Below are 139,535 nucleotides of genomic sequence, written 5' to 3'. Positions count from 1 at the left end.
CGGCCAGTATAAGACCGGGACAGGCCGTCAGAATGTTGGGCAAATGTGTGTAGGTGCAAGAAGGGGAGCTGGGAGTGAGGGGGGTGGGGGAGGAGGACCATGTCAGGGGCCAGAGCACCTGGACTGGGGCGGAGAAGGCCCACCACCATCTCTGAGATCCCCCGAGACCCAGAATGAAATGAAAGGATACAGAGGCTGGAGAGCTAATACAGTGCAGAGGGCATATTTTTAGGGGGGGGGATCTCTTTTTTCTAATTTTTTAAAATTTTATAAAATAGCTCACAATATTTGATTACCTTTAATATTCAAACACCAATCCCACCACCATTACACCTTCCCACCACCATATTTCAGATGTTTCCATTAGTGTGTAGGGCATTTGATTTGCATGCTGCCAACCTGGATTCCTTCCCTGGTACCCCATAAGGTCCCCCAGTCCCACCAGGAGTGATCCCTGAGCGCCTCTGGATGTGGCCCCAAAACCAACCAACCAAAAAAGAGGCAAAAAAGCGTCAGGGAAATGCGCAGGGTGCCGGGTGGTGGCACGGGGTGGAGGGATGTCGGGGGGTCGGGAGAGGCCTCAGACCCTCCGACCCTTCTCTGTGGCCAGGGCAAAGCGTGCCCTTGGAGGTCTGCTTTGCTCAGGACAGGGGACAAGCCTGTCCCTGCTCTCCCTGGCCTGCCCGCCTGCCTCCCTCTTACCCAGTCCTGCCCCCACTTGGTCCAGGGCATCAACCTGTCGGGGGGCCAGAAGCAGCGGATCAGCCTGGCGCGAGCTGTCTACAGCGACGCTGACGTCTTCCTGCTGGACGACCCGCTGTCGGCCGTGGATGCCCATGTGGCCAAGCATATCTTCGACCGAGTCATTGGGCCTGAAGGGCTGCTGGCCAGCAAGGTGAGGGCGGCGGGGTGCCAAGGGGAGCTGGAGGTAGATTGCAGGAAGATTGGGGTGCTGAGCTTAAAGACGCTGAGCCAGATACGGGGTGGAGGGAAGCAGTGGGAGTAGGACAGTGGGGGAGTCACGGGGGTGCTTCTCCGTGCTCCTTGGCCCCCTGGTGCTGGCTGTGCAGTGTCAGGCTTAGTGCTTCGGACCATGGGAGCCAATCCCCTGCCATCTCTGCCCAGACCCGGGTTCTGGTGACACACAACCTCAGCTTCCTGCCCCAGACGGACTTGGTCATCATGCTAGCCCACGGGCAGGTCATGGAGGTGGGCTCCTACTCCACCCTGCTGCTGGGCCACGGCTCCTTCGCCAGCTTCCTGCGCAGCTCCATGCCCGAAGAGGAGCAGCAGACGGACAGCAGGACCGGTACTCCCAGCCCCCGCATCCTGCTTGTTTGGGAACCTCTGAGTGTTTCGGGGCAGACACAGTATGTCCCGGGAGGTGCGGGGACCCCTGGATCATCTTCATGATGGACGCCACCACTAAGGAGAGCAGACTGTCTGAGTAAACCCCTCCCCTGCCCTCACTGGCTGGTCTCCCAGCGGCTGGACAGGGCGTGGCCTTTGGTGCACACAGCCAGACTGGGCTCCAGCTTGCACAGCAAGGGTGTGTCACAGGGGAGCCGCTGGGCAGATACGCAAGTTCTTGGAAAACTTACGTTATCAACAACAATTTTCGATGATTGCTACGGGAACGAGTAGAGACTTTGAGGTTGATCAGTGAGCAGCACTCCAGGCCTGGGCAAGAGAGTGGGGCAAAGTCTCTGGACGTTAGAGCTTGCGAAACCCAGTTCCAAGCCCAGAGCCCCAAACTCAGGCTGACCCACAGGCCTTCCCCTGGGTGAGCCTCCTGCCCCACACGCAGCGGCAAGTCTTGAAGATCATAAGGTGCCCCTTGCCGGGCACTTGTCTCACATTTTTTCCTATAGTTCCCACAATAGCACACTGACTATTGAGGCCGTTTCCCCCCTTTGCACACACTGCTGATATCATGCAGTGGGACCGAGGGTTGGAAGCTCAGTCAGGCTGAGTCCCCACCCTAACCCCTCTATGGGCATTCCCTTCTCTCTAGTCCTGAGGGGAAGTGTGTCTTGCTGTTGAACCTAACTCTTGCCACCTCTTTCAGGCCCTCTAGAGCCAGAGAAATGGAACAGACATAATGTGCTTGCCTTGCATGCTGCCAACCCAAGTTCAAATCCCCAGGACTGCATGGGGTTCCCAAAATATTGCATAGGGGTCATTCCTAGGTACAAGCACCGCTGGGTGTGTCCCAAAACACACACACACACACACACAATTGTATTGTCATTATCCTTGTTCTCACCTTCACACCTTTTTTTTTTCTCTTTTTGGGTCACACCTGGCGATGCGCAGGGGTTACTCCTGGCTCATGCACTCAGGAATTACTCCTGGCGGTGCTCGGGGGACCGTTTGGGATGCTAGGATCAGCCGCGTGCAAGGCAAACGCCCTACCCGCTGTGCTGTCGCTCCAGCCCCACTCTCCTTCACTCTTTCCTGTCTCTCTCATGCTTATCCCTGCCTTTGGGGTGGGGTTCAGAGGTGGTAGGAGGTTGGCGGATGAGCGGACTGACCTTCCTCTCACCGCACTGCCCTCCTTAGAGGATGCAGAGGACAAGGAGGTGCCACTGAATGAAGATGCACTCAGCAATCACACAGACCCAACTGGTACCGAGCACACGAGGTGCAAGGCTCAGAAGCCACTTGGGAGGTGAGTGCCTGCATTGGGGCTCCTCCAGTCCTGCCAGGTGGGGTACAGGTGAAGGGTCTCCTCCTGGGCTCCTGGTCTGGGGGCTTCCCAGAGGCCCCCCACCTCAGGACTTGACAAGCTGCCTCCACAGGCAGCAGAGTGCCCCGTCCTCAGACGGGCAGGCCCCGGGTCAGCCTCTGACCCAGAGATGCCCGAGTCCCCCGGAGAAGGTAGCACAGACCACAGAGGCGAAGGCGAGTGGGATGCTGACCCAGGAGGAGAAGACGGAGACAGGCGCGGTGAGCAGGGCGGGGCGGAGTGGGCTGCAGAGGGGGGGAGCAGGCTCCCACGGGGGCAGGGGGCCCTGGGACTCCTCTGCCCCTGACCACTACGGCCATGCAGGTGAAGCTGAGTGTGTTTGTGGACTACGCCAAGGCCATGGGGCCCTGGACCACACTGGCCGCCTTTGTGTTCCTTGCCACTCAAAGCGTGTTGAGCATCGGGGCCAACGTGTGGCTCAGTGACTGGACCAACGAAGCTGCGCAAGGCGGTCAGCAGAACAGCACCTCTACGAGGCTGGGCATCTACGCCACACTGGGCTTCCTAGAGGGTGAGTCCAGTCACCTTCAGGTGGTCCCTGGATATTTCCTCACTGCTGGGTGGCAGGGTGCCCCCAATCAGGCACTTACCTCTGAGCCTTTCGCGCCCATCCCAGCTCTTGCCTAGACCCAGGACTTCCTTTCCTCTGGGTCTCTCTTGCAGTCAGTGCTCACCTGGGGCTCCCCACTACCTGGAAACCGCCCCCCCCACCGCCACCGCAGGCCCCGTGCCCCTCCCCGCCTCCAGGAAAGCCACAGGCCCTCTGCTCCTGCAGGGATCTTTGTGTTGCTGGGGTCCTTCACGATGGCGACGGGCACCATCGAGGCGGCACGCTCGCTCCACCAGGCGCTGCTGCACAACATGATGCACTTGCCGCAGTCCTTCTTTGACACCACACCCTCCGGCCGAATCCTCAACCGCTTTGCCAAGGACATCCAAGTCATCGACGAGGTCCTGGGGCTCACCCTCCTCACGCTGCTCTGTACCACCTTCAACTCACTCTTCACCCTTGTGCTCATCACGGCCAGCACGCCGCTCTTCATTGTGGTCATCCTGCCCCTGGCTGGGTTCTACACCTTCGTGCAGGTGAACAGCAGAGCTTGGAGGCGTGGTTTTAGAGGGGCAAGGGATGTAATGGGGCGTGGCTTTGCTGGGCCTGGTATACCGGGGCGTGGCTTTCGGGGGGGCATGGTTTTTACTGGGCGTGGCCTTGGTATTTGTAGGGGGCGTGGTTTACTGGGCGTGGCCTCATTGGGATGTGGTTTTTTTTTTTACTGAGGCGTGGCTTTCCTGGGCCTGAATCTGTGTGGGCTGGGCAGAGAGTGGTCCAACTCGTGCCTGGCAACTGTGTTTTGCCGAGGGTGGTAGACCCGGCTGTCCTTTCCTGAAAATGCATTCTCCTCATCTGGAAAGTAGAACTGGCCTTACAAGTTTGTTGCCAGGGCAAAGCAACCCCTTATAAGGGGTTGGAGAGATAGCTTCAAAGGGCTGGGCACAGGCTGGAGGTCAAGCTTCGATCCCCAATCACCACTGAATCCACCCTGATCCCTGCTGGATGTGGCTTCCAAACAAAAATAGAATGAAATCCTAGTGCACTGTGACTGGTCCCGGAACTCTCTGCCCCAAGCTCCAGCAAATGTGAGCGCTTGGAGACAGATTATCCTTGGCTTCTCTTTAAACATACCTGAAATAGTATGTGTGTGTGTCTTTAACAGAGGGATTGATCACGTTCAGATACAGCCAACCATAAGAAGCTTTTGTCTTACCGCACATTGTTTCTCTATAAACCAGTCCCTTGAGGAAGGTCATGCCAAGGCGGATGGAAACTCAGCCCCTCTATGCCCCCCCACCCTCGTTCTGGGCCATGTGGTGTAGCACAGAGATTTGCCAACCACGTGCGGGATGGCCTGCTCTTCTCACAAGGCAAGGGATAGAAGCTGAGGCTCCAGCTGAATGAAGATAACGTTTAAACACTGCGCGGTGGGAAGCTATTTAAGGAAAAAGATGTAGGGTTAGAGCAATAGTACAGTGGGTATAACACTTGCCTTGCACGTGTCTGACCCAACTTCAATCACCCCATGTGGTCCTCTGTGTTCTGTCAGGAGTAATCCCTGAGAGCAGAACCAGGAGTAAGCCCTGAGCACCACTGGGTATGCCCCACCCAAAGAAACAAATAATAAAAGATGAAGATTATACAAATATGCAAAGATTAGAAGCTGGAGAGGTAGTATGACGGATGGGGTGCATGCCTTGCATCTGGCTGACCTGGGTTTGATTCCCAGCATCCCATGTGGTCCTCTGAGAACTCTCATGAGTATTTCCTGAGTGCAGAACTGGGAGTAAGCTCTGAGCACAGCTGGGGTTGCCCACCAACAAATAATTTAAAATGAAAGCTTATTAAAAAAAAAAGTGCAAAAGCAGGGGCTAGAGAGATAGTATAGTGAGTAGAATGCTTTGCACATGACCAAACCAGGTTTGAGAACAAACCCCCAAAATTACAAAAAATATCCAGAAATATCTGTAAATATATTTACAGATATTTCTGGATATTTTTTGTAATTTTTATATATTTTTGGTATTTTGATATTTTTATATATTTTTATATATATATATAATGAAAACCCAGGAATGGCTAAGTGGCAAAAAGTGCCTGATCTGCAAGCATAAGACTGCAAGTTTGTTTATTTATTTTGGTTTTGGGGCCATACCTGATGTCTCTGTGCTTAGGGACCATTCCAGGAGGGCCATAGGGATCCATCCATGTGTGGTGCTGGGATGTAAGCTGGGGTTGGCTGTGTGCAGGGCAAGGGCTGTACTCCCCTGATTTGTAGCATGGTTTGACTTCAAGCTTGACCCCTGATGCTGCCCATTTTCTGAGTGTCCCACAGCATCTCTGCTGCTTGGGACCCTTGCCCCACAGCAAAGTGTGCCCACCCAAGCAGTAAGTCACACTAAGGTGTGCCAGTGGGGTCAAAGAAGCAGTTCAGGGGTTACGGTGCTGACCTTGTGTGCGGCTGATTCAGGTTTAACCCCTGACACACCGTTTGTGGTCCCTCGAGCAGCACTGGGAATGATCACTGAGCACGGAGACAGGAATAGCCCTTGAGTAGCACCAGGTGTGGCCCAAACTTCCAAAATGAGGTATGCACTTGCCCTTGTGCACAGCCAGCAAGAGTGCAACCCACAGGAAGCACATGCACAAGCACCACAACCAAAAATGTGATTGAGCTTGTGTGCAACCCCTGGGCATTGCTGCGGGAGCAATGAGAGCGGTGGGAACCAGCAAAGGATACAGAGCTATCTTGTTTTTGCAACTTTTTGAGGGGGTCACACTCGGTGATGCTCAAGGGTTACTCCTGGCTCTTCACCAGGAATTACTCCTGGCAGTGCTCGGGGGACCATATGGGATGCCAGGAATTGAACCCGGCCATCTGCAAGGCAAATGCTCTACTGGCTATACTATTACTCCAGCCCCTGTTTTTGCAAATTTTGTAAAAAAGAAAAAAAGTTAGGGTGAATATATTACTGGCACCCCTACATGGAGATAGGCATCTTCCTGACTTAGGAGGTCAGGCAAGGTGAGGGTTGGAAACCATCTCCCCCTATCTATCTCCTGAGGCTGAGAGGTCATGCATGAACTGAGCAGGAATCCAGGAGAGGCTTCCTGGAGGAGAGGGCCTGGGAAACTGAGCAGAACTGGCCGGAAGGAAAGTATGGATTGAATTCACGGAGCTCCATCAGCACCCTAAGTCTTGGATCTTACAAGAGGGGAAGGAGGGCTGGAGCGATAGCACAGCGGGTAGGGCGTTTGCCTTGCATGCAGCCGACCCGAGTTCGAATCCCAGCATCCCATACGGCCACCAGGAGTAATTCCTGAGTGCAGAGCCAGGAGTAGCCCCTATGCATCGCTGGGTGTGACCCCCCCCCCAAAAAAAAAAGAAGGGGAAGGGAGCAAGTTCTCGTGGGGACATGGGGCTGGCTGGGAGGGTGACAGAGCGGGGATGCGGAAGGGTTCAGAGGATAAGCGAGTTAGGGTTTCCCAGGTCCTGCCCCCAAGCTTTCCCCACCCTCCACCAGCGCTTCTATATGGCCACATCCCGGCAGCTGAAGCGGCTGGAGTCCGTCAGCCGCTCGCCCATCTTCTCCCACTTCTCGGAGACACTGACAGGCACCAGCGTCATCCGGGCCTTTGGCCGCAGCCAGGACTTTGTGGCCATGAATGACTTGAAGGTGGACACCAACCAGAGGAGCTGTTACCCCAACTTTGTCTCCAACCGGTCCGGAGCTCCCCCTTCCCCACCAGGGCGGGCTCCGTGGGGGTCCCCTGGTGTCCTGGGTTCCGGCCCCTTTCCCTCCACCCCCCACCTTCTTGTCGGGGCCCACAGGTGGCTGTCGGCCCGGCTGGAGTTCGTGGGAACCTGCGTCGTGTTCTTTACCGCTCTCTTCGCTGTGATTGGGAAAAGCACCCTGAGTCCGGGGGTGGTGGGCCTCTCTGTGGCCTACGCCCTGCAGGTGAGCAGGTCTTGGCGGGGCCACCACAGAGACAGAAACCTGGGACACCGGGCCACTGCCAGGACTCTGAGCTCACAGCCAGCGTGGAGGCCCCCTCCCTCCTCTAGTGATTGTAATGCAAGGGGAATATGTCTTTGGGGAGGAAAGGGGTATCATAAGAATCATCTTGTTGGAAATGTGAGATCGGTCCCAAGGCCAGACGGAGCCGCCCTGCCCACGACAGCCTATAGATGCAGCAAGTCACTGCTATGGGAGTGTCCTGAAGTCGATCAGAATTTCTTTTTGTTGTCATTGTTTTGGTTTGGGTTATGCTCAGGGGTTACGCCTGGCTCTGCACTTAGGGATCTCTTCTGGCAGTACTCAGGGGACCATGGATGGCCAGACCTGGGTTGTCCATCTGGGTTGTCTACATGCAAGGCAAACACTTCACTACCTCTCCAACCCTGTTATGATTGTTTTTTTTTTTAATTTGTTTTGTTTGCTGGCCACACCCAGTGATGCTCAGGAGTTACTCCTGGCTCTGCACTCAGGGATTACTCCTGGAAGTGCTTGGGGGACCATATGGGATGCCAGGGCTCAAACCCAGGTTGGCTGTGAGCAAGGCAAATGTCCTACCCACTGTACTGTCACTCCAGGTGACATTTTATCTGAACATGATGCTCCGAATGGTGTCCGACCTGGACTCTAACATCGTGTCTGTGGAGAGAGTGAAGGAGTACTCTAAGACCGAGCAGGAGGTGGGTACTGGGAAGCGCCTGGGGGAAGGAGAGTCTGGCATAGCTGGAGAAGGGTGCTGGGGTGCCTGTTTCTGTCCCCCAAGGCAAAAGCTCTGGTGACCCCATCATTCCTTCCTTCATTTCTCTTCATCCAGAGGTAGAAGCTAGGAGGCATAGAGGCTTTGAATGAGTGAGATGGACTGAGTGAGAGTCGGCCAGAGGGCAGGGCTGTGCTGTGGACGGCGGGATCTCTAGGGCGGTGGGGGGGGGCACACACATCAAGGGCAGAGAAGGGGGAACCGTTCTGGGGTGAAGAGGGTAGTGAGGACTTCAACCCCGCAGGCCCACTTAGAGGAGCAGAGAGGGGGCAGACTGCCATGGTGTGGGGGGAGACTTCCCCTCTCCTTGGGGGCTTGACTTTCTCCTCCCCTCTCCCTCCTGTGGCCACACCTCAGATAGCTGCGTGCCTGGAGGCCTCACCGTCTCTGAGACATCCAGGGCAAGGAGCCACTTTCACTGGATTTGATTTTGTTTCAGTTTGGGTTGTTGATTTATTTATTCTTTAACCTGGGGGTCACGCCTCACAGTGCTCAGGGGCTCCTCCAGGCTCAGTGCTGGGAGGGGAGTTCTCTCCCAGCAGTGCTCAGGGGACAATGCAGTGCCAGGGATCCTTCCCAGGGCCCCTGAGTGCAAAGGCTGCTCAACCAGTTGCACCATCGCTCTGGAACATTCAGCCACTTTCTTTCTTTGGGGTGGGGGGGCACTTAGCGGTACTCAGGGGTTATTCTTGGCTCTGTGGTCAGGAAAGACCCCGAGTAGCGCCCAGTGGACTACATACGGTGCCAGAGATAAAGTTGGGTCAGTCCCACGTAAAGTAAGCACATCAACCCCGTGCTATCTCTCTGGCCCCCACATCCAACCACCCAACCACTTTATTCATTTTTTGTTTGGGGCCACACGTGGCGGTATTCAGGGTTTACTCCTGGCTCAGTACTGAGGGATCAGTCCTGGGGACTTTGGGGAACTACATGGGATTCCGGGGCTCAAACCCGGGTCGGCTGCATTCAAGGAAAGCGTCCTACCTGCTGTGCTGTCTCTCCAGCACCCCCTGCAACCACATGAGATCTCCATTCCCAACATGTGTGTTTCAAGCCCTCCGCTGTCGCATGCTTTGTTCCCACCTGAGACCCCCACTCTCATGACCTGCCTTTGTCCCTTTTCCGTCGGCTCGTGTGGCCTGAACTCCTCTGTGCTCCCCCTCCTCCCCCATCACGCACACCTCAACCACGAGACCGCACCACGGAATCCCATCTTACTGCCTTCCACCCAGGGTGCTGGAAAAGATCGGAGTCTACCCCGCTGGGTGAGCGCGTGCCACAGAGGGTGTTCTGCCTCTGCCTCCTGAACCCGTGTTCCCTGCTCCAAAGCATCTTTCTCCTCAGACCCTTGCCTTTTCTCTCTTGCGTTCAGTCTATGACGTCACCCAACACTTCAGTGAGGACAAGAAAAGCCCATTGACCTCCCCTACATCCAGATTTTCTGTTTTTTTTTTTTCTTTCTTTTTTGGTCTCACCTGGCGATGCACAGGGGTTACTCCTGGATCTGCACTCAGAAATTACTCCTGGCGGTGCTCAGGGGACCATATGGGATGCTGGGTTGGTCGTGTGCAAGGCACGACCTACCCGCTGTGCTATCACTCTATCCACCTCTATTTTTTTTTCATTTTTTGTTTTTGTTTCATTTGACAGTGTTCAGTGGTTCATCCTAGCTCCGTGCTCAGAGGTGATCCTGACTGTGCTCAGGGGACAGTCTGGGGTGACAGGGATTCAAATTAGGGTCTGCCACAGGCAAGGCCAGTTTCTTACCTCTGGTATCATCTCTCCCAGCCTAGACTCTCAGTTCTGTTAGGACTTGAGAGACGATTCAAAGGACTAAAGTGCATACTTTCCAGCATGCTCCAGATTGGATTCCTGGCATCACACGGTCCCACAAGCAACCCCCTCACACACCTGCCCCCCCCATGATTTTTTTTTAATTCTCCCTGTGTACCTTTCACCTTCTTTCTTTCTCTTTTATTTAACTTTATTGTTAATTCCTGGAGTTAGTGGGGGGAAGGAGGGCACTTGGAACATTATTTGTCCAACCAGATCCAGTGGGCCAATGCTTGGTCCCAGCACTGGGGGCCCCTGAGGCACGCTCTGCAGTGCTGGGGTGGCGGGGGGAAAGGATGACCCCAGAGCCACATCCTGAGCCCCTTTCCTTTACCTGGAAATGACAGGAAATGTCCCTCCTGGCTTCAGAGTCCAGTGCTCCTATTTGTTCTTTGCTGGACTTTCATTCACACCCCCTTCCTCCCTGATGGGTCTTGCTCCCTCTGTCGATTCCCATCTTCAAGCCAGAGTGGTCGGACTCCTCCTTCCATCCCAGACATGCCAGACCCCTTGCGCCGCTGTCCCGTTCCTCCGCTGTCCCGTTCCTCTGATCCCTAGTAATCTTGCTTTAAAATACGGATGGTGGGGGGCTGGAGCAATAGCACAGCGGGTAGGGCGTTTGCCTTGCACGCGGTCGAGCCGGGTTCAGATTCCCAGCATCCCTCCCATATGGTTCCCAAGCACTGTCAGGAGTAATCCCTAAGCACAGAGCCAGGAGTAACCCTTGTGCACCGCCGGGGGCTGGAGCGATAGCACAAGGGCGTTTGCCTTGCACGCGGCCGACTTGGGTTCGATTCCCAACATCTCATATGGTCCCCTGAGCACCGCCAGGAGTAATTCCTGAGTGCAAAGTTAGGAGTAACCCCTGTGCATTGCCAGGTGTGACTCAAAAAGCAAAAAGTTAATTAATTAACTAAATAAAATAAAATACGGTCAGTGGGGCTAGAAAGATAGTACAGCGAGTAAGGCACTTGCTTAGCAGCCTGCGGCTGGGTTTGATCCCCAGTACCCCAGATGGCCCCCAGAGCCTACCAGGACTGATCCCAGAGTTCAGGGCCAGGAGTGGTTCCTGAGCACCACTGGGAGTGGACCCCTCCCTGCCCCCAGTCACCAAAGTTAATATACATGGTCGGCCCTTCTTCCTTACCTTGCCCGCCTCTGGCTTCCTGGCCCTCTCAGTGCCCTGCCCTGGCCCACCAGTGCCCTCTGGTCCCAGCCCAGGGGACACGGTTCTCTCCTCCTGTAATTCAGACAGAACAAAGAGCACCTCGGCCCTGAGGCCCCTCCCTTCCGCCCCCCTTCCCCCCCATCACTGCCATACCCCCCACCAGCTTCCTCAGACCCCCCCTCTTCCTGTCCAGCACCTGCTCCTCCAGCACCTCCCCATTTGTGTATGCGGTCCTGCCCCACCGGTCTGTCCTGCCTGGAAGCAGAGCTGCCTTCCTGGGCAGGGACACACGCCCCCCTCCCCCCTTCTTGAAGGGACGGCAGTTCCAAGGACACCCCCAAGCTCCCAGCCTAACGCTCTAATGCGGTCCCTAGACATTCATAATCGCTTTAATTTCACTTTGTCTTGGGACCACACCCAGCAGGGCTTACTCCTGGCTCTGTGCTCAGGGATCGCTCCTGGTGGGGGAATCAGAGGAGCATAGAGGTACCCGGGATTGAACCCGGGTCGCTGCATGCAATACAGGTGCTCTGACCTGCTAGGTTACTGCCCCGGCCCCATTTATAATTGCCTTGAACCTGGGTTTCCCCACGGGTTTTCATTTTGAACAGAGCATCCCAAGGCGTGTAATCCAGCCTGTCACGAAGCCGGCAGCGCCGCCGCCGCCGCCGCCATCATCTTATGCCCAATTAATTTTAACAGCCTTCCAACTTCTTCCTGTCTCCACCTTCCCTTCCCCTCTTAGCAGCCAGAGGGATCCTTTAAAAAGACATCAAATCACAAAATTGTTCTCTGTGGACGGCCCTGCTGTGGTTCTTTCTTTCTCAGGCTGGAAAACTCTCATCCTGAAAATGGCCTTGCGTGGCCCTGGATCCTGGTCCCACTCCCTGTGTCCTCTGCACGGCAGGTCCCTGCTCTGCTCCGCCCTACAACAGAGACCTATTAACACATTCGGTTGATGTGTTATCGAGAGAGCGCTAGGACCTCGGGGAGGGCACTGACCTGGGCTTGATCCTTGGCACCAAATATTGATCCCTGAGCACATAGCCAGGACTAAGCCCTGAGCACAGCCGGGTACAGGCCCCGCAAATTTTAATTTATTATAGTTAAGGTAATGTGTTTGGACTGGAACGATAAAGCACAGTGGGTAGGGCGTTTGCCTTGCACATGGCTGACGTGGGTTCGATTCCTCCGTCCCTCTCGGAGAGCCCGGCAAGCTACCGAGAGTATCCCGCCCGCACGGCAGAGCCTGGCAAGCTCCCCGTGGCGTATTCGATATGCCAAAAACAGTAACAACAAGTCTCACAATGGAGATGTTACTGGTGCCCGCTTGAGCAAATTGATGAGCAACAGGATAACAGTGCTACAGTGCTAAGGTAATGTGTTTATGATGGTGTGGCATATGTGACCTTGTTATATACACAGTGACCTCAACCTCATCGCCACCAAAATGCTCAAGAACTCCCATTCATCCCCCCGTGCACATTTTTTGGGGGGAGGGGAAGGAGACCCACCTGGCAATGCTCAGGTGTTACTCCTGGCTCTGGGCACAGGCATCACTCCTGGCATCCCATTGGGGACCGTATGGGAAGCCGGGGACTGAACCCAGATCAACCATGTGCAAGGCAAGCACCCGACCCACTGTACTATCACTCCAGCTCACCCCTGTGTATATTTTTTAAATTTTATATCAGGTTTGGGGGCCTCACCTGCTGTACTATCTCTGCAGGCGAACACATTTTTATTTTTATGGTAGCTGAGGAAACGTGGTTTTAGGAGTGTCAACATTTATGGTTCTGGTTAAGTCTTTAAGCCCTCCGTCCCTTCCTTAGGAAGTCTTCCCTGATTGCCCTGTGCCAAACAACACCTGGCATTTCTCAGCACTCAGGGCTTTGCGTGTGTGCTGTCTGCCTGACCCCTGGGCTAGAATGCCCGCCTCAAGGGTCCAGGGACCCCGTGAGCTGGCGCTGGAACCCTCGCACTGTCTTGGGGTAGCAGACACGGGATAGATGACGAGAGGGACAGTCGAGGCAGGCCGTGAGGGGTGGCTCAGAAGTGGGTCAGCAGGAGAGGGCAGGACGGGGACACGTGGGGACGGCTCCCCAAACCCACGCGGGGCCGTGTGCAGCGGGGAGCGGAGAGGGAGGCTGAGAAGGGAGGTGGGGGAGAGGCTCATCCCAGTGAGGACCCTCCTTCCTCTGGGCCAGGCCCCCTGGGTGGTGGAGGGCAGCCGGCCCCCCTCGGGCTGGCCCCCGAGTGGCGAGGTGGAGTTCCGGAATTACTCGGTGCGCTACCGGCCCGGCCTGGACTTGGTGCTGAAGGACTTGAGCCTGCGCGTGGGCGGCGGCGAGAAGGTGCCGCGGGGCTGGACGCTGCCCGGGCGGGGGGCTGCTGGGGGTCGGGGCCTGTGGGGGTGGGGACGGCGGGTCACGCCCACTCGCCGCAGCCTCCAGCTGACCGCCCGCTGCCCGCCCGCTGGCCCAGGTGGGGATCGTGGGCCGCACGGGGGCCGGCAAGTCGTCCATGACCCTGTGCCTGTTCCGCATCCTGGAGGCCACCCAGGGCGAGATCCGCATCGACGGCCTCAACGTGGCCGACCTGGGGCTCCACGACCTGCGGTCCCGGCTGACCGTCATCCCCCAGGTGGGCGGCCGGCTCTGCACCGGCCCTGGGGGGCTGGGGGGTCGGGGACGCCCAGCCCGGCCTTGGAGCCTTGAAAGGGCCAGAGGTTACCCTGGCTGGAGGGGATCTGGCCCTCCAGCCGCCCGGGCCAGCAGATGGGGACCAGGAGGACAGGCCCGTGCGCGCTGGACGCCCGCTCTGGGCCCTGGGCCCTGGTCTCCCGTTTCCTGCTCCCCTGGAGGCTTCCCTTCGTTCCTGCTGGCTCAGCACCAGATTAGCGGCTGGGTTTCATGTCGCCCGGGGCCCTGATTGGCAGCACCCGGCTTATCACTTCTCCGCAGATGCCGCTTATGTGCGGGGGCGGCTGCCTGCCTGGGGGGCGGGGGGTGCCGGAGAGCTCCGCTTCCCCCCCTCACTCTGGGGCCCGCACTCCCCCCTGGGAGCTGCAGCTGACACCCTCTGAGTCCTTGTTGGGGTCCCAGGAGCCCTTCCTGTTCTCGGGGACCTTGCGGATGAACTTGGACCCCTTCAGCGCCTACTCCGAAGAGACCCTCTGGCGTGTCCTGGAGCTGTGCCACCTGCGCGACTTCGTGGCTTCCCAGCCGGCCGGCCTGGAATTCCAGTGCCAGGAGGGTGGGGAGAACCTCAGGTAATTCGGGGCCAGGGGGGCGGGGAGGGGCGTGCCATGGGAGCAGAGGACCTGGCACCCCATGAGAAGAACGCAGGCAGCCTTTCAGCCCTCTGCACCCCCAGGGGCAGCCGGGGACCCCTGTGTGCACTGTCCCATGGCCCCCTCCCCTAGGTCCCAATGGTGGCCCCACTTTGCAGATGAGTAAGTGGAGGCCCGAGTCGCCGCCAGCAGAGGTGTGCGGGTCTGGGAGGAGAGCCAGGAGCCGGAGGGGCCAAGGCTAACCTCAGTGCGTGCTGGGTCCCCTGAGGTGGTCCGGCACCCGGGTTGCGGTTGCCTGTGGGTGGGGAAGGGACAGAGATGCAGTGCCTTGGGGGAGCATCCTCCATGCACCTGGCACACGGAGTTTCCTCCGCAGCTCAGGAGCGAGCAAAGCAAGCCCCACAGTTCCCCTTTGCCTTCTGAGAGACGGGGGCTTTCTGGGCGGGGTGCGAGGGAGGGCTGGTGGGCGCTTCCTCCTGCGCCCCCTAAGCTCCCTCTTCTCTTCCCTCATTTGCCCCCAGCCTCCCTCCCACACCCATGAAAAGAAAGGAAGGACACGAGGACGGATCTTCTGCTCCTCCTGGAAGCCTGCCGCTGGCAGGGGCGGGAGTTTGGGACAGGGACAGGAACCCTGGGACCAGGTCGGAGGGAAGTGACCCCTCCGAGGGAGGGCAGAGGGTCCTGCGCGCTGCGGGGTCAGGCGTGAAACCCCATCAGGAGCAGTGCTATAAGCCGCGATGCCGAAACTTGGCTTACACACCCTGCAGTGCTCAGGGGTTGCTTGCTCCTGGCTCTGCACTCAAGACTCCGTCCCAGCAGCACTTGGGGGACTGTACAGGGTGCAAGGGTCAAGGCCAAGCCAGCTGTGTGCGAGGCAAGCGCCCTGCCCTCAGTGCTCTCTCTCTATCTCTCTCTCCTGCTCCTCATGTTTGTCCTTTCTGTTGCCTTTCTACTACGTCTGTTTCTCTTGGGGGGTAGGGGGGCGGCTTCCTGCTGGAGAGGGAGCCCAGCCCCCCATGAGAAGCCACCCCCCCTTGGAGTCCTTGGAGGCATCCCCCGCCTGCTCCCCTCCTGCTCCTCTGTTCCAGTGTTCCAACCACTCTCTGAGTCCTTATCCAGGGACTCTGCAGGCCTCAAAAACAAAAAAACCTACATTTGCACATCATTTAATATGTTAAAAGCCCTTTGGCTCCCAGTATCTTTTAAAAAAAATCTTTACTGCAGTCCCGTGGCCCAGAAATAAGCTTCCAGAGGAGGAAATGATTTGCCTCAAGCTGCTCAATGAGCAAAGGGGGCAGGAGAGGCGCTGAAGAAAGTTGTGTTTTTGTTTTGTTTTACTAGAGGGGGAAGGGTTGGGCCCCACTGGTGGTGCTCAGGGTTTATTCCCGTCTCTGTGCTCCGGGATCACACTTGGTACGGTTCTCGGGAGACCATATACCACGCCAGGGATCAGCTTATGCAATGTGCCGTAACTCCTGTACTATCTCCCTGGCCCAGAAAGTGGGGAGTTGGTTTTTTTTTTTTTTTTTTTGCTTTTTGGGTCACACCCGCGATGCACAGGGGTTACTCCTGGCTCTGCACTCAGGAATTACCTCTGGCAGTGCTTGGGGGACCGTATGGGATGCTGGGAATCGAACCCGGGTCGGCCGCGCGCAAGGCCAATGCTCTAGCCCCGAAAGTGGGGAGTCTCGCCCCCAACTTTTCCTAGGTGCCTCGCTGCCATCGCTCCCAGCCTCCCCCACAGCCTGGATGTTTGAACGTGCATTCTCTGGGTCCACTGATAGCGTTGTGTTGGGGTCACTGGTGGGCAGGCATGGTTCACCAGACCTGGCCCCCTCTTCATTCCCACGTGCCGTCACACCTCCCCCGGCGGGAGCCCTTGGTTCCCTGGCTCCCCTCCTCCCCCACGGAGCTGGTCGCCACGTGGAGCAGAGGCTGTGTCTCGTCCGGGCCGGTCCCCCCATAAATCAGCCCGGAGGCTGAGGTGGTGGTGCATTCTGCTGCCAGCGCCTTCATTAGCCGTGGGACCGGGCCAAGGAGAGCGGCTGGCTTTTGCGTGAGGGCAGGCATGCGCTTGCGGTGACTCACCCCTTTGGGAAAGGACGGAGGTATTTGTCCTTGGGGAGGGGGTGCTGCATCCTCCCGGCCCGCCCCGCCCCGGGGAACACAGCCTGCTTTGTTCCCTGCCTCTGGCTTACAGGAGAGCGTTTGCATTCCAGGGCTCACACCTGGGGGGCTACTGAGGTCCTCCCTGTTAGGGCCCTTCTCTGCACCCACCACAGAGCCCTGGCCCCACCCTCCAGAACTACAAGCCCATCTTAATTCTGAGACCATACACAGAGGAATGGCCAGGAGAGGCATTGACGTGCTTTCTCTTTCTCTCTTGTTTCGGCGAGGTGGGGGATACACCCAGTGGTGCTCAGGGCTTACACCTGGCTCTGCACTCAGGGGCCCTTTCAGGGGACCATATGGGATGCTCAGGATCAAACCTGTATCAGCCTCATGTAGCGCAAGCACCCCAGCTGCTATACTGTGGCTCCGGCCCCTGGGTGCTTTTTGACTAAGGTGTGACGAATGCAGTGAAGCCAAGGGCCATCGTAGTACCAGGTGTCACTGCAAGAGGAGGCCAAGGGCTCGCAGAAACGGGCTGGGGCTGTCCCCGTGTAAGACACTGGCTCTGTCCCCAAGGCCCCTCAGGGTCCCCGTCTGCACGCCGGGAGCAGGAGGACCGGGCTCAGGCTGCAGAGCTGGACGGCTGTCCTGCATCACGGGAAGGATGTGGCCGGAAGGCGGGGGGGGGGGGGGGAGAGCAGGGCAGAGCGGCAGGCGCCCCGCTGAGACGATGGCCTGCCTCCCTTGCAGCGTGGGTCAGCAGCAGCTGGTGTGCCTGGCCCGGGCCCTGCTCCGTAAGAGCTGCATCCTGGTCTTAGACGAGGCCACGGCTGCCGTGGACCTGGAGACGGACAAGCTCATCCAGGCTGTCATCCGCAGCCAGTTTGAGCACTGCACGGTGCTGACCATCGCCCACCGCCTCCACACCATCATGGACTATGACAGGTGGGCTCTGCGGGCGGGCGGGGCGGGGTCCCTGGCCCACGGGAAGTGAGTGCGGGGCAGAGGCCCGGCCGAGGAGAGGTTGCCTGAGTCCTGGACCAGGGGCAGGCAGGGCTGTTTTCTGAGACACACCAGAGGCTTTGGGAGCCCCTAGAATACTGCGAGGGGAGGGGGCTGCATGCTGCCCTCCCTCGGGGCCCTCTGCTGCCTGGTTCCGGTGATGCTGAGGTGCCTGCCCTGGTGGGGCCCCGCTCTGCTGAGGAGGTCAGGTGTCAGAGGGAGGCCCGAGGGCCGCCCGTGTGCCTGGCGGTTGCTCAGGCTTCTGGGGTCCTGTTTCAGCAGACCCGGAAATGTGTCTCGGCTGCTGTGGAGTGGTGGAGAGCCAGTGCATGGTGCCCTGGGAGATGCTCGCTTCGTCCCTGGGTCCCCCTTCAAGGACCCTGGGGGACCTCATCCTCAGAAGCTTGCCTGGGGAGGTGTGAGTGGGCCCTTGCAGACAGGGGAGACCAGAGGGGCCAGAAGAGGCAGCATGGCAGCAAGCCCCTGCTGAAGGAGTGTGCAGGAGGAACAACAGAGCCATAGTGCAGTGGGGAGGAGCACGCCATGCACAAGACTTACCCGGGTTCGAGCCTCAGTATACCCTGCACTCTCCCCAAGCACTGCCAGGAATAAACCCTGAGCACCACCTGGTGTGGCTGCTGCCCCCAATTTGGCGGTGGCGTCCATAAACCTGTTCCCCTGACCCCACCTGCAAGCCCCTGATACGGTCCACACCCAGTGAGGAGCAGCTCCCCAGGTGGGGGGAGCCCCCCGGACCTGCCGGGCTGAGGCCCAGCTCACTGTTGGTCCTGCCTTGGCTGAGCATTTCAGGCAACGGATGCACATGCACAGACACACACCCCTACACATAACAGACACAGACACATATATACATACAGACACACACCCATACATAGACATACAAACACATAGACACATACCCATACACACAGACACACATACACTCATATACACATAGACACACACCCTTCCACACAGACAGACACAGACACACATAGACACACACCCATGCACACAGACATAGACACCCATACACACACCCATACACACACCCTTACACATAGACATATACCCTTACACACATAGACATATACCCATGCACACAGACAGACAATCATACACACACACCGACAGACACACAAACAGATATACACCCATAAACACAGATACACATACAGATACACAGACATACATACACACAGACAAACATAGACACACACATACAGACACACAGACACCCATACATACATACATACATATCCTCACACAGGCACACTGATATACATACAGACACACATACAGACACACACAGACACAAATACACATAGACATACATACAGACACATACACATACACAAATATAGACACACATACACACAGAGATACACATTGCACTGTAGCACTATCGTCCCACTGTTCATCGATTTGCTTGAGCAGACACCAGTAACGTCTCCATTGTGAGACTTGTTGTTACTGTTTTTGGCATATCAAATACGCCACGGGTAGCTTGCCAGGCTCTGCCTTGCAGGTGGGACATTCTCAGTAGCTTGCCAGGCTCTCCGAGAGTGATGGAAGAATCGAACCCGGGTTGGCCGTGTGCAAGGCAAACGCCGTACCCGCTGTGCTATCGCTCCAGTCCACAGATACACATACCGAGAGGACATTTCAATCCTCAGCCCACGAGTGTGTGTATGTGTGTAAGCATGCACACACACATTTGTATGCACACTTGTATACTATGTGTGCATTTGTGTATCTGTGTGTGTGCATGGGAGCGGAGAGGGGGGCCCACGTGGTGGCAACAGCCAGTCTTGCAGAGTCCCAGATTTCTGGGGTCAGCCCTGGCTGAGGCCGGGGCTCCCGCTGTGCCTTTGTGAGCCGGCATAAAGCAGCCGGGAGCTCCCGGGGCCCAGCACACGGTCCTCTGACCCCGGCCAGGGGAAGGGCTCATTAGGGAAGGCTTTCGGAGCCCCGACCAGGAGAGATGAATAGGACCTCGTATTTGATCCCAGAAACCGCCTCAAATTTGCCAGGAGAGCAACCAGAGCAGCTAAAATAACCCGGCTGGTGAGCACGCGCCTTGCCAATGGGCTGCGTGACGCAGAGGGCTGGCGTCACCGCGGGGTCTCACGGTCCCCAGAAAGGCGAGGTGGGGCTCAGAGGCGGAGTCTGGGCTGATGGGCCTGCCTGATCCTTCCTTTGCTTCGGCCAGGGTCCTGGTTCTGGACAAAGGGACGGTAGCGGAGTTTGATTCTCCATGCCACCTGATCGCTGCCAGAGGCATCTTCTACAGCATGGCCCGGGATGCTGGTCTGGCCTGATCCACCGTCTTGGGACTTCCCCCTGACCCTCCTCAGTTTCCCTCCGAAAGGGAATAGATGCCATCGGTGACCTGTCCCAGACCCGAGGTGCAGGTGTCTTGTTCGGATCCGCCTGTGGACAGCGCCTCACTGGTGAAGGGTGCTCCGTGCTTCGATTGGGGAAGTGACGTCCAGCGCTGACCGTTGTGCCCAAGGTTAAAGCTAGTTCGAGGCGGAGCCAGACTCGCCCTCAGGCTCCAGGTTCCCGACCTGTGATCCTTCCTACACAGTCCCATTTCAGTTGTTGCATAGAATGACACCCTGCCCCTGTGATTGTTCATATTTTCTACTCCGAAGGCTTTTTTTTTTTTCAGTAACACATTTTCCTTTCGGAACATAGGACTAAGAGCCATTCCTGGGAACTGAGTCCTGGACTCTGGGGTGCTGGCCTGAATCCATTAAAAATGGGGCACTGATGAAATAAAGCAACGTGGTGAATGCTGTCTACACCGGTGTTACCCGTCTCTGCCTTTCCACGGGATGTGGGAACCGGGACCTTGTGGGCGACCCAGAGTGGGGAGGGGGAGAGGCAGAGGCAGGAATGTCTCTCCCTATATGGCTGGGTTCTCTGAAAACTTCAAACCCCGAGAGAGTTAGGATACAGATATTGTCTTCACGGCCAGAACTCACAGGGTCCCGGCAGCAGCCCACGTGCTGCGGGGCAAGTACCATAAAAGTGGGGAGAAAAAGACCCAGGCCCCGGGCAAAGTAGCTGTGCTCCCCGGGACCCCTCAGCCTTCTCCAGGGGGGCCGACAGATGTCTGGTGCTTCACCTGGTGCTTCATTTAAGCAATTCTGTTCCAGACAGTCCCCCCAGAGCCAAAGAGGTCTTGAACCACTCCTCTTGACTCAGTCCCGCTGGAGCTGAACACGAAGGGCACAGGGGCCCCCCAGAGGCTGGGCTGGCCCGCAGGATGAGTAGGGGAATGAAATTTTCTTTTTCTTTCTTTCTTTCTTTTTCTTTCTTTCTTTCTTTCTTTCTTTCTTTCTTTCTTTCTTTCTTTCTTTCTTTCTTTCTTTCTTTCTTTCTTTCTTTCTTTCTTTCTTTCTTTTGCTTTTTGGGTCACACCCGGTGATGCACAGGTGTTATTCCTGGTTCTACACTCAGGAATTTCCCCTGGTGGTGCTCAGGGGACCATATGGGATGCTGGGATTCAAACCCGGGTCGGCCGTATGCAAGGCAAACGCCCTACCTGCTGTGCTATCACTCCAGCCCCAAAATTTGCTTTCTTGAGCAAGGCAGAGAGTTCTTCCGGTGGGGTCAGTGCTCTCCCCCGGCCCAGGCTCAGGGCTGGATTTTCTCACTGGGAGGTGGCCCGGCTCACTTGTATTCTTCGAGCCTGAGGGATGGCTTGTTTGCTCCCCCTCCCTAAAATGTTTGCACCCTCCATGACTACTTTGATCTGGTTTTTTTTTTCCTATATGCATCGGGGCAGCCTGTGCTGCAGGACCATTTGTAAAAGGTTAATCACATTTTTTTGGCAGGCGGTTTCTGCCTGGGCTGTTTATGAGCAGGTGGAAGCAGTCTTCCGTCCCGGTGATAGAGCAAGTCTGAAAGCACAAATGCCCAAATTATTCTGCCTCTCCTGATGCTGAGAAAAGGTCTCCGCGCCGGCCCTGATTGATTAGGCCAATTTGGCAGGACGTCTGCTCCGCAAGGCGCTCGCTCCCTCACCCGGCAGGAACGCAGACTCCTGGGCACGGTGCTCGGCTCAAGAGCGGAGGGCGGAAGCCTGTGTTTCCTCCCGCCTCGGGAGTCGGCTTCTCCGCTTATTGAGGCCCTGACAGGGGCTGACAGCCCGAAGGAGAGGCGCAGTTGTGTCAAGTTAATAGGATAATCAGAAACTGGTTGGGAGAGGGTGACCTCCATCTCGCAGGCTCAGCTTCTCCCGGGAAACGAGGCCGACCGCAGGGAAGCAGGAGCGTGTCTCCGGGGCCACCTGACAGGCCTGAGGAGGCGCAGGTGGGCTGAGGGCCGTTCTATTCTCCTTCCGAGCAGCTCGCTCCTGCAAGGTCCCGCAATTGAAACACCCCTCCCACCCCCCACCCCCCGCCATGGGAAGGACGGTGACATTCGGGGTCCAAAATGAAAGAATCTGGGCTCAGTCGGTTAATATTTAATTTTAATAATCCGTGTTATGTTTGAACAGTCAGCAATGCACAGAGGGAGCTCTCCCGCGAATGTTTACACACAATGTGAACACATGCTTTAAATATGCGGGGGGAGGGGCGACGTCACAGTTCACAGAGCTAAAAAAAAGCCGTGTTATAAATTACACAAAGCCATAGAAAAATATTTCTCTGAATGCATAGATTAAGACTTGAAACTCACCGACCAGCCACCGTGCCGTCTTAACCCCACTCTGTGCACAGAGGGTGGTTACAGAGGGCTTTTGAGAGCGAAGACCTGGGGGGGCGGGCGAGGGGGGGGTGTCAAGCCCCCTGCGGAATGCCCTGGCCCACCGCTGTTGCTTCTAAGAACCTCTAACTGAGCTGGATGGCTGAGAGAGTTGTAACCCCAGTGATCCGAACGTGAATTTATACTGCATTGATTTCCTCCAGGATAAAAACCGGCCTTAATTGATCAGTGCACCCTGCAAAACTTATTTTCCCAAGCAAAGAAAAATGGTAAAGGGGTATCGTGTCTAGACAGAAAAAACGTCTGATTGCTTGAAACACAAAAGAGGTTTCTTCCTGAAAGCACTTCAGGGAAGGGGCAGTTAAGTGACCTTGGTTCTTCGAGGCGGACACTGGACAAAGGGGGAGTCACACAAAGAACGGGGGAGGGGGGGGCTGCCCTGAGGGTGGCCTTGAACACCGCTCCGACATTGGTGGCGGGGAGGCCACGGTCTTAGCCTGACCTCCTCTGGCCACCTCCTCTGGCCACCGCACCATCTGCGCGCTCCTGGGTCCGAGCGCTCCGGCACCGTTAACACGAGGGGAGGGTCAGTTTCTTTGGAAAATCTAGGCACTCTGGGGGCGGGGGAAGCTGCTCCAGACAGCAGGGGGGCGCCCCGTGGCTGGCTCCAAGCCCTGCACTCTGGGTTGTCTAAGTGTGTGCGTCCTCATCCCCGAAGCTCAGGGGCCTTCCACGCCAGCGACACTGGAGGAAGGAAAAACTGTCCTTGGCGGCATTCTTTAAAGGGCCTCCGATGCCCTGCTCATGAGTCTGATCCCGTGTCTGTCTGCCCAGAACAAAGCCTGCTGGACCCCCCCCCACTGACTCTGCTAAGTGGGTCAGGGAGAGAGCGGGAGGGGGGATCCCAATGGTCGGACCATTTGCTTACAACGGCAGAGTTGTGTAAAAATTCTAATAATTTCAAAATAACCTTTATCTTTGATACAAAAATAAAGATGCTAACTCTTCTAACTCAGTTTCTCACGCTAACCTTTAAAAGAGCAACAGATTCGGCCTCAAAAATTGCTTGTTGTCTCCGGTGGAAGATGAAAGCGAAGACGGTGGACAGGTGACATTTGTGCTCTTGGCCGAGGGCGCTCACCTGGTGGACAGGCTGCGCACACATGGAAGGCGCTCAGTGTTGGGGAGGCGCAGAGCGCCCTCTGGTGGCGGCGAGGGCTCGGGCCGGGGCGGCCGTGGAGCAGGTGGCCACGGGGGACTCTCAGAAGCAGTGGTGTGTTTACAAAGAAAACACAGGGAGGGGGCGGGAGGAGAGGGGGAAGGAAAGAGGGAGCTCTTTTGGTTAACAGCCTATGTACAATGATCTGGTATAAGGTATCTGCAATCTTAAATATTTTTAACCTGAGTTAACGTTTATAAATGTGTTAATAGGAAACCTCACAGTCACAAGTCACGCTGAAATTGGTCTGGCCAGTACCTGTGCTCGCCCAGACCTTCCTCCCTAGCTGGTCCACGGTGCAGGAGAGGTGTGGGCAGGAATCCCCGAGACGCGCACCCTGGCCCTTCAGGCGCGCTGCCGACAGGAGTGGCTAGAAATAGGCTCTGCTCTCTCTCTCTCTCGGCTTCTGCTCCAACAACTCTTACACTCGGCGCATAAAACACACTGAGTCAAGAGCCGGCCGCGGCTGCCTCTCCACACCACTTCTCCGCGGCTCGCAGCTTCAAGCAATAGGTTTATTGTGCACCAAGAGGCCTGGAGGAACGGCACCGCTGCCGGGGTCGGGGCGCCCTACCTAGGCAGAGTGGAGTTAGTGTGGACGGCACAGGGGCACCAGGGGCCCCCGGGACAATGGCTTGTCCTTGGCCCAGAGGTGACGCAAAACTGTCACGCTACTCGGTGAAGAGGTCCCTGCTGCGTTAGTAAGTCAGTTTCGAAGCTCTCTTGTTGTAGCAAGGCCGTTCCGTCAGACTGGACGCAGCGTTCCTGAACAGAAAATTATTCTCACTGATCAACAGAACCAGTTCCAGCTCTTGGAAATCTTGAAGTCGAGCAACATCTTTGTCCTAAAACCAAAATCAGGTTAAGCAGGTTAGAGAGACCACTTGGTAGGGAGCGGGAAGGGAGCACAGCAGACTGGAGGGCCCGGTCTGGGAGCCCCAGCGTCTGTCCACGGCAGAGCACAGTGCCCCCGGCTCTGAAGCAGGTGCAGCCCCTGAGCACCACTCAGTGTGATCCGGAAACAAGAGCGAAACTGTGAGTTTGGGCTTCTTTTTTCACTTTTTGGGTCACACCCGGCGATGCTCAGGGGTTCCTCCTGGCTCTGCACTCAGGAATTACTCTGGCGGTGCTCGGGGGACCCTATGGGATGCTGGGAATCGAACCCAGGTGGGCCGCATGCAAGGCCAACGCCCTACCCGCTGTGCTATGGCTCCAGCCCCGAGTTTGGGGTTCTGTGCTGATACTAGTCTCTTGGGCTTATTGTAAAGCTGAGCCCTCCAAAAAAAGAAGAAAAGGGGCCAGGAGAAAGCAATGCCAGTGCTCTGACAGTGGCACGGCGGGGGCCCTGGCAGCAACGCAGAGTTGGGCTGGGCTGGCCGCGGCGACAGTTGAGGCAATGCAGGGATCAGTTTCCCTCGGGCCAGAGGCCAGAGGCCTGTCCTGCCCAGGCACGCCAAGTAAGCCCGGGATGGCCACCCGGGTACTGTGTGGGTCTGCCCTGTGATCTGACCTGGCCCTTAGGTCACCAGCACAAGGCACAGCTGATGGTGCACTGGGAGATTCCGTCCAGAGCACTCAGAAACAACGGGGAACCGGTGCATGTGAATGGCAATTCGGAAATTCTCCACCGCTTTCAAAACTGCCGACGTGGCTATTAACCCAGCGGAGGGGAAGAAATGTCAGTGATTACATGTGGAAAATTACCCTCTGCTCCTTTCTGTTCTATTTCCTTTCTTTCCCCATGACTCACAGAACTGCAAAGAGCGGGCACTTCCCAGTACAGAGCGCGCGCCATCCCTCGGGACGGGCGGGGCGGGCTCACCTTTCTCACGAGCGTATTGGGCAGCTTGCGGATCTTCTCCACTTGGTCGGGGTGGACGCCCAGCTCACAGCAGCTCACTCGGAGCAGCTGCTGGTAGGTGAGCTCCTGCCGGTCCAGTTCAATTTCAATGAAATCGTTTTCTCGAAGAGATGGGTTCTGAATCCTCACCTTCAGGACGAGCTCTGGGAAGGCAGGGGCAGGGGATGCTAATGAACGGCCCTGGGAGCGTCAGCTGAGGTCACCCAAGATCCACTTCCAGAAGATGGCCGCACTAAATTATACCCTTCCCCGACGGCCTCCATGCCTCCAGAGAGAGAGCCAGGCACACGAGTGTGTGCTCAGCTCCGACGCTGGCTCTCCAGCGCCCGTCCTGGTGCCCAGTTCTTACTGCTACGTCTGAGACTGGTTTTTAAAATCAGCAGCAAGGGAGACAAAAGCCCCAGCTGAGAAAGGGCTCGTTTACTAAACTGACGACGGCTAAGAATTGGTTTGAGCATCACACTACACAGAAGCAGGGTGAGGGGAAGAGAGGTAGAAAGAAGGCACGAGCAAGATACGGTCGCCGACAAGCATGGATTGGAAGGTATTTACAGAATGCAGAAGTCCTAGCAATAAACAAGCAAAAAGAAGAAAAAGAAAAAAAAAACCCTAAGCTACCAAGAAAACAAGTTTAACTCTAATTTGAATGTAATATACTTCAATAAGGAGCAAATCTTGGCTCTGGGAGCTAACAGACAGTAGCAGCCTGCCCCAAATTTCTTTTTGATTTTTGGGTCACACCCGATGTGCTCAGGGGTGACTCCTGGCTCTGCACTCAGGAGTTATTCCTGGCGTGCTCGGGGGACCAGGTGAGATGCCATGGATGGAACCCAGGTTGGCCATGTGCAGGGCAAGTGCCCTCCTGCTCCCCCTAATTCCCGAGCTCGTTCACAAGCCTGTGAGTGTGTCTGTGTGTTGTCTGTGTGCCCTTTTTGTCTTTGCTGGCATGAATCGGAGAGGACCTGGAGGAAAGGACCCGAGAAGCAGAGAGCGCACCGATCAGCCACACCCAATGTGGTCATCCACCTCCGAAAAAGAACCAGGACCCTTGGAGAGCGTTGCCGGGCCCTGGAACATCAGCTGCTCTGGAAATGAAGGCAGTGCTCTCAGTGACAGGACACATCCGAGTGACACAGAATTGGTAGAGGGGCTCCCCAAGGACAAACCTGGCATAATGGGGAGATTAAAACAATGACAGTGATGGATTCCAGCCCAGTGAAGTAAGAGTCTGTGAACTATAGGCCAGGACGCACACACCTACCATGATGTGTGAAGCTGAGGTTAAGCCCTGGGGCAGGGTGGAGCCCTCCAAGGATCTCTGGGCTTGGCCCCTCTTGAAAGTAAGTTATGAGGGAGCTGGAGCGATAGAACAGCGGCTAGGGCGTTTGCCTTGCACGCAGCCAACCCGGGTTCGGTTCCCAGCATCCCATATGGTCTGAGTGCATGAGCCAGGAGTAACCCCTGAGCATTGCCGGGTGTGAGTGACCCAAAAAAAAAAAAAAAAAAGTTACGACCAGGGAGAGGGCTCAGAGGCTGGGTCCCCAGCACCACACAGTCCCCCAAGTACTCCCTGGATTACCCCTAGGTACTGAGCCAGGAGTCGCCCGCAACCACCTCCAAGTATGGCCTTGAAACCAGTAAGAAAATAATGTTGCGGGGCTGGAGCGATAGCACAGCGGGTAGGGCGTTTGCCTTGCACATGGCCGACCGGGGTTCAATCCCCAGCATCCCATATGGTCCCCTGAGCACCACTAGGTGTAATTCCTGAGTGCATGAGCCAAGAGTAACCCCTGTGCATCACCGGGTGTGACCCAAAAAGCAAAAATAATAATAGTAATGTTGCTAAATTTTTATTTCATTTCGTTTGTTTGGAGTGGGGGGCTTTGGGGCCACACCCAGCATTGCTTAGGGGCCACTACTGCTTGCTCAGGGACTACAGTCCCAAAGTTGATTAACCCTTTTGTCCGCTTCTGGGCCACACAAACAAACTGCTGGTGCTCAGGGCCCACTGCTGGCAGGCTGGGAGGACCACATGGGATGCCGGGAGTCGAACCCGGGTGGGCCAAGTGCAAGGCAAGCGCCTTCCCCGCTGTGCTATCTCTCCAGCCCCCAAAGCGGGTGAGCTCTTCTCAAGATAAATGGAGACGGAAAGAACACCCGCTCTTGACAGCAGGACACGGGTGACAGGGGAAGGATGACAGACGATCAGAGGCTGTGACCTGGCCTGGGATGCTCGAGACACCGAGTCCAGACTGATCACAAATGAGAAAATGTTCCGGGTGAAAAGAAGAATGAAGCCACAGGATACACGGGGCTGGAGCGATAGCACAGTGGGTGGGGCGTTTGCTTTGCACACGGCCGACCCGGGTTCGATTCCCAGCATCCCATATGGTCCCCTGAGCACCACCAGGAGTGATTCCTGAGTGCAGAGCCAGGAGTAACCCCTGTGCATCGCTGGGCGTGACCCAAAAAGCAAAAAAAAAAAAAAAAAAAAAAGCCACAGGACACGGAAATGCAGTGGGGCGGAGGAGTAAGCCCAGTTCCAGCGGGTGTGACAAGACCCAGACTCCGACCGTCACCAGAGGCCGGCGGCAGCTCCGCACACCAGCTGCCACGCTGGGCGTGCAGAAGGGGCCTCCTGGCTTTCGGGAAACCGTACGTGCGCGTTTCAGGGTGAAAGAGCAGATGACAACCTTCCCGGGAGTGTGTAATTACAGGGGAAACCGATCCGCGCCCCCCACCCCAGCCCCGGCCCCCGGGCGGCAGGGCTCACCTTGCATGTTAAACGGGAATGCGCCAGTGAAGAAAAACGGCTGGAAGGCTGGTGCTGCTCCTGCCTGTGGCCCGCTCGGGGGCTCCAGGGCCACGGGCGGCTTGGCGGCGCCCGAGAAGAGCGCGCGGTTCTGACTCACGGGCGGCTGGCAGACAGGGCCGGGTTTTGTGCTTTCGGGTGTCCGGAGGATGGCAGAGGAGGCAGGCACGTCCCCGTTCTGAACCAGGGCCAGAGCGGTGCGGTCCCGGGGAAAGGCCCCGAGCAGGGGAGGGTCCCCGGGGGAGAGCACTGGAGGGGAGTCGTCCGCGGCGGGGGAGGCAGGAGGGGAGGAGGGGCCCCCGTTCTGCAGCTGGGCGGCATCCTCTGCCGAGGGGGTGTAGATGAAAGGGAAGGCCGGGTTGGCCAGGTAGTTGGGAACAAAGGGCAGGTCTGACTCCTTCCTCGGCGGGGGCAGGTTATCTCCGTCATCCTCCTCTTCCACTTGAAAAAGAAAGCACAGAGCGTGTTTGCAGCCCTCAAAACGCTGCCAGGGACAGAACGTCTCGAGAAAGCGAGTTTCCCTTGGGACGGGAGAAACGGTTTGATCGGTGTTGGTCAGTTACAACTTCAAGCCCAGAGCTGGGTGTTTCGTCTGTTTATGTTTGGGGGTCAGAGCAAGCCGTGCTCAGGGCTTCTTCCCTTGACTCTGAGCTCAGGAACAACTCCTGGCGGGGTTCAGGGGACCACATGGAACGCCGGGATCGAACCCTGCTCAGCCACATGCCGGGCGAGCCCTCACTGGAGGTGCACAGAGATCACGAGGTGCTGGGGACACAGCCCGGAGCACCCCCGGCCCCCTCCCCCCGGATCCCTCCGCTCCAGCCCTTGAAGCCATCTCCCTGCCCCAAGTGTGGAAAAAAGAAGCCTCATTTCGTGCAGGAGTCTTCCAGATGAGATAGCACTACCTTATGATGCCCACGTGCCCAGAAACAAGGTGGCCTCACTACCTCTGCACAGCAACTCACCCGCTGCATTTAAAACAGAGGAGCTGGGGCTGGAGCCAGAGCACAGCGGGGAGGGCGTTTGCCTTGCACGAGGCTGACCCAGGTTTGATCCCTGCATCCCATCTGGTTCCCCGAGCACCTCCAGGAGTAATTCCTGAGTGCAGCACCAGGAGTAGTAACCCCTGAACATTGCCGGGTGTGACCTCCCCAAAAAAGCCAAAATAAATAAATGAATAAATAAATAAAATAGGGTAGCTGAGGGTCCTGGAGATGCATCTCAGTGGTACAGCACCTGCTTTGCAGGCCTGAGGCACAAATTCAATCCCTGGGCACCAGCCTGAAAGCCCAGTTTTGTCCCAGCAGTGTATTGCTGGTGACCCACGGGGTCAAAACCGTGAGGTGTGCGTGCACACGCATGCACACATGAGGCGGGGAGAGGGAAGGGAGGGAGGAAGGGAGAAAGAGAGGGAGAGGAGGAGGGAGAGGGGGGAGGGGAGAGGAGAGAGGGGAGGGAGGGAGGAAGAGAGAGAGGGAGAGGGGAAGAGAGAGAGGGGGGAGGAGGGGAGAGAGAGAGGAGGAAGGAGAGAGAAAGGGGGAGAGAAAGAGGAAGAGAGGGAAAGAGAGAGCGGGGGAGGGGAGGAAAAAGGAGAGGGGGAGGGAGGAAGAGAGAGAGGGAAAGGGGGAGGGAGAGAGAGGGAGAAGGAGAGGGAAGAAGATAGAGAGAGGGAGAGAGAGAAGGGGGTGGGGAAGGAGAGGGAGGGAGAGAGAGAGTGAGCCGGAACCACAAATGCCACAGCAAAGGGAAGGGAGAGGGGAAGAAGAGCCAGGTTGCTTGGCATCAAGGTCACAGCAGATAAAATTAAAACCTCCTTGGGGCTGGAGCGATAACACAGCGGGTAGGGCGTTTGCCTTGCACGCGGCTGACCCGGGTTTGATTCCCAGCATCCCATATGGTCCCCTGAGAACCACCAGGGGTAATTCCTGAGTGCAGAGCCAGGAGTAACCCCTGTGCATCGCCAGGTGTGACCCAAAAAGAAAAAAAAAAAAAAGAAAGCCTGCCCCCCATGCACAAGCTTACCTCCCATGATCCTCCTGATCTCTCTCCTTGATGTCAACTGGACGGGCATCTCTCCTTTGGTGGTGAGGATGTCTTTGTCTGCCCCTGACTTCAACAGGTAAGAGACCACCTGGCCGTGGTTGCGCTTGCACGCCCAGTGCAAACAGGTCCTGTGCCAAGGAGGGGGAGAGAGGCTGGCTCAGAGGAGCACTGGGAATCGGCACGTAAGTACACGAAGCACGTCAGCCCCCTAAAGCCCAGCTGGAACAAGCACGCCAGGCCGGGAATCTCACCTGTGCCTTCTGGAAAGCGGATGATCGAAATATTTAATATAGTGGAAATGCATTTTAAAATTTGATTTCTGGCCACTGGGAAAAACTCAATTATCCTCAGAGTCTTCATTCCAGTGGCCCCCGGCAGGCTGGGGCCGGCCGCTGGCCCGAATGGCACTGCTCGCGCTCTCCGGCAGGAGGGCTCTCATTAGATTGCCCCGGTCTCTTGAAAATGTTCCCACATCTCCACACTTCTTTTTAGGGGCTCTGAGACTCACTTTACATGCATCAAATGCCTGAAGATTAAGTACTGTCAGGCTGCTAACCCTCTCCTCTTGACAGCTTGCTCTGCCTCTGAAATTTTTATTACTACAGTAGATATTTCCGTCTTAATATCACTTGCTCATTTGCCCCTCTTTTTCCTTACCTTCATAAAATAAAACAAGGCCCCATTTTCTACTTTTAAAATAGCTGGCTTCAAGGCAGAGAAGAGTATAGCAGGTAAGGGGCTTACCTTCCAAAGAGCCCATAGCCACGCCAGGTTTGAGCCTGATTCCTGCGCGCTGAGCCAGGAGTAAGCCCTGAGTATCACTAGGTATATGTGGCCCAAACCACCCCTTCTAAAATAATAATGCATTTAAATAAATTTAAAAATTGGCTTCCTGGGCCACAGAGATACCTCAACAAGCAGAACGCTTTGCATGAAGGTCCTGGTTCAATCCCTGGCACCACGAGGTCCCCAAGTATCACTCGGAGTGACCCTTAGCCACCCCCCACCCAAACCAGCATAGAACCGAGAGGAGCCCCCAGCACCACTGGGGGTGGCCCAAAAGAAACAAAATAAGTGGTCTTCTTCAGCTCTCCAGAGCGGCCACAAACATATACCCGTGTGGCTCAAGGCCCGGCACCACATACTTTTAGTCCTGAGGCACTTTAAATATGTACATCCATTACCAAAAAATTCGAAGAACAAACTCTTCTGAATGTATCAGACTCATTTAAATAAAGCTAATTATATAATATTGTACACACAGGAAGGGACTGTGGACACTCTGAAGGGCTATTATTTTAATGCTGCATAGAAACATAATTAGCATGCTGGCAAAAACTCCATCGAAACAGCAATGAGAGGCTGCGGAGCTACTAACTACATCCCCCGTCGCCAAAGCTGAGTGATATTACAGAAGGAAAATATGTTTCTCCCCTCCGTTTTGAGATGTCCTCATTTACCAACTCTCTAATCGAACCCATGTAAATATCTTCAGGGCTCAGAGAGCCAAACAGAGATGAAGTTAAAAGGAACAGGACGTAGGCTCATTGGCGAGGGTCAGGTCACAAACCGGGACAGTGTGCAATTATTCTAGAACATTCATCCTCACGTTCTTGACTTCCAGACCATGAGCTTGTCTCCTGGTCTGGGAGCAACGTCACGGAGGTCTCAGAGTGACACCCGACAGTCACTCATTAGTCTCAGAGGATCCAGGTCCTTTAAGATACACTCAGCAGGGGCTGGAGCAATAGTACAGCGGGTAGGGCGTTTGCCTTGCACGCGGCCGACCCGGGTTCGATTCCCAGCATCCTATATGGTCCCTTGAGCACCGCCAGGGGTGATTCCTGAGTGTAGAGCCAGGAGTCAGCCCTGAGCATCGTCGGGTGTGACCCAAAAACCAAAAAAAAAAAAAAAAAATACACTCAGCAGTGGATCTGGGCCTGTAAGCGGTCAGTGTCGTGGAGGCAAGAGGAACCTGCCGGACACAGAGCTGCCTCGCTGACACTTGCCTAACGAGACCACGCAGGCACTGCCTTTTAGCAGAGCAGGCTCCGAATGCAATCAGGATTTTGAGCAAACTGCAGTCAAGAGCGTGTTTGCGGGTGGATGTCTGTGGCAGAGGTTTGAAAAGTGAGTAATTATAATGATAAGTGAGCTCTCAAAAATGAATGGAGCATGATGAGAAAAATATGTTCCCTTTTGGAAATAAAAGTGCTCACTTGCTAGTAGTAAATCACTTGCTCGTGGCAAGCTGGAGAGGGAAGGAGGTAATTTACTGCCAGTGAGCCCGAGACGAGGGGACAAACCACCTCGCTAAAGCCTCGCCACACAAAGTGGGGTCAAGTCAACACAACGTGGTCCCCCCGGCCCTGAGCCCTGAGTGATCATCATTCACCGCCCAGCCCGTGGGCGGCTCTGGGCAGCCGTAACTCAGAGCCCCTCCAGCCAGGCGGTCACTTCCGCTTCTTCATGCGCCCTCACTTGTTCCTGAAAGTCAAAAAGTAGGCACGACACCTGAATGACCCCCGCGGTAGGGACTCTGTCGCGAGCTGAACTCCAGCTGTTTTCGCCTGAATTTCGAAGTCAGAATCTCCTGCGGGTGCTGGGAAGGCCCTCGGGCCAGAGGCACTGGGCGTCGGGCACGAGCACTGAAGCTGAGCAAATACCTGAGAGCCGCGACCATTCTGTTTTTCTCTGCTGGACAGTCAGGGATTCTTAATACCCCACTACCCAGAACGTCGGTTAGTAGCAGGAAGATAACAACAGCTAATACAGAGTGTCTCACATGTCGGACACTGCTCCAGAGCTTTTCCATAGACCAACTCACTGAAGCCTCCAAGCCAGTCAGGGGCTATTACCCGCACTCGTATCAACACTGACAGTACTAGGAGCCAAGTACTATTATCAGCACTCCCATTTTACAGATGAGGAAACTGAGGTGGTCATCACAGCAAAGTATTCGAGGCGAAGGAGGAGGAAGGGCTCTCACCAGGAAAGAGATTAGGGAACACCAGAGGCAGGGGTGGGGGGGTATGGGACCATTTTTAATGAGGGACCAGGAAAGGCTTACCATGATACCCAAGCGGAGACCCCCCAGGAGGTGAGGTCTGGGACCAGGACTTGCCCGGCGCTTCAGGAAAGGCCCAGAGGACAGGGAAGCAGAAGGAAAGGAGCATGGGGCGAATTCTGACACGGGGCCTGGGGGGCCCGGGGGACAGGACCCCGGGGCCGCTCCTCAGCGTGGAGGGCATCAGAGCGGACTTTGAGCAAAGAGATCTACGTGTGGGTCTGCTGTTTGGTTTTAGGCCACACCTAACGTGGCTCAGGGATCACCCCTGGCAAGCACGGCGACTGCCTGCAGCTCCAGGGACTGCCCGGGTTGGCTGTGTTCAAAGGCAGGCACTAACCCACCGTAATCTCGCTCCACAGTTTTTAACATATATATGTTCTGTTGTTCCCAAGAATAGTCATCCCGTTGCTCATTGATTTGTTCGAGCGGGCACCAGTAACGTCTCTCATTGAGAGACTTATTGTTACTGTCTTTGGCATATCCAATACGCACGGGTAGCTTGCCAGGCTCTGCCGCGCGAGCTCGATACTCTCGGTAGCTTGCCGGGCTCTCCGAGAGGGGCGGAGGAATCGAACTTGGGTCGGCCGTGTGAAAGGCAAACGCCCAACCGCTGTGCTATCGCTCCAGCTCCAAGAATAGTAGAGATGTGTACCAGGAGGTCTGCTCCATGGCTTGGAAGCCAGCCCATATGCTGGGGGAAAAGGAAGCTCAGATAGAGAAGGGACCACCAAGGAAAGGGTGCTAGAGGGCCCGCTCGGGATGGGAGATGTGTGCCGAAAATAGACTACAGACCGAACGTGATTGATGGCCACTCAACACCTCTATTGCAAACCACAACACCCAAAAGGAGAGAAAGCAAAAGGGAAGGCCCTGCCACAGAGGTTGGGGTGAGGGGGGAGAAGTGGGGGTGGCAGGAGGGATACTGGGATCACTGGTGGTGGAGAATGGGCGCTCAGTGGAGGGATGGTACTGGATCATTGTATGACTGCAATGTAAGCACAAAAGTTTGTAAGTCTGTAACCATACCTCACGATGATTCATGCAAAATTTTTTTTAAAATTTAAAAAATACATCTTAACTAAAAATAAATATTTTCAAAAATTTATTTTATTTATTTATTTATTTATTTTGCTCTTTGGGTCACACCCAGTGATGCTCAGGGGTCACTCCTGGCTCTGCACTCAGGAATTACCCCTGGCCATGCTCAGGGGACCATATGGGATGCTGGGAATCGAACCCAGGTCGGCCGCGTGCAAGGCAAACGCCCTACCCGCTGTGCTATCACTCCAGCCCCAATATTTTTAAAAATTTAAAAATAATTTTTTCTTTTTTTGCTTTTTGGGTCACACTAGGCAATGCACAGGGGTTACTCCTGGCTCTGCACTCAGGAATTACTCCTGGCAGTGCTCAGGGGACCATATGGGATGCTGGGAATCAAACCCGGGTCGGCTGCGTGCAAGGCAAACGCCCTACCCGCTGTGCTATTTTGTTGTTGTTTTGGGCCACACCAAAACAACATTTTGCTCAGGGCTAAATCACGGAAGGCTGGGGGTGGGGGCCCATGTGGGATATGAGGGATCAAACTAGGTTGGCCGCCTGCCAGGCAGGTGCCCAACCCACTGGCCTCCCCCTCCGTTTCTATTTTAAATCGGGATCCCTCAGGCTGCCTGTGGGGAGGAGGCTGTAGACATAGACTGGAGGGGCTGGCGGGTTCTGCTACCGCCTGGACGTGGTGTGCGAGGGAAAGATGCAGACTCTGGAGGGGACTGCCGAGGGCTGGGGCCGGGGCCCTCGGGCACTAAGCTCTGGAGGGCTCAGGGAAGCAGGCTTGGCACGGGGGGGGGGGGGGGGGGGGGGGCACGGATGTGGCGGGGAGAAGAATGCAGATCAGGAATTCAGTCCTGGACACATTCAGCTTGAGGGGCCTCTTACATATCCCCCCATTACACTTACGAGATGCCTCTTTTGGGTAGCGCCCAGGTCACATTTACTTGAGCACCTACTATATGGCAGATGGTGATTAGGGTCTAGAGCTAATGCTGGGTTCATGTGCCAGCCCCACTCCTTAGTGGGGGAACCTAGGGCCTCCGTCTCTTCTTCTGTAGGATGGAAAGAATAACAACAGCTGCAGGCCACACGTGTCAAGTGCGTAGGAGCCCCTGCCAGCTATAGGGCAGACTCAGTACACACGAACTAAGTTAGGCTCAATCTGACGAACAGTTCACAACGGTCTGCCGAAGCAACTGCAAAATTAAGTGACTCAGGCACGGGGGGTATAGATAGCTGGACAGGCATGGAAAAGAACTGCCGGAAAAACCAGATCCCTCCTTCTACACTTCACTGCCTCCCAGTGCCAAAACAGTGATTTGCAGTTTGTGAGGCACAAAATAAAAAAACAAACAAAATACCCACCTAGCTCTGAAAAGGCACCCATTGCAAGCCTGTTTGCAAACTTAAAAAAAAAAATAGGTTGGGGTGGGGGGGAGGCGGGTGGTTATTGACTGTTTCAGGCTCTCTGCACTGCCGCTCAAGCTGATTGGGTTGGGGTTGGGGCGGGGCAGGGTGGGGCAGGGGCACGCCTGGTCCTTGCTCTTCTCAGGGGTCAGGATGGAAACAGGGTTGGCAGTCGGGGAGGGGAGCTCCTCTCTCCAGCCCCAGTTCAGGCCGTCTGCCTTTGCTAAGACTAGGGAGTCAGGGCACCGACGCTCCGTCCCGGCTGTGTCCAAACAGTGCTCTTCCCGGGCCGCACCCACCCACCTGCAAACTGGTGCCTTTCAGTTCCCAAAGACACCGTGCACGCCGAGCGATGAACAGGCTTGGCCAAACATTACCTAGGGCCAAGCGGCGTGTTCCCGTGGACAGGCCAAAAAAAAAAAAAAGGGCTGAATAATAGGACTTTCAGTCACTGACCATGAAACAGACTCGACCCTTCCCCCCTCCCCCCCACCCCCGGGCACGTGTTCCCAGGGGGCTCCTGATTCGCCTGGAGAGGGGGGCGGGGGGGGCGGCTCCAGGCTGGGGGCTGCAAGTCTGGCTTCGACAGGGAACCCACGAGGCGCCCCCCGGGGGGTGCGCGGGGGGGGGAGGGGCGCCGGGCTCGGGGACTCGCGCCCTCCCCACCGCTCCCGGCGGGCTCCGCGGCGTGTGCGCGCTGCGGGACTCCGGAGGGCTTTGCTCGGAAGCCCCCGCGGCCCGGGCCAGCGCAGTCCGGAACCGGGGTGAGCTCGGTTCGTCCGGGCCTGCGAACCCACCCCCGCCGCGGCGGGCAGGCGGGCAGGGGGCGCGGGGGGCCCGCCCCGAAGGACCACGTGGGCCGGGGCTGGGGCCGGACGCGCGCTCGCCGGCTCGCAGACGCCGGGCGCGGGGGCCGGGGTTGGGGGGTGGGGAGTGGACGGGGCCGACCCCTGGCGCACGCCTCCCCCCCCCACTCCCGCGCCATCCCCAGCTCAGGGCCGCGACCCTCGGCCTCGCCCGCGCCCCCCGCTTACCAGCCGTTGACCTCATTCTGGGAGTTCACGTCCACCCCGCTCTCCACCAGCTTCTGCACCTCGCGGATGTCCCCCAAGGCCGCGGCCTCTCGCAGCCGCTCCTGCTGCTCCTTCTGCTCCAGCGGGCCGCTCATCTCGCCCCGGGCGCCCGCGTCCCCCGCCCCGGGGCCGCTCAGCGCCGCCGCCGCCGCGGCCCGCTCGGGGCCATGGGCAGAGCGCGCGGGGACCGCCCGCGCCCGGGCCTCGCCGCCGCCCGCGCCGCAGGCCCGCGCCTCCGCCCCCGCCGCGCCTGGCCGGGGCCGGCTCCGGGGGACCCTATTCGCGGCGACACCCCTGACCCAGGCGCCTTCGGTTCCTACCCCGGGCCTTATGTAACTGCGCGCCGGTGGGCGCCCGCCGCTATTTTTAGACGCCCCCCCCCCCCCCGCGCCGCTGGGAGGCGGTGGTTGGTGGGGGGGGGGGGGGACAGAGCCGTGGAAAGGGGGCGGCCAAGTAACCCGCCTATTTCGGAGCCACAAAGGCCTGACGCTCTGGTGCAGGCTGTTGACCAGGCATCAAAGATAATTGGTGTGCTTTTTTTTAATGTGTGTCTGTGTTGTTGTGTGTGTGGTTTTTTTTTTTTCCTCCCACTTAGTGTGGCTTTTTCTTTATCTGCGCCAGCTCTGGCCCAGCGGGATGGGGAAATGGGCTGAAAGCGATCCTGGTATTAAGGCCCATTATTGCCCAGATAGTTTACGCGCTTCTTTCTTCGGATGACAGTGCTTGGGACCATTCCGTTAGGATATTTATGTCAATTGTTGGTTTGCATCTCATTGTAGACGGGGTTTCTAACTTGGCTTTCCAGAAGAAAAAAAAATACCTATTTTGTGCCTCGGATCTATAAACTGTAATTTAGTAGGGCTTATACATCATACTTAATGACTCTTTATGCAGGGCATATGAGGAAAACAGAAAGGAACACCAGCCAGGGTGTGGAGTTATCTGGGCGCGGGTGCCAGGCGCTTGGGGAGAGAGCTATGGTGTGTATGCAAACAGCGTTTTCCTCTTTGCTTAATCAATGTAATGAGGCCCAGAGTCTGGGTTGGCGCAGTTTGTCGCCCCCGTGGGAGAAAAGGAAAATACTGTGTGGATGAGCCCAGGTGGCTGGGAGGTCGTCCCATGTGGCCCAGGACGCGCCTGCAGATGGGGTCAGGAGGATTAAGAAATAACCTTGCAGGACCCAGACAGTACAGTTAATGCAGCAGGGAGAGTGCTTGCCTTGCACACAGCTGAACGGGGCTCCATCCCTGGCACCACGTATGGTCCTCTGAGCCCTGCCAGGAGTGATCCCTGAACACATAGCCAGGAGTAAGTCCTGAGCACAGGATGATGAGCCTGTCTTTCCCCTATTTCCCTGCAAAGAAATAACCCTGGGGTCGAAAGAATGTCCTGAGCAAAGGAAAGGGAGCTAGCATGGTTTTGATTTTTGTTTGGGGGAAGGGAGCACATATGATTGCACTCAGGGATCATTCCTGACTCGGGGGTCAGGGGTCCATATGGGGTGGGTGCCTGGGATCTAACTTTTTTTTTTTTTTTTTGCTTTTTGGGTCACACCCGGCGATTTACAGGGGTTATCCCTGGCTCATGCACTCAGGAATTACTCCTGGCGGTGCTCAGGGGACCATATGGGATGCTGGGAATCGAACCCCAGTCAGCCGAGCGCAAGGCAAACACCCTACCCGCTGTGCTATCCCTCCAGCCCCCATCTAACTCTTATCAGCAAGTCCCCTCCCTGCTGTCCTGTCTCCTGCCCCCGAGGAGCTGACATGGGAAGGGACAGACTTAGGGATGGAGTGCACATTTCCCTCTCCTGGGTCTGCTCTGGATCTGTAGGGCAGGCATCTTTCCTCGCTGCTGGAGAAGCTGTGTCTGTTTATGACACTCGTCATTCACGGTGGGGAGCGCGCCCCAGGTGCTGCTGGAGAGGAACTGCACAGATTGACCCTCCGCAGCAAGCTGGAACCCCGCTTGAGGTTACAGTTTGATTTGTCTCCCAGTTGAAGTCTTAATTTTCAGATCAGGCCGGAGAGTCTTTCTGTGGCTGACAAGCCTGGCACCGAAATTAGGCTCTTTAATGCAATTTGAGTGACATAGGAATAAGTGGTCTTTTGTTGTTGTTGCTGCTGTTGTTGGATTTTTTTTTGTTTTATTTTGTTTGGGGGCCACACCCAGCTGTGCCCCATCTGGCTCTGTGCCCAGGGATCACTCCTGGCAGTGTTGGGAAACCATGTGTGGTACCAAGAACTCAGGTCAGCTGTGTGCAAGGCCTTACCCTCTACACTATCTCACTAGCCCCTGAGCACATGTTTTGAATGTTAGATGCCTGGGTTCAATCCCCTACTCCACATGGTACCTTAGGGGCCCAACACATAACACAGTAGACAAGGCACTTGCCTTGCACGTAGCCACCTGGTTCCATCTCTGGCACCACATAAGGTCCCCCGAACTCACCAGGAGTGATTTCTGAGCACAGAGCCAGGAGTAAGCCCTAAGCACCACCAGGTATGTCCCCCCTCCCCAATAAATGTAGCACTGTAGCACTGTCATTCCATTGTTCATCGATTTGCTCGAGTGGGCACCAGTCTCCATTGTGAGAATTGCTGTTGCTGCTTTTGGCATATTGAATATACCACGGGTAGCTTGCCAGGCTCTGCTGTGCGGGCAGGATGCTCTCAGTAGCCGACCGAACTCCCCGAGAGGGACGGAGGAATTGAACCTGGGTCGGCCTCGTGCAAGGCAAACGCCCTACCTGCTGTGCTATCGCTCCAGCCAATAAATGAATTAAATAAATTAAAAGAAAGAGGAGAGTGATCTCTGAGATGGAACTAGCTTTTTGTTTGTTGTTTGTTGTTTGTTTTGGGTCACTCCAGAGGTGCTCGGGGCTTCTTCCTATCTCTGCATTCAAAGGTCACTCCTGGAGGGCTCAGGAGAACATAGGGGATGGAATGCAGGTTGGCCACATGCAAGGAAAGCATTCCTACCGCTATACCACAAAAGCCACAAAAGCCTTTTTAAAGCTGGTGATGACTGCATCCTAAGTTCTCTAGGTGTTTGTCAGATCTCCCTTCGTTACAAGATTATAACTTTCGGGGCTAGAGAGATACTACAACCGGTCAGGCACTTGCCTTGCACAGCTGGCCCAAGGTCAAACCCCAGCACTGCATATGACCCCTGAAGTGCCATTAGGAGTGAACCCTGAGCACAGAACCCAGAATAAATCTTGATGGCCTCAAACCCCCAACACCTCCCTCAAATAGGGTAATAACATGTGCCCAAGCATAGCAACCATTAAATATTCATTTATATATATACATACATACACACACACACACACACACACATATATATATATTTGCTTTTTGGGTCACACCTGGCGATGCACATGCGTTACCCCCTGCTTATGCACTCAGGAATTACTCCTGGTGGTGCTCAGGAGACCATATGGGATGCTGGGAATTGAACCCGGGTTGGCTGAGTGCAAGGCAAACTCCCTATCTGCTGTGCTATCACTCCAGCCCCTAAATATTCATATCTTACAAGTTTATTAAGGGAGGGGGGCTTCGGTGGCACTAGGGTCACCGAGGGGCGATACCCGGTGGTGCAGAGGGAGGCCGTGCAGTGTTAGGGATCCAGCCCAGGCTCCCGTGCACAACAGTCTGTCTTCCCAGCCTCTCTATGTTTACATTATCTTCTGTTTGGGCTTTGGGATCACATCCAGCAGCGTTTGGGGGCTGCTCCTGGGTCGGTGTCTTGAGGTCACTCCCAGCCACACTTAGGGGCCATGAGGTACAGGAGGTGAACACAGGATTGCTCTGTGCAAAGCATGTGCACTACCCTTTGAGCAAAAAAAAAAAAGAGAGATTTGTTGTTTGTATTGTTTTGGGTGGGCTGGAGCAATAGCACAGCGGGTAGGGCGTTCACCTTGCACGCAGCCGACCTGGGTTCAATTCCTTCGCCCCTCTCGGAGAGCCAGGCAAGCTACTGAGAGTATCTTGCCTGCACGGCAGAGTTTGTCAAGCTACCCATGGTGTATTCGATATACCAAAAACAGTAACAACAAGTCTCACAATGGAGACGGGTTTCAAGTGAGAGGCAGCAGGAAGGGCACTTGCCTTACACATGGCCAGCCGTGGTTCAATCCCCAGCACCCCATATGGTCCCCCAAGTGAGCCACAGAGTGAAAGTTCGGAAAGGCCAATAGGGGACTGGAGAGATAGTACAGCAGATAGGGCGCTTGCTTTGCATGCAGCTGACCCGGGATCAATCTCTGGCATCCCATATGGTCCCTCAAGCTCTACTAATTCCTGAGTGCAGAGCCAGGAATAAGCAAGCCCTGAGCATTGCTGGGTGTGGCCCCAAAAACAACAAGAGAAAAGGTATCTGGTCTCAAGGACATTTCATTAGAAAGGAAATTACTAATATTTATGACATGGAAGGTGAGGATCTGTTGACAATGAATATTAGGAAGCCATAAAACAAGATTTGATGTGAAAAAGGAATTTTCCCACCCACTTCAGACTAAGAGCAGCTTGAGGTCCCGATTTAAGACATAGTCCAAAACCAAAGGCAGGAACCTCAGGAGACAGTGCTCTAGGAACAAAGGCCTCTGAATGAAGGCCACCAGAATTTAAAGTCCTGATTCCAGGGCAACGGACTCTCACCTGCGCAGAGAGCTCTGGCCCAGGCAGCTTAGAAAAGTCCTGTATTCGTCAGCTTCCAAAAGCATCGCTGTGCTCTTTTTGGTGCTGGTCACCTCACCTGGGCACACCCTTCAGGAGTGGCTCACATTCCAATGTAGGGGACATTATTCTCTCCTCTAAGGGCATTTTTCCTCCCTGTTCTTTCCTATTTTCCAAAGAAAATAATTTTTACTTTCTTATTTGTCTTCTCGGACTGGGGCGATAGCATAAAGGGTCGGGCGTTTGCCTTGCACGCGGCCAACCTGGGTTTGATTCCTCCGTCCCTCTCGGAGAGCTGGGCAAGCTACCAAGAGTATCCCGCCCGCATGGCAGAGCCTGGCAAACTCCCCTTAGTGTATTCAATATGCCAGAAACAGTAACAAGCCTTACAAAGTTACTGGTTCCTGCTCCAGCAAATTGACAACTGGAGGACAGTGCTACAGTGCTACAGTGTTATTTGTCTTCTCATGAAATTCTTTTCTGTGAAACAGATGACAACTCTAGAAAATGAAGTAGAAATTTGGGACTGGTTTCTCCATTTCAGACATTTTTTGGGGAGTTGGGGGGGGGGTCTCACCTGGCAGTGCTCAGGGGTAATTACTGGCTCTTTACTCAGGAATCACTCCTCAGGGACTTTGGATCAAATAGGATGCCAGGATCAAGCCTGGGTGGATTACGTGCAAGGCAGACACCTTACCCATTGTACTATCTCTCTGGCCCCTGGTTTCTCCGTTACCTGTGGAAAGCATAACCTTGCATCAACCTGAGAACCTCTGCTTCCCCACCCCCTCAAATGCAGGTGGTAGGGATCTGCTCCCACATTAAGCAGATTAGGTGAGTCTTAAGAATAGCTTAATGACTGCCACCAAGTCAACAAGTGAGGCTGGGAGGGCCAGTGTCCACACCACGCAGGAGCTCACACAGCAGTCCTGACCTCCTAGACACCCACTTCATTGGTAATATCGAGGCATCCACTCAGGAAGAGAGTAATGCTTTCTATTGGGTTTCCTCTATTTCTCCAGACCCCCTCACTAACTGGCAATATTTAAAGGCAGGGGCAGGGGGCCACGGGGGGGGGCGTTATTAGGCCATATAAGCTGTGCTCAGGGCTTACTCTTGGCTCTGAACTCAGAGATCACTCCTGGTGTGACTTGGGGAACCACCTGGGGGTCCTGGAGGATTAAATCCAGGTCAGCCAGATGCAAGACAAGCACCCAGCACCCTGTACTATCTTTCTGACCCCACTGTCAATATTTTTGGCAAGCTAGTCAGGAATTAGCGTGAACCCCACCAATCCCAGGTGATTTACAGTCTCATGTGACAAACTTGAACAATGTGCTAGGATGTCTATAGTAAAATGACTGTGCAAAGGTAACCAGTTGTGCATCACATGAAGAATGAGGATCCAGGTTGTCTTCATAGAGCGGGTAATGCCTGTGCAGAAGTAGTTGGGTTAAGGCAAGAATAGTTGTGCCAGGAGCAGCATAAGGGTGTTGGGGTATAATAGCAGATGAAGTCAAAAGAGGCAGGTCAGGGGCTGGAGTGATAGCACAGCGGGTAGGGCGTTTGCCTTGCACGCGGCCGACCCGGGTTCAAATCCCAGCATCCCATATGGTCCCCTGAGCACCGCCAGGAGTAATTCCTGAGTGCAGAGCCAGGAGTAACCCCTGTGCATCGCCAGGTGTGACCCAAAAACCAAAAAAAAAAAAAAAAAAGAGGCAGGTCAGCTCCTGGGTGACCTTGCAGTGTTTTAGATTGGGGTGATAGAGACGGACTCTAGGATTTTGATCAGGGAAGACACAAGATATACATTTAAAAACATGCGGAGGGCCTGAAGCTATAGTAGGCGGGTAGGGCATTTGTCTTGTACACAGCTGACCCAGGCTCCATCCCCCAGTGTCCCATACGGTTCCCCAAGTACCGCCAGGAGTAATTCCTGAGTGCAGAGCCAGGAGTAACCCCTGGTGTTGCCAGGTGTGACCCAAAAAGACCCCCTCCACTCACACAAAATTAAAGAATAAAAAAAAAATGAGATGGAAGATGGAGTCGGGGCCCGCACGGGAGACTGGAAAGAAGTCAGAAGACTTGTACATCAGACGGCTTGCTTTCTTTACTATTTTCCTAGGATTTCCCTAACAAAGGGGGCGGGGAGATAGCTCCTGCTAAAGCAGGTCTCTGCACTGACCCTTGCAAGCACTCAGAACAGTTCCATCCCTACTTCTGTTGCCCGTCCCCAGCACCTCTTGGTAGCTCTGATTTTTGTGCCTGGAAGCTCAGCTGTCAGGGATTCCCAGGCTTAGGAGTGATTTCCAAGCTGCGCCACAGCCAGGAAGCTGCAAGCACCACAGCTGAAAAGAGACACCCCAACCCCCACCAGTACTGCAACTGAAATATGTAGGAGCACCACTTCCACAGCGTGCACCCCCAAACGGGTGTATGAGCCCCAGAACCATGGCACCAGGAGCTCTAGCCTGGCCAACACTGCAGCTGAGCGTGATATGGGCCACCTGAACCACGCGTGAGACCCTTCCCCCACACCTCAACCCTCACAGCAACAGGCGAGAAAAAATAGTCAGGGACTTCCACCAGAGACTCAAACTTTGCTGCTTAGTTGAATCATCCAAAGAGTGTTTACAGTTTTGTTTTATTTTGTTTTGTTTTGTTTTGTTTTTTGCCTTACCTGGTGCTGCTCAAGGATCACTCCTGACTCTGCACTCAGAAATTACTCCTGGCAGTGCTCAGGGGGACCATAAGGGATGCCAGGGATGGAATCCAAGTCGGCAGGGTGCAAGGCAAATACCCTACTCGCCAGCTTTTACAATTTTTAATGTCTGGGGTCGGTGCCATAGTACAAGAGGTAGGGTGCTTGTCTAGCACATGGCCAACCTGGGTTTGATCTCTGGCACCCCATATGGTCCCCTGAGTAGTGCCAGGAATGATCACTGAGTGCAGAGCCAGGAATAAGCTTGAGCATGTGTCCCCCTACTCCTTGCAAAAAAAAAAAAAATTCCTAAAGTCAGAGTTGGAGAGATGGTATAGGCACTTACGTTGCATCCTGCTGACTTGGATTTGGTTCTAATCCCCTGACACTACATATGGTTCCCAGTGAACTACCAGGCTCAGTCCAAAGCAGGTGCTTGGTGTGGCCCCCAAATAACAACAGCAGAATTCATAATATCTTTTTTTACCTTGGTTTTAGGGTCACACCCGGTGATGCACAGGGGTTACTCCTGGCTCTGCACTCAGGAATTACTCCTAGCCATGCTCAGGGGGCCATATGGGATGCTGGGAATCAAACCTGGGTCGGCTGCGTGCAAGGCAAACGCCCTACCTGCTGTGCTATCACTCCAGCCCCTCATAATATCTTTTTAATAGGGCGTTTGCCTTGTATGCCGCCAACCCGGGTTCGATTCCTCTGCCCCTCTAGGAGAGCCAGGCACAGCAGAGCCTGGCAAACTACCTGTGGTGTATTCGATATACCAAAAACAGTAACAAGTCTCACAATGGAGACTCATTACTGGTGCCCGCTCGAGCAAATGGATGAGCAACAGGAGGACAGTGACCACACATGACCACACAATAATATGATTGAGGACAGACCACAACCATGACAATTCCATCCAAATAACCTGAGGGTGGTGGAGGGGGGACCTCAGGCTTCAGTAACTTGAAGTCTGTTCAGGTGATTTCAGTGTGCAATGAACTTGGAGAACCTTTGGTCCAAACAGCAGAAAATCATTTCCTCATACTTCTAGAGGCTAAAAGTCCAAGATCAAGGCGTTGGCTGGGTGATTTTCCCTGAGGCTTCCCTCCTTGTCTTACAGAGAATTTATAAAGCACTAGCTAGACTTGATGGCCTCCCACTCTTCAGTCTCATGCTAACTTAACACAACTCAGTAATAACACCTGTATTAGTAACTTGTATGGAGTGAGCTTTGGGAACCACTGGCTGTAGAGTAAATTGTTTCCATCTCATCTGTGAAGAACCAACTCAAGCTCTATGAACAGTTACTAGGACTAGAAAGATAGTGCAAGGGTTAAGGCACTTGCCTTGTATACAGTCAACCCTGGTTCTCTCCCAGCACTGCATATGGTCTCCTGAGCCCCACCAGGAATGATTCCAGAGCACAAAGCCAGGAGTAAAATCTCTGAGCACTGCTGGGTATGCCTACAACCTCCTCCCCCACCAAAAATATTGTCTGTACAATATCCTCCTCCTTCTCCTCCTCCTCCTCCTTCTTCTTCTCCACTTCCTTCTCCTCCTCCTCCAACTCCTTCTCCTCCTCCTCTTTCTTCTCCTCCTCCACTTCCTTCTCCTCCATTTCCTCCTCCTTCTCCTCCTCCTCCCCCTGCTCTTCCTCCCTCTTCGCATCCTGTGGTGCTCAGGGCTTACTTATATCTCTATGTCAGGGCTCATTCCTGGCAGGTTCAGGGGTATCAGGAGTTGAATGCGGGTCAGCCATATACAAAGCAAGTACCCTACCCACTGTACTATCTCTCCAGGCCCAATATTTCTTCTTTTCTTTCCTTTGAAAAAAATATTTTCACTTTATTTATTTGTTTTTGACTTTTTGGGTCAAACCCAGCATTTCTCAGGGGTTATTCCTGGCTCTGCACTCAGGAATTACTCCTGGCAGTGCTTGGGGGACCTTATGGGATGTCGGGGATTGAACCCTGGTCAGCCTCATGCAAGTACCTGCAAGTACCTGCTGTACTATTGCTCCGGCCCCACACTTCATATTTTTATTTCAAGTTATTGTCCCCTTTTATTCTCCCAGGATCGAAGAGTTCCTGAGAATGAGGTCTTAGGCCTGTGTAAGAGTTCCCAGCCCTTCATCCTGTTTGAGGCCTCGATCACGGTTCACCGTGACTTTGTGGATTCCATGAGGGAATCAGAGGGAATCAACATTAGTGGTCAGAAGCTGTAGCTTTGTATTCAGGCTTTCTAAGTTCTGCTTGTGGTTCTGATACATTCCTAGATAGAAGCATAGATTTAGTTGCATTCTATTTTGGTTATAGTGATAGAGGTGAACCATCACAACAAAACACATCAGCAGATCAGCAGTCATCAGTCAAGAACTCCATCTCCAGGCTGTTATCTACAAGCTGATGTGTATCTTCTGTTAACGGAGAAAGTTTTTTTTTTTTTCTTCTAGCAAAGCCAAACAACTAACAACTGACTCTGGGGGCTACCTTGTTGTTTTCTTCTTTCTTTCCTTCCCCCACCCCAAACCAGTGCTAGAATTGGGGATTAAACTCAGGGCATCCCGCATACTAGGCAGGTGCTCTACCACTCAGCCCCGTATCCTGATCACCCCTTTGTTTCTTTCTTAACTTAGAAGTTCAGCTATTCTTTTTTGTCTTCCACCTCCTCCTCTGACATTAAACAGACTCTAATTTCTCACTTAAAAAAAGCCTGCTTGACAAACACTGCCTTGCAGTATTCACCCTATTTTCCACTTCCTTTCTAAAAATGAATTAACCAACCACCCATGTAGGAGAGCAAATGGATACCTTTCACCCTCTCCTTTTTTCCTTCTCTCCCTCTTTTTGTCTCCCGTTCCTTAGTTTTCCATACTCTTTGACTTTCCTTTGCGGTATTCTTTGCTAGTTGCTTCTTTACCCACCTATATGAAAAAATCTAAAATGTTAGGCTTTCTTGGGTCACTTAACATTCTGGACCACCAGATCTGGGTATATTTAAAATAATGAATAATTTATTTGCAGAGGGGTTGTTGAGGTCACATCCAATAGTATTCAGGGGTTATTTCTGGCTCTGGGTTCCGATGTGACCCTTGGTGTTGCTGGAGGCCATAGATGTGCCAGGGAGGAAATCTACCCAGGATCAGTGGAATGCAAGGCAAGCACCTAAACCCCTGTACTATTCTCTGACCCCAATACTATTTATTTTTAAAATTTAAAACATGTTTCCCTTCTCTGGGTCTGGAGAGATAGTGCAGTGGGTAAGGCACTTGCCTTGCACCCAGTAGATCCTAGTTTAATCCCTGGGATTACATTTAGTCCTCCCAGTCTGGCAAGGACTAATTTCTGAAGACAGAGATAGGAGTAAGCCCTGAGTGCTGTCAGATGAGATGAAAAAAAGCCAGAACAAACCCAAAAATGCAAAATGCTCCCCTCCCCCCACCTGCCTTTGTTGTTGTTGCTGCCATTAGGGGTCACAGAGAATTGGTTGAAGTGTGCTGAAGATTATGTATTTGTGCTGCTGTATAGCATCGGCTTATTGGGGAGGGCAGGGATCAAGGCAGTTGGTACTCTGCCACTGAACCAGCTCTCAGGACAGAGCCATTTCCCTGACCCTATACTTTTGTCATCCTATGTCATGGAATGAGACGGCTTTGGTATGTTTTCTGAGCCTTGAGTTGTTTCTGTCCATTTTGCTCAGTTGTATTTTGTGTGTGTGTGTGGGGGGGCACACCCTGCTGTACCATCTCTCCAGCCCTTTGCGGAATAAAATGCATCAATAATCTAGCCTGGGAAGCATTGGACGCAGGACTGAATCCTCATGCCCCACGTGACCCTGTTAGAACCATGGTATCTCTTCCCGCCTTCCTGTCCCAGCCTGTAAACCTGGGGGAATAGGAGTGGAAGAGCCAAGAACTGACCTAAAGTGGAAGGGGGGGCGACTAGGATGGTGGAGCAGGGGAAACGCGGAGCTCAGAGGGCTGCTCCGCAGTTTCCGCCAGGCACTGCGAGGAACAGGGGGAGGCACTGCCCTCGTCTCCACGGCGGGGGCGTGTCGAAGTTTCCAGACCGAGGCTCCTAGCGCTCGCTGTGAAAAGAGCTCAGGAAAGAAGCCCCGGGCGTGGGGAAGACCAGCAGGTGCAAGGAGCCGGACCAGGGCCTGGCGCGCTCAGCGGCTGGGGGGAAAGGGGGCGGAGCCACACCAGGCGCGGGGGGCGGGGTCTGAGCTGCGTCCGCGGCAGGCCCCGCCCCCTCCTCGGCGGCACCCGCGAGCCGGCGGCGCTCGCAGGCCTGGGCGTGGCCCCCCGCGGGCGCTCGCACGCACGCTCGCTCGCACGCACGCACGCACGCACGCGCGCGCGCGCGGGTTGCTGGGAAGGCGGCCGCGCGGCGGCCATTTTGTCTTCTCGGCTCCTCTGGAGAGGCGGCTTTCCGGCCTGCTAGGGGCTCCGAGGGGGGTTGGCGACGCTGTCGCCGGCGATTTTTCTGTCCGGTGCCAGGGCTGGTGGGAGCAGCCGCCCGGAGGCAGCACCATGATTTCGGCCGCGCAGTTGTTGGATGAGTTGATGGGCCGGGACCGAAACCTCGCCCCGGACGAGAAGCGCAGCAACGTGCGGTGGGACCACGAGAGCGTAAGTCCCGCGGGCCTCGGGCCCGAGCGAGCCCGGGCGCCGTGGGGGAGGGGCGCGGGCGGCGGCGCGGCTGCGGCGGGCGGCGGCGGCGGCGGCTCGCGGCGGGGCGGCCCGACCCGGCCCGGCCCGGCCCGCGGCGCCCGGAGTTCCCGCCACCGCGGGGGAGCGGGGCGAGAGGCTCCTTCTTCCGTTAGTCTGGGCGCGGCGGCGGCGGCGGCGGCGGCGGGGCCGTTGGTTTGTTGTTGTTGCGGAGGGGCGGGGCGGCCCCGGGTCCGGGCCGGGACCGGCGTGGTGAGCGGCGCGGCCGTGCGTGCCCGGGCCGCCGGCTCCCCCGCGCGCTGCCCGGCTGCCCGGCGCCGCGGGCGGAGCCCCCCGTGGGCCCGGCCGGGAGGGGGGCGAGCGAGTGTGGCCCCGGGGCCCCCCGAAAGTGAAGTTTCCCGGGAAGGCGGTGCCGCCCAGCGCCGGCGTCGCCCCGTTTTCCCTGGCCTCGCCCTGCGGAGCGGGCAGCGTGACGACTTCACGGTCGTGGCTCAAAGAGCGGCACGGTTAAACGGTGCCTTTTTTTTTTTTTGAATTTTTAAAATTGACTTGCTTACTCTCCCTAAGCATGGTTAGAGTTGTTTTTTTTTCTTTTTTTTTTTTTGCAGTACAGGGGGGAAAAAAAGCATTTGATGCTACCTGGAAAAAAAAAACACTCCAACAGAGCAGCTTTGGATGCTGCTTAGTTTTCGTAGTCTGGGGTAGGATTCCTGGTGTGAAGTGGGAGTTAAGTTCGCACATGAGTCTTTGGGTTCAGGAGAGGGGAATTTAATTTAAAATATTTTGGAGGGTGGTGGAGAGATAGGACAGTGTCCAGGGGCGCTTGCGTTGTTCTCCATGGATCCCAGGCACCCCAGTTTGGTCTCCCGACTTACTCGGAGTGATCCCTGAGTGCAGGACCAGGAGCAAGCCCTGAGCACCACCGGGTGTAGCCCAAACCCCCTCTCATTTTTTCCGGGGGTGGGGTGGGGAGAGGTGGACTCTTCCCCCCCCCCCCACACTTGTCAAAGTAAGAGACTGCTGCTTCGGCCCTCTGTCCGTCCTAGGCGTTTATCACAGTGCAGTCTTAGCAGTCGTCCCATCTAAACTTTGGGAAAGGAACTCTAACTTGAAGGGATGTGCAAATAGGACACTATTGGAATCAGAACGTTGCTTTTGAGGGCCTGCTCTTAAGCATGGACAAACCTTTGTTAGTGACTGCTTGGTTTTGAACATGTGTGAAGAGATCTTGTTTCCCTGATGTTTTGCTTTTGCTTCAGCATTGTATTATACCCGAGGGCTGGAGCGACAGCACAGCGGTTGGGCGTTCGCTTTTCACGTGGCCGACCCGAGTTCGATTCCTCTGCCCCTCTCGGAGAGCCCGGCAAGCTACCGAGAGGCTCGGGCCCGCACGGCAGAGCCTGGCAAGCTACCCGTGCGTATTGGATATGCCAAAAACAGTAACAGTAAATCTCTCAATGAGAGACGTTACTGGTGCCCGCTCGAACAAATCGATGGGCAACGGGATGACAGTGATTATACTCGAGGGCGAAGCTCTCAGAAAAAGCAAGTTGGGTTTTATGTTGTCTCAGTCGTTAATAAATCTACTCTCCTTTCTGGTTAGTGCTTTTTACTGATTTAAATTTCCAGTGCTTAAGTACAGAACAGAGGGAAATATGTGCCTCGGAGAGCCCGGCAAGCTACCAAGAATATCCCATCCACAGGGCAGAGCCTGGCAATCTTCCCCGTGACATATTTGATATGCCAAAAACAGTAACAGTAACAGGTCTCATTCCCCTGACCCTGTCAAGAGTCTCCAGTCGTTGGGAAAAACGAGTAAGGAGAAGCTGCTAAAATCTCAGGGCTGGGACGAATGGAGACGTTACAGATGCCTGTTCGAGTAAATGGATCAACAACGGGATGACAGTGATACAGTATAATACAGAACATTTTGTGCCTTTAATGACTGATTCCTTTTTCATTGTAGATTGATTCAGAAAAGTCTGCATTTTAAAATAAAATCTATAAACTCTATAAACTGGCATTTTAGATTTGTTCATAAAGCACTAGGCATCTTCTAAGACAGTTTGATTTAGTGTAAGAAAGCTTGTCTTCAGGTTCTTAAGCTCTTGGCTGTTGTTGCTAAGATTCCGGAGGAATGGGTGAGCCCAGCACATATTATAAGGGTCTCACCATCTCCCCAACTTGATAAATCAAAAATATTTTTGCATTTTTATTCATTTGGTCGGGGAACTCCCAAGTGATGTCTAGGAATCCCGAAGGACCCACCAGTGCTTCTTGACCAAGCAATCTGTTGGTTCAGTGCATGAGCCTGAGGATGCAATATTGGGGATACCAGGGCCACCCCAAGGATGCTGGGTCCTCCAGAGCCGTATCTGGTGAGGCTTGGGGAACCTGGGGTCTGGAATCAAACCCAGGTCGAATGCCTAGCTTTCGCCCTAACCGGTCTACTATTGACTCACTGGCTCTGCATTCCTCTTCAGTCTACAAGATATTCTTTTGGGGACGTTAGGGGGCATACTCAGCAATGCTCAGAGGTTACTTCTGGCTCTCTTCTTGGGAATTGTTCATGTTAGTACTTGGGAGGCCATCTGGGATGCTGGAGGTCCAACCTAGTGGGTCAGCTCTGTGCTAGGTAATGTATTGTACTGTCTTGCCAATCCTTGCAAAAAATTTTTTTGCCACCCTTTGCTAGGTTGAAAAAGCTCTTCCCTTTGGTTGAATTCTTTCTTAAATGAAATAGAAACAACATGAGTTAAAAGTAGTTTCTAGATGAAAAGTAGTTTCTAGATGTCATTGTTATCTGTTGACTGACCTGTGGAATTTGCTTCAAAATGCAGATTTCTTAATTGCCATGTGAATTCCAATTCTGTAGTTCTTGGGGATGAGGGTTGGCCTCAGATTGCTTTAGGGGGCACTCGGTGGTGCTCTAGGAGAACTCTGTGGGGGACCATGCAGTGTCTTAGATGAAACTGGGCCTTCTGCAAAGCATGCCCATCAATCTCTGAGCTATTCCCCAGCCGAGAAATAGTTTTTAAAGGATCTTTTCAACATTTAAGTTGCTAATCTTGTTGCTTCCCAACCTACCTGATTAGTTCTGAGTTTTTAATTGAGAACTAGTAATACATGGGAAAGTTGGTTTTAAGTGAGGACGTGTTGTCTTGCTCACGATAAACCTGTAAAGATGCATCCACAACTGCTATCAAGGTAAAATCATAAAAGTGCTTTTAGGGGCTGGAGCAATAGCACAGCGGGTAGAGCGTTTGCCTTGCACGCGGCCGACCTGGGTTCGATTCCCAGCATCCCATATGGTCCCCTGAGCACCGCCAGGGGTAATTACTGAGTGCAGAGCCAGGAGCAACCCCTGTGCAGAGCCAGGTGTGACCCAAAAAGCAAAAAAAAAAAAAAATTGCTTTTACTTGGGTAGTACTTCGAGGCAGTTGTTCTTTGTAGACTGCTAGGTCTGGACCTGAGAAGAAAAAGTTCATTGAAATATTGTTCCAAGAATCCATAGGCCTCCCCTTAGTATTTTACAGTTCTTGAGATTCTTGGTATTTTAATAGTAAGCAGTTCATTTGCTTTGTTTTGTTAATCCTAAATAGTTACAACAAGGGACAAAACTTTCTGTCACTCCTTGTGGTGCTCAGGGGACCGTGTGGGATGCTGAAGGATAGACGTGTGCAAGGCAAGCACCGTACGTGCTGCACTATTGCTCCAGCCCCAAGAAAACATAATCTTAAACTCTTGTCTGAATTTTTTAGTATGAGCATGAGATTTCAGTGGCAGAGATGGTATTAGTAGCGTCTACTTTTCACCTGAATAGTTAACATTGTGAGGATTTGCAAAATAATTCTTGCCCAAGTGATTCTCAGGGCTTACTCCTTGGCTCTACACTCAGTGATCACTTCTGGCAGGCAGTCTAGGGGACCAAACTGCCACATGCATTTTATTTTTACTAAGATCTTCAGGTTGTTAGTACTGTTACCACTGAAAATACTAAAAGTTTTTTTTTTTTAATGTTATTTTCCCTGCTCATCGTACTATTGCTCTGGCCCCTAACTCTTTCCTTTTTACTGTTCGATTTTGGGCCACATCCAGCAGTTCTCAGGACTTAGTCCTGGCTCTGTGCTCAGGGATTACTCCTGGCTCTGCACTCAGGGATTACTCCTGGTGGTGCTCAGGGGACCATATGGGATGCTGGGAATTGAACCCGGGTTGGCCACGTGCAAGGCAAATGCCCTACCTGCTGTGCTATTGCTCCAGCCCTGGATTAATCACTCTTGATGGTGCTGGAGGACCATTTGTGCCAGGGATTGGACCCGGGTTGGCCACGTGCAAGGCAGACACCATAGCAAGTGCCCTAACTGCTTGTAGTATTGCTCTTGATTGTAATATCTTAAAAAAGTTTTGGTTTTGGGTCACACCCAGTCCCAGTGCTCAGGTCTTACTCCTGGCTGTGCTCTGTGATTACTCACTCCTCGTGGGTTCCAGGTGGGGAGGAGGGGGGAGGGCATGTGGGGTGCCAGAGAGTCTGCCACATGCAAGGCAAATGCCCTTCTCCTGTACTGTCCTGTGGCCCCCAGGCGTGCTTTCTTTTCAGTGATTTGTGAGGGAAGCTGGGTTTATTTTTACTAAGACCTTCAGGTTGTTAGTACTATTCTCACTGAAAATACTAAAAGTTGTTTTTTTTTAATTATTGTTACTTTTAGGTAAAAATGCTTGTTATTTTAGACTTCTCACAAGGGAAGAAAGTACCTTAAGTTAGTACTATTGTGCTTTGTTGATTCATGAAACACATTTACTTTTCTCGCCATTTCTTACAAATAAGGTGGGGTTCTGTATTCAGGGAAAAAACGGTATTGGTCTTAATGGTCAGTGTGTACATACACAGTGAATAATGTATACTTACGACATTTTGCTAAGAGGAGAACCATCAGTCTGGTATCAGACAAGGAAGAAATGCAAAATGTGCTTTTTTTTTTTTCCCTTTAAACAGTGGGGTAAAGTAGTGGGTCTATAAAAGCACTTAGGGCTGGCAAAAGTACCCACGTTGCAGATTAGCTCTATTACCAAGAGGGTAAAAAGGAGGACATTTACCTAACCCAGATCGAGGTGCTTGGGAGAGGCCTCTTAAAACCCATCATGACCAGCTCAGGTACTGGAGTGAAGGACAGTTGGAGGGACTGGTGAAACCATAGCCTATTTCTATTGGGGGAGAAGGATCATGGGTGAACTAGTCTGTATTTTTTTTGGGGGGGCCATTTGCTGCTGTTCTCATGGCTTGCTTTTGGTTATGATCAGGGAATCACTCCTGAAATTGCTTGGGGTGTGGGGAGGGAGGACAACAATGATCATATGTGGTGTCAGGGATTATACTTGGGTTGGCTGCTGTGTCCAGGGTGTGTGTGTGTGTGTGTGTGTGTGTGTGTGTGTGTGTGTGTGTGTGTGTGTGTGTGTGTGTGTGTGTGTGTGTGTGTGTGTGTGTGTGTGTGTGTGTGTGTGTGTGTGTGTGTGTTGGGGGGTCACACCCAGCAATGTTCAGGGCTTACTCCTGGCTCTGCACTCAGGAATTACTCCTGGCAGTGCTGGGGGAACCATATGGTATGCCGGGGATCGAACCCGGCTCTGCCGAGTGCAAAGCAGATGGCCTACCTGCTGTGCTATGCTCTGGCCCCTTCCCTGACCCTTTTTAAAAATAAAAGGGCACTCTTGGGATGGGAGTGGGAGGGAGTGGGAGCTCCCTCAGTGCCGGGGCCTGGCACTCTAAGGATATGCTGCTCATCCATTTGAGCTGTCTTTCTGACCTAGGAATTTATTTTTAAATGCTTTTAGTAGGCCTTACGAAAAGTTGGAAACAAGTTACATTGGGAAACATTTGAAGACTGGAAGATATTTATTATCTGACTGCTGTGGAAAATTGATTAACGTTTAGCAAAAGTTTAGTTTGCAGGCAGTGAGAAGGATGCATCTGGCTGCAAGGACTGTGTAATAAAAGGCATGGAGGGTAGAGAGATAGATGTTACAGTGGGTAGGACATTTGCCTTACACATGGCTGATCCCAGGCACAGTCCCTGTGCACCAGATGTGTGACCCAAAAGCCAAAAACATGTGGAAAAGAGTAACTATGAAGTGTGGTCTTGTACAGGTAAAACGTGAAGATGTCAGGTTTTGGTTACAGATTCTGCTTTTCCTGTTAATGTGGATGGGGGACCAGTGCCAGGGACCAAACACAGGGCCTCTGTGCATTAATATTTGTGTGTGTGTGGGGGGTGTCCCTCCATTAAAAAAATATGTATGTGTGTGTATTTATATTTGTTTTTTGGGAGGTGCTCAAGGCTTGCTCCTGGTTCTGAGCTGCTAGTGGAGCTTGGACCATACATAATGCCAGGAATTGAGTCTGGGTCAGCCACATGCAAAGGAAAGCTCTTGATCTACTGGTACTTTCATACCCTTAGTTTTATATATTTTGTCTCTCCCCACACCCCTCATTGCTGGTGTTACAGTGATGGGGGTGAGGTTGCATACTGTTTTGGTGCTTGCTGGAGTGGTTCGCACCTAGTTGAGGCATAAAAGTTAGGGGTTTGCTGGGGGTTGCTGCAGTTCTCTTGCGCTTGCCAGAGGCTACAGTTCCTGACATCCCGTAGCTCATCGATTTGCTCAAGCGGGCACCAGTAACATCTCCATTGTGAGACTTGTTACTGTTTTTGGCATATCGGATACGCCACGGGTAGCTTGCCAGGCTCTGCCATGCGGGTGGGATCCTCTTGGTAGCTTGCCGGGCTCTCCGAGAGGGACCTGGGTTGGCCATGTGCAAGGCAAATGCCCTACCCGCTGTGCTATCATTCCAGTCCAAGAAGTAGGATTTAATAAATGTTATCTTGGGGGGAGTAGGTGGGGGAGGAACTAGTCATATACTTTGCAATGTTCAGGGACTTATTTTATTTCTGTGGTCAGAACCGTGTGGTGTTGGGGATCAAACTAGGGTCAGCCACATAGAAGGAAGCTACCTTAATGCTTGTATTGTCCTTCTGGCCCTAAATGTTACCTTTATAACATATAAAATGGAACTTGTTATCTGTGAAAATAAATATCTCTCCAAGGTTGTTAGGTTACCAAAAGATCCTTCAGATTTGCACACAATATTTTAGCTGGTCACCTGTGTTTATAGTGTTTATAAAGAAGTTTATATGTGGTTTAATGATGTGAAGGCTTTATAATTTGTAAATAAATAGAGCTGACAATTAGGATAAGAAACAGCTAGTCAGACAACTGATTCGTTGAAAGCTGAACAAAGACAATGCAAATAGCACTGAGAGAAATTGGCTAGCTTATTCCTGTGGTGCTCAGGGAACCATAGGAGCCCATAGGGGTCCCACGGAGCAAATCTGAATAGACTTATATGCAAGGCAGGTGCCTCATCTGCTGTATTATCTCTCTGGCACTGCCACGAAAGTTACTTTTTAGAAGTCTGGGATCTTGGCTTCGTGGCAGAGTACCTTCCTGACAGATCTGGGGCAAATATGAACAAGCTTTGTGCTTGGGAGATAGTTCAAAGGACTGGAAAACATGCTTCATGTGCAGGAACTCTGGCTTCCATCCCCAGCACCACATGACCGGTCCCCTGAACTCCCCAGTGTATTCCCCTTAAAAAACGTTTAGGGGCTAGAGAGTACAGCAGGTAGAGTGCTTTCCTTGCACACAGTTGACCCAGGTTCAGTCCCCAGCACCGCATATGTTCCCTTGCTCCTGCAGGACTAAGTCCTGAGCATTGCTAGCTGTGTCCCCCACCTAAATAAAAGTTCAGGGTAGGAGAGAGAGATAATTCAGGGGGTTAGGCATTTGCCTTGCATGTGGCCAACTCTGGTTTGATATCCAGCAACACATGTTGTCCTCTGAGCATTACATATATAAATTATTTTTTACAGTAATAAACCAAAGGCCAGAGAAATAGTAGAGGGAAGCATTTATCTTACAAGCAGCTGACCCTAGTTTGGTACCCTAAGCACTACAGATTGGGGCCAAACACCTCTGAGCACATAGTTGGAGTAGCCTTGTAGCACAGCCTGGTGTAACACATCACTCAGAATTGAAAAGTCGGTATATATGTTTCCAGATCAGTTCTAAAAACATTAAACTTAATGTGCACATAGTAAAAATTGATAGACATACCAATATATATTTTAACTTAACTAATGTAAAGTCTTCATTGTTCAATATATAAACCTACTTTTATTGTTTCCTGGTACATTTATGCATTTAGCTTTAATTTTAAATTTTTTTTTTTTTTTTGCCATTAGCAACAATGCTGTAGTAAACATTCTGTTTCGTATACTGGGTCACTTTGTAGAATTAGTTTTTAGGAAGATGCAGGCCAAATTAAAGAGACACTGTATTTTGGTGGATGCATTAAGTTGCCCCCATAACCTCTGGATTTTTGCTTTTGTTTTCCCCTGGGGGTGGGACTTAGGACACACCTGGTTGCACAGTCACCACTCCTAACTTGGCTCTCTGCCCAGGATTTACTCCTGGTAGTGTCCAGGGAACTATAGGCAATGCATATGCGGTGCCAGGGATCTGAACAGCCACAAGAAGGGAAAACACCTTAATCTGTAATGATTGGCTCTACCTGCTGTATTATTTCTCTAACCTGATTCCCAACTTTTTTGTTTTTTTGCTTTTTTTGGATCACACCTGGCGATGCACAGGGGTTACTCCTGGCTTTGCACTCAGGAATTACTCCTTGTGGTGCTCAGGGGACCATATGGGATGCTGGGATTCGAACCCGGGTTGGCCGCGTGCAAGGCAAACGCCCTACCTGCTATGCTATCGCTCCAGCCCCTGATTGCCAACTATTAACCTATGATTTGGTTTTGGTTTTTAATAAAGATAGAACAGTGACAACAATATGCTATACTGTGTTTGTTGTTAAAGTAAAAATAAAGCATGTCCATTCTGAGTTTATTTCATATGTTAGCTTCAGGATAGAGTGGGTGGTAATGATTAAAAATAGGGGTGGTGCTGAAGGGATAGTATGGTGGGTAGGATGTTTGTCTGCATGTGACTGACCCATGTTCCATCCCTGACACTCCATGTAGTCCCCTGAGTACTGCCAGAAGTAATTCCCGAGTGCAGAGCTATGAGTAACCCCTGAGCATCACTTGGTGTCGCCCTGGAACAAAGACAAGTAGTCCTGGGGATGTGCAGTAGTACAGCATGTAGGGTGCTTCCCTTGCACGGGGCCCTCTCACACCCCCATACTGCTGAGCCTTACCTGGAGTGATCCTAAGCATAGATCCAGGAATTAAGCCCTGAGCGTGTGGCCCCAAAACAGAAAGAAAGTAGTCTGTTACTAATCCAGGATTTTAAAAGTCCTTACTAAATTGATAGGGTTTAACAAATGAGATTCTTCTATTTACTTGGTTAAAGACAAAGATCACAAAATTAGGGTGCCAGAGAGATAGTCCAGTGAATAAAGGGGTGCTTGGCGCTAGGCAGACCCAGTAGTAGGTCCTCTGAGTTTAGAGCCAGGAATAAGCCCTGAGTACCACCAGGTGTGATCTCCCTCCCCTCCGAAAGTCGAAAATAGTTATTTGACCTCCCCTTCATACAATTTTAAAACTGAATGATCTTTACAAGCATGTTTGTTTTTCTTTACTAGGTTTGTAAATATTACCTCTGTGGGTTTTGCCCTGCTGAATTGTTCACAAATACGCGGTCTGATCTTGGTAAGTGAGTTTTCTGTGTGATTTATAAAGTCAAATTCATGACTTAAAAACTTTCATAATTCTGAAAAACTTTTTCTTAAATGTTTTATTATAGGTTATTTCTTATTTTTGAGTTTTGAATGTATTAACTGGTAGTCTAGTTAAACATGATGGTTTGAATAAACATACATCTCCTTCCACTCCCTTCCACATTTTCCTCACTAAAATGAACGTTAAAAACAAGAAAAGTAAGAAAAGTAAGTTGGAAGAGGAGATTACGTTAGAAATTTCAACAGAATTTTAGAAGATGACAAGTGGATGGAAGAGCAGCGGCAAATTCAACAGAGCAGAGGGATTTGTAACCTAAAAGCTGCAAAAGGAGGTAGTAGACAGCAGAACCTGGAGAAGTGCAGGCTTGGAGGCATCAGGCACCATAGGAGGCAGAGTTGAGTCACGGAAATGAGAAAATGAGACCTGTGTTTAGTTTGGGGCTTCTCAGTCTGGTGTTAATAACATTTTGAGTGAATAATTTTGTATTTTGGGGGGAGGAGTATCTTGTGTGTAATAGGATATTTAGCATCCATGACCTCTACCCACTTGATGCCAGTTGTATATTCTACTCTCCTACCCCAACCCAGAGATAATCGATTAAGTTTCTCTAGGAATTATCAGATGTTCCTTTGGGGGAAAATTGTTCCCTTTGAGAAGCAGTAGTCTGGGCCTGTGTATCTGATTTCTGCCTCTCTCATACCTGTAATGAGACCAGAATATTTCCTGGAGGAACCACAACATGCAGAAAATAAATTTTTGTGGAACTCTTTCTTTTTCCAAGAATGATTACTGTCATTCTAGAATCATAAATGATAAACTTCATTAAATGTAAGAGCTATTAGGCTGGGCAAATATAGTTTTTGGGATTCCAGACACAGCACAGGGCAGTAATGAGTAGAAATGAGACTGTAAAAGAGTTGAAACAAGTCTGTATTCTTAATATAGTGGGGTTTTCCCATTCCCTTCCTCTGCCCTGTTCCTAGAAGGATACAGCCAGATGTTTTTCCCCAGGCAGAAGAGAAGAGGATTCTTTAGAAAAAGTGAGCAGTTCCAGAGAAGTGATCTACAGGTACTGATCCTTGGGGAATCTCCTAAAAGAATTACTGATTTTCCTCTGGTAAACCCCGTTAGTTAATAAACCCTTCCAGTGCATTTCTAGTCACAGTTAGAAATGTTTTGCCAGCTAGGCATTTGAAGGAAACTTGGCATGAAAGATTGACCTAAACCAAGAGGGGGTGGGGAAAGAAAATTTAGTGGAATTAGGAATGAAGGAGGGAGTGCAGAGAGATAGTGCAGCAGATAGGGCCCTGGCATTGTATGGCTGATTGGGTTTGACCCCCTGCACCCCGTATGCTCCCTCAGTCCCTACCAAGGGGGATCCCTGAGCTCAGACCCAGGTTTAGTAATCCCTGAGGACTGCCAGGTGTGGTCCCTGTTCCTCCCTCCTCCCCTCCACCCTGCCTTCCCACTATGGGAAAAGCAAAAGCAAAAATTTTAGAGAAATAAATTCAGGGAAATAAGATAGCAGCAGTAGGATACTATAGAAAAATAGGAGAACTTTTAAAAAATAAAAAGAAGGGCTAGAGTGATAGCACAGCGGGTAGGGCGTTTGCCTTGCACGAGGCCAACCCAGGTTCAAATCCCAGCATCCCATGTGGTCCCCTGAGCACCTCCAGGAATGGTTCCTGAGTGCAGAGCCAGGAGTAACCCCTGTGCATCACCAGGTGTGACCCAAAAAGCAAAAAAAAAAAAAAAAAAAACTGTCAAAAGAAAATGAAAGGAATTTGTTGGGCTGATAATTTTGGGCAGTGCTGTTTGGGGGTGGGCCAGTGGTATCAGTACTTGGTCTGATAGTTCTAGAGACCACGAGGACCTTCCTAGTGGTACACAGGGGCCCACTGATATCATGGACTTAATTTGGGACCTTACTGTACAAAGCTTGTGCTCCAGTCCTTGGAGCTGTCTCTCTAATACCCTCCCCCTTCCCCCAAAAAAGTAAAATTTTGAAGAAGTTTTATGTCGGTCAGTAGTTGGTTAAAAGTTTGAGGTAGAGAAAGCAGTAAATTGATAAAAACAAGTTATGGTGTACTTGAAATGGTTTCTAGAGTCAGTGGGTCATTTTGTGAAAGATCTATGCCAGCTGATACCTCTGTAAGATTTCATAGTACACTGGGTATTGGGGTGGGCACATAGCATCAGGAATCTCAGTGTTCCCGTACTGGTAGGGGACAGGACTGCATGCTTGAAGACACTGGAGAAACACCTTCACAATACTGAACAAAAATGCCTTAATCTAGACTAACCAAATATCAAAGTTATGAGGGTTTGAAAAAAGACTTTTTTCAGACATGCAAGTTTTCGGCACATTTCCTCTCTTGAACCTTTCTCTGGAAACTCCAACACCTGGGCATAAACCAAGAATGAAGAAACAAAAGAATCCAGTAAACAACACCCAATCAGACCAGAGAAGGAATTTCTCAGGATGACAACTTTATCTAGTTAGCTTATAAAACAGGCAGCTTAGATTGAAGCGGACACAACAGGAGGCTGCTACAAGAAATGAAGCTGAATCTTGAGAAAAATTAGTATCGATAGTTTCCCTAGTCCAGTTAGTGTTTATGAAGAAATTGGTTCATAGACTATTAAACAAGTGAAAATACTCCAACAGAAGTGTGTTCAGAAGTGTTGCTAAGTGCACCTTTTGTTTGGTTCAGTAGTTAATAAGTACTTGCATTATCAAAATATAAACAATTTATTTAACCTAAATTTTGATGCCTCAGATCAAGGAAAAGGAAATTAAGTGCAGAATTTAGAAATACCAAAGGTCAACTCGAGAGATACAACATTGTCTTTCAGAGATGGGTTGGAATAGACTAGTGTGTTAACACTTGTTTGGCTTCATAAACAGGAATGTGAAAGACATTCATCCCTGGTGGTTCAGACCATTTGCAGTGGTGTTTTTTTTTTTGTTTGTTTGTTTTTTCTTTGAGTGGTAATGAGGATCAGTTTTCCTTTGTTCCCGCAACTTTTTTTTCCTCACTTTTTTTCTATCAGATGATTTTATCATACTGATTCAGAACACAACATTTTTATACACTTGTTTGGTTGAGCATTTTGCTTTATGGTTCAGTGGGATCAATATAGGTGTCTATAGACTACTCAGTGGCAAAATGGTTCTTCTCCCCTTTTTTTTCTAAAGGAGTTTGTTTTGGCAAGATAAAAGGTTAACAGCACCAATCTTTATGTTCATATTTTTCACTTAAATTTTTTTCAGGTCCATGTGAAAAAATTCATGATGAAAATTTACGAAAACAGTAAGTTGCCCTTTTGTGGGCCATTTTCTCTCATTAGTCATTAGGTTTTAAGGGAACAAGGTTGAAGAAATAATTGTAGTTAATGTAATTTAAATGTCTACTATAAGTTCCCTTAGTAGTTGGGTGGTAGAAAGTTACCTCCAGTAATGATGCTGTTTGTCACCATATGAGTGCATACATATGCCAGGCATAAAATTTAAACTTTTTTTTTATATTGATATTTGTTTTGTTTGGCCACAGCTGGCAGTGCTCAGGGTTTGCTCCCTGCCTCTGTGCTCAGATATTACTCCTGGTGGGTATAGAGGATCTAATGTGGTTCTGGCACATGCAAGGCAAGCACCATACTTGCTCTACTATTATTCCAGCCCTTTCTCCCTTTTTTGTTCTTCTAAATAGAGGCCATACCTAGTTCTGGCCCTGTAGTACAGGGAATTGAACTAGGACTTTGAACATACTAGCCATGTTCTCCACCACTTGTGCTGTATGTCAGTACCATGTTTGCTATTTTTTGTTTGGGGACCACACCCAGGGGTGTCGAGAGCTTGCTCCTGGCTCTTCTCTCAGGGGTCACTTGTGGTGAGCTCAGTGTCAGGGATCAGACCCTGGTTGGCTTCGTGAAAAGACAGGTCCCTAGCCAGTATCTCTCTGGCCTCCCGTGATTGGCGTTTTAATGGTTCTGATGCTATAGATGGGCATCCTGTGTTCATTGTCACAGACACAGTGTAAAGCTGGTGTTTAAGCCCCTGGGTTTTGGTTTTAGACCGTACCAGGTGGTGCTTAGGCCTTACTCCTGGTGGATTACACTGTACTATTGTTCCATCCACCGGGAGTTTATGCCGAGTATAAAATTCATGCTCCTAATAATGTGCTGTATCTCTCTCTCTCTCTGAGCTCTTCCCTCCCCCTCTCTGACCCCTTAGGAATGTGTGAGTTGTTATGGATAAACATATTTTAAAAGGAAAAAAATTTTTTAAAGGAAGTAATGCTTGTTCATATTCTTGTGTATTAGGTATGAGAAGAGTTCTCGCTTCATGAAAGTTGGATATGAGAGAGATTTTCTGCGATACTTGCAGAGCTTACTTGCAGAAGTAGAACGTAGAATTAGACGAGGCCATGCTCGTTTGGCATTATCTCAAAACCAGCAGTCTTCTGGAGTGAGTATGAAATCTGAATTTTGACGTATGAAATATGAATACAAATTCATATTTGTAAAATGATTTTGTTCTCTGGAACCCAGAAACCTACCTGATAGTGGGTTTATGTCCATGTTCTTCATTTGTGTTTATAGGGATGTAGGGAATCTTTTTCAGTCTTTGGTAAATATAACATTAATATTTCTTTTTCTTTTTTTGGGGGTCACACCTGGCGATGCACAGGAGTTACTCCTGGCTCATGCACTCAGGAATCACTCCTGGCGGTGCTCAGGGGACCATATGGGATGCTGGGAATCGAACCTGGGTTGGCCACGTGCAAGGCAAACGCCCTACCCGCTGTGCTATCGCTCTAGCCCCAAAAATGAAGATGTTTTAATCACTAATTGTTATGTTTTATTTTAGTTAAATTGATGTTGGGTGTAGCTTGACTTTAAAAGTATATATATATATACATGTGTTTGTGTGTGTGTGTATATAACTTTTTGTCATATTTTATTATATTTAACAGGCAGCTGGCCCAACAGGCAAAAATGAAGAAAAAATTCAAGTTCTCACAGACAAAATTGATGTACTCCTACAGCAGGTGAGAATTACTATATTAATGTCAGAAAATACCTGGGATAGGTGCGTAAAGAAGTCCGGGTTACTAACATGTCATTAGAGAATATTTTATAGCTACAGAAGGGTATGTGTGTGTGTGTGTAACTACATGCTGGGTATTGAACATGGGTCTCTAGCACATAATGCATGTATTCAACCTATTGAGCTGACTCTGTAGCCTCCATACCTGAGGATGGTGAAGATGGGGAAAGTAGTCATTAAACACTGCCACTTGGATGGAAAAGGGTGTGATCACTCTGGGAAAGAGCTGAGTGTTTGTTTATAGTACAGGGGTTGGGGACAGGGCAGCACTCCCTCCCTCCCTCCTTTATTGAACTGTCGTGAGATAGTTACAAAGCTTTCATGGTTGAGATTCAGCCATACAGTGATCGAACACCCATCCCTCCACCAGTGCGGTTCTACCATCAATGTCTCCATTATCTCCCCCCCAACCCCCTATCCTCACCCTGCCTCTGGCAGACAATTTCTCCGATACTCTCTCTCTACTTTTGGGCATTATGTTTAGCTTGGATTTTCCCACCACCATTCAAGCCTGCCCTCCAGGGGCAGATGCTAGATCATTTATTTCCCATTGCTCAATTGCAGCACACATTTCTCACTCAAATGTATAAAGCCTTAGGGTCTATCCCCAGGACCCCCCTCCCCCCACAAAAAAAAAGATCATCCCACTCCTACTTATTTACCAAGATAAACAAAAACACAGAATTGTTCACCAGTGTTCATAGCGACTTTAGTCCTGATAGACACAACCCCTTTAGACAGAAACAACTCAGTTGTACATAGACTGGATTAGATGTGCAAGTGGTAACATGAGTGTAGAATAGTTTTTTAGAATAAGGCATTAACTACATGTAGCAATATATAAATTGATCTTGAAATCGTTGGACTGGGGAAAGAAGCCAGCCAGAAATAGAGATGGAAAATATATAGTTCCATTTATAGGAAAGTCTACAAAGTGCAGTAACCTTAGTGACAAAATGGAGATAATTGCTTGAGGAGGAGTTAGTAAAAGGCATGAAGCTCTTTTGGGGGGTATGGATGTGTTCAGCTTCTAGATGACACTGGTTTCATGGATGTCAAATTCTGAATCTGAAAGATACTGCAGATTCTGACTGGAGAGCTAGTACAGGGATTTAAGCACTTGTTTTGTGTGCACCCAATCCCAGTTCAATCCCCGACACTGCAGATGGGTCCTAAGCCCTGCCAAGAGTGATCCCTTAGCACTTTTGAGTATTGCCCAAAAACTCAAAACAAAAAATTAAGTTGTAAGGATAGTGTTGAACAATGCTATCAGTACAGTGTTTGTATTGTTCAGTACTGTCTTTGAAACTGTAAACTGCTGGCCTTGCTTGGATTACAAAATTTAGATCATCACGCAGTGAGGGGGAGGACTAGGGTAAATAAAAATGCAAACTAGTGGTGACTTGGAGTTTGGTGGTGGTGGTTTTCATGCAGTAACTGTTTTTGTTTTGGTGATATTCAGGGGTTAGATCTGGATCTGTACTCGGGAATCACTCTTGGCACTGCTCTGGCGACCTTATGGGGTGCCGGGGATCGAACCTAGGTCAGCTGCAAGCAAGTCAAGCTCCCTAGCTTCTGTACTCGATTGCTCTGGCCCCTAACTTTTTACATCAGTATAAACATCAATACTATTTTAACTATCAAAAAAAGGAGGAGGGGAAGATCATAGTATCTGTAGGGGAAAATTATTATTAGGGGTCACTCCTAATAGGGGTTTGAGACCATATGGGGTGCTACAGATCAAACCTCAGTGGGTCACATATACCCTGCTGGCTGTACTATCTCATCAGCCCCAGGATAAATAAAGTATATTTGTGGGGAAAAGTGTGTATATGTGTGTGCATGTATGTGCATGTGCAGGTTTGTAGCTTAGGGTTCAGAGATAACATGTAAAGGATAAAGCTCATGTGAAACTTGGGTTTGATCTGGTACCACACGATATCCTGAGTACAGAGCCAGGAGTAGTCCTGAGTGTCATTGGGTATGGTCCAAAAATTAATCAGTGTTTTCAGTTTATTACATGTCAGGTATATCTCATTAAAGTTGTGAAAAAATGATAGGGGTAAATTAAGCCCAGAGAAGCTTCAATTAAGACCCAGATACAACTACTAAATGCTAATGAGATTTTTGGTGATAGAAAAAGTCTGGCTGTTCGAGTGTAAGAGGTGGCCGTGGTCACTGGAATATCTACCCCAGGAAAGCTAATTGCATCCACTGTCTTTGCCAGAGATGGCCAGTGTGCTCTGTAGCCAGATGGTTTCCTGTGTCAGGATTTTGCTCTTGAGTTAGAAGTGTCAGTCTCAGGGGCTGGAGTGATAGCATAGCGGGTTTGCCTTGCATGAGGCTGACCCAGGTTCGATTCCCAGCATCCCATATGGTTCCCTGAGCACTGCCAGGAGTAATTACTGAGTGCAAAGCCAGGAGTTAACCCCTGTGCATTGCCGGGCATGACCCAGAAAGGGGGGCGGTGAGGGAGTCAGTCTGAAAACCTTTTCAGTTGCCAGATCTTCAGAGTGCTGGATTCTCATGTGGCCACTACTCCCCCAGAAAAGGCTCTTGAACAGTCTAGCATGTGAAACTATGGAACCATTTGTACCTCAGGATCAGAGATTTTAGCTTCCTGGAAACAGGTTTTGTCAGACCTCAGAAGAAAAGTCAGGTTCATAAAACAACTTTACCTGATGTTCTAGCAGAACCTTTATCAGTGGAAAGTTTGTGGTGGCACAATATGTGAATGAATTTCAGGGCAATAATAAACCTGTTGAACGAGAAATTAACAGTGCAGAAACCTATTTTGAAAGTGCCAAAATAGAGTATGCAATCTAAACATGTCCAGAATTGTGAGATGAGATTCTGAATCATTCGTTAATAACACATTAATATGTAGTATTAATAATGTGTTAATATTAATCACTGTTAATATGACTTAATTACTGTTAATATGGCTGAGAAGCTAGAAGTTGCACTGCTCTTCAAGCTGAAGGTGATTGGGCAGACATAATTGATTCATCATGTGGTGCGACATACTTTGGACATTACACAACAACGCTTGCTTTTTTTTTTGCTTTCTGGGTCACACCTAGCAATGCACAGGGGTCACTCCTGGCTCATGCACTCAGGAATCACCCCTGGCGGTGGTCAGGGGACCATATGGGATGCAGGGATTTGAACATTTGAACCTGGGTCAGCCGCATGCAAGGCAAACGCCCTACCCGCTGTGCTATCACTCCAGCCCCACACAACAATGCTTTTTGAAACAGATGAATGCTACCCACCATCATTTAGGATTCTTTGTTGATTATCTTGGCTGCTATAAAGTGATTTGTTGTACTCTCTGGAGTCCCCATGTGTTTGTAGGAAGTATCTTCACCAATGTAACATCAGCAACCGTATTTCCAAATAAAAGCAGCATTTTTATAAAGCATTAGTTTCATCTATTGTTAAAATTGGAGAAACTAATCTCACTCCAAGTCAGAATCCTAACTTTATTGATGTTAAGTAATGTCAAGTAGTTTGCTATACAATTGTATTTATGTTGATCTAAAGGCATTGTCAGTGGCTTCAGTATTAAATTCTTGTTATTTTGAGGTATTTGAACATTTATGAATTTACAGCATTGGCAGTTGGTTTTGATCATTTAAATCTCAAAGGATCATTCATATTATGGAGTGCCTATTAAGAGCACACATTGTGCAGAATATGGCATTTGCAGAATATGGCATTTAACGTATAACAAGGGTATGGTTTCTTTATTGGGAAAAACTCATTTCGGTTATTTTTCTCTAAAAATAAATCACATTTGGTTTTGGTATATATTTTCATTGCTCTGTTTTTAAAATAGGATTCATAAATGTTCCAAAGAAATTACAGTATTACTCTAATTTTGGTGCCAGACTATTACTCTGAAATAATATATAGGCAAGAAAGACTAAGGGGGATAAAAAAATAGTAAGGATGCTACCACATCTTTATGTATGAGAAGTGTGTGACTCGCATATGTACTAAGAATAATAGTTCTTAATGGCTGCTTGATACAGATAATTATACATTTTCATACAAAACCATGCCTCAGATTAGTTTCTCTAATTTTAGCAATAGATGGAGCTAATGCTTTATAGAAATGCTGCTTTTTTTGGAGGGGCGGGGCAGAGCTTGTTTTTACAATGTTGTTTAAAAGAGTTACCTGTTTACTCTTGCCATATAGGTATCGTGATGGATCTCAGGAGAATAATTTCTGTCAAATTAGTTAAATTAATTGAAATGAAAAATAAATGTTAATGAGATTGGAGGGGGATGTTTATATATTTTTGTGAGAAAGGAATTGTGTTTTCTGTTTGTTTTTGGGCTATAGTCTGTGATGTCAGGATTTATTCCTGGCTCTGCTCTGGGATTGCTCTTGGCAAACTCAGGCCTTATTGGGTGTTGGGGAGCAAACCTGGGATGGGCACATGCAAGGCAAGCAGCCTGCTTGCTGACCATCTCTGCAGTCCCTAGAAAGTGGTCTTAACTGCTTTTTTCCCTTAATCCCCTTAGATTGAAGAACTAGGATCTGAAGGGAAGGTGGAAGAAGCCCAGGGAATGATGAAATTAGTTGAACAGTTAAAAGAAGAGCGAGAATTGCTCAGATCGACAACCTCGGTGAGTAACATTTTTGTTTTAATTTAGCCAGGCTGTTCACTGTGAATTGTTTGGAATCTGTTTCTATAAGTAAATTTTTGGAGACTGTTTCAGATGGTACAGTTCTAAATTGAGTTAGTGGACTTCCCTTTTTCTATTTGCACTTCTGGGGAATCAAACCTGGGGATGCATGTTATCTGCCGCTTAGTCATGTTCCCCATACTCCACACACTACAGTAGAGAGGGGTGAGGAGGCACACATGGTGATGCTCAGGGTATTGCCCTCCAGCACACGTAGCATGTGCCCAGGCCCTTTGAACTATTTCTCCAGACTTTAAGAGCGCCAAATCCTTACCACTAGACCACCGGGGCGCGTTCTCCAGATTTTGAAACTTTTTTCCTGTGCAGCCTTACTTATAAATGACCACATAGTAAATGTTTTAAGTTCATAGGCCACATGGTCCTGGTAGCTGCTAAATAAACTCTATTCTAAAATAGCTTAGACAGTATACATGTCTATTGGATGGATATTAACAGAGTAGAATTATTGGTCATTGGTTCTCACATATTCAGTGATATTAGTTCCTTAATGATTTGAACACGTTTTTAATGTAGCAGCTGTGGTTTATAGTGTTGAACCTAAGTGGCTTTCTGAAAGGTAGATTAAGTCTTGAGGGGGCGGTGCATACTTGGCAATGCTTAGGGGACTGTGCAGTGCAGGAGGTTGGACCTTAGCCTCCTATCTGCGGATCATGTTGAGCTCTCTCTGACCCTAGGTTATTGTCCAGGTGATGTGGTCATTGGTCATAGCTGTGAAATATGCTATAGGATTACTTCCCAAATGAACTAGCAGATTGATTGCTGTTGCCATGTTTTGCTTCTTTTTGTGGGGGTGGGTAGTGGCACAGTCTGTGATGTTCGGGGTTACTCAGGGGATCGTATGGGATACTGGGGATTGAAGCCAGGTCAGCCACGTGCAAGCCCCCTACCCACTGTACTCTCCAACCCAGCGATGCTTTGCTTTTTTTTTTTTTTTTTTTTTTAGATCATATGATCTGTGAAATTTGGCTCACTACAATTTGCAAACTGTATTCTGAGGATTGTCATTTCTTTTTTTCTTTTTTTCTTTTTTTTTTTTTTTTTTTTTTGGGTCACACCCAGCGATGCTCAGGGGATACTCCTGGCTTTGCACTCAGGAACTACTCCTGGCGGTGCTTGGGGGACCATATGGGATGCCGGGGATCGAACCCGGGTCGGCCGCGTGCAAGGCAAACGCCCTACCCGCTGTGCTATCGCTCCAGCCCCCAGCGATCCAGCGATGCTTTGCTTTTTAAAGGACTAGTAGGGCCTGGGGAAATGGTCAAAGGGCTGGAATGCATGCTTTGCATAGATGAACCCCAGATTTGATCCCTGAAACTAGTAGTAACCCTAAATGTTGCCAATGTGATATTAAAGCCAAAAAATGGCTAAATTGTTGCTTAGTATTAAGGGTTTGAGGAAAAGGGTCAAGTGGAATTTCAGGAAACATCTATTCTATAAGCTTTTGGGGATATTAATTGGTTCTCTTTTTCCAAGATACCCTTATAGTAACTGATTTGTCATTCCAGACTATTGAAAGTTTTGCTGCTCAAGAAAAGCAAATGGAAGTATGTGAAGTGTGTGGAGCCTTTTTGATAGTAGGAGATGCCCAGTCCCGGGTGGATGACCATTTGATGGGAAAACAGCACATGGGCTATGCTAAAATTAAAGCTACTGTAGAAGAATTAAAAGTAAGTTCTTTCTAATCATGTTTGTTTTCTTAAGTCAAACTTTCTTTTTGTGTGTTGAAAACTTATTATTGAGATGACTTGCTTTACAATGGTGTTGATTTTTATACTTTTGGTGTCCAAGTTACTGTAGCCTTACCAATATGCCTATCACTGTGTTAGGTCACTTCTAGTCCCCACCCAATCCCTGCTTGGTTTGGTTTTTGGGCCACACCCGATAATGCTCAGAACTTACTCCTGGCTCTGTGCTCTGGGATCCATACGGGGTGCTGGGGTTTGAACCCGGGTTGTCTGTGTACAAAGCAAACTTCCTACCCGCTGTACTATTTCTCTGGCTCCTAATCTCACCAGTTGTTTCAGATCAAGGGTTTGTTTTTTCATTGAAGGCAGTCCATCTTCTGCCTTGTTCCTCACATACCATGTTACAAGGGAGATCATCGGGCACTGGCCTTCTCTGATTTGGCCATTGCACATGACTCGTTCTAGTTCCATTCAGTTTGTAACAAAGGACAAGATTGCATTGTCTAATGACTGAGTAGTAGTCTACCATGTACACACACCACAATTCCTCCCACCCTCCACCCTCCCTCTCTCCCTCCTTTCTCTTTTTGGGTTGTATCCAGCGATGCTCAGAGGTTACTCCTGGCTCTGCACTCAGGAATTACTCTTGGTGGTGCTTGGGTGCACCATATGGGATGCTGGGGGTTGAACCCAGGTTGGCTGCATGCAAGGCAAACTCCCTACCCGCTGGACTATTGCTCTGGCCCCCACACCACAATTTCTATATCCATTTATCTGTTGTAGGACATGTGGGGCACTTTTAGATACTGCTGTAAATATAGTTGTGCACATATCTCCTTAGATTGTTCTGTGGCGCTCGGACTATTCTCAGCTGTACTCATTGTGGGGTTCTCGTGCTATTCAGCTTGGTGCTGAGGGGACCATGTATTGCTAGGGATGGAATCTATGCATTCTGCAATGGAAGCCTTGGGTTCAGCCCATGCTTTGGCCCTTGAATTGAGTTTTGTTGTGTTCTTTTGTGAGTGCCTTGTTTGTCTTAGATAATTAGCCCTTTGTTAAAAATATGGTATATGGTTTTCTGCCATTCAGTAGGGTATCTTTAACTTTCATTTTATCTCAGTGCAGAAATTTCTTATTTTGCTATAGTCCCATTTATTTTTGCTTTGTATTCTTTGCCATTGAGGTAGAATAATTGAAGATAACTCTGAAGTCATTTCTTTTCTTTTTTTTGCTTTTTGGGTCACACCTGGTGATGCACAGGGGTTACTCCTGGCTCTGCACTCAGGAATTACCCCTGGCAGTGCTCAGGGGACCATATGGGATGCTGGGATTTGAACCCGGGTCAGCCGCGTGCAAGGCAAACGCCCTACCCGCTGTGCTATCGCTCTGGCCCCGTCAAGACGATTTTTTAAATTAATTTTTATTTGTTTGTTTGGCTTTTTGGGTCACACCTGGCGATGCACAGGGGTCGTCACTCCTGGCTCTGCACTCAGGAATTACCCCTGGCGGTGCTCAGAGGACCATATGGGGTGCTGGGTATCAACTTAGGTTGGCCACGTCCAAGGCAAACGCCCTACCCTCTGTGCTATTGCTCCAGCCCCAATTAATTTATTTTTATTGAATCACTGTGAGAACACTTACAAAGCTTTATAGTCTAAGTCTTAGTTATACAATGATCAAACACCCATCCCCTCACCAGTACACACCCTCCACCACCAAGAACCCCAGTATTCCCCCCACCTATGTGGCAGATGATTTCCACCTTAACTCTCTCTGTGCTTTGATCACATTTAGTATTTTGACAAAAGATCCACCATTATTATTTGGAATTTTCCCTAACATTCAGACCTGCATAAAAAGTCATCATTTGATAATTTGTTATCTATTGCTGATATGAAGAGCATTTTGGATTTCTGATATTTTAGTAATAAGTCTGGAGGGATTTCTGCCAAAAGCCGCTGGATTCCAAGATTTGTGTGCCTCTGGGATCATGGCCGTTCAGGAGCCAGGAGCTATTTGTGGGCAGCAACTTGGGGCTTCGTTGGGGTGGGGAGAGAGGCCAGACCCCCCCGCCCCCATCCCGTGAAGCCCTGCGTGTCACGTCCAATCCTGTTTGTTAAGGAGGTTCTCTTTGCATCTAGCTATCCATGTACCACAGAGTTTATTTATAAACTCTTGATTCTGTGCCATTGGTGTGATAATCTGCTTTACTCCAGTTTAGTACCACACTGTTTTGACTACCAAAAAGGCAAGGAACACAATGCCTCCTTTTTGTCTCAGAATTACTTTAGGTATTTGGGGAATTAGATTGTATACACATTTTAGTAGTACTTGTTTTGTATTCTTGAAAAATGCCATTGGGATTTTTTGTGTGTTGGGGGGTCCACACCCATTGATGCTTAGGGGTTACTCTACAATCGGGTATTACTCCTGGTGGATCTTGGGGACAATATGGGATGATAGGGATCAAACCTTTGTTAGCCATGCACCCTACCTGCTGTACTATTTCTCTGGCCCCCTCTGTAGGTTCATCTGCAAATAGTGATTTTTTTTTAAACTTCCCATCCAATTTGAAATGTTTAATTTCTTTTTCTTATCTAATTGTTGTGACTAAGACTTCCTAAATATGTAATTTAGCTATAGTTGAAATGAAACTTTTTATATAGCTCAGTTGATCACATGGAGATAATACATGCCTATTATAGATATTTTACTGAGGTTTTTTATTTTTATGGAGGGGGGGCGGGGAGGTGGGCACACACATATTGGTGGCTTCCTGGCTCTACACTCGGGAATCACTCCTGGTGGTGCTTGGGATACCATGTGGGATGCTGGGGATTGAACCCAGGTTGACTGCATGAATGCAAGTGCCCTACCCTCTGTACTCTCTCTCTAGCCCCTGATGTGGTATTTGAAGCAGTGATAATTTTAAAAATTTGGTATTTGTCTAATGCAGCACCATTGGGAAGGGCGAGTAAAGAAAGGCTGCTAAAATCTCAGGGCTAGGATGAATTGAGACGTTACTGGGCCTGCTCGAGCAAATCGAGGATCAACGGGATGATAGTGATGATAGTGATAGTATTTATCAGATTATTAAGGTACTTTGTTGCCGTCACATTATGAATTTGAGGGAAGAATATTCCTCAGCCAGAGAGATAGTTCAGCGGGTAAGACACTTGCCTTGCATGCAGTTGTCCTGGGTTTAGTCACCAGCACTGCTTTATGGTTCCCTAAGCACTGCTGCATGGGGCACCTGTGCTATTTCTCCTTCCCTCTACCAGAATATTCCTCTGAAGATTTAGTCAGATAATGACATCTTATGTGCATAGTTGGTGTTCAGATTTCCACATTTCCCTTGTGGAATAGTAAATTCTGAATTTATTTACAGCTTGCAGCCATCGCTTATCTCTGTGGTTAGAGTTGTATAAAAACCAATTTGATTTCCTTAGGAGAAATTAAGAAAAAGAACTGAAGAACCAGATCGTGATGAGCGTTTGAAAAAGGAGAAACAGGAACGAGAAGAAAGAGAAAAAGAGCGGGAGAGAGAAAGGGAAGAAAGAGAAAGGAAAAGGCGAAGAGAAGAGGAAGAAAGAGAAAAAGAAAGGGCTCGAGACAGAGAAAGAAGAAAGCGAAGTCGGTCACGAAGTCGGCATTCAAGTCGAACTTCTGACAGGAGATGTAGCCGATCTCGAGATCACAAAAGATCACGAAGCCGAGAGAGAAGGCGAAGCAGGTATAGTGAATGTACATAAGCATCATGAGCATCTGTGATAGCTCATTTTCCTGGCCCTTGCAAGGCTCTGCTGCTGTGTTACGAGGGCTGCATTAGTCCTTGAGTCCATCATCATAGTAACTACTTTAAAAGTTATTCTGGGGCTGGACGCTGGGTAGGGTGTTTGCCATGGGTGATGCGCACCCAGGTTTGATATCCAGCATCCCACACTTGTGCCGCCACACAGCTGTCAGGAGTAACTCCTGAGTGTAAAGCCAGGAGTAACCCCTGAGTATCGCTGGGTGTGGAACCCCCCTCCCCCACCAATAAATAAATAAATAGCTATGAGATATTCTTGGTGAGATCATCCACTTTGCTTTGAACAACATCAAGTGTAATGAAGGAACTAAAATGGGACCCATTCTTTAAAAAATTTGAAACAAGAAATTGGATTAACTTCTTTTTGGAGGGGAGGGGGAGGCACACCAGCTGTACTCAGGACTTACTCTTGGCTCTGTACTCAAGGAAACAGCATGTCTACTAGGGATCAAACCTGGTTTGCCTGCATGCACAGCAAGTGCTTGCCTGCTGTACCGTCTCTCCGGCCCAGAGTTCTTTAATTTTTTCAACAGTATATAGTTTTCTTCAAAATTTGTTCTTAATTTAACTTCAATTACTGTCCTTTTGTTCTTAATTGTTAAAGAAGTAGAGATCGACGACGAAGCAGGAGTCATGATAGATCTGAAAGAAAGCATAGATCTCGTAGCCGGGACCGAAGAAGATCAAAGAGCCGGGATCGAAAGTCATATAAGCACAGGAGCAAAAGTCGGGAGAGAGAACAAGATAGAAAATCCAAGGAGAAAGGTTAGTTTATGTGAAAATTGCAATCTTTAAGGTATTGTCACTCTTCAGTGGACAGAGGCAGAGTTACATTTCGAGCTGTGCTTGTACTAGTGAGCACTGCACAGTAGAAGACTGGCAGTATTCTGTTACCCTCTCCTGCTCTGATTCGTGAGATTGACAATGAACCTGTTTTTTTAATAGAACGTGTTCAAATCACACTTTCCAGTTTGTAACCTGAAAGTTTGTTTTTTGAGCCACACTCTTGGTGCTCCAGGATCACCCCTGGCAGTGCTCAGCAGATCATGTGCATATGCGTACCTGGAATTGAACCTGAGGCTGGGAGGATGCAGAGCAAGCAGCACCCTTAATCCCGGTTCTCTTTCCAGTTTATCATTTAGATTCTTTAAGGTATTGTATTATCTGCCAGAGTTATTAGGCTGTGAAATTTATTATCTTGGTTATTGGCTGCATTTTAAAAGTTTGCTACGGTATTCCATATGTAGTAAAATAATCATTGTTGCATTGGTCTTAATGTACAACATTCATTTAACCTGAGTTCACAGATTTTGAATATCTTACATGAAAAACCATGCTTTTCACTCTTTTTCCTTTCATTTTTCTGTTTTAAAATTCTTTGTTGTTTTGGGGCCACAGTGTTACTCAGGGCTTACTCCTGGCTTTGCACTCAGCAATTACTCCTAAGAGGCTTCTGGTGATGGGGATCAAACCTGGTTGGCTGCATGTAAGGCCAGAACCCTACTTGCTGTACTGTCTCCGGTCCTTACTTTATTTTTATTGACATTTCAGAGGCTGGTTCACTAGGCACTATTAATAAAGTTTTAAATATTTTGCATGGTTTCACAAAAGATCATCTTTTAACTTAGTATATTGAAATTTATTACTTTAATCATCAGCAGCATTTCCTTTATGCATTTTTTTTAGTCTACCAGCATCTTTTATTTTTATTTATTGGGGCTATTCTGCATGGTTTTTAGGAGTGAGAGGGCATTCCTGTTTCTTTCTTTCTTGGCTGTGCTTATTTCATCTTGTTCTGCCTGTCTGTCTGTGTCATGTGTGATCACCAACAAGTGCTACTGTTGAGCTTCTAAAATACTGGTCTTGTACATGATGCCCATTGTTTTCTTTTGTAGAATGCCTGAATAAGCTGTTCTGTTTGTTTTGGCTAGACTCAGGTTTTTACTGGACCCAGTGCTAGGAGCACACAGAATAGATACATATTTTGGTCTTCTACTTTCAGTTTTATTTAGATAAATGTATCTGAGACTGGCAGGAGGCCTCCCCCCTTTTATTTTTTGAGGGGGAGGGTGTTGGAGGAGCCACATCTGGCTATGCTTGCAGGCTTCCTGGCTCTGTCCTCAGGCGTCACCCTTGGCAGTGCTGGGAGTAGGGGGAATCATGTGCTGAGAGTTAAGGCCAGGGTCCCCAGGATGGATGCAAGGCAGGCACCTTATTCCCACCCCTCTCCCTCGCCCCTCCCCTAATCTCTTCTCTCTCACCCCTAATCTCTTCTCTCTCTCTCTATCCTCCCCCCATCTCTTCTCTCCTGCTCTCTTCCTCCCCCATCCCTCTCCCTCTTTCCTTCTTTCCCTGCCTCCCTCCATTAATTGGCTTTTTGTACAAGTTGGAGTCAATGCTGAAAGGGAATATGATGTATTTTTTTAACCTATTTTGACAAGATTTAGTTTTTACCATTTGAGTTCAAAAATTACTTCTGTGATTCAAAAGGCAGTTGCCACAAAGGGTTAACTGATTTTGACTGATTCTACATTTGTTTACATTAGTATAAAGGGAGCTTCTCCAATTTTGGGGGGGGGGGTTAAGACTTTTTGTATAATGTATTTTGGAGTGAGTGATCAACCCTTGAGCTAGAAACGAGTGTCGGATCAAATTAATCACTTGGTTTAGAAACTAAAGCCCTTACCGGGTTGATTCTCACGGACAATAGCTAGCTAATCTTTATTACTGTTCGGGATCAGAGTTGAACCAACAGAAGTCACTAGTTTGATGAGAGAAGCAGATGTGTTTTTGTAATTTTGTTATTGTTTGTTTGTTTTGGTTTTGGTTTTTGGGCCATACTTGGCAGTGCTTAGACCTGACTCCTGGCTCTGCACTCAGTGCTCACTCCTGGTGGGCTGATGGGACACCAGGGATCTAACCCAGGTCACCTGCATACAAGGCAAGCACCCGACCTGCTGTACTAGCTCTCCAGATCCATGTTTTTGTATAATTTCTGGATAGAATGATAAAAGGTCCTCAGGTGCTTATGACATCGAGAAATTTAATAGAACTTTTGTTTAAATAGATCACATTATGTAATGATGTGGACATTCAGGGATTTCCCACAGGAGATATGGAGAGAAGGAAAGATTCCGATAAAACTCTTAACAGATCCATCTTGAAAAATTGGATATTCCTCTAAAGAGTTACCTTAAACTTCGGGTTTCTTTTGTGGATGCCATGCAGTCCCTCATTCAGGCACTCCACAGTGTATTGGGACGGAAGCCCTGGACATTGAGGTGGGCCTGAGTGGTAGCAGCCTTGGGCAATGGCAGATAAGCAAATTCACCACTGCTCCAGGTGCTGTGACAGAGCAGTTCATCTAACTCCCCAAATATAGAGTGGTTTCTCACACAAGCCTTTTTCTTCAACCAGTTTAAGATGCTCTCTTTGTCAAGAGAGCTTGCTTTTTTAAAAAAAATCCATAGTCCTATAATCCACCATGTTTTGTGGATATCCTTTGGACTATTAAGATCTACCATATTTATATAGGGCAGAAGATAAGATTATTGGACTGACTACTAGTCCTCTACGGGGCAACAAGACGACTCTTCCTCAGTGAAGCCACCTGTGCACCGGAGAAGCCCATAAGGCACAAAGGGAGGACTTTCCCACAAGGTCAGTTAGAGCACACTGTTGGCACAGTTCCCAGCGGACAGACAGAGTTGAAGCAAGTCCTGCACTTAGCTACTTGGACGTTGCTTTTTGCGTTTTGCATGTATCATGGACTGAATATACTTTCATTTAAGATCTTCAGTTCTTACATCTCTGAGTGACCGCCACATCATGTTTTGTTTTCGTTACCATCCCTCCAGTTATTTGGTGTTGTGTCTGAGTGACTGTCCTACGTATGGAGAGGGCTCTGCTAATCTTAAAATGTGTTTCTGTCATGTGAACTGTTCTGCTAGATCAGCTGTTCTTATTTTTAAGGGGGAAATTATTTTTATTCATATCACTAATAATTCTGTAGAAATCTGTAGACATTGCTTGGAAATGTAAAAAGACTACTTGTTCCATGTACCATATCTTCGCCTTAAGTTTGAGATTGTATTATTGCAACGAATACAATACAGAAACTAAGAACTACTATTTTTTTTTAATGACGGAATTGAATTTTAATTTCTCCTTTTTGAAGAGAAATTTTTGGGAAATGCCCTTCTAGATAGCATATTTTTAGTGAATTTTTGGAAGTTCAGCTATTTGAGTTGGGATTTAGAATTCATTTTCTTTGATTTGTATTAGGTTTGCCCTTTGGTTATTTAAATATAGGTAATCTTTTGCATCAGAATTACAGTTGTATAGAAATACCTTTATCATAGACATTCAACGTTTTACCTTTGAACCAGTTTGCAGTACTTAATATAAATTACTTTAATGTACTATCTTTCATATATTCCTCCTTGATTTTTGTTGCTCTTTAATCCATTTGAATGAAATTTACTTTAGATTCCAGTGCAGCGATTTGGTATTGTCTGCTTTTCAGCAATCTGAGAACATTTGCCCACTGTTCTTTGCTTTCCTTATCCCCTGATTACAAATTTTTATCCTTTTGATACACTTGCCAAATTGTGTTGCTTTCTGTGGGAAATGATTGTCTTTTCATATCTCAGTATTTTCACTTTTCAGTGTCAAGTATGTGTTATATTTTACTTTAAAATCCATGATTAATGTCTTCTTTTATGGCAGAAAAGAGGGGATCTGATGATAAAAAAAGTAGTGTGAAGTCCAGTAGTCGAGAAAAACAGAGTGAAGACCCAAACACTGAATCAAAGGAAAGTGATACTAAGAATGAGGTCAATGGGACCAGTGAAGACATTAAATCTGAAGGTGACACTCAGTCCAATTAAAACTGATCTGATAAGACCTCAGATCAGACAGAGGTAAGTGTATTGTTTCTCACTTTGATTAGGGCTTTTTGTTACTGTTTGACAGTGCAGCGTAAGTATGCACAGATGAAGATGGAACTAAGCCGTGTAAGAAGACATGCAAAAGCATCTTCTGAAGGAAAAGACAGTGTAGTCCTGCAAAACATTTTGAGGTACATTGTTTTGTCTCAGCTATTTTGTAGCGGACTCGTGCCCCCATTAGTGTGCCTCTTTGGAAGTTACTGCCCACATTTGTAATATAGTCGCCATTGAAAAGTTAATTATCCTTTTTTTAGGGATTTTGCTGTCATTTCTTTTTTTTTTTAAATAAAAAGGTTGAACTGTTTTTTTTTTTCTTTTTGGTATTAAGTCCATCTTGTGTTGGTACATTGGCAGAGACATAAACTTAAAAAAAAAACTTAATATTTCTGAGGCACATGTTGGACTACTTTGTTTTAATTAAACTGCTAGTATTTCTTTGTCAAGGATGTTTCTAGTTTTTGCTTTATTGCCTTGCATTCTAATGCAGTTTGTTCTGTAACTCGAGAGCCAGTAGCATTGGATTGATGGAAGTGTAGGGTTTATGAATTATTGCAGCTGACTACCATACCTCACACAGCGTTGGTGTTGTGAGCGGCCCATGAAAAGCCAAATTAAAAATCAAGGATTCAGTCAAACTAAGCAGGTACTCATGCCAGGTACTCCTTTCTCTACCCACATCCATGTTTGAATGCTATTGCCTGTGATCTTGACGCTTAATTGTTGTGTATCTTTTTGTTCTTTACAAGAAGTGCAGAGGGGTTTTTTTGTGTATTGCGTGAAAACTTAATAAATCAAATGTTAACAGAATGGAATTTTTCTTCAACTGTATGTAGGGATGCAGTGGTGCCCAGAATTAGATATCTTTAAAGAATTAAAAATACAATAAACACTTCATATTATTCGCCTTGTTACATTCAATGCAATTCTCAAGTCTTTAAGAGGTATGTGTTTAATATTTCCTACTGCGTAGGAGAATTAGCAGTCAACCATAGGTAGATAGAAACAGTCACTGGCTGGTACATTTATGCAGCAGTGAATAGCAAGGATAGGTACCTTCAGTCTGAAAGACAAAAGAACTGATTGATGAATTGTATAGGATTTGGGGTTTTAAAGAACTTAAGTCAGATTTCATCAGAGTTCTTGAAACCTTTAAACTGTTCATTCTTTGGGCTAGTGGCGTGGGATAAAATATTCCTACTGAAAGGAAGTACCGATTAGCTGAATTGTGACGGCATTACTTTTCTAGGACCGCAGGGCAGTGCTCTAGATATCTGTGTGAGCCTCACACCTAGTTGGGCATACACAGGCACATGGCTTTAAGACCACACAGATGCCCTAATAATGTAAGAATACGAACATTCCAGATACATGTTAATTAGCAGTTAGTGACTGGGCCAACGTTTAGTCATAAACTTTTGCCTTTTTACATGCTGTCTAATTATCATTTTTCCCCAAATTTTGCATTGTAGGATACTGTTCGAAGATTTTTTGGGAAGAATACTGAAAACGGCATAAAGTGAAGATCGGCATTAAAATGAGGTGAAAGAAAGATATAGTGGCATAGAAAAAGTATAAAGCTCAGTTAGTTGTTTGTTTTTTTAATTATTATTTTAAAAATTAATTCAGGACTGATGTGACCTACCAGGTTTCAAAACGTGTTAATAGCATATATGCCACTGAAAACTTAGGTCCTGTATCATATTTTTTTCTTTAAGACTTTTTCAGAAATATTACCTAAACATGTGGCTTGCTCAGTGTTGAATTGCAAGTTTTCATTCTTGGACTTTGAAAACAGGATTAAACATTAGTATTTGTGTGAATCATAAGTGGGGTTCCATTTTTACAACTCTGCTATCCTAGCCTTTGGATTTAGAAGTGAAAATAAAGTATCTCTGACTTTCTGTTACAAATTTGTCTCTGTCATTGCAAAGTTTTAGTATTAATCTTTTTCTAATAAAGTTATTGACTCTGAACTAGTCCCTTGTTTTAAATATAAAAGGTACACTGTTAATCTACAAGTACTGGTGTACAGTTTTATCTGACTAGCTCTGTTTAAGACTAATTTTTATAAAATTTCCACAGTTTAAATGTTTTAATAATGGTGCTTCAATTTTGAGTGATTATGAATACTTTGATTTTGTTTTTAATAGCAAAGAAGTGCAGTGAGTTAGGATATATTTATACATCCCCAAGAGATTTCTTTGACAGCAAAAAATTTAAAATGATCTTGATAAACACTATAGCTCTGAGATAATATAGAAGTGCATTCAGAACTTTCAAGTAGTTTTGGTCTTTGTTTTTAATCCTGTATCAGTAGTTCTTCTTTACTTGGTCTGGTCAGATTACAAATGTATCTATTTCTATGTATGGGGTATAATAAACCTGTGTATGGGGCCTGTAGCCCACACTATGAAGCTATTTTAGAGACTGATACCAAGTAGGCAGTTACTTTTATGTCTCACACCAGTGCTGGCAGCATGTTTCTGTCTGTAGCCAGCTTATCAGTTGTATAGAAGCTCGTTTTCAGCGACATAGAGCAGTTATTTGTGATTCATGATTTTCATGTTTCCATCTGTTCAGAGTGAGGAGCTAAGTAGATTGGATGATTTACCAGGACTGCATGGCTCCCACTGCCGGGGACCTGCCCCTCGGTCCGGCCTGGAGTCTCCTGGCACAGTGCTGCACTGGCAGGCCACTGCCTTCTGTGATGCAGGCATATGAGCTGGGGCCAGCAGGCTCTCTCAGAACACCTCACAGGCTTTGCAGAACCATGAAGCTGTCACTGCAGTGTCTTAGGACAGTCAGCCATGCTTTGCTTAATGACAGTGATCTGAGAAATGCATCTTTGGCAGTTTTGTTGTTGAGTGCATTACAGAAGCCAAGCTTGTGGCACAACCTCCTGTGCTGCTTGATGAGATGGAGGGAACGGCCACAAATGGAAACTTGTTGAACACAAATAACTACTAAGTAGCTCATGACTGGAGTCATGGTGTGGTTTCCTTAGCTGATTCTAGCTAGAGAAGCCGCATAGGTGGACTAGGATATCTGAATTTATTAGCCGTGATTCACGTGAGGAGTAAGGTTCGGTGCAGGGACTGGGAATGTAGCATCATAGCAGAGCCTGGGGTTTGATTCACAACGCTGTGTGCTCCCCTTAACCTCACCCAAGTGTGGCCCTAAAACCTGGACAGTGTGAGGGAAGGCAATCTGACACAAAGCCTCGCATCTCCTAAGCACCGCTTTGTGTCGTTTGACTGAATTATTCTTAGAGGTGTCAGTGACTTTTTTAAATGATAGTGTATGTGGACCAGAGAGAGCACAGGAGGTAACGTGCTTGCCATGCATGGTATGCCAATCCAAGTTCAATACTGGGCACCATAAGGTCCCCTAAGCACCATCAGGGGTTACTCTGAGCCCCTGGGCAATGTGAGGTGTGGCCTCAAACCGTCCCCAAATTAAAGTCATTTACCATATTTTACTACTTAGAAATTTACTAAAATGCCAAAGCCAAATTATTAAGGTAGTAGAAAAATGCCAGGTTATTTGCCTTTGACTTCATCTAGAATTATTAGCTTTTATTTAATGAAGTACGGTAAAAGTTTTCAACTTTATTTCTCTGGGTACTTAGGTCTGTCGATCACTGTTGATGTTATTATTGTAGGGTTTGGGAAGGAGGCTTGGCCCCTGAATTTAGGTCTCTCTCCATGACGGAGGCAAGACCTTGCCATAGTGAAAATCTGCAAATTGGCTTGCCTCCCAAGGTGCCAGTACTCCAGAGTGTGCTGATATATGAAATAATCATCAGTAAATAAATTCACGTTTCCGATATAAATGTACTAATATAAACATACAAATTACTGTGAGAAATATACATGCATGCAAATAAAATCAGTCAGCTAGTGCATGTTTCCTCTGAAAAAGTCTTCAAGGGGAAGAGAGTACTAGGGTTAGGCATTTTCTTTGTACACAGCTGACACTATCTTAACCCCCAGTACTGCATATGGTCCCTCAGCACCACCAGCAGTGACCCCTGAGCACCCCCTGCTGTGGCCCCAGCCAAAGGAATGAAAGGCTTTCAAGATATGTCATTGGTTAATAGGATTACTTGATAGATAGGGAATGGTGTTTTTAATTTTTTTAACAAGATGTACACAAGAGTAAACACTGTTTTGCTCTATTAAAACCAGCAATAAGACATATATATATATTGGTCTTCCATAACCTATGATATTTTAATTTTCAAGCATGCCTTGGACATAGATTTTGTAAATGCTTAATCATGTGTATAAAAGGATTCACATAATAGTTAATAAAGAAGTTGGATGAACTGAGCAGAACTATAGTTCTAGTTGGATGGCTTTCCGTCGTGCCTCTCAGGGCCCAGTCTTTGCGCCTGCTGCCTAGGTGGCCTCTGCTCTGTAGAGACTTGTTACAACGTAGGTTTTCTCCAGACAGACCATAATACATTTTGGGTTAGAGGATCTCTTATTTCTTACATACTGTTACTGCCGTTCACAACCCTGTTTCCAAGGTCTGAGGGTACTGAGACAACATGCCGGTTGGTTTCAGTCAGCCTCACATAGTGGTTAAAGTTTCTTGAGATAATTGGAGCAAACAATTTAGGGGCTGGGGTGATAGTACAGCCCCTACCTGGGGTGCTTGCCTTGCACACAGCCAACCCAGGTGTGTTCCTTGGCATTCCATATGGTGTCTTGAGCCTGCCAGGAGTTGATCCCTCAGCACCACTAGGTGTGGCCCAACATTCTCCCCCCCCCAATAAAGGAGACCAATTTAGGGTGGGAAGTTTCAAAACATGTTGCTCAGCACCAGCTGAGTTAGTTGAGTATTGCCTGAAGTGGCCTCAGGTTCCCCTAGGCCCCCGACCCCTGAAAACAGACACTTGGTGTTATTTGGATTAGGAATGTAGCTCAGCAGTCAAGTTCTTGCCTTCTAAGTGTGAGGCCCTGGATTTGATCCCCATAAGTGTGAGGCCCTGGATTTGATCCCCATTACGGGGAGTTAGGGGAGAAAGTGTTGGAAATGATTTTAAACATTTGGGTACGTGAGTCAGAAAAGGATCTATTTTATATGTTTTCTGTGGGTGGCATTTCATTCCAGGTTGTTATTTAAGTTTGATTTTTGTTCATGAAAACCCCTGGTGGACACTTCGGGAAATTACAGTAATACAATTAAAACCCTTGTATAATGGTTCCAGAAATAAATGTGGTGAGTGATCTCTGTCTCCCTTCCACATCACACCGTCCATCCTCCCCAAGTAGCCATTGCTGGTAGCAGTTACTCTTCCAGGTGCTTGGGGTGTGGATGTTCACATGTGTGTGGTGTGTGGTGGTGATGTAAGCAACTGTAATGGTACATGGGATGTTCTGAACCTTGCTGTTTTCACTCAGTATATTTAGAAACATGTTTTTGAGACATTAGGAAGCAACACTTTCACATGTAATCTCTGAAAGTATATTGACAAGCAAAACATAAATGTATGTTTTATTGTTGTGCCTTATTTTTTTTTAATTTCCTGTTTCATAAATGCAGTTGAGTTTCGTAGTTGATCTGTCTGTTCCCCTTAAGATTCCATGTAGAGAATTCTCAGCAGATTGAAGTTGTTCTAAAATAAGAGCCCAGAAAATAGACTATTCTATGACCAGGTTGGGCATGCCATAGCTTCTACATGGCTGTTCCACCTTAGAGATGCTGCACGTGTGTTAGATGTAAGAACGTCACAGTAACAATTCTAATAGGAAGAAAAGGGAGAGGAAGCAAATTGGGAAGCCCCAATGTCTGCCAACAGCTCATCGATTGGATAAACATCATGTGGTTTATTCCTGCCATGGAATTCCACAGAAGCCTACCAGAGCTACAGCCACACAGTGAGCAGGACTGACCCTCGACAGTGTGGGCAGAGAGAGCGTGTCACAGAAGAGGCCATCTGCCGTGCTGGCATTTCCATGACAGTCGAAATCAGGCTGTTAAATAATACAGTAAATGAAAGAGAAGCGAGGATTGAAAAAAAAAAAAAAGCCCACAATTTTATCTGTTGCATTGGAGGATGGAGGGAGATGGAATCGTGCAGGACAAAGGGAGCCTTCAGAGGAGCCGTGATAGACTTGCAGAAGTTGGGGTGGGGGGGTCTTTTAAAACTCTGTGTTTATGTGCTTTTTTGTATGTGTGATATTTCTGAATAAAAAATGGGAAAGTTGCATAGGTAGTGAGTAAATATGTAGAATCTATAAACAATATATTTCTTGAAAGTAGTCCTCTTTTGGTGAGCAAATTTACTTTTTTCTTTTTTGGTTGGTTTTTGGTTTTTAACATTTTTGTTTGGCGGCCGCGCCCGGCAGTGCTCAGGGCTCTCTTGGCTCTGTACTCGGAGATCACTCCTAGTGATGCTCAGGGAACCATGTGGGATGCTGGGGATGGGCCCCGGATCAAGGCAAAAGCCCTACCCACTGTACTATCTCCAGCCCCCCTCCCCCTGGTGGACATATTTAAAAGGCCCTGAGCCTTGAGTGCCAGTCTCAGGTGGCTCTTTGGGAGTGGGAATAGGACCTAGATGCATCGTTTCTTTGTGATGCTTTACTTGTATCTCCACTTAATCTTCACTTGGGTATCAGCCAAGGAGCTGATGCTTTTATTCTTTCTAAGCAGATTCCAAGGAAACCACTCAGATATTTGTGCCGTTCCAGGAAGGGAAACTGCCGGGCAGAACGAGCCGGACTCCTGGCCCACGGTCACCACATCCTTCTCATTCCAGTTTAGTTGTTATCTGTGGGCCTGCTCGGTTATGAGTTATTTCCACTTAGGGGTGCCTGAGATGATTTCCCCCCCTAATTTTTGCTCTATGAAATGACCAAAGCCTGAGCTGTATCGGCAGGTGCGTAAGATCCATTGACTTGGGACCCCACTTGGCAGTGGCCCTCTTAGTCCCCCTCGGTACTCCCAGTGATATTTGGGACACCCGAGAGCTTTTTGGGCCACTCCTTCCTTGTTCTAAAGGAGTCGGGTTCAGGGACTTTCAGGTCTGCACTTTGGCAACTGAGTCCAGTGGAACTACCTTATTCCAAGGTTTTGCAATCTGTACATGAAACTAATCAAAATTACTCAACACAAATTTACTTGTGCAGTGACCTTAAAGATGGCTAATGCTAAAAGTTTTCATGTTTTATATTGCTGGTTGCTTTCACCCGGAATAAATACTGACTGATGCTTATCCGCCTTGAATCAAAATTGTTGCCCGTTGTGATCATTTTTTATTTTTGGGCCAGCAGAGCTCAGGACTATTCTCCTGGCTTTGTGCTCAGGGATCACTCCTGGCGGGCTCAGAAATCGTATGGGGTGTTGGGGTTCAAACCAATGTTGGCAGCATGCAAGGCAAACACTATTCTCTGTTCAGGCCCTTAATGTGATTGTAATGATGACCTAAATGTTATTAACCACCAAGTAAAGCTTGTGTAGTGCCAGCATTTAGTGTATGTTTGCTTCCAATCCATGTTTACTCCCTCAAATTGTGCCAGGTACCTCTCTCGGAGGGCCCAGCAAGCTACCGAGAGTATCCCGCCCACACGGCAGAGCCTGGCAAGCTACCCATGGTGTATTCGATATGCCAAAAACAGTGACAAGTCTCACAATGAGAGACATTGCTGGTGCCTGCTCGAGCAAATCGATGAGCATCGGGGTGACAGTGATACCTTGATACCTTAAGAACAACTGGAGAAAGAGTACAGTGTTTGGCTTGTTTGCCACCTAACTGGCTTGAAGACCACTAAGGGTCAGCTCAGCACAGCCAGGAGTAGCCTCTGAGTACTCCTAGATGTACTCCCTCCTCTCTTCTCCCTCACCTCTCGAACCTACGGTCTCAGTTTTCCCCAAATGGAGATTTCAGGCAGTTTACCTAACCTAGTCTGAGGCCTGTCTAAATCTTCCTCATGTCAAACAAAGCTGAAAAGGCCTTGTGGAAGTGGCACTTGGGGACAATAGCAGTTCCTGTCACAGTCTTCCATCAGAACACAGGCCTCTGGGGTAGAACTGGCCCGCTTTAGGCTCTTTGAAGACGAATTAGATCCTGAGCTTACCTCATCCTGTGGATTGTCACAGAAACCTCAGAGGCCCAGGGGTATTAAGCAAATTGTAATGCTGGCCGTTTTGTGATTGAATTTTAGTCTGTGCCCCATCAAGATTGGGGTATAACTACAAAGAATGTGTGCTGGTATTAGACCTACCAGTTTTGAGGTCAAAGAGACACTCCAACATTCCCAGATCAGTTCCAGAGTACCATGCCCCTGCACCCCACACACACACACCATACACACTAATGAAACACAAGTTCAGAGTCCTGTGTGGCCGAGTGGTCACTTGTGCAGCATTGCTGTTGCTGTCAGGGTGTGTATTCTGTCAACTCTTGGATAGAATCTACCCACTTAGATACTACTGTGGATAGTATCCACCCACTTACCAATTTCATAGAGAATAAACTATTAGGGGATGGAGTGATAGCATAGCGGGTAGGGCTTTTGCCTTTGAAATCACCAAAAGCGGCTGACCCGAGTTTGATTCCCAGCAACCTATATGGTCCACCTATATGGTCCCTGAGCACTGCCAGGAATAACTCCTGAGTGCAGAGCCAGGAGACCCTTGTGCATTGGCGGGTGTGACCCAATAAAAAGCAAATATATGAGCCAAAACATCCCTAAGAATTGCTAAAAGTATTAAGAATACTTTGGGGGGGGGTGCTGGAGCAATAGCACATCGGGTAGGGCGTTTGCCTTGCACGTGGCCGACCCGGTTTCGATTCCCAGCATCCCATATGGTCCCCTGAGCACCGCCAGGGGTAATTCCTGAGTGCAGAGCCAGGAGGAACCCCTGTGCATCGCCGGGTGTGACCCAAAAAGAAAAGAAAAAAAATGCTTTATGGGGCTGCAGTGAAAGTACACAGGTACAGCATTTATCTTGCATGCGACTGACCTGGGTTCATTCCCTGGCACCACATATGGTCCCCCGAGCACTGTCAGATGTAGTTCCTAAGTGCAGAGCCAGAAGTAACCTCTGAGATTGCCAGGTATGGAGTTCCCCCCACTCCCCACTACACATATACGCGTGCGCACACCACATACGCACACGTGCACAACAAAATTTTTGCCTTGCACACAACTGACCCACATTTGATCCCTAGCATTCCATACGGGCCCCTGAGCACCTCTAGGAGTAAATCCTGAGTGCAGTGCCAGGAGTAACCCCCATCACAGGGTGTGACCCCCCCCCAAAACAAAGTGTCCCCACCAAAAAAAAACAAAAACACCATTTTCTGAGATTGCTAAGCGAATGGTGTCGGCTTGTTCTGTGGCGGGGTGCATGCTGCTCGGGTTGATCCCTAGGGGATGTTGCTGGAACTATGTGTTGAGTCTTACATTGGGGCATTAGATAAGTGCAGTTTTATTTTGGGGCCCTACCCAGCAGAGCTGAGGCTTGTCTCCTGGTTCTGTGCGTAGGAGAACATGGGGAGGAGAGGATTGAACCTGGGGCATGCAGAGCCCTTGAGTCATCTTCCCCAGCCCACAATACAGAGAATTTGAAAGGACTTATGAATCAAGTGTGCAGATCTGCAAGGCATCAGATGCGTATCATCTCTCGATGATATTTAGCCATCTGCAGTCAGCATTTTCAATGCCCTAAAAAATTTTTCCCTGGCTAGAAAGGCTTAAGCATTATTCATTTGGGGAGTCTTAGCCAGCTGTGCCCAGGGCTTACTGCTGGCTCTGCTCAGGCATCATTCCTGGCAGTACTGAGGGGGCAGATGGGATGCTGGGGAGCGGGTGTGGGTTGGGCACGTGCAAGCCAGCACCCTACCCGCTGTGCTGTCTTTTTCAGCCCCTGGGAAGGGTAAGCTCTTCTGCAGGTAAGCAACAAGATGCAAAACCTGTAAGTTCCAGAAATGACTTCCACAGTGTAGGAGGAGCATCCAAGGTGCTCTTGGATGTCTCTCCGGTATGCTGGGACGATCCACAGTGGCTTCTAGACTGAATTCGGCTTACAATCTGACTTGGGTATCTAGGATCTGGCAGCGCTGGGAAGGCGCAGGGGGCTCGGATGAGTACGTGGTTTATATTTGGAGGGAGGGGTACTTGGGTCTCACCCAGCTGTGCTGGGGACCAAACCCAGGGCCTTCTACACCTACGGCAAATGCTCCACCACTGAACCCCACCCAACCCCTGACTGGACAACTGTGGTTCATGAGTGGCGGCCCATCGGCGAGGGTTTAATTCCTCAGGAACCTCCTTTTCGTCGTATATGCAGTGAGTGAGAGTGATGAGACCATCTTTTCCTGTGTTAGGATGGTTCAGGGCTGGTATGAGAATACAAGACTACCTGGGTGTGGAGAAACCAGTTCAGATGGAGGCCGCGGGTGACCACTAGGGGGCGAGAGAGTATGGGGTGTCTAGCTTTCCCTAGCTACTCTGCCTTACTGTTTTTGTTTTTGTTTTTGCGGGTATGTTGAGGGGGGGCGGGGGCTGTATATCCAGTGTTGCTCAGGTGCTCAGTACCCACTGTATTGCCCCTCCAGTGTTGGTTTTCTTCCTGGAGGAGGGGTACTATGTCACCGTGGTTTTTCTCTTTGGTGTTGAAATCAGCAGGAAAGCACCCGTGTTTTGTTTTCAGCCCATACCTGGCGGTGCTCAGGACTTACTCCTGGCCCAGCACTCCGGGGTCACTCCTGGTAAGGCACAGGGGACCCTGTGAGGTGCCGGGGATTGAACTCTGGTCCTGTCTCGTGCAAGGCAAGTGCCCTACCTGCTGTACTGTCCCTCCAGCTCCTTTTTTTTTTTTTTTTTTTGCTTTTTGGGTCACACCTGGCAATGCACAGGGGTCACTCCTGGCTCTGCACTCAGGAATCACCCCTGGCGGTGCTCAGGGGACCATATGGGATGCTGGGAATCGAACCGGTGTCGGCCGCGTGCAAGGCAAACGCCCTACCCGCTGTGCTATCGCTCCAGCCCCCCTCCAGCTCCTTTGAGAAGGGTGCGGACTTGAGTTGGTTTCTGTGTTCAGGACTCACTCCCGGGGATTAAACCAGGGTCTCCCTCTTGCTCCTCGTGTGCTGGGCCCTTTGAACCATCCGACGTGACCTCGGCTGCCCAGAGCTGCAGCAGGGGGCAGGGCTGGAGCCTCATGGCCCAGGATTGGAGCACTGGTGAGAAGAGCAAGGACCAGTCCAAGAGGACTTGCTTGTTGGGGTGTTGGGACTGTCCTCCGCTGAGCGCCTTCTCCCTGCTGGTTTCTCCTGGCGTGGGTTACCTCTCAGAGTAGGAGACTCAGGTGGAGGGGAAGAGCTCCTCCAAGGCCCATCTCCTGCCAGAACCAGGGGGCCCCCGGCCCTAATTCTTCCGTCTGTATTTATGAGCTTAGCAGTTTAATGGTGTATGATTTGTGGGGGGTGGCTTGGGTCACGCCAGCAGTGCTCGGGGCTCTTACTCCTGAACTGAACCCGGGTGGGCCACGTACAAAGCAAGCATCTTCCACCTTACACTATCTCTGGTGCTTTGTATTGGATTTCTGTATCACTGTATCTCTGTTAGCCCATTGCTCATCAATTTGCTTGAGCAGGCGCCAGTAACCTCTCCATGCGTTTGTCCCTGTCGCGTGCTATTGTAGCCTAGTGGCCTCATGCTCACTCCAGGAACACGTAGAGCACGTTGTTGTTACTGTGACTGTTTTTGGCATATCAAATACGACTCGGGTAGCTTGCCCGGCTCTGCCGTGCGGGCAGATTTCTAAGCAAAAAATTTTAGTGCTGTGCTTTAAAAAAAAAAAAAAATCCAATTCGATCCTTCCCAGGACAGCCGCAAATGATCTCTGAGCACAGAGCCAAGAGTAAAGCCCTCAGCAGAGCCAGATGTGGCCTGAAAACCATAAAATAATAATAATAATAAAATCACCCACACAAATAAGAGACACAGTTGGATTGATGGAGCCCTCCTGCTTTGCATGTGGAAGACCTGGGCTCAGCCCCAGCCCTCAAAGGGCCCCCAGCACCACTGGGACTGAGCCGAGAACACCACTGGGTCAGTCTGCCACCCCCCCACCACCAAAAAAAAAAAAAAAGACCCTCAAAAGCCCGGAAAGCACGAAGTCCAGATCTCCTGGCACCTCCTGGGAGCCCCAGGAGCTTGTTCTCTTCTGCCTTGTCCCCTCCCCACCGGTGCTCAGGGTTTGTGGCTACCAGAGAAAGACGTAGTGAATGAGCTACTTGGAAAACCATTTTCATTACATATCCTAGGAGTGTAGCGGCATGCAGGAAAATGTGATCAGGCATTAATGTGGTTCTGAACTTCCTGTGAGAATGTGTGTGTATGTGTGTGGGTGTGTTGTGTTCAGGCATTAATGTGGTTCTGAACTTCCTGTGAGAGTGTGTGTGTTTGTGTGTCTGTGTGTCTGTGTATAAATGGGGAGCTAGAACCCAGGGCCTCACTTTAGGAGCCAGGAACTCCCACCCAGCCATGAACTCCCATCTGGACTCCAGTGCTCGGTGTTGCACCCAGAGTCTTTTTTTCTGTCTTTTCTTTTGGTCTTTATGGGTCACACCCGGCGATGCTCAGAGATTACTCCTGGCGGTGTTCATGGCGGGGGGTGGGGGGTGCACCATATAGGGTGCCGGGGATCAAACCTGGGTCAGCTGCGTGCAAGGCAAATGCCAAACCTGCTGTTCTGCTCCGGCCCCAACCCAGGGTCTTGACCATGCAGCGCAAGCGCTGTTCCAGAAAGGCATACCCAGCGCTGAGCAATTTGCTGTGAGTCCCTTGTGTTCGCCGTTGATTTTGTGAAAATGAGTGTGCCGTGAGGGTGGGCTGCCGGAAGGGCCCAAGCCCGCAGACTACAGAACCCGACATGCCTTTGAGTGGGAAGGAAGGAAGAGATTTCTCCTCCCTCCCAGCTGCAGCTGCCCCCAAGGCTCCGGGGAAGGGCACGCTCTAAATCGCCCTTTTGTTGTTGCTTCTGAATAAACCCTTTCTGTGGGTGAAATAACACGTTGCTTTTCATGCAAAGTTGACACTTTATACCAGACCTTCTCAACATTGGCACTATTGATGTTGGGGTCTGAATTTTAAGTTATTGGAGGCCATCCCACATCTAGCTGGATGTTGAGCCGCATCCCGGGCCGTCCACCAGATACCAGAAACACCTCTCCGCACGGGACAGTTCCTGCGGTCTCCAGCTGCTGCCTCATGCTCCCAGACCCTGCAGGGAGGCTCCTTGACCTGCGTGCTTTGGGAACAGAAGGTTGTTTTCTGAGAGTGTTAATGTTAAAGTTTCTGGGTTTTTTGTTGTTGTGTTGTTGTTTGGTTTGGTTTGATTTGGGGGCCACACCCAGCAGTATTCAGGGATTACTCCTGGCTTTGCACCCAGGAGTCACTCTTGGCCAACTCAGCGAACCATATTGGGTGCTGGGGATTAAACCTGGGTCAGCTGTGTGTGAGGCAAATGCTATTTATGGCTCTGGCCCTGACTGTTTTAAAGTTTCTGTGTGGTTGGTGGGTTTCAGTTCTACTTACATTGTTGATTTTTTTTTTCAATTGTAGGTTTAAAAAAAAAAAAGAGTCCTATTTCTTTTGGAATTTGTTAAGCATCCCTTTGCAGCTGGCTTAAGGTGCAGCCTTTGCATGTGAGAGCTCCAGGTTTGATCGTCAGCACTACATGGTCCCCCAAGCACCTCTTTTGAGGCTATTCCAGCAGCCCCAGAACACCACAGAGGTTGCTCCCCAAAGTAAAAATAAATCCTTTTGGTGCTGGAGTGTATAGCACAGTGGGTAGGGCGTTTGCCTTGCATGTGGCCGGCCCAGGTTCGATTCCCAGCATCCCATATGGTCCCCTGAGCACCGCCAGGAGTAATTCCTGAGTGCAGAGCCAGGAGGAACCCCTGTGCATCGCCAGGTGTGACCCAAAAAGCAAAAATAGATAAATCCTTTTGCAGTAAGTCAATTTTTATAATTCGCTTTTGTTTGGGGCTGGCACACCTTACTCCTGGCTCAGTGCTCAGGGATCATCTTCTGATGGACTCAGGGGTTCCATGCAGGGTGCTGGAGATGGCCCCACCTACGGTGCCGCCCATCCAGCTGTGGAGCTGCCCAGAGGCCCCCGCAACTGGGGTCCGGTCTGGGTGGGTGTATGCAGGCGTGCGTCTGAACCCCCCGTGCTCACTCACTGCTCAGTGCCCTTGCCAGGGTTTTTGTTTTTTGAGGGAGCACTCCTGGTTGTGCTCAGGGCTTCCTCCTGACTCTGTGCTCAGAAATCACTCTGGGGCGGGACGGGGGTGCTCACAGCACCCTATGGAGTATTGGAGATGGAACCCGGCGTGGCCCTGGGCAAGGCAAACACCCTGTCTGCCTGCTACCGCTTTGGCCCTTCATTTTCCCGTTTCGAAGGGGTAGTTCTGAGGCTGGAGGGGGGGGTGATGGCGCAGACGCTCTGCACACAGGGGCCCCTTTTATCGTGTAGGGAGTGGGACCTAAATGCCACTGGGCATGGCCCCCCACAAAAATAGAACAAAGGGTGCATTTCAGGGGGGTTGGGCAGAGCCGTGAGGCTGTGCGAGCATCCCGCCTTCTCATTTCAGAGCACCAGCCCTCTCTGCCCCTGCTGAGCCCCTGGCAAGCACTGACCTACTTTCCGCCTGTGGATTACCTGCTCTGAAGTCAGGCAGTTGGGGCCCGGCGTGTCTGACTTCTCTTAGCGAGCAGGCGTCTGCCCCGCTTCCTTCTGTGTCATTAAGTGGCCTGGGGAATCATGTGCTATTTATTCCCCCATGGCCCTGCGGGTGGGAGTTTGGGTGGTTTCCACGCTCTTGGGGACCGCATGGCCCTGGACGTCCCTGTGCAGGCTTTGGTGTTTGGTGTTGCCAGGTGTGTTTGACCTCTCTCTCTCTCTCTCTCTCTCTCTCTCTCTCTCTCTCTCTCTCTCTCTTTTTCTTTTTGGGTCACACCTGGTGATGCACAGGGGTCACTCCTGGCTCTGCACTCAGGAATTACTCCTGGCAGTGCTCAGGGGACCATATGGGATGCTGGGAATCGAACCCGGGTTGGCTGCGTGCAAGGCAAACGCCCTACCCGCTGTGCTGTCGCTCCAGCCCCCCTCTCTCTCTCTTTTTTTTTAAATTAGTTTTTGGACCACACCCGGTGGTGCTCAGGGCTTGCTCTTGGCTCTGTGCTCACCTGGCGGGCTGAGGATGAAACCTGGCCCGCTGCTGCATGCAGAGGCAAGCTCCCTGCCCACTGACGTCTCTGCAGTCTCGATATGAGAGTGGGATTGGGAAATGACTCTGACTTAAAGCACTCGCCAGGAAGCAGAGGCTTTGTGTTCCAGGCCAGGGGCTGCCCACAGGCGCCAGCCTATCCCATCGTCCGGGACAAAAATCAATAAGTCGGCAAAGTGGAGTAGTCAGTCGGGTCACCCAGTGACTCTGTAGTTTGCATTTCGAGGAACTGCACAGCGGCTGTGATGCTTCGCATCCCTGCTCATGACATGCAAGGGGCCCTCCCATCTCTCCACTCTTCCCCCCGACCCCTCCAGGCCACACCTGACTGTTCAGCACTTACTCCTGGCTCTGTGCTCAGAAGTTACTCCTGACAGGCTTAGGGACTAGAGGAGCTTCCAGGGGATCGAACCCAGGTCAGCCACAGGCAGGGTAACGTGCTCATTGCCACCCGTTTTTCTCACTGCGGTGGCTGCCCTTGTGGTTGGGATTTCCTCGACTGACTGATGATGCTGAATGTGTTCTCATGGGCCTATTGGCCATTTGCATTTCTTCTTTAAAGGACTGTCTACTCAGGTCATCTGCTTGCTTTATTTTTAAGGCTTTGGGCCACACCGGGCAGGACTCGGGGCTTACTCCTGGCTCTGTGCTCATGGTGGTGCTTGGGGAACCCTGTGCAGTGCCAGGGATCAAACCGGGTGAGTCATGTACAAGTTAAGGATCGTAACTCCTGTACTGCCTTCCTGATTCGTTTTTTATTTTTGAGTCATACTTGACAGTAACCAAGGGTTACTTTTTTTGTTTTTTGCTTTTTGGGTCACACCTGGCGATGCACAGGGGTTACTCCTGGCTCTGCACTCAGGAATTACTCCTGGCAGTGCTCAGGGGACCATATGAGATGCTGGGAATTGAACCCAGCTGGCCATGTGCAAGGCAAATGCCCTGCCCGCTGTGCTGTCACTCCAGCCCCACCAAGGGTTACTTTTGACCCTGTACACAGAGCTCCTGGTGGGGCTCAGGGACAATATGGGGTGCCAGGAATCAAGCCCTAGTTGGCCACATGCAAGACAAGTACTTATTACCCGTTGTACTGTTGCTCCTTTCTTCTCTGGTTCTGTTTTATGTATTTTAGTTTTGTGGCCACACCCAGAGGTTTTGGGGTTACTCCTGGAGGTGTTCAGGGACTTCTACCTCTGGGCCATATCTGTGGCCTCCTCTATTTTTTTTTCAATGTTTTAAATTTGACTTAAATGCCATGGTTTACAAGTTGTTCATAATACAGTTCTTTCAGGCATTCAGTGTTTCAACCTCAGTCCCACCGCTGCTGTGACTTTCCCCCCACCAAGGTCCCCAGGTTCCCACCCACCCTGGACGCCTGATTCCTTAGCAGGCACAAACAAAATCTCTGCTCATTTTTTCCCTTTTTTCCTTTTTTTATTGAATCGCTGTGGGATACAGTTACAAAGAGTTCATGATTGAGTTTCAGTCATACAATTATTGGACACCCATCCCTCTACCAGTGTCCACTTCCCACCACCAGTGTCCCCAGTGTCTCTCCTGCCATCCCACCCATCCCCTGCCTTCATAGCAGGCACTTTTCCTTCTTTCTCTCTCCTTTTGGGCATTATGGTTTGCAATACAGATACTGAGAGGCCACCATGTTTGGTCCTTTGTCGGCTTTCAGCACACATCTCCCTCCCGAGCGATCCCTCCAGCCATCGTTGACTTAGTGGTCCCTTCTCCATCCCAGCTGCCTTCTACCCCAGCTCACGAGGCGGGCTTCCAACCATAGAGCCGTCCCCATAGCTCTTGTCTCTACCGACTGTTCTTGGATGTTAGTCTCATACTGTGTTATTTTATATTCCACAAATGAGTGCAGTCTGTCCCTCTCTTTCTGGCTCATTTCACTTCTCTGCTCATTTTAAAGTGGAATTTTGTGCTTTTATTGTTGAGCTACCAGAGAAATATTTTCTCCATTTTGCATCCAAGTCCCTTATCAGACTTGATTAGCAAGTATTGTCTTACACTGTGGGTTGTCTTGGCTTCCTTGGAGGTTTAATTCTTTATTTTTTTCTTGGAGGTTTATTTTATTGGTATTTGGGGCCTGTCTGTCTTTTGGGGGTCTTGTCCCCTCAGCCGGATGGGGGCAGTCTTCGCCCCTCTCGTTCTTTGTGACTGTTCTCTGCATGCTGTGGCCTCTCTTTTCTGCCTGTCAGTGTCCGTTGGAAAGGTCAGTCACGTGTCCCTCTTCCTTTCTGCCCACTCAGGCTGCATGGAGTAGCCACTGCTGTCCAAGGGCCGAGGTCCTGACCCAAGTCCAGACCCTGCACAGCTCCGACTCTCCTCAACTTGCCCCTCCCTGCCTTCTAGGGCCACTGGCTGGGCAGGTCCTAGCCACAAGCTGCCATTCTCCTCTTGTCCACCAGGGGCCGCCCCACCCCTGCCTGAATTTCCTCCAACACGTCACAGTTTTAATTACTCACATCCCTCCCAGACCCTCCCTCTCTGAACTCCAGAGGGGATTGTTTTCCATGGAGCCCATCTTGGCTGGCTGCTGGGACTTCAACCATCCTGGTTCCCCGTTCAAACCCTCGGTGCCATTGTTTCCTCATCTGTAAGTGGCATTCGCTACCCCCAGCTCCGTCGATACACAGAGTATTGATTGATCGTGGTGCCGGCTCCACCTGACATCTCTTTCCACAGCTCTCTCAAGTTCTCCAGACCCCAGAAAGACCCACCTCTCCTGCTCTTTTGAGCCATGATGGCCTGGGGTCGGTGTGGGGGGCACCTCCTGGCAGGGGTGTCTCACGTACAAACTCTGCAGACCCCTTACGTGTGGCTCTCCCCGACGTGCTTCACGGGGCAGAAACATTTCAGGGCATTGTGCCTCCCTTACTCCCTGGGGTTCCCGCTGTGTAACCGAAAGTGCTGAGGGCTTCAATCGAGGTCAGTGCTACCATCACAGTGGACGGTGGCTGGCTTCACTGGCCATCATTTGTTGCTGTCCACCCCTGCCGGCGTCCACCACGAGGACGCTGGTCCAGCCACCTCATTGGTCATCTTATCATCCTGCCCTCATCCCATGCTGGTCTAAGACCTCGCAGGTAACTTGGGCCATGGGGTTGCCTGAGACTCATACAAGCTACATTGTGTCCACTATGCGTGTAAATACAGCAGGTGTGTTCTGAGGGGAGCCCCAGGTCTCACCCTTCTCCAACCCTGTGGTGCTGCCCAGAGATGGCCACAGAGGGTGGGACCAGAAGGCTCTCATGTGGTTCCTCATCTCCTGGAGGTAAGGACCTCAAACTTACAGGACCCACAGAGGTAAGGACCCCAGCTTGATTGTTTGCAGAACCAGGGATCGAACCTGGGGCCTCCCTCATGCAAGGCACGTGCTGAGCCACATCCCAGCCCTGCAGACCTGCTCTTCCAAGTTCCCGTTCCACAATGGAGACCCAGCCGTGGCTCGTCGCTGCGTCTTCTCCAGCAGTCCTGCCCTGGGGACACCCTCTGTGTCGGGACAGGGCGCTGTGACGTACTTGGGAAGCAGCCCAGTTGACATTTCTAGGTACCAGCCTGCCATGCCTTCCGCCCTGTCTTCTGGGTACTACGAGGACAGACTGACTCACGGCGGCCTGAGTCTGGTGCTCTTGGTAGAGGGACGGGTGGGGCCTCGGGTGACGGGGAGGCCTGCTGAGGTTTGGGGCGCAGCCCCGCGGGGAGGGTGGATGAGTCAGAGTTCCTGGTTGCAGACAACAGAAAACAACTCAAGTTAACTACGGCCCCAGAGGAATTTTTTGGAAGGATGACGGTAGCGCAGAGTCTCTCGGGGTAGGCTGGAGCACCAGGCTCATGGTCCGAGGCGGGGAACACAGCAGGCGGGAAGACAGACACCCAGCAGGGTGTCTGTTTCCTTCTTGGGAGCCTGGCCAGCTGCAAGACCCCTACTCCAGTGTCAGCTCAGTGGCCCCCATTTCTCCAGGACCTTGAACCAGCATCGGGGTCTAGGCAGGGCCTGAGGGGTTCTCTGTGCCTTAGATTATAGCTTCTTGAATGGTGGGTCATGATCCCAAGCAGACTTGCATGAATGTGGGGGTCGTGAAACATGTGCTTTAAAATAAGCACATGATTGGGCCGGAGCCATAGTACAGAGGGTAGGGCACTTGTCTTGCATGCCGCTGACCAGGTTCCATCCCTGGCATCCCACACGGTCCCCTGAGCCTACCAGGAGTGTTCCCTGAGCACAGACACAGGAGTAAGCCCTGAGCACTGCCAGGCATATGTTTTGCCAAAACATGTTTTGTTTTGTTTGGGGGTCACACCTGGCAGTGCTCAGGGCTTACTCAGGGACCACTCCAAGTGAGCCCAGGGGACCATATGCATATATATAATTTATTATCAGTAAATGTTTGGGTTGTATATCTATTTTATATACTGGGGTTACATACAAATTCTCAGGAGAAGAGGGGTCCCAAGGAGGAAAATTGTGCTTAGAAAATTCTGTCTTAGGAGTAACCCCTGTGCATCGCCGGGTGTGACCCAAAATGCAAAATAAATAAATAAATAAATAAAAAGTTCTGGCTTAGAGACCCTGCCGAGTGGGCTCAAGGCCATGGGTTCAACCCCCAACGCTGGCCACAGGTCCCTTCCTCAAGTAGCCAAGTAGCGTGACCCCCACCTTCCCGACCTTGAGCATCAAATACCAGACGGATATTGCAGTGGCTGAAACCGTGCCACTGCGCATGCCATGGAGACCCCCTGATAGCATCACGAGTTCAAGTCCCTGGTCACCACCACAACCAACAGCCACCAAGGGTGGGAAAATAAGTCCTGTGCAGGCAGCCGGCCAGGCGCTCTGCAGGGCTCTGGCAGGGGGCTTTGGTCTCTGGGCTTCCTTAGAGAAACCCTGCCCCCACCCCGTGCTAAGCAACCGCCACCAACAACAAATGGTCAGTTATTCCGCCTCCCCCAATTAATCTGTTTGCCAAGAGAGTGTTACAGACCCACTTCCCTTGGTAGCCCGAGAGCTGGAGGGTTGCTGTGTCTGCTGCCCCTCAGGGCTGACCGTGGCTTTGTGCTGATGACCTGTTTCTTTCATCTTGCGGCTGTTCTGAGGGAATGAGGCCAGGCTAGTGGCTCCCCCCAGTTCACCAGGTCTACACGGCAAAGAACGGGGCCTTGAACCCAGACCCTTGGATTCTCAGCGCTGCTGTGAAGACAACAAAGGACCCTGCTCTTGAGTAAATTGGTGGGCAAGAAAGCAGAGGCCACTGGGTCATGGGGCTAACCACAAGGAAGGGAGAGAACAGTGGATGGGGAGGGAGGACCCTGACTGTCTTTGAATGACCAGAACTCCAGGAGACGCATCAAAAAGGGCCAAGGTCCTGGGGCAGGAAAGCACTGAGCATGATGGGGGAATGAGAGGCGGGGCAAGGATGCGACAGGGTCCCTGGGTGGGGCCCCCGGGGGCAGGTTCAGGCAGGGCACTGTTGTCCTGACAGGCCGTGGCCAGTGCAGAATCCCTGCCTTGCAGGCATGAGGCCTGGTTTCGATCCCTGGCACCGCCTGTGGTCTGGGGTGCGACCTAGGTCGTCACAACCACCACAAAGCAGAGGGAAGTCCATACAATTAAGTGCATTAAAAATAATAATAATAACAACAACAACCCAGAACTCCTTCCCTCCGCCTGGGCGGGATCCCTCCTTCCGTTTCCCTCCCCCCCAAATCTGAGCTCAAACCTCCGGCCCATCACTGTTTCCACGGCGGCCACCCCAGGGCCCCTCCCTGCTCTGCCCTGCCCCAGCATCTCTTCTCCACCAGCTCCAACTCCATCTCAGCTGCTGCTAATGCAAATCTGTCTGCAAAGGCTCCCCGCGAGCGCGTGCAGCCTGGCTCCGGCCCGCGATGCTCCTTAAGCCTCCCCCTCTCCCCCCGTCCCGGGCTCCTCCTGCGGCCGGCTTGCCCGGGCGTGTTCTGGGGAGCCGGGGGGACCCGCGTGGCCGGAAAGGCACCGCCCTCGGCGGCTGTCGCCCCGAGACCGCGGGCCGGGCGCTAGGACCGCGAGGGTGCCGGCGAGGCGGAGGGCGGGGCGGCGGCCGGCCGCTGCACTTGACCCAGACCCTGACCCCGCGCGCGCTGCTCCCTCCTGCCTGCAGGGGGCGCTGCGCGCTCCGCCGCGCGTCGATTCGAGGATGCTCCCCGAGCGGGGTGGGGGGACCCCAGGACCGCCCACCGGGGAGCCGGCAGCACGAGAGGGGCACAGTCTCTGCCCTTGGGGAGCTTCGGTTTCGGGGACACCCCGAGACAGACAAAGAGCCGGAAGGGCAGCGGGGAAACCGGAAGCAGGAGCCGGCTGGGCTCTGCTGGGGGGTCGGCCGGGATGGGGGTGGGGGGCTCGGGAGCGTCCCCGGAGACCGCGGTTGGTGGGTAGTCGGCGGGAGGAGGCCCCAGGGACCTGGGTCTGGGCGGGATGTGAGACCGGGAGGCTGGAACAGAAGGGTGTGAAGCAGACAGAGGGAGGTGAAGGAGAGAACCGGGGGTCCCCCGAGGGGCTGGATGGGTCTGGAGTTGTAGTTGGGGTTGGGGTTGTAGTCCAGGCAGGGTGGGAGCTTGGGAGGGTGGCAAGCAGAGGAATGAGGCCATTTGAATTTTTTTTTTCATTTGTATTTTGGGCCACACCCAGTGATGCTCAGGGGTTATTCCTGGCTCTGCACTCAGGAGTCACTCCTGGCAGTGCGTGGGGACCAAAAGAGATGCCAGGAATTGATCCTGCATTGGCCACATGCAAGCCAAGTGCCTACCTACCAGCCCCCGAAATGCTTTTTCAAAGGGCCATCCCCTGGGGCCGTGGGGACCCCGTGGGAGGGATGAAGAGGCAGGTAGTTGTGGGTTCTGGGGCAAGAACAGGATCCCCAGGCACGTTCCAAGACCAGGCTGGAGAGACTTTGCGGGCCCAAGGGGGCCCTGGGCGGGCTGAGACCCCAGCAGAACCGGGAAGGGGTCCTGGACTGGGCCTGGGGCCAGTGTGGGTGTGGGGCGGAGTCTTTGGAGCCTGACAGTGAGCAGGAGTGGGGTTGGGGGAGTCCTGGCACCACGGCAGGGAAGAGGCCGTCAGAGTGTCACGTCATTCACTCAGCAGAGGTTCACTGAGCCCCGTGGATCAGCCAGACTCTTCCTGGATGCTGAGGGAATGAGATGTTCCCACGCCACCTCACGTTCCAGTAGGGCGTGACAGCAGAGGGGGCCCGCAGGCAGCCCCCAGGTCCCGGTACCAAGCCTCCCCCAGAGCACCCATCTCCCTTGGCCTCCTGTCCACCTGCCCCAACTCCAAGTAGCTACCTTCTGTGTCACCAGGAAGGAGGGGGCAGTGGCCCAGGGCCCGAGGGTCTATAGGAGGGGCTGTGTCCTGCTGAACCCTGAGCAGGTGTCAGACAATGCCGCAGTGACAAGGGCCTGGGCCTTAGGAGCAGGTAGGCAGGAAGGGGCCAGCCCCTGTGCGGTGCCCCACTGCAGTGCCCTGCAGCATTCTCCAGTGTGCCCAGGTGCCTGTGCCCCTTTTGTACCGGTCTGAGAGCTTCTGCTATGCAAAGAATTTTCTTTGTGTTTCCTGGAGCTTTATCCCGCAAAGAATGGGGGAGTGGAGGGGGGGTGGCGTTGTAGGCTCATAAACTGAAGTTCCCCCTCTGGGCTCTGCCCTCACACAGAGGGTGGCCTCTGCGAGGTGACTGTCCTGTGGGGGCAGAAGATTATGTTGAAGCTGACTCAGGCTGTTGTGCCCAAGTTTTGGGCCATGGTTGGGGGCTCGGCCACAAGTTAAGCGACAAATTCAAGACACAAAGGAAGATTTGGGGGACACAAGTTCAAATGCCTTTGAAGGGTTTCAGGCTTTGTGTGGTGAAGGTGGGGAGAATTATGAGGCTTGCCTTATAGGCACCAACCCCGGTTCAGTCCCCCAAACCAGCCAACCAACCCAAACCCCAATGCACGGAAAAGCTCTTGCCACCAGCCTCTGTTGCTGCGGGCAGGTGACTTTCTTTCTGGAAGGGGTCAGATAGTAGCAATAGTTAAGTTACGGGGCCTGAGAGGTGGTACAGTGGGTAGCGCGCTTGCCTTGCACACGGCCTGCCCAGCTTTAACCCCTGGCACCACATATGGTCTCCTGAGTCCTGCCAGGAGTGATTCCTGAGTGCAGAGCCAAGGGTAAGCCCTGAGCACCGCTGAGCGTGACCCCCTCAGCCCCAGAAAAAAGAAAGTCAATATCGGAGCACAGCCGCATCCCCCACAGCCTTGAAACTCTCCCCTTGCGGCAGGAAAATAGCCCTGAGTACTTCACAAATCACCGACTGACTGCAGGAACCCGGCCGACCCCGCTGGTCATCCGACCCCGCTGGTCATCAGTCAGAGAGCCCCATGGGGCTGAGGCTCTGAGTTCCAATCCAGGCACCACATGTCATGCCCCTACCATCCCTCACCCTGTGACCCCACCGCCCCCCAGCTCCACCAGGAGCAATCCTCAACTACTCCGAATATGGTCCCAGAACCCAAAGCTCAAAAAGCTGAACTACAGTAAGATCAAGCCATGCTCTGCTTGGTTGGATTCCCGTGCCCAGGCGTCCTGAGAAATTGGGTATTAGTTGGCAGTGGTCAGCTCTGTCTGGACGGCCCCAAACACTCCCCACCCTTCCCCGCCTGCCACGCACACATTACCTGTTTCAGAACATTTTTTTTGTTTTTAATTTTTTTGCTTTTTTGGGTCACACCTGGCGATTTTCAGGGGTTACTCCTGGCTCTGCACTCAGGAGTTGCTTCTGGTGGTCCTCGGGGGACCATATGGGATGCCAAGGATTGAAATCGGGCCAGCTGTGTGCAAGGCAAACACCCAATCCGCTGTACTATCAGCCCCCAGCTTGCCTTTTATACAACTTAAAAGACAAACTTCTGGGGCTGGAGCAATAGCATAGCGGGTAGGGCGTTTGCCTTGCACACGGCTGACCTGGGTTCGATTCACAGCCTCCCATATGGTCCCCTGAGCACCGCTGCATCACTGGGAGTGACTCCCCCTCTTCCCCCAAAAATGGACAAACTTCTGTGAGGGCAAAGGAACTCCAGGGGCTCCCTGCTATAAGTTAGTGTTACTTTCGTAAGGTAGAGATTGCTGCTTTACCTATGAAAAAGTTGGAATTGCGGTGGATGGATGGGGCACAAGGAGTCAGCTCTATTGATGGAGGAGAACCAGCATTCTCGTGGCGAATATAGCATCGAGGAGACAGCTGTTGATATTGAAGACAGCCCGCAGGAAACCTAAGTAACATTGCAACCCACTGTGACTGCAATAAAATGAGCAGAGGGGGCCAGAGTGATAGAAGAGTGGGTAAAGAGAAGGCCTTGCACACAACCGACCCGACCTGGGGTTTGATCCCCAGCATTCCACAAAGTACCCTGAGCACCACCGGGAGGGATCCCTGAGCACAGAGCCCAGGAGTAAACCCTGAGCACTGCCGAGTATGGCCCCCAAACCAAACCGAACCCTAAAAAATAAAAACTGAACAGAGTGCAAGGTGTTGAGGACGGTTGGTAGACCAGTTGCCTGAGGCAAGCAGCCATTCCCTAGTCAAGTCTAGGGGGCAGCGTCCTGGGAGAAGACTTCACTAAGCCCAGGCAAGCATGTGCTGATTTGCCTGCAGGACTGCAAAGGAACAGAAGTTTTCTAGAAGCATCTATCTGGAGCTGATCGGCGGCTTCTAGGAGCCAGAGGGAATGCGGAAGTCTTGCGTGAAGCACCTATTCAGGGAGGGAGGGTTCAGCGCCCACTCAGAGGTGGGGTGCCCTCTGCCCGGTGCCCCCATGAGCCCAGAGAAGGGCCGGAGGAAAGCAAAGCACTGGAGTCCGGAGAAGCCTGTAGAAAGTAGGGGGGGTGGCCCCTGCACCCGAAGCCTCCAGGCCTCTGTCAGAGGAGGGTCCTGTTCAGGTTCGTTTTGCTTTTTGGCCATGCCTGATGGTGCTCAGGACCTTTGCTCAGGGATCAGCACGAGAGCACAGTGGTTGTGGGGCCAGAGACGTGGCCCAGTGGTCGGCGCGGGCCTCGCCTGCTTGAGGTCCCGATTCCATCCTCATTAGAAAACATTAGGGTGGCAGCAGGGTTGCCAAGCTCCGTCTCCATCGGAGGCGAGGGCAAGGAGAGAGCCAGGCTGTGGGGCCTGAGTTTCCAGACCGACACGCGGTCACTGGCCAGCCCCAGGGAGGCAGGTAGGGAGCTGGGTGGGGAGGGAGCGGCATCCCCCAGACAGCCCCCTCCCCCCTAAGCGGTGCTGACAGGAGGAAGTCAGGACCACTCACTCGCCACATGGAGCAGGACTCAGGAAGGTGACTGCGGGGAGAACTGTTCTGCCAGCTCTCCCGGGGCTAGCAGGGGCTCTCTCGGGGACCGTGTGTGCCAAAGGAAGGGACTGCCAGGCAAAGGGAGGGGGGCTGGTAAGCCAGGGTGCCCTGTCGCCCATGGGCAGAGGGACTGAGAAGAGGGTAAGCTGGGAGGGAGGTGTGAGGCCGAGGAGACGGGGGCTCGGGGGTGGGGGTGGGGGGGAGGATGATGGAGCCTGAAGTTGGTGGGGGTCACGCCGGAGCAGACTGGAGCCCCTCGGCTCGGCGTCTCTTTCCTTCCTGAGCTTAGGAACGTTGCAGGTCTTGGACAGGAAATGTACCCCAGGGAACCAGAGGTGTTTGGTGGAAGGACAGGGAGAAAAAGGCCAGAGTGGCAGCACAGGGACGCAGGAGCCACCCCTGCCTGCCTTCTGCGCCTTCAGTGGCGTCCCTCCCCCGCCCCCCAGGGCCATCAAGGTTCTGATGCAGTGCAGGGCAGACACCAGGTGGAGGAAAAGCAAGCTCGGCCTTCTCGAACATTCAGGAACAGGGGACGGGAACGTAGTACAGCAGGTAGGGTGTTTGCCTGGCACGCAGCTGACACATTCAATTCCTGACACTCATGTAGTCCCTCGTGTGTGTCAGAAGTGATCCCTGAGCACAGAACCAGGAGTCAGCCCTGAGCATCACTGGGTGTGGCCACCCCAAAAAGGAAAATTCAGAAACAGTCGGAGGTGTCTTTATTCTAAATCAGGAGAGAGAGGGGGAGGGGAGGGAGAGGGAGAGGGAGAGGGAGAGGGAGGGAGAGAGAGGGAGGGAGAGAGAAAGAGAAGAAGGGAGAGAGAGGAGGGAGAGAGAAATAAGGGAGGGAGGGAGGAAGAGAGAGAGAAGGGAGAGAGGGAGGGAGAGAGAGAAGGGAGATAGAGGGAGGGAGAAAGAGAAGAAGGGAGAGAAGAGAGGGAGAGAGAGATCAAAATTCTTTTCTGCTTCAACTTTCTTATTATGCAAAACAAAGGAACCTAGTATCGCAGGAAGAAAGGAAGAGCAAAGAATCCAATGAGTGTGTCGAGGCTGTTTGGTCTGAAGTGATTGACAGCTCATCTCACTCACGAGCCCCATCACAGCCCGTTTGCGCCAAGCCTGGTGATCTCAGTTCAGCTGTCCTGCAACCCTGGTATTTTTAATGACGGTGATGGTGATGATGATTCTCACAAATATGCTTGGGCTTTTTTTTTTTTGGCAGTACTGGGGATCAAATGCATGCAAGGCATGTGATATGCCCTTGAGCCACATCCCCGGTCTGATGAATAAGTCGCATTACTTCTCAGTTTCTAGCACAGTTCCTTAAAGCCTTAAAATATTTCTCTGGAGTAGTATCACCCCATTTTACAAGGAGGAAACTGAGGTACTGAGATCATTAGGATTATTGTTTCTGAAAGACAGGTTGTGGGGAAGAAAATGACTTCCGAGAATTCACATCTTTTTATTTGCAGAGGTGGGGACTCAGACAAGAAATTTTTTTGGCTAGAGCAATAGCACAGCAGGTAGGGCATTTGCCTTGCACGCGGCCGACCCGGGTTCGATTCCCAGCATCCCATATGGTCCCCTGAGCACCGCCAGAAATAATTCCTGAGTGCAAAGCCAGGAGTAACCCCTGTGCATTCCTGGGTGTGACCCAAAAAGAAAAACCAAAAAAGGAACTTTTTTTCAGGGGCTGGAATAATAGTACAGCAGGGAGGGCATTTGCTTTGCCCATGGCTGACCCGGGTTCAGTCCCCAGCATCCCATCTGGTCCCTTGGGCCTCCAATTGGGATCTCTGAGCACGGAGTCAGGAGTAAACCCTGACCACCACCACTGGTTTTTAATTCAAAACCAAACAAAGAAAAACTCTTCCCCAGGGCTTGGCACCTTTGCTTGGTGGTCCGAGAATCTGGCTTCCCTGCGTCTGTGAACCCATCTGAACTCCTCCAGCGTTATGGAGAGTTTGTCATCCCACTTGACTTGTTTTTTAAAAAATGACTTTCTTTGCCTTGGAGAGGGGGGGCACACCTGGCTGTGCTCAGAGGTCACTCCTGACTTGGTGCTCTGGAGCTGCCTGGTGGAGCTTAGGGGATCGTGTGGTGGTGACAGTGCTCCTGTGTACCACGTCCCAGCCTGTCGAAGCCTCTCCCGGCAACCCCAGGCACTGACGAGGTTGCCTGTGGTCCTGTGCTCCCTGCACTGTGGCCCAGAAGCCGGAAGTTCAACAAAGCACCCGGGATTCCCAGAATGCAGGGGGGCGGGGGCAGGGGTGGGACTCGTTCTTTTCTCCACTTCAGAGAGCCCCGAGAGTGTGCTGGCAGGGGACCGTGGGGCCACAGGGAAGGTCCTTCAGGTTGGGAGGGACGGAAGCACAACATGGAGCCTCTTGGGCAGAGGAGGAATTTATGGAACCTCCCAAGTAGCAGGAGCCTGGCTCCGGGCCCACTGCACCCCATCTCGGCTCTGTCCCCCCTCCCGTCCCAGTCTGTTGTCCACCCTGCGAACCGGGGGCCCCCACGGTGACCGGGAAAAGGCACGCTCTGTGCCTGGGATGACTTAGCAGTGCCATGGCCCCATATGGTGGGAAGGTGGGTGTGGTGAAGCGCCCCGCACCAAAGGGGTCTGTTCCCTGGACGGGGGGGCTGGGCTGGGCAGCAGGTGCCCGTGTGCCCCCCTCTGTCTCCCAGGGGCCACAGCCTCTCCCTGTGGCGGATGGAGGCCCTGAATTGTCTCACAGCCAAGCACGTGGGTTTGCAGACAGTCCTGCTGACCCATTTCTGAGTGATGAATGCAGGCTCCGGGGCTGGTCAGGGACAGCCAGGGGCACAGAACAGCCCAGATGTTAGTCTGAGGCAGGAGAAGCACGAGGCAAGGGCAGCCATGACTCAGTGGCAGGTGTGTGCTAGGACACGTGCCATCACGCCACGCCTGGTCATTGAGCCAACACCAGAGTGTATCCCCACACACCTGGGGGCAGGGCCGCTCCCCCCGCCTCGAGGCTGGTCCCAGAATCCCCGTCTGTGATCTGACTGAAGCCCCCTGAGGCTGGCCCCAGGACCCCTGTCTGTGATCTGACTGAAGCCCCCTGAGGCTGGCCCCAGGACCCCTGTCTGTGATCTGACTGAAGCCCCCTGAGGCTGGCCCCAGGACCCCTGTCTGTGATCTGACTGAAGCCCCCTGAGGCTGGCCCCAGGACCCCTGTCTGTCGCCTGACTGAAGCCCCCTGAGGCTGGCCCCAGGACCCCTGCCTGTGACCCGACTGAACCCTCCGTGGCCTGTGACTGTGATGAGCCACAGAAGGATTGAGGTGCAGACTCGCACCCCCACAGAGGAGCTCCCAGGGTGCTCAGCGGGAGAAGCCAGCCACACAGAGGCGAGCTAGAGGCTACATTCATTTCTCCTGGCGCGGCCAGGGGCACTGCGGTATGAGGGTTTGAACCCCGGGCTTCCGCGTGGGAAACAGGCGCCTCAGTCCTCCGAGCCATCCCCCAGCCCAAAGTGTTTGCTTTCCGAGGAAGTATCCAGAACAGGCGAATCCAGAGACAGAGAGTGGCTGCCAGGAATTGAGGGGAGCTGATTGATAAGGACAATGGTTCGCATGTCACTGCAAATGTAGGATACATATTTTTTGGGGGGCGGTGGGAGATGCACAATGGTAGTGCTCAGGGCCCACATCTGGCTCTGTGCTCAGGGGATTATAGGTGCCAGGATTTAAACAATTTCCTCGGTGCAGCTGCAAGCAAGGCCAATGCCTAAATCTCTATAATATCTCTCTAGCCCCCCTGTAGATTATTATCATTTTTTTCAGTTCAAACTCCATTTATTTATTTACTTGTTTTTTTTATTATTATTTTGGGCCACACGCAGCAGTACTCAGGGGTTACTCCTGGCTCTGTACTCAGGGATCACTCCTGGTGGGTTTGGGGGATCATAAGAGATGCCAGGGATCAAACTTGGGTTGGCTATGTGCAAGGCAAATGCCCTACCCACTGTACGATCTTTACAGCCCCAAGTATAGGTTATGTTAAAAATTAAATCTAGGGGGGCTGGAGTGATAGCACAGCGGGTAGGGTGTTTGCCTTGCACGCGGCCGACCCGGGTTCAAATCCCAGCATCCCATATGGTCCCCTGAGCACCGCCAGGAATGATTCCTGAGTGCATGAGCCAGAAGTGACCCCTGTGCATTGCTGGGTGTGACCCAAAAAGCAAAAAAAAAAAAAAAATTAAATCTAGGGACTGGAGTCATAGTTCAGCGGGCAGGGCATTCACCTTGCATGCGGTCTACCCAGATTCGATCCCTGGAATCCCATATGGTCCCCCGAGCACCACCAGGAGTAATTCCTGGGTGCAGAGCCAGGAGTAACCCCTAAGCATCAGCAGGTGTGTCCCCAAAGGCCAAAAAAATTAATACATAAAGATAAAATCTATTGATTGCCAGTATTTGGTGGGCTGAATCATGGCTCCTGAAGAAAACAGGTGCCAGTCCCTGGAACCTGAACTGTTACCTTGATTTTGAGGAGGGGGAGATGATCCTTTCATGGCCCTAAATGCCACTCTAAGAATTCCCCAAGGAAGGAAGATTAGCAGAGATTCTAGGGAGGAAGGGGAGAAGGCCTGGAGCCCACAGGGCAGGGCAAGGTGAAGCCCGCAGAAGCCGAAAGAGGGAAGAACTTGTGTGGAGCAAGAATGGACCTCGGGCTCCTGCCTTTGGGAGAGGAGCAAACATTGTAGTTTCAAGCCGGCAAGCTGGCGGTGCTATGTTACAGCAAGCCACCGGAAACCAATACACAGTCAACACAGAGTTCTCATTAAAGCATGGTTACCAATCAAGAACAATCTTGAAACTGTGTATCTCATGATGACTTAATAAAATAATAATAACAATAATAAATAAAGTAAATGATTTAGCCAGGCCAAAAAAAAAAAAGGACAATTTGACTCACATGCCATGTCACTGAAAATGCAAAATTAATGGTTTTTTTTTTTCTGTGACAGTGCTGATATTTTGCATCAGGCAAGACACTTGCTTTTAATACGTTTTTGAGGAGACATAAAGTATGTTATTGTGTGTATGTGTGAACATCAAGGGTTCAAGCTTAATGAACACAACATCTAAAGTAGGCCACACTTTTAGGAATCCTGTTTTGGTATTATTTTTGTTTGTTTGTTTTTGGGCCGCATGCTGTGATACTCAGGGATCACTCCTGGCTCTGCACTCAGGAATCACTCCTGGTGGGCTTGAGGGACCACATATGGGGTGCCAGGGATTGAACCCAAGTCGGTGCATGCAAGGTGAGCACCCAAGTCACTGCACTATCTCTCCAGCCTCACTTTTTTTTATTTAACACATGCACGCACACACACACGTGCACACAGAGTCTTGCACATAGACACACATGTGGAGCCTCAGAGAAGGGGGTGGCCTTGACACCTTCTACCAGAGAGACCCTGGCTGGTGAATTCCATGCTCCCTACCTGCTCCACAGGGAGATCTGGTTGCAGGGGTGACCAGCCTCCCTCCCTGTCATCCTCTGCACTTAGGGGGACCACCCAAAGGGCCTGGCCAGGATGTCCCTGCCGCGCCATGCTAAGGAACTCCTCGAAGTCACTGTCTCCAGCCCCCCCGGCTCTCTCTCTCCCTCAGGTTCCCCTCCGTCACCCAGTCCTCTTGTTTCAGACATTACCCCCCTCCCCTCTCTCCCTGCAGACTCTGCCCCGTGCTTCCTCCTGGGAGCACCACCCCACTTGGGCTGCTTGAAGACGCAGCTATGCTGTCTCGAGAAGGGCAGGTGTCTACAGGGATTGCACTTGGGCGTGCAGAAGGCACCCGGGATCGAACTCATGACCTCGTGCTTGCAAGACAGGTACTTTCAGCCACTGGATCTGGATCTAGCCACCCACCCAGGTTCGATTCCCAGCATCTCATATGATCCCCCATCACTGCCAGGAGATGGCAAAATTGCCTGGCTCTCCAGGGAGCGCCCTGTCATCGTGAGAACCCGTGGGAGAGTGAGGCAGAGGCTACATCTTGGGAGGGGCGCAGAGAGGCGGGGAAGGTGATCAGGAAGCAGCGGGAGCAGGAGAAGGGGAGGAATGGGGCCCGGGGCTGCTCTGTCAGGTCACCCAGAAAAACAACACAAATGGGCTCTTGTAGTTGTGATCAGGGCCAGGAGGGGGTGTGGGGAGACGGCCCCTCTGAGGCTTCCAGGACAGAACGAACCCCTTCTCCGCTGCTTTCAGCCCGACGGTCTCCCATTTATGGCCGCACCGTCCCTGCCTGCCTCTGAGACCCCCCTCGGCCCTCTGTGTCTCCTCATCCGTGCCCCCCATAAGGAGACGTGCAGTTGCTCTCCAGGCCCACCCCGCAAGTCCGAGAACCTCCTCCACTCTAGATCCGTGCCGCGGCCACAGGCTTTTCCATATAAGGAAACAGCCGGTCTGTGGCCATAGAAGGTACTATTCCACGACGCTCAGATTCTCAAGGTTGGGACCTGGGCGTAGCTTCGGTGGAGTGGGGGACTGGGGTGGGGGGGTGGGGGCGGCGGTCCGATCTACACTCACTCGGAGGCTCCGGAAGGAGCCAGCCCTACAAATACCCTGATTTTAGTTCTGAGATCATTTTGGTCTTCAGAACTGCAGGAGAAAAAAAAAATCTGGGTTGTTTAAAGCTCTGAGGTATGCGGTGATTTGTCACACGGACTGTAGAAATGTCCGTGGCATGAAAGAACATGCCAAGGGGTGACCCCAAAGCAGGGCTCTGAAAGAAGTCCTAGTGGGACCCTGTGGATAGGCCTGCAGTCTGTGTGTGTGTATGTGTGTGTGTGTGTGTGTGTGTGTGTGTGTGTTTGTTTTGTTTTTTGCTTTTTGGGTCACACCCGGTGATGCACAGGGGTTACTCCTGGCTCTACACTCAGGAATCACTCCTGACGTGCTCAGGGGATCATATGGGATGCTGGGATTCGAACCCAGGCCAGCCGCATGCAAGGCAAACACCCTACCTGCTGTGCTATCGCTCCAGCCCCGTGTGTGTGTGTGTGTGTGTGTGTGTGTGTGTGTGTGCGTGCGCGCGCGCGCGAGCGCGGGGTGGGAGTGGGGGGCCATCCAGCATAGGGGCCACATCTGGAGCCAGGTTCCGGCCAAGACCCAGACCAGGCCCAATGGCCTGTCAGACCCCTCGCCCACACTCAGCCCCCTACAGTACTTCAGAAAAACCTTAAGGGCCATGCCCACCCGGAGGTCTCTTCCTCTCACCTACTTCCTCGAACTCTGAAGTTTCACCCTGAGAAGTCAGGGGGGAGGAGGAGGCACATGAGCCATCAAGAAGGCTGGTGGGAGAGCCGGGACTCTCAGTGCCAGGGACCAGGTCCCAGGGACAGCCCAGCTCTCCACAGAACCAGCTCACCTGAAGCACTGGGCTCCCTCTTCTCTGCCTCTTCCCCAAGCCCTTTGGGTCAGGGACTGGGTCCCTGGGCTCAGGGCGACAGTACAGCGGGTAAGACGCTTGCCTTTTGTGCAGCTGACCCAGGTTCCATCCCCAACACCAGGAGTGACCCTGAGTGACCTGAGCACTGCTGGGTATGGCCCCCAAACCAATCAACAAACAAAACCCCAGGACACCCCAGGTCCTTCCAGAGGGCTGCGGGGAGGGCAAGTCCAAGCAGAGACCTTGCCCTGGTGTTGGGCTCTTTCTCCCCGCGCTTGGCTTCCTCATACCTGACTCCAGCAGCCTCCCCCTGCCCCACCCACTCCTGCTCAGAGTTTCCCCTTGGGAAAGGTCGTAAAGGAAACTGCAACTGAGCCTGGAGCTGGGGAGGCCTGCAAAGGGAGCACCGACGAGCCGTCCCCAGCCCTCTCCCGCACTGCCTGAGAGCAGGGAGGGCCTAGCCCTCTCTACCAGCAGTGAGGAGGTAACCTCGCTCGTAGCAGGCACCATGCACCCGACCGCTTGAGCTCTCTCCCTGACCCCAGGTGTTGATTCTCCCTGGTCCCGGGTGCGCCCTCCCTGGTGCTCCCGTTGTGCCCTCAGTGCTGTAACCCAGGCCATGGAGGAGGGGGCAAGGACGCCGAGTTGGCCTCTCCTATGCGGTACAGGGTGGAAAACGAGGGCAGGGGGCGGAGTGGGGAGCTCAAGGGAAGCAGGTGGAACCCAGGGAGGGTCACTTCACAGGCGAGAGGGTGACAGATGCAAGATCTTGGGAGAACAGGATGGGGTCTGTGGATGTGTCGTGTGTTGTGGGGCCAGGGCAGCTGCACTGGAGGCTTTTGTCAGGTTTGTGGGCAGGCCTTAGACGGGGCAGACTCCCGGGGCGGAGCATAGCTCATTTCTCCTTCATCCTTGTCATCTTCGCCTCATACATCCCCTGACCTTGGAAACACGTGTCAGCCTGGGTGAAGATGTGCAGCAATGGGGAGACCGCAGTGTCAACAAACAGCAGTGTGGGAGCTCAGGTCAGGACGGTGATGAAAAGCTCCATGATGTGGGCCTTCCGCCCACAGTCCTCGGGCCAGCATGACTTCCGTAGTCCCGACTGACTGCCAGGAAGGCTGGGCTAAGCAAGGAGCACGTGGTAGGATGATCTGTGTGCACAAATGACCTCTGGAGCCCACCCCCTTCTGCCTGCCTGTGAATGTCGTCCCTTGGAGTGACGGCAACCATTTTGTAACCATGAGGAGGAGGGAAGAGATGCAGAGAAGCTGAGTTGGAGACCTGGCAGTGTGGAGCTGCCGATCCACCCTGGCACTGTGGATTCTTGCATCTTTTGATATGTGAGATACTTTTATTTGGGAATCATATTATTGGGTCCTTTTTTTTTTTTTTAGCCCAAAAGACCTCAACCAAGGGGACAGGAATATATCTCAAAGGGTTGGAATGACTTTTTGCATGCAGCAGCTCTGAGTTTGATCCGTCACTCCATGGTTCCCTGAGCACCATTGGGTGGCCTTGGTAGACTCCCCTGTTCCTCCAGAACTGAGCCACACCCCCATGCCTGACCCGAGCACATGGTCTTTTGGCCCTCACAGGAGGGTGGAGTAGCCCTGAGAAGTGCCCGGGCTCTTGAGTGCTATTTGGGAGACTCCCATCCCAACGAAGAAAGAATCTCAACTGACTCTTGGTGTGTGCTATGAAGAAAAGACGCTAACACATCTGGGATGGGGGGAAATCTCCGGGTGCATCTGGGTAGATGTGGCAGCAATGGACAGGGAGAGGGGACGTCTTTGAGATGGGCTAAACCATCATGAGGAGAGCAAAGCAGTCTGGGAGGTGGGGAGAGGACGCCAGGGGGCTGGAGGGGCTAATGCTTAAAAAATAGCAAGAAGGGACTAGAGTGATAGTAGAGTGGGTAAGGCACTAGCCTTGCAGGCAGCTAACCCAGGTTTGGTCTCCGGCATCCCATATAGTCTCCTAGGAGTGATCCCTGAGTCAGGAAGAGAATTCTTTTTTTTTTTTGGGGGGGGGGGTCACACCCGGCAATGCACAGGGCTTACTCCTGGTTCTGCACTCAGGAATTACTCCTGGCGGTGCTCAGAGGACCATATGGGGTGCTGGGAATCGAACCCGGGTCGGCCGTGTGCAAGGCAAACGCCCTACCCGCTGTGCTATCGCTCCAGCCCCATGGAAGAGAATTCTCGATCGGCAACACACTGCCCTGTGTAATGTGCACTCTGGCGTCTGCTTTCTTCCCACTTCACAGGGTTATTTTAAGCAGGATTGCATATGTTAGTGATGCCTTCCTTTCACTCCCGAGGCAGCGCTGTACGAGACACATACACTGGAATGTAGTCAAACACTCCTCATGGAGGGGCTGTGGGGTCGCTTCCCGTTTCTTCTTCTGCAGATCAAGCCGCTGTGAACACTCACGTGCGGGTGCTGGCGGGCAGGACCTCTGGTTTCTGCCGGGGAAGAGCCCGGTGTGCAGCAGGGCGTGGCGGGGCGTCACAGGAACAGACACACCTTTCCTCCTTGTCAGCAGCTGTGCCGGATGCTCCTTGCAGCCGTGCCCAGCACTTCTTCCTCCACTTCCTTGCCCACCCCTGGTGTGACCAGGCTTTTTAAGTGTAGCCATTCTTTTTGTTTTGCTTTGGTTTCTGAGCCACACCCAGTGGTGCTCAGGGCTTACTCTGGGCTCCACATTCAGGAGACACTCCTGGCGGGGCTTGGGGTTCCGGATGGGGTGCTGGGGTTTGAACCCGGTTAACTGCCTGCCTGGTTAACTGCTCTACTCACTGTGCCACCTTCCTGGCCCCCGGGGTTCAGTCTTGATGCAGAATTGGGATGTAGACTTAGAGCCTTCCCCCTGGCCTGGTCCCACCTGCCTGCGACCTCCCCTTTTCCTTAGAGTACGATTCTGTTCGCCAGGTGTCGCCTGTTAAAACCCTTGCCTGGGGCTGGAGAGGTAGCTCAGGGGTTAGAGCACGCCACACCACACACCACTCAGCTTGCCAAGCGGGTGCTACCCTGGGGGCCTCCGAGCACGATGGGGGTGGCCCTGGTGCCCCCTACACTGCCTCCTTGGACTCTGGCCTTGAACCACTGACCCAGTTGGCTGAGAATTCTCAAGAATATCCCTGGGGTTCCCTGAGCACTGTTTGGGAGATTCCTTCCTGCCCCCCTCCAAGAAAAAGGTCTCTTCCCGGGATTTTCTTCATTTCAGCCATTCTCCAGCAAAGGGGCTGACTCCCTCTGATGGACTCTCGGGGCACCCCGGGCGATGGCAGGCATCCCTGAGAATTCCCGACACCCCGTCCTCCTCACTCATAGTCGTCGGCTCCAATCCCAGAGACCGAGGCAGGTTCCCAACGCAGATGAGAGCAGGCGCAGCAGACATGGAGAGCCCCTGCAGTCCGAGGGCCCCAGGAACGGTGGCCCTGGGGCCCAGCCTGCTCTCTGCCCCCGCGCTGCCTGGCCAAGACTGTGTCCCTTGCACACACTCAAGCCGTGTGTCCCATCCTGACCCTGAGCTGCGTGAAGGGGCTCTTTGGAAGTCTGGCCTCTCTGAGTGACATGACAGAGTCCCAGGAAAAGGGGCTCATCCTCCTCCTGCAGGGAGGGTACCGGGGCGTCGAAACCGCCACTTATTTTGAGGGACGAAGGCCACAGATGGAGGGCGTGGTGATGTGATGTGTGTTGTTTGCTGGCTGTCTCTCTCTCTCTTTCACTCTCTCTCTCCCTCTCTCTCTCTCTCTCTCTCTTTCTCTCTCTCTCTTTCTCTCTCTCTCTCCCTCTCTCTCTCTCTCTCTCTCTCTCTCTCTCTCTCTCTCTCTCTCTTTCTCTGCTGTGTATGGACCAGATCAGGATGGCTCCTCCTTGTGCTCTGCTTCTGTGTGTGCCGCTGTGCTCTCTTCTGTCTGTCTCTCTATCTCTGTCTCCATCTTCCGGATCTCTCCCTCCAGAGCCCTTTTGCTTCAGTCTCTGGAGCCCTTCGCGCTCTCACTTCTGACTCTGTCTCTTACTTCTGACTCTGACTCTCACTCGCTTTGCGCTTTCTTTCCCCTGCTTCTGGCTCCAATGACTCCCTGATTCTCTTTCGCCTTGTGCTCTGCTTCTGTGTCTTCTCCCCCTACTTCTCTTACAGTCTTAGTTTATATAGCAGTCACATAGGGTGGTGACACAAAGGTGAGTTGAACATAAACAAACCAACAAAGAGGGGTAAGACCACTCCTCCAGGAGATTAACAAAATCTCATCTAAAGAGATTACTCCAGATTACTAGGAGATCCGCTTAAGGTTGGGATCCCATCCAGGGTGTGTTGCTTTCTTCTTTCCTCAGCTAGTAATCCACTTAATTCGTTGTAGTAAATCTCCTTCTAATATTTCTAGCAATGTCATTCTGTATGAGCACAGTAAGAGATATATCAAACTTCAAGTTTGGTTCTTCCTGAGGACATTCCAGATCACAGTCCTCAGGCCAGGTTAGTCTTCCTAACCCCAGCAGGGTCCTAGTCTCGTCGTTACTTTTGGATCATGACAGCATTTGTCTATGACCATGCTCTCAACTTATAGTTGAGTATTGTGGTGCTTTGGTCTGGCCCATTTTGACGCCAGGGTAGCTCACAGCTTGCCCTGAGTCCATTCCGTCCCTCGCTGGGAACTTGCTTTTGGGGTGCTTGAAAATAAGGGCAACTGAGTCGAGAAAGCAGATGCTCAAGAGTAAATATTATTGGAGTCAATCAGCTCCCAAGTTGCAAAGCATAATATTAACTGTCTTCCTGTGTCCATACAGAAAGGACGTTGCTTTAAGGTAAAAACTAAGTTCCCTGCGGCAAGGCTAAAAGGACAAACCCCATGTTTTCCTACGGAGGATGGGGGGAGAGAGAGGAGCAGCCCCAGGACCCAGAGCTATCGGCCCAGCTGCCTCGGGCTTCTGACTCCGTGAAGGGAGTAAGCCTGGGGTCAGGGGTGCAGCGGTCACTCAGGGCTTGGACACACGGTGCCAAATGCATGGCATCTCGTGATGCTGAGGGCGGGAGACTGTCCTCATGACCATCGCCATGACCGTCACCCAGGACAGCTGTGGCAGCAACACCCAAGTCCTGGTCCCCGTCTCTGGGCTGTTGTTTCCATTCACCAGCGACAAAGGCCGTCCCCACGCTCTGGGGGCCATCCTGAGCATGAGCAGAGTCCCTGGTGAGAGGAGGTCTATCCACGGCCCATGGTGTGGATCAGGCTTATGCAGGGTGCAGACCACCCACCCCTCTGGCCTCCCGAGGGTCTGACGGGCCTTTTAAGGGCTGGTGCAGGCCTGGAACCTTCCAAACGCTGGGCCGAGGGGCTGGCTTGAGTGTCTCCATGGTCTGCAGGTGGCCACCTGTCTGGGCGCTCCTGGGACAATGGGCTCACAGGACTGAGACCAGGTCGGGCCGGGCCACCCCATGAGCCGCTCTCCCCAGGGACCGGGGCCGAGCCTGCAGCAGGAGGGCAAGGGAGCCAGAGGCAGAGCTTGGGCATGGCACGCCGTGGGCCTCCTCACCCCGGCAGGACAGGCCACTGTGGGTCAGTCCTCACTGGGGGCCGGAGCAGACAATGCCCAGACCCGCAGCGGGAGATACTGGCCGGGTGGCTTGTACTCCCCGGCTGCAGGGGACACGCTGTCCTGCCTCCCCCAGACTGTCCCCCGCTCCGTGTCTCCCCTGGTCCTGCCTCCCCCAGACTGTCCCCCGCTCCGTGTCTCCCCTGGACTCGCTTCGCGCGTGAAGGAGGCCTGTCCCAGGCTTCAGCCCCAGCGGCCTCCCGTCCAGACCCTGTGTCTGCAAAGACACACAGCTCTCCAGAGCACTGTGCTCAGGGTCACTCCGGGCAGTGCCTGGGGACCGTGTGTGGTGTCAGGGATGGGGCTGGGGTTGGCTGTGGGCAAGGGCCTTGCCCCGTGCTGTCTCTCTGCCCCTTTGCTCTCTCCTTTTAAAGGCCATCCCAGGAGCCCCTGTGTGCCCCGGGGCGGGGCCCGGGGCCATCCCCAGGCTGGGGCTCAGGAAGGTCGCTGGGAGCTGCAACTTCGGAGATGGGCTGAGAGGCAGTTGGGCAGGAGGGGTGGGCACTGCCCTGGATGGAGGACAAGGGGACGGAGGACAATGGCCGAGGGCTGGGCTGAAGGTGGGGAGACAGAGAGGGAGAGAGACAGAGAGACAGACAGAGACAGAGACAGAGAGATAAAGAGACAGAGAGAAAGAGAAAGAAAGAGAGAAAGGGAAAGAGAGAGAAGGAAAGAGAAAGAGAGAGAGAAAGAAAGAGACAGAGAAAGACAGAAAGGGAGAGAAAGCAAACGAGAGAGACAAAGAGGGAGAGGGAGGAGAAGGGTAACTGAGGCAGGGCTGCAGGCGGTCCAGCCTAGCGGCTCCTCCGGGAGTCTCGGGAGCATCTCTAAGTCAGGAGTCCTGGAAGAATGGCTGGAATTTGGCTGTGGAGAGCCCACAGGGCTGAGCGCATGCGTTGCGTGTAGGGCCCGAGTTTGATCCCCGAGACTGCAGTTCCGATTGAGTGCCCCGGAGCACAGAGCTGGAAGAATCTGCCCCCCACACCATTCCATTCCGGATGTAGCCCCAAAACCAAAAAAAGAAAAGCAACGGGCTGGGAAAGACGTTAGCCAGCCCCGCCCGCCCTGTGTGCAGGGCCATCTGCTGACCGGGCCGGGGAGGCGGCTGGTTCTAGAGCGTGTCCCCTCCGCTCAGCCCACACAGGCAGGCAGCGACCCGGGACGCAGAGATGCCAGGTGTCCCTGGAGTGTGGCAGAGAAGAGCGGGCGAGGGGGTCCCGGAGGGAGCCCCCAGGAGAGGGGACTGTGCGGGCGCCCTGTCCCTGCTCTCCTCTCCCCCCACCCCCCACGCCCAGGCCAAAGAAAGGGGCCCTCGCCCCAGCGGAGGGGGAGCCAGCACCGCCCCCCAGCGCCCGCCCGCTGGCCTCCCCGCGCCTGTGTTTGTCTTGGCCGGGAGCCTTGGGGGCTTTCTGAAGCGGATTCCATCTCGGCCAAGCCGTAGGCGGCAGAGCCTGGCCTGGAAGGGGCCTGGGACGGGGAAGGACGAGGCCACACAGGACGCCGAAGGCAGACAAGGGGGGATGCCGGGACTCCTGTCTCCCGCTCTCAACCCTAGCCCAGACCCAGCACTCAGTGCTGAGTACTGCTGGGGCCCGGCGCTATGCTGCCCTTCTCTCCGTTCAGTATTGCCACCACCCCCGGGGCCTTTGCTCGGCCCACCTGTGTCTAGCTCTGCACAGAGGCAGGCGGGTCATGTGTCCCCTGAGCCAAAGGTCCCTGGCTGCGCCCACCATCTGCTGAGGGCCTGCAGTCATCCCAGAGCCCCGCCGTCTCACTCGGAGTGGAGAGTTCACGCTGCCCTGTAATGTAACCCAGGCCGGCGGCCGCCCTCGGGCAGGGGGTCTGCTGGGTAATGAACCTCGGCCTGACTGAATTCCCTGACTGGGCTGGGACCAGTCGCCCCCTTGGGCTCTGAGCGCTCCCTTCTCCTGCTCCTCGAGTCCCCAAACAGGGTTTGGATGCTGGGGAATGGGGTGGTCTCCAGGCATGGACCCGCCCTGTCCCTTTGGGGAAAGCCGGGCCCCTCAGCATGAAGCAGGTTTGACTTGGCTGGGGCCGCCCCAGGCGAGCAGAAGCCACACTCAGCCCCTCTCCCGCCTTCCCTCTCCCACTTTCCCCTGGAGGAGGCTGTGCCTCTCACCCCTTCTCAGTACAGGCTCCGCATCCGCGCGCCCCGGCCCCGGCTTCTTCCCTCCCTTGTGAGAACTCCAGGAGGCAATCAACGCAGGCTCTGGCATCCTGGCTCTGCCTCCTCGGTTTCTTTCTTTTTTCTTCTTCTTCTTCTTTTTTTTTTTTTTAATATGTCTTTAAAAGGTGTTTTCTTGTTGGTTTTGTTCTTGGTTTTGGGTCACACCCGGCAGTACTCAGGGATCACTCCTGGCGGTGCTCAGGGGACCACATGGGATACTGGGGACCGAACCGGAGTCTGCTACGTGCAAGGCAAATGTCCTCTCTGCTGTGCTCTGGCTCGGGCCAGCTGTTGCTTGCCAGGACCAGACCCTTGCAGGGATAGGGAGTGGGGGCATTTGGCCACTTGGGGAAATAGGGTCAGCCGTGAGTCCTGCCAAGGCCCCAGAAGCTCGGGGACTGTCATGCTAAGGGTGACCCTGAGATCAAGGGTCACTCAGCATTCACCGTTGGGTGACTTCCCATGGATGACTAGGCCTTGAGTGCACCCTGGAGGGGGTGACGGTGTGTGGGACCTTGCCCTCAGGCAGCTTGGTCAGAGACTTTTCCTGACAGAGAGGGGCCCGGAGTCCTGGGGAGGGTGTCCTCCCCTGTTTGACATTTCTGGGGCCCTGTCCTTGGCGGGGCACAGCCTGGCGAACCATCGGCTGAGCAGTGGTGGTGTCTGAGGGTGGGGCCCACACCACCCCCCACAGCCTGGTTCAACAGGGACAGGCAGGGATGGGCGGCCTGGGGGACACTTCAAAGCGCTCCTAGCTCAGCTCATAAACAAGCCTGAGGGGCTTATTGAAGGGGCCCGGGGGGCTCCAGGGGGCTCTGTAGGTCTGTGTAAAGAGGTCTGGACAGATGGGGAGGGGACCCCTGGCAGGCCCGGCCAAACCTCTTCAGGACTCGGCCTCCCGGCACCAGCCCAGGCTCCCCACCGCGGGCATGAGGGTCAGCGGGCCAGAGGGCGGGAGCGCGCGTGGCTCGGAGCCCGGGTCAGATGTTATTTATTATTCCGAGCTGTGAGGGGGGCTGGGAAAAGCGGAGGGAGAGTCGAGAGTCGGTGTCCTCCTGCCCTTCCTCCCTGCCCCGGGCAGAGGCCTGGCTCCATCCAGCCCAGGAGCAGCTCGGGACAGGCCAGCATCTGCCGTGCTCCGTCCGTGTCGCCCTGCTCCGCCCTCCCCAGGGCCACACGGGACCTCTGTCTAGGCTTGTCCTCACTTGGAGCCTGGGGCACTCTTTTTAGTTTTGTTTTGGGTTTTTGTTTGTTCTTGTGCCACACCCAGTGATACATCCATCGGTGCTCAGGGGTTGTTCCTGGCTCTGCACTCAGGAATCACTCTCGTGATGGGCTCTGGGGACCGCATGGGATGCCAGGGATCAAACCTGGGCCAGCCATTTACAGGGCTGCATCCTACCCACTGTGCTATCGCTCTGGCCCATAAGGGCCTGGAGACACTTTCTCTAAGCCCGGCTCAGAATTGTGTCACAGTCCACTTCCCAGTGCAGCATCTACAGGACCGCCCAGGCTGAGGACAATGGAATTAGAGCATTGCCTGCTGCTGCCTCCATGACTGGGGCCAGCCTGGGAGGAAAGTTGATTCCAATAAAGGAGGGGATTAGGAAACAACACCTTCATTAGCTCTGTGACAAAAGCAGAAATGGCCTGTGCAGTGTTGGTCAGGGTTGGTCCTGGGGAGGGTATTGGTTCAAGCAAGGGGATGGAGACCCTGCAGGCCAAGGGAGAAGTGTGCCATGTGGGGATAGGATCTGAGGGGATAATGCCTGAGGTGATAGGGTTTGTGAGGCCAAGGTCTGAGGGATAGGGTCTGAAGGGACAGGTCTGCAGTACAGGGTCTGAGAGGACACTGTCTGAGGGGACAGGTCTGAGGGGACAGGGTCTGAGGGGACAGGGTCTGAGGGGGCAGGTCTGAGGGGACAGGGTCTGAGGGGACAGGGTCTGAGGGGGCAGGTCTGAGGGGACAGGGTCTGAGAAGACAATATCTGAGGGGACAGGGTCTGAGGGGACAGGTCTGAAGAGACAGGGTCTGAGGGTACAGGTCTGAGGGGACAGAATCTGAGGGGACAGTATCTGAGGGGGCAGGTCTGAGGGGACAGGGTCTGAGAAGACAGTATCTGAGGGGACAGGGTCTGAGGGGACAGGGTCTGAGGAGACAGGGTCTGAGGGGACAGGTCTGAGAAGAGTATGGGGACAGGGTCTGAGGGGACACGGTCTGAGGGGATAGGTCTGAGGGGACAGGTCTGAGGAGAGTGTCTGAGGGGACAGGGTCTAAGGGGACAGATCTGGAGCATAAGGTCTGAGGGGACAGGGTCTGAGGAGAGTGTCTGAGGGAACAGGGTCTGAGGGGACAGGACCTGACGTACAGGGTCTGCAGGTGCCATAGGCTCCTTCCACCGTGTCCTGGTCAGAGGAGGCGAGCTCCAGCCCTGATAGCATGGAGGGCTGAGGATAGGGCTGGGCAAGGCTCGCTGCTGGGTTCTCCCCTCCCGCCCTGGTTGTCTGTCTACAATCACTGGCACAGAATAGCTCTGTCGCTATTCCCATACTCTTTGTGGTCCGGTCAGGAGAAGGTCCCTCTCTTTGGGGCTCTGTCTCCTGCTCCTCTGAAGTCTTGGGGCTCCAGTGAAAGTGCTCTGCCTTTTCCACGACCTCTTCCAAAGGAGGAGGCCCTGAGCCCCCATCATCCTGCTTCCTGTCATACCCTATCATGGCCCCAGCCATGCTGGCCCCAGCTCTTGGTCTGCCCCTCACAAGGTGCTCTCTGGTGCCCCGTGGACGCCTTGCTCGGGGCACCAGAGAGCAAGTGTCCACGGGCACCTTGCTGTGAAAACCAGAATCTGGCTGTGCCTTGACTGTGGTGCTGACTGGGGGTCTAAGGAGGCCATTGCCAGGTCCCTGCCACACCTGGGTGGGTGCTTGGCCTCTCTGTGCTTCTCTTGGGAAGCTGAGAGGAGGCTGGGGACCAGCTGTGCGGAGGGTTTCCTGAGAGGCTGCCCAGGCAGGAGGGAGGCTCCCAGGGGATGTTGGCCAGCGTCAGGTGGCGCGTCTGCTCTGAGGGTGTGTGGCAGGGCAGGGGTATGGCAGGTGAAGCACCCCAGCATGCACATGGCCGCCATCCTGTCCCCACCCCTAGAAGGTTCAGGTTTGCTTGGAGTCAATGAGGGTCTTCGAGGCACGAGGAAGAGGCCTGCGCTGCTGTCGGCTCTCGAGTGCGTCCGGTGTGTGTCAGGGTTGATTCCGGGGCGGAGACGGTCCATCCAACTTGGAACTTGAGGACCGCCCAGAACAGAGCTGGGGAGCTGCTGTCCCTGCGGGCCCCCTAAAAGTGTCGACATCCTGGGGAGCACCCCCAAAGGCGCCGTGTCCTGGGGATCACCCCGAAAGGTGCCTGTGCAGGAGTCAGCTTACACCTCACAGCTTGGCTCAGGCCCGGCCCCGCAGTGACCAGGAACTTGTTGTTTTTCCACGTCATTTGCTCTCCAGTGTGGCCGCTTTCTAACCCGAGGCGGGTCCCTCCCCGTAACAAGCGATTGTGTGTTCTTCGGAGGTGGCCCAAGGGAGGAGGGGGCCGGCCAGAGGAGGAGGAGGAGGAGGAGGAGGAGGAGGAGGAGGAGGAGGAGGAGGAGGAGGTGGAGGAGGAGGAAGAGGAGGAGGAGGAGGAGGAGGAGGAGGTGGAGGAGGAGGAGGAGGAGGTGGAGGAGGAGGAGGAAGAGGGGGCCGGCAAAAACTCTCCTTTGCAGGGAGCTGGCGTGTCCTGCAGCCCGCTGCCCCCACCCCCTCCAGGCCCTTCCTGGCCCCTGAAGGGGTTAAACGGCCTCCTGGAGTCCAGAACAAGCAGGTGTCCCCACCGAGCCACATACGGCCCCAACTGCCTCCAGCTCCGCTTCCTCTGCAACTAGTCAGTGGCCCGCGGTGCAGGCGGCAGGCAGGTTGGCGAGAGCTCCCACTCGGGTGACGCCCCCGCAGCGGCCCCTCTCCCGCGACCCGGGAGGAGTTCCCTGGTGGAGACGCTTCCCTTTCATCTGGAGCCGCTCACTCACTCACTCACTCACTCACTCGGGCCGGCCCAGCGGGCTCCGCTGACTTGCTGGAGGAGGCCGCGGGCAGCTGCGGCCAGAGCAGCAGAGAGGAAGGAAGCCTGTGGGGCTGGGGGGTGGGGGGGAAGGTGCCTGCAGTCCCCCCAGAAGAGCCTGGTGGGGCCCAGCCCCCCTGCCTCATTTCAGGTGAGGTCTCCAGCTGCCAGCGCCTGCACCATGAGGGGCCCCGGGGGCCTGGGGCTCTGGTCCCGCTGGGGTCAGGTGGCCGTGCTCCTGCTGCTGCTGGGGGCGCCCCCGCAGGGCCTGGCGCTGCCACCCATCCGCTACTCCCATGCTGGCATCTGCCCCAATGACATGAACCCCAACCTCTGGGTGGATGCCCAGAGCACCTGCAAGCGGGAATGTGAGACCGACCAGGTGAGTTGGGGGCCGGAAGCCGGAGCTGGTGGGCAGTGAAGGAGGGGTGGGGGGCACGCAGGTGGGACCCCGGGTGGTGAAGAAAACTGGGGGCCAGGGGAGGTGGGGGTGGGGCGGGCCAGGCAGGAGGGCAGGTGCCGTGTCTGAATCCCACGTGGCTGGACTCGGTGGGTCAGTCAGCTCGTGCCGACTGTGGCTGACTGACTGGGGAGGATGGTCACTCGGGATGGGCAGCACCACGTCCGTCGAGGAGCCACGTGGGGCTGATGCTAGAGCTGAGGTCTAGGCTGGCACCCAGAGCCCCCGAACAGGCCCGGTGGATGGGCACCAGATGGGAGGAGCCCGGCGTGGGCCTGTGGGTGATGGGAGGGAGTGGACTCCGTTGCCGGCTTCCCGGCTGCTCCAGCCTTCCTCCTGCCCCCCCCCGCCGGTGACGCCCTGCAGCGGGCAGTAGGCTTGGGTGTCCCCTACCATCCCGGCTCCTCATCTTGGTGCTGGGGGGGCCTGCTGACCCCTGTGTGTGTGTGGGCGGAAGTTCTGCTTGTTGGTGGGGGGGACCTCGGGAAACGGGGGAACCCAGACACTCCTGCGAAGCCTGCATACTCCGTGGCAGAGGATGGGGCAGTTGGAGACAGCAGCAGGCCAGGAGCCTCCCGTCAGCCAGGTGGGGTACAGGGATGGGTGCTGGGGATCGGGGGGCATTGCAGCACCTTCCAAACAAGCCCCCTTACATAACTAGCTGCAGGGTCTGTTCAGGGCTGCGGGCTGGCCTGGTCAGTCACGGGGGGGCGGAGGGCTTGAGGGTAGTGAGACCCTGGGGACAGCCCCTGGGTATCGCCTGGGTCCTTCTGCAGCCCCCGGGTACCCTCAGGTGTTCTGTGTCCAGAATAGGCCCGCCCCGGTCCCGAAGGGACCAGCCTTTCACATCTGAAGCCAGTTTCTGGGTCAGAGTCTCAAATGGAACCGAAGGACCCTCAGGCGCCCCCCCGCCCCCCGCGCCCCCCTTCCATCGCTGCTCTGAGCTCCTCCCACCCGGGTCCCAGCACGGCCCCCTCGCAGCCCTCGGCAGCCTGGCAGCCGATGTCAAGCAGAGGCTGCAAAACAAAGTCCCCATTCTGAGCCAGAGGGGAAAACAGTCAACAAGCAGCCGCGGGGGCCGGGCTCCCCCTGAGCTGATGTGGAATGTCCGCGGCTGCAGGAGCGGTCGGGAGCGCCCTGGCGGGGAGCCGTCCGCACCACGACCAGGAGGGGATTAGCAGCCACTGCCGTGGGCTCTGGTGAATGTGGCGGCTCCGGACTGCGGTGCTCATTTCGAGGAATTAAACTAATGCCATGACTCTGAGAGCTCCTGGGAGCCCCTGCTGGCTCCAGGCAGCTCGCCTGCCTGACCTGGGCCACACAGGGGGCTTGTTTTTCTTGGGGGCTTCCCTGGAGAGTGCCCCCCAGCTGGGGTCTGAGCACGGCAGTCCAGGGGACGCGTCCCTGGGCTGGGAGTGGGGTCAAGGCCGGACCCTGCTTTTGGCTTTGGCCTCTCTGGGCCCTCAGTGCTGTTCCTCCCGACAGCGTGGCCAGCCTTCAACCTCTGCCCCTGGCGGTGGGGGGGGGGCAACATCCCTCTTAGCACTGGGGTGACCCCTTTCACTTACCTCCCACAAGCACCCTCTAAAGGGGGAGAAAAATTTTAAAAGACACAAAGGCCCAGAGTCAGCGCGCTGGTTCCAAGCTTAACCTCGGTTCCAGGTGAAGCGGAAGGGAACACTCGATGCTGCCCCCAGCCTGCAGCTGCCTGTCTGCGGGGTCCCTCCCTCCCCTCAGAGCCGCACAGCCCACCTCCCCACCCCACCCCCGTCTCTCTGGACCTCTGTTAGTGTCCCCCTGAAGTGGAGGTGACAGGCACGTGACTCCGAGGTGGGTGATGAGCATGGAAGGAGAGGACAGAGGTCCTAGTGCTCCGAGGGGAAGCCCAGCAGCCGAGCACCTGCTCTGCACGCGGGCGGCCTGGGTTCGAGCCCTGGTCCCCTAGCCCGGAGTCGGCAGGAGCCCCAAGCGCTGGGGGGCGGGGAGTGCTGCTTCCCCGCCAAAAGAAGGGAGGGTGCTCAGTGTCCGTTTGCTCTTCTCACCCATGGTGCCCCCTCACCCCCGCTCCGGGGCTCCTCCCCAGAACGTGCGGTGGGGGCGTGGAAACGGGGGCGGGGGGCGGGGCGTCTCTTCCTGCCCCGCGTGGCTCAGGCCTCTCGCTCCCGCTCTCCCCAGGAGTGCGAGACCCACGAGAAGTGCTGCCCCAACGTGTGCGGGACCCGGAGCTGCGTGGCGGCCCGCTACATGGACGTGAAGGGGCGGAAGGGCCCGGTGGGCATGCCCACGGAGGCCACGTGCGACCACTTCACGTGCCTGCAGCAGGGCTCCGAGTGCGACATCTGGGACGGGCAGGCCGTGTGCAAGTGCAAGGAGCGCTGCGAGAAGGAGCCCAGCTTCACCTGCGCCTCCGACGGCCTCACCTACTACAACCGCTGCTACATGGATGCCGAGGCCTGCTCCAAGGGCATCACGCTGGCCGTGGTCACCTGCCGCTACCACTTCACCTGGCCCCACACCAGCCCCCCGCCCCCGGAGACCACCGCGCGCCCCACCACGACCTCCCCGGAGACGCCGGGGCTGGACCTGGCCGCGCCGGCGCTGCTCAAGCACCCCGCGCACCAGTCGGTGACCGTGGGCGAGACGGTGAGCTTCCTGTGCGACGTGGTGGGCCGGCCCCGGCCCGAGGTCACCTGGGAGAAGCAGCTGGAGGACCGGGAGAACGTGGTCCTGCGGCCCAACCACGTGCGGGGCAACGTGGTGGTCACCAACATCGCCCAGCTGGTCATCTACAACGCCCAGCCGCAGGACGCCGGCATCTACACCTGCACGGCCCGCAACGCCGCGGGGGTCCTGCGCGCCGACTTCCCGCTGTCCGTGGTCGGGGCCGGGCAGGTCCCGGTCAGCGTGGACAGCGGCCCCAACGGCACGGCCTTCCCCGCGGCCGAGTGCCTGCAGCCGCCCGACCCCGAGGACTGCGGCGAGGAGCAGACCCGGTGGCACTTCGACGCGCAGGCCAACAACTGCCTCACGTTCACGTCGGGCCGCTGCCTCCGGCACCGCAACCACTTCGACACCTACGAGGCGTGCGCGCGCGCCTGCATGAGCGGCCCGCTGGCCCTGTGCAGCCTGCCCGCCCTGCAGGGGCCCTGCCGCGCCTACGCGCCCCGCTGGGCCTACAACGGCCAGACGGGCCAGTGCCAGTCCTTCGTGTACGGCGGCTGCGAGGGCAACGGCAACAACTTCGAGAGCCGCGAGGCCTGCGAGGAGTCCTGCCCCTTCCCGCGCGCCAGCCCGCGCTGCCGCGCCTGCAAGCCCCGGCAGAAGCTGGTGACGAGCTTCTGCCGCAGCGACTTCGTCATCCTGGGCCGCGTCTCCGAGCTCACCGAGGAGCCCGACGCCGGGCGCGCCCTGGTGACGGTGGACGAGGTGCTCAAGGACGAGAAGATGGGCCTCAAGTTCCTGGGCCAGGAGCCCCTGGAGGTGACGCTGCTGCACGTGGACTGGGCCTGCCCCTGTCCCAACGTGACGGTGGGCGGGACCCCGCTCATCATCATGGGCGAGGTGGACGGCGGCATGGCCATGCTGCGGCCCGACAGCTTCGTGGGGCTCTCCAGCCCCCGGCGGGTCAGGAAGCTGCGGGAGGTCCTGCAGAAGAAGACCTGCGACCTCCTCAAGGAGTTCCTGGGCTTGCACTGAGCCCCCCCCCCCCAGCCCCGCCCTGCCCCGCCCCCCACAGCCCACCCTACCCCTCCTCTCCTCTCCCACCCTGAGGGGCCCCTCAGTCAGCAAACTGGACAAGGCCCGCTGGGGCAGAGTCAGGCCCGCTGGGCGAGTGCCAGCCATCAGCCTCGGAGAGGAATAAGGGGTCCATGTTGTTGTAAGTCGAGGGGGACCCCCGAAGAAGCCCATCGAGGCCTCACCATAGCCCCCATGATCCGAGTGCAGACAGGCATTGTTCATTGTTCTCCCCCGTGGGGCTGCCCCCTCCCCAGGTAGGTAGAGATGGTGTGTGTGTGTGTGTGTGTGTGTGTTTGTGTGTGTGTGTGTGTGTGTAGGTGGTGGTGTTGGGGGGGAGACCAGCTCTCACAAACAGGAATAAATCACTTTGCAAGGTGAAGGGAGGGCCCAGAGCCCCTGCACCCCCATAGCAGGGAGTGCTGGGGGAGAGCAGAGGAGAGGGGAGGCGGGGAGCAGGCCCACACAGCATTTGCCGGGTGCTCAGCCTGCGCCCCGCCCCAGCTGGCCGTGCGCTCGATGACACCCCTGGGCACCCGAGGAGGCGCGGCCTTTCTGTGCGGAGGCTGGTTTGTCGGGTCCAGACTAGAGAGCAGACCCTTTCTGAACGCTTCCCTGGGTGCCAGGCGCTCAGACCCCGGGGAGGTGCCAGTCATTCATCCCTGCACCTTTGGCCCGCGCTGTGGCTGTCCGGTGGTCCCTCTGGAGCGACAGACAGCACCGCGCTTTCACGTGCCACGGGCGTCCTAGGACAAAAGCAGCATCTATTGGGGTGGGACGAGAAAGGAGGAGGAAAAGCTGGCGGGGAGGGGGTGGTGGAGTCAGAAGGGAGGCGGGAAGCCGGCTCGGCGGCGCAGGAACGCTGCTCGGTGCTCCCACCTGCTGGTCACCCGGGGAGTTGCAGGGAGCGACTGGGCGGCCCCGGGGGTCTGAGGTGGAGATGCGGTCTCGGCTCTCCTTGGTGGGTCCAGCAGCCCCGGCCCTCACAAAGGATGTGGGAAACCCGCTCTCATCTCTACACCTGCCTTCCCTCCCCTCCTCAGCCCTTCACTGTGTCTGTCCCAAGAGAAGGACGGTCTCTTAGTTTCTTCCTCACTCGTAGAGAGAGAAACGCCAATTAAAAGTTCCTAGGATCAGTGTTGGCCTCTGGGCTCCTTCTTTAAGCTGGGGAGGGTGTGCAAGGGGGGGGTGTCTGGCTGCAGGGGTGTGTTGGGGGGATGGAGCCCAAGCACAGCCTCCCCAGGACTCTGCTCCGAGTTGGGGGAGCTCCCCTAGAGCCCCAGGTGTTGGTTGCACATGCAGCTCAGTGGGACCCCCACCCCACTCCCCGCCCCATCACCGCAGTCTGGGGGCAGACAGGCACCTCGCCCAGATGCCACCGTGGGTGAGGCTGAGTTCTGCTGTGCCAAGGTGGGGGGCGGGTAGGAGAGGGCAGGAGGTAGGCAGTGGAGACCCCAGACCCCAAATGCCCACTACACTTGTCTTGATTCCCTGGATGGACATAGCCCCTTGTTTATTGGGTGGGGGGGCACACACAGAGGCCCTTGGGTCTTATTCCTGGCTCTGAACTCAATGGTCACTGTTCCTGGCAGGACTTGGGGCACCCTCTGGGATCACTGTATCACTGTCACCCCATTGCTCATGGATTTGCTCGAGCAGGCACCAGTAACGTCTCCATTGTGAGACTTGTTGTTACTGTTTTTGGCATATTGAATACACCATGGGGAGCTTGCCAGGCTCTGCCATGCGGGTGAGATACTCTCAGTAGCTTGCCGGGCTCTCCAAGAGGGACGGAGGAATCGAACCCGGGTTGGCGGCATGCAAGGCACACACCTTACCTGCTGTGCTATCGCACCAGCCTTGGTTGGTCTCCTGTGGCCACTCTCCTGCCCTGAGTTGTGTCCACCCTCCCACCCTGGGGCTCCACACAGATTCCCCCGTCCCCTGCACAGCCGGGCCCAGCCCTCCTCCGATAGCCCAGGGGGAGGTCGGAACCCAGAAGCTGGAGACCATCAGCTCCTGAGAGAGGAGGAGTGAGGAGCTGGGGGCCGCCCAAGCCTGGCCACGCTCTGTTGCGCCTGCGTCCCGGCTCCTGCTCTGCAGCTGGACAGCAGGGCCCACCGGGTCAGCTCTGCTCCCTGGTGGGAGCCCCTTGTCGGGCCCCATTGCCCCCCACCCCCAGCTTAGCCCTGACTGTCACTGTCCTCCCAGTCCTGTGGCCAAGGTTGAGTCTGGGCTCTGTCTTCTCCCTGGGAGCCTTCTGGAAGCCTTCTGGAAGCTTCGTAGAGAAGGTGCTCAGGCCCGGGCTGAGAGCGGGCAGGGCAGCCCCGAGGCCAGCCCTGAACTCGGGGCTCCCCTGCCCAAGTGTCTGTTTCTCACAGACCCTCTCCTAACCGATAGTCCCACACAGGTTGACTTGTGTGGGACAATCCGGCACTTGGAAACGTTTTGCTCTGATTTTGTACCTGGGCCACCATAGCAGGCGTTACTCAGGGCCGACTCCTGGCTCTGCACTCCGGAATCACTCCTGGCGGTGCTCGGGGGGTCCGTATGGGATACCCAGGATCAAACCTGGGGTGGTGGCAGATGCCCTACTTGCTGTACTATCCCTATGGCCCCCACTTCCGTAATGGGGGTCTTGAATCTGCGATGATTTGGGCCCGAGCACATGGTCCTTGCTCGCCTGTCCTTGGTACCGAGCCTGTCCTGGGTCTCTGCGGCCCTGGCAGCTCCTCAGAAAGGATGCGCTGAAGGTCTCGGGGTTGGGGACGGCCACCCCACCGAGTCTAACCCGTTTGGACCCTGAGACACAGAGAGACTGACCAGACCTGCTTGCTCTCCCATCGACACCCCTGGCCACTCACTTCTTCCTGTCTTGCTCTTGTCACCCCCAAGTCCCAGTCTCACCACCCTCAGCCTCTTCACAGGCCTGGTCAGGCTGCTCGGGCCAGCACCGAGGCCTCTGGCTTTTTCCACCCTCGCCTACCCCAGCACCCTGGGCTCCGAGGACACCCAGCCCCATTGTCTGCGCAGCTGCTCCGAGTCTGATGTCAGCCCTGACAGTGGGACCAGAGGGCAGGGGGAGCTGGGGCGGGGCGGGGGGGGGGGAATAATACGGAGCCACGTGGGATGGCGGGGCTCCCCGTGCCCGGGAGAAGGCCCGGGACATGTGCCGTGGGCGAGAGCCCACTGAGTGCCAGGCACTGCCCCTGTCGCCTTCTCACTGTCCCGGGGGAACCCAGACTGGCCCCAGCGCCCAGCCAGCGGGGGCGGGCCGAGAAGGAAACCAGGTTTCAGGCTCTTTGTGTTTTTGTGTTTGTCTTGGGGCCACGCCCTGTGTGGGCTGCTCCCCGCTGCTGCTCTGTGCTTGGGGGTGAGCCCTGGCAACCGTGCAGGGACCAGGAAGCACAGGAGCTGGCGCCAGGCCAGCAGTCGCCCGGTCCCCTGGCGCAAACACGCGCTCAGCCCGTCCAGCTATCTCCTGGAGCCCCCCGCAGAGCTCCTAAAGCTGGGGTGACCTGGCTTCCCCCGGGGGTTATTCTCTCTCTCTCTCTCTCTCTCTCACACACACACACACACACACACACACACACACACACACACAGCACACGTGCTCATAGCCAGGCTCACACGCATACACACGCTCACACACACCTCCTCACACATACACACAGTGACATGCAGCTCCAGACCGGGCAGCGCCGGGTGGAATCCCACCAGGACCCGTGGCCGCAGTGGGCCCACAGTGCTGCCCGGGCCTGCCCGAGCTGGCCTCTTCTCTCTCTCTCTCTCTCTCTCTCTCTCTCTCTCTCTCTCTCTCTCTCTCTCTCTCACCCACAGCCGTGGCCTAGATTCCTGAGCGAGGCCTCAGCCTCTGCCTGCTCATCCCTCAGGCCCAGGCTTTGCTCGGGGGCACGCTGGCCCCTCTCTGGGTGTGGCCTGCCCCCACTACTTGGCCGGGGGGCTCTGAAGTCAGGTGGGGGGTGCCCAGCCTGCACACCTCAGGAGGCAGGTGTTGGGTGAACATGAGTCTCCTGGTGCCGGGCAAGGGTGAGGCTCTGAGAGGCTGTGAGGGGTCCCCCTCCTTCCCCCACTCTACTTCCTCCCACCGCTGCCAGCCCCCTCCACCCCTGCTGCTCCCCGGGCCCCACCCCTGTCTCAGGCCCCCTCCTGCGCCGGGAATGTGCGATTAATATAGGTAGGAGGGTGGCAGGCTTCCTGGGTTCTATTCTTGGCCATGGCCTCATTCTGGAATGTGCCCTGAGGTCAAGTGATGGGGCTGTGACTGAGACCAAGGGAGGAGCCAAGGGCGCCTGAGCAGGTGGGTGAGGCGGGGCGGGCTGCGGGGAGGTGGAGGCGGGGGTGGGGGAGAGTGGGCGAGCCCTGTGTCCCTCCACACGCCAGTCCCAGGGTCCCTGTCCCCACTTACGGGGGACCCCCGCCCGTGTCCAGCAGCACCCTGACCTCCCCGGTCCCACCCAGATGCGGAGGCCTGTGGCGGCCCCGGGGCCTGTCCGGGCAGGACATCATTTGCTCTCTGGGTCCGTGTGAGCTGCACAGTCCCTCCCGCTGGAGGGGCACTGCTGGTGGGGGGAGGCAGAGAGGGGTCTGGGAGGCGACCAGCAAGGCGGAAGGGACCTGTGCTGCCCTCCCCCCCATTCTGACGGGGACGCTTCCCAGAGTCCTGTCCAGCCTGCCCTGGGCAGCCCCAGGTCTGACTGTGCTCTCTCCTTGTTGTCCCCCCTACCCTGCCCCGCATGGGCTGGCCACAGGGGACACCCCAGTCTGCAGAGCTGGAGGGGAGGGGCTGTGCTGGCCAGTCGGTGAGGCCCAGGCTGCTGTCCAGCGGCGTTCGAGAGTGGAAGGGCCCAGGTTCAAGCCCAGGCCAGGCACCTCTCTTCTTGGCAGGACAACCACCGACGTTGTATCCATCTTAGCCCGTTAAAGGCAAGGCTCCTCCTGGACACCCAAAACTGCCCCTCCTAAGTGGCCCCTGACCTCTGACACCCTGGGGGGTGGGGAAGCTGCAGGCAGGGGCAGCAAACTCAACTCAGTGATTTAAATTACAAAAGGACAGGTTGGAGCGATAGCACAGCAGGTAGGGTGTTTGCCTTGCACACAGCCGACCCGGGTTCGATTCCCAGCATCCCATATGGTCCCCTGAGCACCACCAGGAGTAATTCCTGAGAGCAGAGCCAGGAGTAACCCCTGTGCATTGCTGGGTGTGACCCAAAAAGCAAAATAAATAAATAAAAATAAAAAGACTCTTTGGGGGCCGGAGAGCTAGTACAGTGGGGAGGGTGCTTACCTAGCACGTGGCCGACCCAGCTTCTATCCCTGGCATCCCAAATGGTCCCTGAGTGATTCCTCAGTGCAGAGCCAGGACGACGCCCTGACCACAGCCAGGTGTGACCTCTAAAACAAAACAATAGCAACAAAAGCCTTTTATGTTAGAGCCTTTTATGAAAGGGTAAAATTTGGGCCATACCTAGTGGAGTTCAGGGGCTCTTCCTAGCTCTGTGCTCAGGGGTCACTCCTGGCAGTGCTCAGGCTGGCCCCGTGCACTTCGCCCCTGTACTAGCTCTCTGGTCCCTGAAATAGACACTTAAAATTGGGCTCCTCGGATATTGTTAATGATAATCATTATTTCCCTGACTAATGTTTTCCTGACTAATGATTTCCCTGATGTCGATGTGAAGTGTACTCCCCAGACATGATCTCATTAAATCCATCTAACCCTACACGTGACTACCCTTCACCTCCCTGGCACAGCCGCCCATTTCAGAGGGAGGGAGACTGAGGCTCCGGGAGGCGGGGCGGAAGGTCTGGCTGAGGTCCCTGTGCTGACTCCTGCATTCAGCACAGAGACGGTTTCCCCTGCCCCTTGCCTCCTAGATTCAAGAAGAGCGAAGGTGGCCTCCTCTCTCTCTCTCTCTCTCTCCCTCTGTCTCTCTCTGTCTCTGTCTCTCTGTCTCTGTCTCTGTCTCTCTCTCCCCCCTCTGTCTCTCTGTCTCTGTCTCTCTGTCTCTGTCTCTCTGTCTCTCTCCCCCCTCTGTCTCTCTCTGTCTCTGTCTCTCTCTCTCTCCTCCCTTCTCCCTGCCACACCTGCAGGACTGTGACCCTGGGGGTTTCAGAGCAGACACGGGGGTCTCATGAGCTGACCACCCCTGGATAGTGAAGCCCACGTTCTTGAGGCTGAGCGAGGGCAGAGGGAGAGGAGACAGATGCAGAGAGTGAATGGTTTGGCACAGGGGAGAAGGGGGGCTCAGCCCTTTGCCTCGCGGACTCAGAACTCCCGTGAGGCAGAGCCGGCAGACAGGAAATCTGGGCCCAAAGGGCTGGGCGTTCGGATCGGTTGGAGCCCTAGGTCCGTGTTCTTTCTCAAGCAGGATAACTGGGGTTGATTTTTTTTTTCTTTTTGGGTCACACCCGGCAATACACAGGGGTTACTCCTGGCTCTGCACTCAGGAATTACTCCTGGCGGTGCTCAGGGGACCATATGGGATGCTGGGAATCGAACCCGCATTCCCAGCATTGGCCGCATACAAGGCAAATGTCCTACCCACTGTGCTATCGCTGAGGCCCCAACTGGGGTCACTTTTATTCGGGTGCTTAGTGAAGCATTCTCATACGCATGAGGGCTCTGATCTTCTGTCAGGGCTGGAGAATTGGGCACCAGGATTCTGGTATCTCTGAACCAAAGCAAGGTGGGGGGTGGCCTGTAGAGGGGGTGGGGGGGTGGGGGTAGGGGGGTGTCTCCTGCAGGGGTTCAGCCTGATAGGAAGCCTGGAGGGAGCGCAGGGGATGGCGTTCCCAGGGGACCGGCTCTAAGGACAATTCCTGGGGCCTCTACATCCCCGGCTTCGAGCATCTAACACTTCCCCCCACTATCTCCTCTGATTTCAGCTCAGCCCGGAAGCTGCTGCCAGCACCCCCAAAGCAAATCCCCCAGAGCGGGCACGAACCCCTGTGAGCTGAGAAGTCTCGCTGACTTAGCCTAACTTAGCCCAGAGTAGAGCGTGTGTGTGTGTGGGGCGGGGGCGGGTGTGAAGGGGGGCGGTCTGGTGCTAAGTTTGTGAAATGAGCAGCTTCTGTGCGGTGGACCCCCTCCGAACTGCAAACCCCAGCCGGTTTCGGCTGTAAAGGTAGGAAAGCGAACGTGATGACCCCTAGAGGGAGCTTCTAGCCTGGGAGGTCTCAGGCAGTGCTGAAGCGAAACTACCTCTAAGCCAGGCAGTGCGCCCCTGGCTTGCCCTCTTTCCCAAACCGCCGGCCCACTCAAGGTACAGCCCCCCGGGGCCAGCCTCTCCCACAAACAGCTCGGAGCGAGGATGCACAGGCCAGTGTCCAGCACCCGAGGTGGGCCGCTGCTGCTAGGTCTCCCTCAGCCTTGCCCCCGAGTGCGTGCCCCCCAGGCGAGGAAGAGGAGGCAGGACCCAGGCCTTCCTCGAGTTGGATGTGCAGGATCCCGTACTTTTGCACCCGTGCCCTTTTCCCATGCTCTGTCGCGCCTCCCCAGCCTAGAATCCCCGAGTTGGGCAGGGTTTCTCCTTTCTTTGGGGTGGGGGTTCCTGTGTCCCCTGTGTCTGATTATTTGGGCTCCAGCATTTCTTTGGCTTGAACATAAGCTCCTTGAAGAGTCTTTCAGATCTAGGAGCTGGAGCAATAGATAGTTCAGCGGGGAGGGCCCTTGCCTTGCACGCAGCTGTCCAGGGTTAGATCCCCTGCATCCTGGAGGGTCCCCCGAGCATCGCCAGGGGTCATTCCTGAGCTCAGAGCCAGGAGTAACGCCCCCCACCCCCAGCTATGCTGTGTGTGGCCCCCAGACAAAACAGAACTCAGATTTATATTTAGTGTCACCAACTCTTAGCCCCACGGAAGGCCGATAAACGTGTCCCATCTAGGGTTTGGCGTTTTGTTTGGAGGGAGGCCTCCTCTCCCAGGGCCTGGCTCTGTGGGTCTGATGGGTCAACTCTCAGGCCCGCTGCTGCTGGCCTCCAGGGCCGTCCTGGAGGTGACCAGGGGGTGGGGAGCTGAGTCTGGAGTCAGTGAGCTCAGGGGCCTGGCCTGAGCTGCCCTCTGAGCTGCCTCCCAGCCCAGCCCCCGGGGTGGTTTCCATCTTCGGAGCCTGACTGGAATCCGGGCCCAGTGAGACTACCACCATCTCAAGCACAGGTAGAGCCCAGCCTCCGAGCGGCAGGTATGCAGAGTGCCTAGAGCCACTTCTCAAAGAATTTGATTGTGCAGATAGTGGCAGTGACGTGCGTCCATAAAGAGCCGGCACCCGGCCCTCGAACGCTCGCGCTCAGCTTGCCTTTTTCCCACAGGTCCTGGCTCTGGAAAGATGCCCGCCCAAGGCTGGGATTCAGAGGAACTTGAATTCACTAAGCAAATTGTCATGCCCAGGGTGACACTGGGGGCGGGGCGTGAGAGGGTAGCAGGGTGGGGTGTGTGTGTGTGTGTGTGTGTGTATGGGGGGAGGAGGGATGGTCTGGGAAACTGAGAACCAAAATTCTGTTTTAGGTGACTTCCCCTAAAGAAGAAGAGTTTGGTTCTCTCAGAAAGTCTTCCCACTGGGGTCACCCCAAGGAGCAGTAGAGGGGGGTGGGTAAGGAGCACAGCCTTGGGAGAGCCAGAGGGCCCCCCCCCACATCTCCACTCAGCTGGCTCCGACGTTGTCACAAACTCTCTGCTTCCTTCGCTTTGTCTGCAGAGGAGGGAGCTGGCACAACCTACAAAGGAGTCTTATGAAATTTAAATGAGTTTCAATGCACAAAGGCTTAGCACAGTGTCTCCTCGGCAGGGCTGCAAAGCGTTGGCTACTGTTGCGAGCTCCTGAGGCTGCTCATCCCTCCAGAGTCTTTAAAAGACTTTGCCAAGGAAGGGGCTGGAGAGATTGTGCAGCCTTCACGTGGCTGACCCAGGTTCGACCCCCTGGCAACCCATATAGTCCCCCAGTCCACCAGGATGGTCCCTGAGTGTGGCTCAAGCCCTCCACCAGAAAAACAAAGACTGTGATTAAAAAAAAAACCAAAAAACTAAAACAAACAAAAACAACCATGGCGCTGGAGCAATAGTATAGCAGGCAGGGCTTTTGCCTTGCACATGGCCAACCCGGGTTCGATCCCCAGCATCCCATATGGTCCCCCAAGCACCACCAGGAGCAATTCCTGCATGCAGAGCCAGGAGTAACCATTGTACATTGCCGGGTGTGACTCAAAAAGCAAAATAAAGTAGAATAAAATAAAACCAAACCAAACTCAGTGGCCTATTGGAGAAGGCAGTGGCCCCTGAAGACTGAGTGGTACTACCTTTATTATTATTACTATTATTATTATTATTATCCTTATTATTCAGGGGCCAGAGCAATAGGACAGTGAGTAGGATGCGTACCTTGCGCACAGCCACCCCAAGTTTCATCCCTGGCATCTCACATGGTCCCCCAAGCCTGCCAGGAGTGATCCCTGAACACAGCCAGGGGTGGCCCCCAAATCAAAAACTGGAACAAAATCTCCCAAGTCCTTTTCACTCCAGTAGGGTGCATGCCAGGCCCAGGTGCAGCTCACCAAGGGAACTGTTGGGGGGGATAGAGGTGTCTCTGTGCTCGCCTCAGGGTTCCCCCGCCGGCCTAAACCTTAAAGGAAGGAGCTCCCCCAGGCCTCTCCACCTGCTGACATACTCAACTTTTGTGGGTTGGACCACAATTAGGAGTCCCCTTTCAAAAACATCTCCCTAAGTTACAACCCCCCACCCAACTCCCACCCTTTCTTTCAAGTTTTTGGAAGAATCAGAGAGAAGAAATTTCCCCCTCAGTAAAATCCTGATATAACCATATTAAAACAGGGCTGCTCTTGGGGCCAAAGAGATAGTACAGTGGGTAGGGCACTTGCCTTGCATGCGGCCAATCCGGGTTTCATTTCTGGTGGTGGCCCGTATGGTCCCCCAAGCCCTGCCAGGAGTGATCCCTGAGCACAGAGCCAGGCATAAACCCTGAGCATTGCAGGGTGTGACCCAAAACCAAAGACAAAAAAACAACTCCCCTACCCTCCCCCATGAAAAAACAAAACCCAAACCCAGGGCTGTTCTAAAAGTCTGTGAGTTGTGTCATGGGTCTTGGGATTGGTGCTGTCCTAGCCCTGGATTTAAAGGGTTTCAACATTCCCCATCATACTTCCTAGAAACAGACAAGACTTAGCAGGAAGGCTGGTACCATAGTGCTACAGAACTTGAGCGTGACCAGGAGTCAACAAAACCAGGGCTCTCTTTGGGAAGAGTTCTGAGGACAGTAAGCAAATGGAAACAAAACACACACACACACACACACACACACACACACACACACACATTGGTCATGCAGTCATGTTTATTAAAAAGAATAGTCAAAATCCAAGCTTTACCGTTGCTGGAAATAAACTAATGAACTGACTTGATGGGGAGCAGTGTAGGGAGGACCAGGAGATGCTATCTGAAAGGATTTACCTTAGTTCAACAGAGAGAGTGGGTTGGAGGTGGCTGCAGAGTTGGTCCAGCAGGTAAGGCACTTACTTGCCTTGCAGGCAGCTGATCTGGGTTCGATCCCTAGCACCTCATACGGCCCCCCAAGTCTCACCAGGAGTGATTCTTCTTTTTTTTCTTTTTGGGTTACACCCGGCGATGCACAGGGGTTGCTCCTGGCTCTGCACTCAGGAATTACCCCTGGCGGTGCTCGGGGACCATATGGGATGCTGGGAATTGAACCCGAGTCGGCCTCGCGCAAGGCAAACGCCCTACCTGCTGTGCTATTGCTCCAGCCCCCAACTCCCACCAGGAGTGATTCTTAAGAACAGAACCGGGAGTAAGTTCTGGGTGTGTCCCCCAAACCAAAGCCAACCAAACAACACACACACACAATCAAACAGAGATTGTATCTGTGTGCAGGGCTGACCGACTAATGCAGATGGCATTCTCAGGGCCCTAAGATTCCATTTCTTTGGGGGAATTTTTCAGGATTGCCCTGGGGCCACCAGGACCATTGGCCCTTTGGGGTACATACAGTGGTAGGGATGGAAGCCAGGACTTGAGGGCACAGCCTGGAGCTGAGTTCATCCCCCGCACCCCCCCACCCCCGGCTCCAATTCTACACCACTGGGAGTGGGGGCCCCCATCTGCTTCCATCAGCATCCAGAAATGAACCCTCGGCCCATTTTCCAGAAGTCCATTTCCTAGCTAAATCCAGGCTAGTTTAAAGGAAGCGTTCAGATGTTGTCCTGAATCCGAATCCAGGTTTAGGGGAGCCTCACGACCCGGCCTTCACGCTCTGTGAAGGACAGGGGTGCCAGGCCTTGCCAGCTCTCAACTGCATCGGGAAGGCAGAGAAATGGAGCGCCCCGGAGCCACAGAAGGCCTTGTGGAGAAGCGGCGTTTAAAAATAGCAGCAACCTGAGGGCTGGGAAGGAAGTTTCTGTTTGATTTTAACACTCAGCACCGGCCCTGCCCGTCACCATCAGAGCCCCGGCTCGCTGATTTTGTAAATTGTGGTTTTTTTCCCCCCATTCTTGTTGAAGCCCTTGAGAAGTGCCTACAAGAAGGGGATGTGACCTCCAGGATACGCCAAGGTTTG

At 52.8% G+C, this 139,535-nt stretch overlaps 4 protein-coding genes across 14 annotated transcripts in view; 3 read left to right on the top strand and 1 right to left on the bottom strand.

Annotated features, from left to right (window-relative positions):
* The window catches only part of ABCC3 (ATP binding cassette subfamily C member 3), a 45,413-nt gene extending 25,176 nt beyond the window's left edge, over nt 1-20,237 (top strand). The window contains exons 21-34 of the mRNA XM_055132232.1: nt 728-895; nt 1,126-1,309; nt 2,557-2,671; nt 2,802-2,949; nt 3,053-3,260; nt 3,525-3,835; nt 6,827-7,026; nt 7,135-7,261; nt 7,897-7,998; nt 13,284-13,430; nt 13,561-13,719; nt 14,181-14,347; nt 17,231-17,425; nt 19,695-20,237. Coding sequence (XP_054988207.1) covers nt 728-895; nt 1,126-1,309; nt 2,557-2,671; nt 2,802-2,949; nt 3,053-3,260; nt 3,525-3,835; nt 6,827-7,026; nt 7,135-7,261; nt 7,897-7,998; nt 13,284-13,430; nt 13,561-13,719; nt 14,181-14,347; nt 17,231-17,425; nt 19,695-19,803 — 2,340 coding nt within the window. The 3' untranslated portion in view covers nt 19,804-20,237. The remainder of the gene's footprint in view (nt 1-727; nt 896-1,125; nt 1,310-2,556; nt 2,672-2,801; nt 2,950-3,052; nt 3,261-3,524; nt 3,836-6,826; nt 7,027-7,134; nt 7,262-7,896; nt 7,999-13,283; nt 13,431-13,560; nt 13,720-14,180; nt 14,348-17,230; nt 17,426-19,694) is intronic.
* Nucleotides 20,238-21,944: 1,707 nt separating this feature from the next.
* Nucleotides 21,945-36,949, bottom strand: ANKRD40 (ankyrin repeat domain 40). The gene is made up of 5 exons (XM_055132663.1): nt 36,695-36,949; nt 30,116-30,264; nt 28,055-28,534; nt 25,243-25,424; nt 21,945-24,265 (listed from the first exon to the last, which is right to left on the bottom strand). Exons 1-5 carry the CDS (start codon nt 36,826-36,828, stop codon nt 24,119-24,121), a joined length of 1,092 nt encoding a protein of 363 aa, XP_054988638.1. The 5' UTR covers nt 36,829-36,949; the 3' UTR covers nt 21,945-24,118.
* An 11,538-nt stretch (nt 36,950-48,487) lies between these two features.
* LUC7L3 (LUC7 like 3 pre-mRNA splicing factor) lies at nt 48,488-85,029 on the top strand. Of its 11 annotated transcripts, XM_055130280.1 has the most exons (13): nt 48,491-48,746; nt 58,444-58,510; nt 61,815-61,854; nt 62,864-63,008; nt 63,517-63,591; nt 68,184-68,288; nt 69,875-70,036; nt 73,504-73,787; nt 74,470-74,630; nt 78,594-78,734; nt 78,840-78,945; nt 79,392-79,457; nt 80,284-85,029. In XM_055130280.1, the coding sequence occupies exons 1-12, from the start codon at nt 48,648-48,650 to the stop codon at nt 79,414-79,416; spliced, it is 1,410 nt and encodes a 469-aa protein (XP_054986255.1). In that variant the 5' UTR covers nt 48,491-48,647; the 3' UTR covers nt 79,417-79,457; nt 80,284-85,029. The 11 variants fall into 11 exon arrangements, 10 of the variants coding, with proteins under 10 accessions (XP_054986258.1, XP_054986259.1, XP_054986257.1 ...); XR_008629131.1 differs by having other exon boundaries at nt 78,840-79,457; XM_055130278.1 differs by lacking the exon at nt 79,392-79,457.
* A 38,497-nt stretch (nt 85,030-123,526) lies between these two features.
* On the top strand, nt 123,527-129,065 carry WFIKKN2 (WAP, follistatin/kazal, immunoglobulin, kunitz and netrin domain containing 2). The gene is made up of 2 exons (XM_004608660.2): nt 123,527-124,123; nt 126,377-129,065. Exons 1-2 carry the CDS (start codon nt 123,923-123,925, stop codon nt 127,895-127,897), a joined length of 1,722 nt encoding a protein of 573 aa, XP_004608717.1. The 5' UTR covers nt 123,527-123,922; the 3' UTR covers nt 127,898-129,065.
* Nucleotides 129,066-139,535: the final 10,470 nt, after the last annotated feature.

Source organism: Sorex araneus, chromosome 3 (assembly GCF_027595985.1).
Source record: "Sorex araneus isolate mSorAra2 chromosome 3, mSorAra2.pri, whole genome shotgun sequence".
Classification (NCBI taxonomy): Eukaryota; Metazoa; Chordata; class Mammalia; order Eulipotyphla; family Soricidae; genus Sorex; species Sorex araneus.
Note: the sequence above shows the minus strand (reverse complement) of the source record. Positions and strands in the feature narration are given on the sequence as shown.

Coding starts and splice junctions, on each gene's coding strand:
- ANKRD40 (XM_055132663.1), bottom strand. CDS start 36,828: ATGAGCGGCCCGCTGGAGCAGAAGGAGCAGCAGGAGCGGCTGCGAGAG. Junction 30,265..36,694: donor CAGAATGAGGTCAACGGCTG/GTAAGCGGGGGG, acceptor TCCTTGGCACAG/GACCTGTTTGCACTGGGCGT. Junction 24,266..25,242: donor CCAATACGCTCGTGAGAAAG/GTGAGCCCGCCC, acceptor TTTTGGTTTTAG/GACAAAGATGTTGCTCGACT.
- LUC7L3 (XM_012932818.2), top strand. CDS start 48,648: ATGATTTCGGCCGCGCAGTTGTTGGATGAGTTGATGGGCCGGGACCGA. Junction 58,511..61,814: donor AAATACGCGGTCTGATCTTG/GTAAGTGAGTTT, acceptor AATTTTTTTCAG/GTCCATGTGAAAAAATTCAT. Junction 63,009..63,516: donor AAAACCAGCAGTCTTCTGGA/GTGAGTATGAAA, acceptor TATATTTAACAG/GCAGCTGGCCCAACAGGCAA.
- WFIKKN2 (XM_004608660.2), top strand. CDS start 123,923: ATGAGGGGCCCCGGGGGCCTGGGGCTCTGGTCCCGCTGGGGTCAGGTG. Junction 124,124..126,376: donor GGGAATGTGAGACCGACCAG/GTGAGTTGGGGG, acceptor CGCTCTCCCCAG/GAGTGCGAGACCCACGAGAA.